Here is a 110,400-nt window from a genome sequence, read left to right as displayed (position 1 = left end):
TAAGGACTTTCTTATAATTTTGGAAAATATAATAGATTGTGTTTTAGACATTAGATGACACAACAGTACAATGAAATAGTAAAAAAGGTTTCCTGTTTTTTTTGTAATTTATTTTTATTTTATCTGAAAAAAACCCAAGCATTGTGATACATTAATATATAGATAATTCATAATACACGTATTAATATTAAATTTTTCAATAACAGTCTAAAATTAAAAAGTTAGATATGCTAATTGTATATTATATATATATGATAATTAGACATTTGCGGAAACTTTCATACATCTACGATTAGGATTACAATTACACTTACTGGTAACTTTAAATCTTGGGTCTTCTCAAAGTGTAAATATAAAACTTCGTTCCAAAACAAAGTCTAACTCCTATGAATTTTTTTTCTATAGTTGAACAACGGGGTTTTAAAAAAATGAATGTAGTAATGTGTATACATAATTATTAAACATGGTGTAATCAAGGTTTGACATGATGCAAATGTACGGAGTATGATAAAATAGTAAACTATAATTCAATGAATTTTACACGAGACGTGAAAAAAAAATCGCAATTGTCGTAGGCTAGGTTTATCCTCAAAATAATTCCTTTGATTAAAAGGGATATCAAAATGGTGCAAAGGTTTATTATTTTTAATTTTAGTTTCTTGTGTACAATTTGGAGTTTAGTATGGCGTTCATTATCACTGAACTAGTATATATATTTGTTTAGGGGCCAGCTGAAGGACGCCTCCGGGTGCGGGAATTTCTCGCTGCATTGAAGACCTGTTGGTGACCTTCTGCTGTTGTCTGTTCTATGGTCGGGTTGTTGTCTCTTTGACACATTCCCCATTTCCATTCTCAATTTTATTAACTGGCGAGAAGAAGTTGTTAAAATAAGTCACACACTATTTAAGTCGCTAAGGGAGCAGATGCGGATACAAAAGAGTAATCGTGAAAACAAAGGACATTGATACAAATGTATTTCAAAAAACTGCGCTGAGGTGGGTTAAATAATTATATTATGTAACTTGTTTACCGCATTTTCCCGTGATTTTCAAGTGCGCCATTTGCAGAGTACCACCAGAACGAAATTTTGGCTGATTTTTCTATACAAAAATATTGAAGACACAATTTTAGAATATAACATAAAGAGAAGATCCATGTTTCTCGGGGAGAGCGTATGCTTCTCTGCTTGTTTTTGTGGATGACAAAAGATATCCGAATAGACATCAAGCATTGACACCTTATACAAGATTATTCGAGAACTCCCAGAATATGCAGAGTGAATGTAGACAATTAAAAACACGTATTACACACTAAAGAGTGAAGGTTGAAATTAATAAATAAATATGCAAAGTTTATGGGGATTTTCGGTGACATCCAATACAGCGATTCGAATCTGTTGTGACCATATGCGCTGCATTAGTATGTCGTCGAAAAGTCATATTACAATACTAAAAAAAATCATTTGGTTTTACTATGTATCTCTATTATTTTTTTTAATTTTGAGATGACCCCTTGTTTTTCGTGAACTGTAATCGTAGGTCTGAGTGTAATCCTGGTATAGACCTAGTATCCGCAAATGTCTATTATCTACTCGATCATACTCATCATTTATCACTCTGGATTAGAATACCTGAATATGTTGATAAGGTTAATGGCATCAGCTAGCCTTCTCCTCTAGCCACATGCATCACTGTCTATACAATGATGTTGAACATGAGAGGTACCAGGAGAGGCCACAAGAGATCATTCACAGATAAGGATCAGACATGACATATTGGACAGAATCACAAAATAAATGACAACCTAAATTAAGGGGAGATAATTCAAATACAATCGAACAAAAACAAATGTTTCCTGTTTGTGAGTATGAATGTAAATCATCACCATGTAATATTTTAGCGAGGATTTATCTTTTTTGTTTATTTCCAGTTTAAATCAATAAATTCAAAATTTAAGTAACAACTAAATTTTATTTTACATCAAATATGTAAGTCTAGTCCTTTACATCAGATCAGAGGCAGATTTATGGGGAAAACTTGGTTGATTATTTAGGAAATTACTAAAGCATGACTGGTGCAGCCCCCTTTTTGGCAGTCAATCCCTCTCCCCCCTTTTTGAAAATTTCTGGATCAGCTACTACAAATTGTTTTCAGGGACATGCTGATATACAATGCCTTTAAAAGTTTAAAATATATTCAAAAGATAAACATAATTCCTTTCTTTAGATTTTATCAGAATATTGGAAAGCTATTCTCACTTACCGCGGATTCAATAATATGAGATTTTGAAAGAGTATAAGTTTACTATTTAGGTATTATTCAATCTTAAATTGATTGGTTTTTTTTGCGCTGCTTTGATATTGTTTATTTTTTTAGTAATTTGAATTCGAAGTTATTAATATTCTCATAATAACACTTCAGGTGCCAATATTACTGCTCCAATAAACTTCATCTTCTTCTAATTTATATGTTTGTTTCAAAAATCAACTTTTAGTCAGTTTTAATCACAAATTCTTGACAGCTGATAAATGTGCTTTGGGGCATTTGTAACTCATTCATAAAAACTCTTTGTTTTGAACTGTAAGTAGGTCTAAACAATAGGAAAATCCTTTACTAAGAACATGATTTCATCCATTCTTCACAATTAAGAAATACCAAATCCTATAATTTCATTAGTCGAGTTCTAAACTACAATTCGTGAGAATTTTATATAAAATACAAGACAACTCATATGGATTAGATTTAAAATACATTAAACAAGTGGATTCCAATTACAAATACACTGCAACTCATTCAGAACATACTCACCCTTCTCGTCCAATGAAAAGTCATTTCTCCCTCTAATTTTCATAGTACATGGCATTCCATGCTCTATAAAATACTATACATGAATGACTTTTCATTGTAGATTAATTATGAAAGTGAACTCTTAATAACTACAATAACGAAGTGTACAATACCCTGAGGACTTTTCCTTGGGAAAATAGCCTTCCTATTAAAGATGAAAGATTAAAGAATAAAATTCAAAACCAATTGCTCAGAGAACAATTGAAGGTCTTTCTACATCAATTTTCAAAGTTATTTGAAAGAAGCTAGTTCTGGTTTACTCAAGTTAAAATTGGTATCCAATCATAAGTTTCTTCAAACTGATGCGATAAATGAATGGAACCGAAAAGTGGAAAGACCTAATAATAATCAGAACAAATACAACAGGTCTTTCCACCAAAAAGTGGAAAGACCTAAAAAAAACATTTTGAATTTTGCAAACGTGAATATATTTTGTAATGGTACTCATATATCTGGCATTTGAGTGAATTAATTTTTTTTCTTTCAAGAAAACAATGCCAGACTGCTGAAGGATTTTGTTTTTGAGAAACACAATACAAGTACATTTATCAATAAAAAGTAGGCATCTAATGTTGAATGATGGTCTGAATTAAAATATTTATACAGTGAGTTTTATAATTATAAAAAAATCAAAAAGCGGATTTATATAACATTGTGTGTATTTTAAATTCCAATTATAAATATAACTTATCTGAGGAGCGATTTTGACCCGTCTCCATCTTGCTTTCGTAACCTCTCTCTCTCTCTCTCTCTCTCTCTCTCTTTCTCTCTCTCTCAATTAGTATTAGATGTATCTTAAATCGACCTTATCTTATAGATAATCCCACGAGTTGTGGTGTTATCAAATTGCAATGAACTGTCAGCTTCGCCTTAAGCTTTAAATCTTCATAAAACATGACCAAGTATTGTTTAACCTATAAGTAGACAACAATTTTAAATACACCACAACTCATGTGGATTAAAATTTTAAAATACACTACAACTCAAGGGATTAAATTTTAAAATACACTACAACTCAAGGGATTAAATTTTAAAATACACTACAACTCAAGGGATTAAATTTTTAAATACACTACAACTCAAGGGATTAGATTTTAAAATAACTACAACTCGTGTGAATTTTATCTAAAATACAGCACAACTCATATGGATTAGATTTAAAATACACTACAACTGAGGTAAATAAGATTTTTAACTCACTTCAACTCATATGGATTAGATTTAAAATACACTACAACTCATATGGATTAAATTCAAAATACACTTCAACCCATGTGGATTTAATTTTAAAATACACTACAACTGATGTGAAATAGATTTATAATTCACTACAACGTAGGTAGATTAAATCTTAAAATATCCTTCAACTGATGTGGATTAGAATTAAAATACATTACAACTGATGTGGAATAAATTTACAATACACTACAACTAATGTGGATTAGATTTATAATACACTACAACTAATGTGGATTAGAATTTACAATACACTACAACTCATGTGGATTAGAATTTATAATACACTACAACTCATGTTCATTGCAATTTATGTATGTAGGTTATATTGTTGTTAAAAATATATCATAGGATAAATATTTCAATATATCAATACGAAAACGGAGTGGTATTGGATGTCTCAGCTGCTCATCACTAACACCACATGATCAATGTGTCCAGATCTCATGCAGTGAATGTTAAGTCTATTCAGTCAAGTGTGTGTTGTCATGTGGTTCTGCAAGTGTGTGATGTCACGTGGTTCTGTAAGTGTTGATGAGACACATGAATATTAGTCCACAAACTTCACAATCATTTAAATTCAGTCAAGTATGTGTGGTCAAGTGTGTGATGTCACGTGGTTCTGTAAGTGTTCATGAGACATGAATATTAGTCCACAAACTTCACATTTAATATCAGTATGTTTCTTCATGTGTGTAGCTAAGTTGCCTCTTTGATTGAATCCTGTCTCGCAAATATCACATTTATAAGGTTTATCACTAGTATGTGTTATCATATGTGTCGTTAAGTTGCCTCTTTGATTGAATCCTTTACAGCAAACATCACATTTATAAGGTTTACCGCCCGTATGCGTTCTCATGTGTGCCTTTAACCCGCTATTGAGACTAAATTCCTTGCCACATACATCACATTTATAAGGTTTGTTTCCAATATGTGTTCTGCCGATGTGGTTCTTTAAGTTTACGATATTATTAAACACTTGAAAGCATACATCACATTTATAAGGTTCATCAACCGTATGTAATTTTACGTGTTTATCAAAGCTCCATCTATAATAAAACGATCTACAACATACATCACATTCATAAGGTTTATCACCGGTATGTATTCTCATGTGTCTATTCAAGTTCTCTCTACCTTTAAAACCTTTACCACATACATCACATTCAAAAGGTTTATCTCTATTCTTTCCGGTATGTGTTCTCTTTATGTGTAACTGTAATCCACCGCTTCTACTGAATTCTTTACTACAAACACCACATTTAAATTCTTTATATCCATCATGTGTTCTAATGTGTTTAGCTAAGTTCGATTTATGATTAAACCGTGTACAACATACATCACATTTATAAGGTTTATCACCAGTATGTGTTCTCATGTGTGCCTGAAACCCGGCGTTTAGACTTAATTCCTTACCACATACATCACATTTATAAGGTTTCATTCTAATATGTGATCTTCTGATGTGGTTCTTTAATATTACACTGTGATCAAACACTCGAAAACATTCATCACATTTATAAGGTTTGTCACATGTGTGTGTTCTCATGTGTCTAGTTAGGCCGCTACTTGTATTACACCCTTTATAACATACATCACATTTATAAGGTTTTACACCAGTATGTGTTCTCATGTGAGCCTGTAAACTACCATTAACCCCTTTTCCACATACATTACATTTATAACGTTTTTCAATGGTATGTGTTCTTAGATGGGTTTTTAAGATGCCTTTTGTACTGAACCCTCTACCACATATATCACATTTATACGGTTTATCACCAGTGTGTATTTTCATGTGTTGTAGTAAATAAGGTTGCCGACTAAACGTTTTATTACACACACCACATATAAAAGGTCTATCAGATGTTTGTGTTCTCACGTTTCCGTGCAACTGGTAATTTATTGAAACACTATCTGCTGTGATATCTTCATTAAATTTAAAAGATTTCATCCCTGAATGTGTTCTTATTTGTTTTTCTAGATCTGAATTACAACTCAAATCTTTATCACAAATAGTTTGTTCCTTAATTTGACACCTTGTTTGGTCCTGTGGTGCATGGCAATTAGTCTGATCAAGGGACATAATCGTAGAAGTTTTATCTTCGTTATTAGACATAGTCTCTTATTATCTATATGTAGTTCTGTATTTGTTTGTCTGGTAATGGATATCTCTAATTCTTCTATACGCAGTTAATCTTAGATTAAAATGATTTACTTCATGTGTATAAAGTCAGAAATAAAGGAAATATTCCAGGACTTTGTTGTTCTTGCAGGCTGAAAATATATAATTATGTATTTATTTACTTCATTAATTCACCCATGTCTCAACCTATAAAATTATCACAGGAACTAGGGAAGAAGACGATACTTTTTTGACATTGCTTTATACGTTTGATCTATATTATTTCCATTACCAGAAATACTCTTTTACCATATTCTAGTTTATCACGTAATTTAAAGATCTTGAAACGTTTCATGAGCTAACTTGACCCCTGCATCTTTGAACTTATAAAGTAATAGACAACTTTCGAGTTCGATGCATTTCTGTCAAAAACTTTGATTTTAGTAAACATCATTCGTGTGTTTAAGGGCATCGTCACTTCCGTTCCCATGTTGAGCGAGTGGTTAGAAAAATAAGATGCCGCTATTGCACGAATTATTCGGCAAATCAAATTCTTAAATTGACAATCAACACTGCTGTCATTAGGGAATTGTGAATAAGTATCAACGGAACAAATAGTATTTCTAGTTTATCCTGCACAATGACGATCACTAAGACGCTTGATGAACGTTAATAGTGCAGTGACACACAGGCGATCCCTCTATCTGGTAAATGACGTCATAAAGGCGCGCATAATTGACGGATTTTTTTCCCGGTGAAGGACATAATTCGAAAGTGGTCTACATGAAGGACATAATTTGAACACCTGTCTTTATTCTTTTGTGTATAATCCGACCCTGCCTGAAGAAATATATTAATTTTATCATTTAGAAACAGTTATTGACGCAGTCATAAGGAAGATGTATCCCCATTAGAATATGTATATTCCTTAGCCCAAAGTACCGCAGATTTTATAGCCAACAAACGCATAAATAACATCCCCTGAAACCAAATGGATTTTCCATGCATAATCAATACAAAATCTGACAATTTGCACAACTTGTAGTTTCAAAAAAAGTTCGGTAACCCATACTTTTTATTATATTTTGGAAAAAAAGCATGATAAAAACTACATTTTGAAAAATTATTAAAACATTCTATGGAATTTATTTAAGTCCCCCCCCCCCCAAAAAAAAATTACCTTAACAAGTTTATCACCCTGTGTTATATCAAATAGTTATAAACACAACTGTACAAGCTGATGCATATACACTTTGTTTTATCTTTTATATATATAAAGTTATAAAAAAATCTCAAATTGATTTTGAATTAATCAAAAACTATATTTCCATGAAATTCCAAGTTATCATGGAAAATAGTTACACCAGCGTGATGCTTAACAAATAGTTCCAATCATACTCCCTTCCGTACATTGCCAAATTTTAAAATGAATAATCTGATTCTTCCTCCAATATCAGACTTCACCTGGGGCTTTGTATGGCATGGTATTGGTTGCAAAAATTTGATATTTTTCATTTAAATGCAATATTTCTTATTTAATTGGTATATTTCTTCATTTAAATGCAACATTTTTTTATTTGAATGGTATATTTTTTCATTTAAATGCAATATTTTTCATTCAAATGGTATAATTTTTCATTCAAATGGTATAATTTTTCTTTCAAATGGTTTAATTTTCGTTCAAATGCAATATTTTTTATTCAATTGGTATAAAATGTCATTTGAATGCAATATTTTTTATTCGATTGGTATAGTAGTTTTTTATTTATATGCAATAATTGCATTATGGGAAATTCTTTGACGTCATATGGTCAAATTTGCAACAACGTTTGTGATTGGTCGGTAGTTGTTTGGATTTCTCCCCTTTCTTTCTAAACTTGAGTGACCAAGAATTAAAAAACGCGTCAGAATATCGCCCCTCTAACTAAATTTGGCGTTCGTGCGAGTTCGTGCACTGGCTGTTAATGCCAATAATGGCCAGGACGAGTAAAAATGCGAGTGACAAGTAATAATAATTAATTTGACACACTACTTGTTCGTGGATAGAAACAGATGCCTGCGTGCATGGCAAAAACACCTCCAATGAAAACCTTTTCTGAAGAAACTCTCAGAAGAAGAATCAGTCTACACATTGAAATAAAAAAAATACATAGCTAGCCCCCTTCCCCCTTCTAAGTCCAGATACATGTAATCATGACGTTCTTTAGTGCTATATCATTTTTTACATTTCTTGATCCTCAGAGACGTTGCAGGAAGGCACACATGAAAAAAGAATAAAGAGCATCCAGGACGTTACAATTATTTGGACTAAGCCCCCTCTTTTTTTACTACATGTAGAAAAAAAATCACCTAATTACGACAGCAGAACCAGAAACCCACAAGTAGAGACATAAGCTGTTATACTCCGGAACTAATTCTTTAATAAAGACAATTCAGGATAAATTGGAACCAGGTACTAACCCATGTTACAACAATAGTCCTATGACATAGGACTTCACTATATGAGGCGTGAACTTCATATTTAATACTATCTATAGTATGTGCTCTCATGTCTTATGCTGCAAATCATTTTACATTTAGGATTCGTTGCTGAGCTTTTTTTTACTGTTCTCGTCTCCGAATCCCTTAAATAGTTTTTTTTCAAGCCCCATAGTAGTTCAATAATTACTATATGTCTTTGCATAAATAAGTATTCAGGGCATATTTCAAAACATATTTTATCTTCAGGACTTTTAAATGATTTACTTTTCAATACTGCATTGGGAAGGGGGGGGGGGGTATACAAGTTTATTTTGTGACACATTATATAATATAATTAGGTATCCAACAAATTATATGATTGTACGTTTAGCTATTATCTAGACCCGTACAAAATGTATATAATTAGACACATTTAACAGGGGCGGATCCAAAACCTCGGTGTCTAGTGTGGGGGGGGGGGGGGGGGGGGGGCGGGGGGGGGGGGGGGGGCGGGGGAGAGTAGGTTCAAATTTAGATATTTGTATAGAGATGTAAATATGCGCGTATTGGCAGTAATGGTTATGGTGTGTGTGTGAGGGTAGGGGTTTCAGGTCAAAGATCGTTTCTATAATTCTATATCTTTTAGTTTTTACCATTTCACTCTATTCTTTATCCTTTGATCTCTATTATATTTGTCCTAAACATGCGTGACATATTTGCCACTGGACATAAGGCAACCAAAAGTCAATCAACGTATTCTGTATATTTAATCATTTCTTTATTATGTTATCTATAGGTTTGGTCCCGCCCCTTATCTATTTTTTAGCACATTAGGGACGACATCAAAAGTTCAATGTAGGATAAAAAAAACTTAATTCATACAGTTTTTTTTCAATCAACCCCTACCCCTCCCCCCCCCCCCCCTCTTAACTTAATTTGGGAAAAATGTATTGACCAATATATAAATCGATGTTAATTAAACAAAACTTGCAGCAATTATTTGAATTAAGTTTTTTATCCTTCATTGATTTTCTGATGTCGTCCCTTATCCTCTCTATGTAAATAAACCCAATTCATGTCCTGATAGATGGTGACTCATGCATAGCATCATATGTGGTTATAAAAACAAGAAACATATTCATATTATAATAATTAATGTATGCTAGGACTTATAGATAGATGTCATTAGTCCCAGGTCATGTAATAAAGTAGGTCTTATAAAAATACAATAGCATTTTAATTTTGATGATTATATATATGTTTATATATTTAATAATGCCATTTTTTTGGGAAAAAAAGGGTAGGGGCAAGGCGTTTTTAAAGCATTTCAATGGGGCGCGTTTTTTTTTTTTTTGTTCTTCGGAAGTGAGCCAGAAGAAGTCCATTTCTGGTTTTTATTTGCATTGGGAAGATCTTCTGGGCTCTCTTCCACCTCTTCTTTTTTGATAGGTTGACGGCAGATGCACATAACAAACATGGCGTCGTTTAGTCTAAATGAAATTAATAAATTTATGAACGCAGATATATAAGAATGTGAGCTGTTTTATAAACGTTTTTATGGTATGACAGCCTTAGTAGGACATCCCTGTAGGACGATAAGCTGGATAAATATATAGAACTACACGGACAATAACAGTTAAGGGACGATTATTTGATATTCTAGGGAAGGGATTTTGATTGATTGGTGTGTAACGCTACTTTCAACACTATTGGGCTATTCCATGGTGGTCAGTTTAAATTTATAGATGAAGGATGGGGAAGGGAAGAGAGGGCATTATTATTCATTTCAATCTGTCGCTAATCGTGCCTATTTTTCAGCTCTTACCAGGCAATCATATTCATATATGAAATCCTTATGTCCCCCACCCCAACAAATAAATAAATATCAAATGGTTTTCCTCTTATTTAACACAAGTTTAAATTGATTGATTGTTTGTTGCTAATTTTAACGCCCAGTGAAAATTATTTCATGCTTGTTCAGGCAAACACGAGCTTAGAAGTCAAAATATAAAAATGAAGAGATGCCGAATATGATTGCTAATAAGGCAACTATTCACCGGAGTTCAAATATGAAGTGGATGTAAGCAATTATAGATAAGATAAGATAAGATATAAGAAAAATTTATTTTAAGTCGGGTTACATGAAATACTACAAACATAAGCTCGGTAGAGCTTTTTGCCGTCATGTAGACAAATGCTATTTGTAGACAATCGTAAGGCCTTCAACAATGACAAAAACCTGATACTGTAAAGTCGTCTATAAAAGGCCCGACATGAAAAGTGTGAACAATTCAAACGAAAAAACCAACAGCCTAATTATACATAACAAAACAATTTACAAAATATCAAATATGAGTCGAGACAGGAACCAACGACAACCACTAAACTACAGGCTCCATCCCTGGGACAGGCAAATAAAGAATATGGCAGGGTGGATATAAAAACGAAGATGTGGTATGATTGCAAATGAGACAACTCTCCACAAGAGATCAAATGACACAGAAATCAACAGCTATAAGTCACCGTACGGCCTTCGACAATAAGCAAAGCCTACAGCGCATAGTCAGCTATAAAAGGCTTCGAAATCAAAAATGTAAAACAATTCAATCGAGAAAACTAACGGCCGAATTAATGTACAAAAAAATGAACGAAACACAAATATGTATAACAAAGCAACAAACGGCAACCACTGAATTACAGGTTCCTGACTTGGGACAAGCACATACATACAGAATGTGGCGGGGTTAAACATGTTAGCGGGATCCCAATCCTCCCCCTAATCTGGGACAGCGGTGTAACAGTACAACAACATGTTTGTGAGCAACCCATCCCGAAGCTGGGACAGTGGTGTAACAGTAGTTACAGTACAATAAAATAACAACCTGCACAAATCAGCAAATTAACTCAAAAGATCGGTACGAGACACACAAAAAAAATAACATTAAGACAATAGACACAAAGCACCGACATAAGAGTATTTGCAATTACTGGAAGTTTGCTCAATCCTAATTACAACTGGTACTGAAATAAATCTTGTTCTCCAAGACTGAGTTATCAATCAGTACACAACGCGCAGCAAAGGATTTATTAAAAAAAGAAAAACAGTCTGAGAAACGTCTGGTTTACGTTGTATATAGATATAAGAAGATGTGGTATGAGTGCCGATGAGACAACTCTCCATCCAAGTCATAATTTGTAAATGTAAACCATTAAAGGTCAACGTATGGTCTTCAACACGGAGCCTTGGCTCAAACCGAACAGCAAGCTATAAAGGACCCAAAAAATTAGTAGTGTAAAACCATTCAAACGGGAAAACCAACGGTGTCTAATCTATTTAAAAAAACAGATATACTTGCATATAAATCCATATACAATGAAACGGTTTTTGAAAAGTGGACCGAACGTTTTGGCCATCGAAATTTTGCAATAGATATACTAGACTAAGTTATGACCACAAGATTTTAACAGCCAGTGCAGGACTCGCACGAACGTTAGATTTAGTTAGAGGGGCGATATTCTGAGGCGTTTTTTAATTCTTGGTCACCCATGTTTAGAAAGAAAGGGGAGAAATCCAAACAATTACCGACCAATCACAAACGTTGTTGCAAATTTTACCATATGACGTCAAAGAATTTCCCATAATGCAATTATTGCATATAAATAAAAAAACTACTATACCAATTGAATAAAAAATATTGCATTTAAATGACATTTTATACCAATTGAATAAAAAATATTGCATTTGAACGAAAATTATACCATTTGAATAAAAAATTATACCATTTGAATGAAAAATTATACCATTTGAATGAAAAATTATACCATCTGAATAAAAAATATTGCATTTAAATGAAAAAATATACCATTCAAATAAAAAAAAAGCATTTAAATGAAGAAATATACCAATTAAATAAGAAATATTGCATTTAAATGAAAAATATCAAATTTTTGCAACCAATACCATGCCATAGCTTTTATACTTAATATATATAATAGTCCAAGAAATCACTAGCCTGCTTTCATTTATCATCGATATTTTGTGAAAGTACCATTGCATAGAATCCAGTATATTACCTAATCCTCCGTTATATATACAAGTTATTCATTATTTTATCATGGGACCGGATCGTCGTGGGACGAAAGGACTTGGGACGGATCGACTTGTGGCCTGGTAGATTTGGGCCGTAACGACCTATTTACGTGCTTTAAATTTTTCTATGAACGCCTTTAAATTACTTGTAGCAAGGATTTGTATTGGAACACACTACACATTGTTCGACAAAACTGTGCAATTTTGAAAAGTGTTAAAGCCTGGTAGCACCTAAATATATACAAATTGTATTCATTTGCGGATTTACCTAAACATTGTCTTTCCTTTTCAGTGGTGGTGTATAAATAAACTAAGTCTGGTGAAATCTTTGAGATGATCCCCCTCAGGGAATGATTGTATTGTAACATATTGATTGAAATTGACAAAAGAGGGACACTAGAAATCAACACAACAAAGGTGATTTAAATAGTGTAAATGAGTGAAATGTATCAAATATAACTCAGGTGTTAGTTTATTTTACCATCTTATGATAATGTGGCAAGGAAAGAAAATGTTCATCAAAATCCATAAAGGTTGCTAACTTTTTAAAACATAAAATCGATGTAACATTTATTCATCTACAGTACCTGGCCAAAAGTATAGGTCACCTGCATTTATTTGCTATATATTTTATATAAAAACACAATTTTTCAATAAATATAAAATTTGAAGACGTTTATGGTCGGATTTATATAAACAAGGCTTTAAAAGACAGAGAATTGTCTAGAGCATATTTGTTTATTTGGCCATAATTTTGTTTTCAGTTGTTTTTGTTTTCTCTCGATGTGAACATAGATAATAAAGATTTATTTTATTTTTCTCTCAATGTGAACATAGATAATACAGATTTACAATTTAATTTGGTTGAATATCATATAACAAATTTCTGAACGGAATTTAATATTTGTTCATCTCGTGAGAAAATTAAAATGATCCACAACAAAAATACAACCAAATAAAAAAAAAAACAACAAATAAACCTGTGACAATGCTGCTTAAAATAAAACCAGAAATGACCCCAAAATATATTTTAGTTTTATATGAAATATATAGTGGAAATCTGAAGTGACTAATACTTATGACCACACTCTGTAGGTGCTGCAGGGCTTTAAAACTTTTCAAAATGTACAGTTTTGTCTGTACTCAGAGAAAATTTCATGGTGTAAAGCCATTTTTGACAAAGTGTATTGATGAACCTTAAAATAATCTTATTACTTTTATTTTGTTTGCTGTCTATGTTAAATAATAGCAGAGATATGAATTGATGTATTGATGTAGATATGAGACTGGTATTATACAATTATAGCCTTTGTATGAGGTCGATACGAGGTTATATCGACCTAAGAGAAGCATATTGACTGAGGACGAAGTCCGAGGTCGATACGCTTCTCTGTGTCGATATAACATCGTATTGACCTCAACCAAAGGCTACAATTGTTATATTATTAATCAACAACTATTGCATGAACAATGTAAAATTGGGGATTTCTAGAATCTATTTTTAGTAACATGCTGTATACCCTGTGCAATATGCTGTTTTTGACCTACGAAAAGCTAAACACACAGTATTGGCGTGCAAACTAAGCAAATACAAATGTACATGTGATCAAGTTTTAACGAATCACAAATCCTTAAAAATATTCGATTAATAATATTAAATAATATTGTCTTTCTATGATATTTCATTTTCTTTATTGTTTCATGACAATTTGGTATGGTTCATCGTAACAAACATGACAAATGGACAACAAGTAATTGCTGTATATTTACACCTCAAATACTACTCTGAATACGGACTTACCTGTCCAGTTTGAAAGTTTCTTAAGGCCTGGCATCCACTAGATATATAAAAGTTTAATTCAGAAAGAGATAATAAATATCTATTTTTGGATTTTGATTTGGGCATTTTTTCCTTTCTGTAGAAGTTGTAAAAGTAAACAAACACCTGAATTGCTTTGACACTGTCTGCACTCATTAAACCCTTTAACTCACCTATAGTTGTGTAGATAGCTATTGTCTGTCTATTGTCGATGTCAATCAAGGACAATCGATACAATGCAATACAGTTTTTACCTGAGAGGGAGCATCTCAAAGTTGTATCCCAACTTATTTTATTTTTACACCTTCTGCACGAACGAAAAAAAATCCCCATCAAAACCTAAAAAAGATATTTTCTCTATGAAACACAGAATGCATTTAACTTTTATATATCTAGTGGATGCCAGGCTTTAAAACTTTTCCAACTGGACAGGTAAGTCTGTACACAGAGTAGTTTTTGATGTGGAAATAAAGCCATTTTTGTCCATTTGTTACGATGAACCTTAAACATGTTAAACAAAGACATTAATGCATCAAATATAAATGACAAACATCAATAAAAATATTACGATTACCTTCTTTGTTATGCAATGTTTTTACCTGTGACCTGTTACCTGGGTGGTATTTTCATGAATCTATTCAATCTATAATTATCCGCTAAAGGGCGATAATATTTAAAAAAATACCTATGGAGCACAAGGTAAACCATATAGAGTCTTTAATACAAATGTGCAATTCATTGTTCTTAATAGAAACAATATTCGAAGTGGCTTCACATTAAGCTTATATATATAACGTTCCACACAATGAATTAGAATAAGAATTTTGATCAGTTTAAAATCCAAACAATAGGATTGTTACTAAAGAAAAACATATATTAAATAACAAAACAAATTAACATGTAGCATTACAAAATGCAATATTTATAAATATATGTTTATCCATGATGTACATAATAAAGTATCTACACGTTCGGGGACAATAATAATGTTACAGCTACATGTAGATCTTATAAACATGTCAAACATGCAACTGCTTCAGTGTCGCATAAATTTAAACAGTAAAGAAATAAATATAAAACAGCATGAAAAATGCATTTTATGTGTGTCATTATCCTGAAAATAAAAACATGTTATGTGATTTAAAATTAATGAACTGAAAACTGAAAGTTACTCGAATTTTGTATATAGACAGTAAATATATATATAATAGCAGCATTGAACGATATTGTATTTTTTATATATACCTTTTTTTTTGTTTCTTGTTGATTAAGGATAAGAAGTAATTAAATTCAATGTCAAGTTTGCAATAGGTGTTCACTTTTTATTATGATTGGTATATTGTATATTCTAATGTGTGTAAATTATATTGTCAAGCGTGTTAATGAATTGTGTGTTGTACGGGCAAAGAGGGGTGTAAAGAGGAGGAAAGGGGGGGGGGGGTGTATCTGCACGGAAAAACGCGAAATAAAATTGCCTTTTCACGATGAACGAACATTTAAAAATTCTTGCACGTTAATCTTTTTACCGATTTCACGAAACACGGTGAATAACGAACCACAGAGTGAATATTTGTGGACGCCGCCGCCGACGACAACAACGACGACGACGACGACGGAATGTAGGATCGCTATGTCTCGCTTTTTCGACAAAAGTCGAAGGCTCGACAAAAACGGAAAAAATGGATTTAAAAAAAAAAATTTACTTCTGGATACTATCTTATGATCATAAACAAGCTTCTGTCCAAGTTTGGTACAAATCCAGTATAGTTTAAGAAAGTTATTAAAATTTCAAAAACTTTAACCACAGAGTGAATGTAATGTTTTCTGACAGAAAAACTTAGTCCATTTATAAGTAAAATACGGAAAAATGTTTTGTTTTTTTTTCAAAATTTACTTCTGGATACTATCTTATGACCATAAACAAGCTTCTGTCCAAGTTTTGTACAAATCAAGGATAGTTTAAGAAAGTTATTAAAATTTCAAAAACTTTTACCACAAAGTGAATATTTGTGGACGCCGCCGCCGCCGATGATGACGACGCCGACGCCGAAATGTAGGATCGCTATGTCTCGCGTTTTCGACTAAAGTCGAAGGCTCGACAAAAATGCAGAACAAAATTTTTCATCCAGATGATCCTAGCCCCCCTCTCCATTATAATCAAATATGGTAGCTTCTTAATATCAAGCCACATAATCACCATACCAAAACCTGCAGATTGAAACATACACATACACATACATTTTATATAACTGCATGTCTGTCATTACTGGCCATTGTCATTACTGGCCATCACAAAGGTTCCCGTAAAGTTCTTGTCACAATAGAAAATGTCTGATGCCACAAATGAAAGGTAATAGTGTGAAGGGAGTGGTTCTTGATACAGTGTGTGTATCAAAACAACTTTATAATTTCAGACAGAAACTCACCTAAAATCGTATCCTAAACCAGGTTAACTAGGCCACCATTCCTTTTTTAGTCCCCCACCGACGAAGTCGAAGGAGACTTTAGGTGTGCACTCTGTCCGTCCGTCTGTCTGTCTGTCAATCCTTCAGTCCGGCAACTCAGTTTTCCAGATTTTTTTCTTCATGCTTTAAGATATTGATTTGATATTTGGTATATTGTTTTATCATGACAAGTTACAGGTCAAGTTCGATTTTCACGATTTTAGCTTTTCTCCTTGTTCAGTTAAGGCCCTTTTCCTAGAATTAAATTTTTGATGAAATACTTATAAATTACTAGATTTCTGTTCAAAGGGAACTAACTCATTTTTAATTCCAACACAGGTCTTCATGTGAATAATTCCTTTTCAAATATGATTATTATTATTTCAATTAAATAAGTTCCTTCAAAATGGTAAGCAATAATTAATAACAAAATTATCAAAATCGTCAAATATATAGAGGAACCCAAATGTGAATCTTGCTCAATATTGAATAAAGCAAATAGAAATGAAACATAATAAAGCAAATAGAAATGAAACATGATAAAGCAAATAGAAATGAAACATGATAAAGCAAATAGAAATGAAACATGATAAAGCAAATAGAAATGAAACATGATAAAGCAAATAGAAATGAAACATGATAAAGCAAATAGAAATGAAACATGATAAAGCAAACAAATTAACAGCTTGAAATGATTTTGTATAAAAAGGGAAATAATCCATACCTATTACATTTGTATGACGTCAATAGTTCAAGTGTCACAAATTCTCCGGTCAAGTGTCTCGGATTCAAAAATAGCAAAAAGTTCTATTACAAAGAGGTCTATAAAGACTCTATAAAGGTAGACAGAATACATAAAATTGTGTGATCATACCTTATAAAGGAGGGGCGAGAGATACCAAAGGAACATTCAAACTCATAGATCGAAAATAAACTGACAACGCCATGGCTAAAAATAAAAAGACAAACAGACAAATTATAGTACACAAGACACAACATAGAAAACTAAAGACTAAGCAACACAAACCCCACCAAACATACTGGGACCGGTCATATTTAAAAATAAATTGTCCTATTTGAATAAAAATATAAAATTTGAATTCAATTTTTAATCCTGAAATTATGAAAGGCGTGTATAGCTCAGTAACATGGTTAAGAATTGATTTAATTATCGTAGGTACTTTGGGACAGGATAATTTTTTAGACCACCCCCTTTTCCAAAGATCGTAATTTTTGGATTTTCTTCAGAGTCTATTTATATATCAGTGACCGCTATGGATAGTTTACTTGGAATTAATTGATAGTAAATAGAAAATACAAGTATTTCTAATATATTTATGTTCATATATAAATCAGATAAATACGAAATTATTTCGAATTGATAGAAAACCAAAATAATACAGAATTTGGGAAAAAGTGGTAGGCTAAAAAAAAATCCTGTCCCCAAGTACCAATGATAATTCACCGTTTCAGAATCTTATGCATCCTGGGTAATACTTTCAAATGGTACACCAAATTGTCGTGATTCGGGTTAAAAATGTCATAAACAATGGAAATTCAACCAATGACGTGATGTTATTATCAGTTTTGGGTACGAACAATGAAATTACCCATATGGTTCTTCAGATTCTGAAACGGCCAATTATACATGAGGAAGCTATTAAACCAAGAGTTCCAAATGGTGAAGTTGAAATCATCCCTTCGTAAATTTTACGGACGCCATCACCGTAGTTGGTTGGCAGTTATGGAATAACCGTTTCACAGATGATATCCGGATATGTTCCATATGTCGTAACTACAATATCCTTCCGTTTTCACGAATGTGACCTACCGAATTAGACTATTTACCGGATTTGTAATAACATAAGCAACACGACGAGTGCCACATGTGGAGCAGGATCTGCTTACCCTTCCGGAGCACCTGAGATCACCCCCAGTTTTCGGTTCATTTGAGGTTGTCCCAACGTGGACGGAAGATTACCAGAAGAAGAAGAAGGTGGCATAGGCGGATCCAGGGGGGGCTCGGCCCCCCTTTCGTGGGAAAAATTTGGTTGATTATATAGGGAATCACTGAAGCATGACTGTAGTGGGCCCCCCTTAGGTCAGTCAGCGGGTCCCCCCCCCCCCCCCCCTTTATGAAAAGTTCTGGATCCGCCACTGGGTGGGGTTCGTGTTGCTTAGTCTTTAGTTTTCTATGTTGTGTCTTTTGTACTATTATTGTCTGTTTGTCTTTTAATTTTTTTTAGCCATGGCGTTGTCAGTTTATTTTCAATCTATCGAAGTTTGACTGTCCCTCTGGTATCTTTCGCCCCTCTTGCATACTTTAGATAATCAGAATAAACAAAATTTACCTACAGGTGTTTTTTCTTCTGTTTTATGCTTTTTACTGAACATGCTGAAAGGCAACACTAATGCCGATTTGAAGAAATGCCGATTTAAACAGGTGCCGTTTCGTCTTTTTCTAAAAGTGCCGAATTGGCCATGTGCCGACTTGACCTACACGTACACACACGTTGTGTCTGTTGGCACTCCATAGGTAATAATGCTCAGTTATCGCCCTTTGTTTATTTACACTTTGAAACTTGGTGAATTCAGCATTTTCAAAATAGTAAAGAGAGTGAAAGTGTACATATTTTATGTACATTATGGTAGGACTTTTAATATACCCCGAATATAAAACACTATCAGCGACTTACACAATGAATTACAAAATAACTCTAAAACAGTTCGTCAGTTGACATTGGCATAGGGAATCACTGAAGCATGACTTGGAGCGGGGCCCCCTCTTAGGCAGTCAGTGGGCCCCTCTTATAAAAATTTCTGGATCCGCCACTGGTGAGGACACATATGTACTTGTTTCTATCCATGGGCAGGTCGATTATATCAATATATAATTATCAATCTCTGCTGCCACCTAGGAAATGGTCCCGAGAGTCAGGGGTGCTACTTAAACAAGTGATTTCATCATCACTTATTTCAGTGATTTGATAAATTCAGTTATCACCAGGAACATATATATTGACGGGACTTGACACTACCTGATTGTAGTCGATTTTATCGTCGTGCCATAGTTAATAAAGATACGATACAGAAACGGACATGTGTTAAAAACGGACTCGCTATTATCCTAATAATTTCTGATATTATCAATAAAATGTCATTCAAACTAGTTTTACAGTGAAGCTAGTGTATCAAACTTGTATTCTGTCACTTCAAATTTGTTAAAATCGAAAGCATTTCATCACAGAATTGTGCAGAATGCAAACCAGGTAATAAAAAAATGGCGGCCATTGCCGCGATGATTTACAAATTCCCAAACTATTATAAAACACTTCACATCAAATAAATCAAACTTATTTTGGTAATTTTATATGACAAAATATATCTACTAAATGATAAAACTTGTATTTATTTACAATTAGAGTTATGTGGTTTATTTGTTGAGCAGTTCTGATAGTTTTTCAGTCAGACGCTACCAAAATCCGCAAGTCTCGGGGAGTCCGAGATTTTATCAATTTTATACTGAAAAGCGTATCAGATTCATTTCCCGTTAGATATACTGTTCCCAGGTTATCACCTATTTAAGTGATTTTAGTGTTTTCTTTGATCTTCAAATGCTAATTTCATTGATTTTCTATATTTTCACAATCTTTTCTATAATTTTCCTACATAAATCAATTATCCCTTTTTCTTTGTATATTAATTTCACCAGTGGGCTTGGGCAGTAAGTTAGTGCGCTAAAGCTTTTAAAAGTACCCTTGGGAATTTTTCTGTAATCAAAAATTCATCAACTACTCTTACTATCAGACAAAGATCAACAATATTAGGTAACCTGATTGGTTTTCTTAGAGTTAGAATGATCTACTTCAAGGTTATGACCTGATCTACAAACTACATTGTATTCCAGTTTTTGCATATTTTAAAAAAACTGTAAAAGTGTCAGGCTTATCAAGCAAAAGACAATTTCTGCATATACATAGTTGTTTTTTCAATGGAATTGTCTTTTTACCAATAAAAAAATCAAGCTTGTGGGAAAAATATCAAGAAAATGTTATAAACACTTAAAGTGTTTACATTTTAACTTCTAAAATTACTTGTTTCGGTGATTTTAAAAAGTCTGTGTGAAAATTTTTAATATTTCACAGCCAAAATCACTCGAGGGAGTGATTCTGAAATCACTTGTCACTTGTTGAAGTAGTACCCCTGACAGATTAAGGTTCATCAAAAGGAATTAAAAAATATGGCCATGATTACACCACAAAATCTACTTTAAGAGTCCTTCAAGTACGGGCGTTTTAAGTACAGATAAACTGATACATCTAGGAACGTTTTAAAGCATGACAGGATCTTGATATAACATGACGGTACCCAAATTGTACCTATTTTGACAGTTTTTCACCTATGTTTTTTTTATGATAAAGACAAAAATTTCCATTCTATATTTATTGAGGGGCTGATGGGTTATTTTCGTCCTTCATGATCGTGGATATTTGCTTTCCGTGATTCGTTTTTTCATGGATTTATTATACGTGACTCGTGATTAGTGCATTTTTCGTGACTCGTTTTCAATTCAATATGATAAAGTTCTCTGTGATGAAGGTTTTAAATCGTCGTTTTTTTGTGAACAGTTTTGTTGTATTTCCTGTGAACTGTGCAAATTTAACATTTCGTGAACCGTGATGAAAACCCCCTATTACCCCCCTCTTTATTTTGTAGCCGTATGCTTCTTTATTATATATGTACACCAATTTGATTTTTAATCCCTATTGAGTCATAGAAAAATGGGTTTGAATCAACATCCAAACTATCCATGATTCCGTAATGAGGAGTACCCAAATTCAGGGTAGGAAACTCACTGGAAATGTCTACCAGACCACAGGGCTGGCTGCATATAAAAATTACCTGTCCTGATCAAAATTTACCAGCCCTGAAAATTAATGCAATAAAAATCAAACCCATTTTCCTTCAAGATTCTAAATTATGTTTTTGTGTTTTGAGATGTTTTAATGACTAGAAGTGATTTTTTGTGATGAAAATGACTTATGACTGCTTTTGTAAATACACACTGCAACAAGACTTACAAGTGCACATTTAAGCAGACACTGCTAAGCCTAATGACCATTTGTTCAGAAGCAAGGTGTGATTTAATTTTTAGAATTTGGGGTGGACACTGGGGGTGTTAGTTTGTCTTCAGTGTAATTCAGCATGCCTTTGTTTGTACCTTTGTTCCACAAAATTACTTTTAAGCAAATAAAAATAAAATTTTGGTTTCATTTATAATTTTATTGCTCCTCGTTTTCACAATATTTGAAACTCAACCACTCGAACTCCGTTTTCCAACCAGGAACAATTGTTTGCTTCCTCTTAGACTGATCGTACAATTTAGTTTTTTCCTGTTGAGTCAACAGCAGTTCGCTTTTTCGGCGACGAAAGGCCCAAGTACTGTCGTAAAGACATGAGTTAACCAAAACAAATTTGTACTTTCGATTTCCTCTAATATTTATTTTTTATTTAATAAATGTGATCCCCATTGGACGATTCGATACCAACTAGCCAATGAGTGCGGATCTTACAAACAACAGGTATCACCATGTTCCCTGCAGAAATGGCGTGGAAACACGTGGTAGTAACAGGTTAATTGGCAGTCATGATTCTTACGTGCTGTTATGAATGGGGTAATACTGAGAACTCATTCCAAAAATAGAAAAAGGTAATCCAAACCACCTGCAAAAAATAGACCGTCCATCGGACTGTTGAAATTTAATTTTTGACCGCCCGATCGTAAAATAGGCTGTCTCGGGCGGTCGGGCGGGCTATAATTTCCAACTCTGCCAAATTGCATCCATGCTTAAATTCACATCATTAATAAAAATTCGTAAAGGTTCCGCGGAACCCAGTGTCTCGCCTACTTTTGCTGTTAATCACAGGCTCAACAAAAATGAGGAAAAAAATTAATAAAAATATCCCTCTCTATACTATCTTTTGATTGTAAGTAGCTTCTGTCCAAGTTTTGTAAAAATCCAGGATAGTTTATGAATCTAATCAATGTTTTAAAAACTTAAACTGCAGACTGTATGTAATGTTAACTGGAAGAAAAACTAAGTCCATTTATAAGTGAAATACGGAAAAAATGGAACAAAATTTTAACAAAATTTACTTCTAGATACTAGCTTTTAATCATAAACAAGCTTCTGTCCAAGTTTGGTACAAATCCAGGATAGTTTAAGAAAGTTGTTAAAATTTTAAAAACTTTAACCACAGAGTGAATGTAATGTTAACTGGCAGAAAAACTAAGTCCATTTATAAGTAAAATACGGAAAAAATGGAATTTTTTTTTTACAAAATTTACTTCTGGATACTATCTTATGATCATAAACAAGCTTCTTTCCAAGTTTGGTAGAAATCCAGGATAGTTTAAGAAAGTTATTAAAATTTCAAAAACTTTAACCACAGAGTGAATGTAATGTTTCTTGGCAGAAAAACTAAGTCCATTTATAAGTAAAATAAGGAAAAAATGGATTTATTTTTTTACAAAATTTACTTTTGAATATTATCTTATGATCATAGACAAGCTTCTGTCCAAGTTTGGTAGAAATCCAGGATAGTTTAAGAAAGTTATTAAAATTTCAAAAACTTTAACCACAGAGTGAATATTTGTGGACGCCGCTGACGACGACGCCGACGCCGACGGAATGTAGGATCGCTATGTCTCGCTTTTTCGACAAAAGTCGAAGGCTCGACAAAAATCAAATAACAATTCAATATTTATTAGAAAGAGCACAATAGAGGCGTGATCCAAATACAGACAATAATAATATTAAAACTAGAGGCTCTAAAGAGCCTGTGTCGCTCACCTTGGTCTATGTGCATATCAAACAAAGGACACAGATGGATTCATGACAAAATTGTGTTTCGGTGATGGTGATGTGTTTGTAGATCTTACTTTACTGAACATTCTTGCTCCTTACTGTTATCTTTATCTATAATGAACTTGGCCCAGTAGTTACAGTGGAAAATATTATGTAAAAATTTACAAAACTTTACAAAATTTATGAAAATTGTAAAAAATTGACTATAAAGGGCAATAACTCCTTAAGGGGACAATTGACAATTTTGATCATGTTGACTTTTTTGTAGATCTTACTTTGCTGTACATTATTGCCGTTTACAGTTTATCTCTATCTATAATAATATTCAAGATAATAACCAAAAACGGCAAAATTTCCTTAAAATTACCAATTCAGAGGCAGCAACCCAACAACGGGTTGTCCGATTCATCTGAAAATTTCAGGGCAGATAGATCTTGACCTGATAAACAATTTTATCTCATGTCAGATTTGCTCTAAATGCTTTGGTTTCAGAGATATAAGCCAAAATCTACATTTTACCCCTATGTTCTATTTTTAGCCATGGCGGCCATCTTGGTTGGTTGGCCGGGTCACCGGACACTTTTTTTAAACTAGATACCCCAATGATGATTGTGGCCAAGTTTGGACAAATTTGGCAAAGTAGTTTCAGAGGAGAAGATTTTTGTAAAAGTTAACAGACGACGCCGGACGACGACGACGGACCACGGACGCAAAGTGATGAGAAAAGCTCACTTGGCCCTTCGGGCCAGGTGAGCTAACAACATATAAATGAAATATAGATGCATGTAACAACAAGTCATAAGTAAATTCTATGGATACCATAACATTCTAAGTATATTTATATGAATACCATTACATTCTAAACTCATATTGATACCATACACATATACAGCACGATTATTCTAAATTTTACTTAAAACACACAATATTTAGATCTAATTTTGTTATATTGAGGACATTCAATCAAGAAATGTATCTCATTTTCAATTTTTCCTGTGCAAAATTTACAAACTCTCTCATTAGAGGGTATTATTGGTCTTGTTTACCTACCAGTTTCTATTGCTAATGAGTGTGCACTTATTCTTAATTTAGTGAGTTTTTTTTCTAAGATATTTAGGAACATTAAAGTTCAAATATTCTTGTTGTTTAAATTTAGTATAAATTTTACTAAAAAATAAAAGTTTACCACAGTTTCCATCTTTTATTTTAGATAGATAAATGTCCTTGCTCTGATCGGTTCATTTAAAAGTACCAGGAAGGGACCATATATATATATAGTTCTTCCTTATTTATTTCTTTAGAATTTTTAAAATTAAAAATATTCAATGCTATTAGATCAGCTCATTGTTAAGGTGGTTTTACCATAAAATTATTGATAGTATAAAATAAATTCTGTGATGTCAACATATAATCTACTGTGCTCTTACCATTACTATTATAAAATGTAAAGTAGCCAAGTGAGTCACCAAGGAATCTTCCTTTCACAATTCTCATTTGAGAGGACTTGCAGATATTCACTAGTAAATTCCCATGTAAATTGTTTTTTTGATCTAGTTGATTTCTTTCTAAGGGTAAATCAGGTGTATAATCTTCCGGTACTGGACAGCTAGTTTGTAAAATTGTCATTATAACACCATCATTTTGAATAAAGTCATTTAACCCTCCTGTGCGTGTGTTAAAATCACCACTTAAAATCACCTCACCTTTAGATAAGAAAAAAGAAATATCATTTTCCATTTTTGTGAATGTCAGTTCAGAAATATCCTTATTAATATACATTGATATATGGTTTGATGTAGGTAAAACATAGAAAAATGTCTTTCTCCAAATTGAGAAAAGTTCCATCTATTTTTAACCATATTGAGAAGTTGTTCCGTTTTATTTCAGAAATTACATTTTTAAATTTGGCTTTTATAAATACAAGCATGCCACCTGATGGTTTGTTTTGTTTTATTTTTTCAAATATTTAGAACAATTTGAAAAAATTAGTACATGCTCACTCTTCTTTTTTTTTTAAATGGATGCTTGGTAACATATTTTTTTGTTCATTTTTAAAAAGATGACTTTTTGTGAACGTCGCATGGCAGCGTTTTCGTACATTTTTCTTTTCCAGTGAAAGCTTAATTTGTTGATATAAACTGTGAAGGTTTAGTGTATATTTGAATACATTCACCAGTGGCAGATCCAGGGGGGGGGGGGGGGGGGTTCCGGGGTTCCGGGGGTTGGAACCCCCCTTTTTTTTGGCCGATCAATGCATTTGAATGGGGAGTTGCCTTCCCTAAACTGTCCTTCATGGTAATGGTGAGACATTTACTTAGTAAATGCGATGAAACAGCAATACAAGTTCGTCATGTTCGTTGAAGCTATGAATATAGTCAAGTTGATATCGACAATTTGAAAAGGGGCACCAACTTTTCAAACATCTCAAAATGACCGAAATTGTCTGGAAAAATTTCCGGATCCTTGATGGGGACATATGGTTGGAACCCCCCTTTCTCCTGGGTTGGGAACCCCTTCCTTTTAAAATGGCTGGATCTGCCCCTGTTCGCCTAGTTTGTAAGACGTGTATAATGTCAAATAATCAAAATACAAATTGTTTAGTCTCAAAGAAAACTTTTAGGAATTTCTCAGCTGTTTATGTTGAATAGGTGCAATTTGGGTACTCTGACAGTAACTCGGTGCAATTTGGGTACAGCGACGTTATAAAAGTTATATGTAGTCTTAATCCCAATAATTATGACGTCTTCGAAGGCTATTTTTTTTTGTTGCTTTGACGCCATACAGCGATTTGTAGGGCATCAAAGAAAAATAAAAAAAAAAATATAATACTAATAGCCTTTCAAGACGTTATAATTATGTGGACTATATGAAGTCTATGTTTCAGAAAATGACGAACTTTATCTAGATCCTGCCATGCCTTAAAACTTCTCCCTGTGCACAGGTTTGTCTGTACTCAGAGTTAAATTTGTGGTGTAAATATGGCCATATTAGCAAAAAGATTATAATCATATGAACCTTAATTAGCAATTTTCAATATAATTTAAGTTTCCTGCTTAGCTGGAAGTTAGTTTGATAGGATATACTTGTGATACTTATCATGCTTATAGATCAATGATATTTTATATAGTCTTACAATTTTATGTCAATGGAAAATGATTCATTTGTTAAGGTTCATCATAACCTTTTCGCAAATATGGCCGTATTTGCACTACAAATTACACCCTGAGTACAGACAAACCTGTTCATCTCAATAGAAAAGTTTTAGAGTATGGCTGGACCTAGATAAATAAAATTTAAATGCATTTAAAGTTTCAGAATATTAAAAACTTTACTAGATTTTGCTATTCATTTTTTTTTTGTTCCTACAGAAGGTCCCAAAATGAACTTAGTGGGAAAGAAGTTTGAGAAGCTCTCTCATATAATACATTTACATGTTGTGAGTTGTATTAATTTAAATTAATTGACAAAAGATGGACAATAAACATCGCCAACAATAGGTGATTTACATGTAAACTGTGTAAATGAGTGAACCGTATCAAATGAAACTCATGTGTTTGTTTATTTTGCTAACTTCTAATTTTAAAGAATTATATGGTCTCTCCCTTTTTTGTCTCGCCTTGACAGAGTCAAAACCCGAGACATAGGCATGCTGTTTCCGGCGACGGCGGCAGCGTCCACAATGTATTAGTTTGTGATTAGGTCTAGTTCATGGTAAACAACTGGTGGTAGGTCGATGATATTTGGTATGCAGTTGTATTAGCATTGCCACATCTCATTACCATGGAGATTATTTGGCCCCGCCCCCTCAGTCAAGGTCTATTGACTTTGAAACTGCTTAGTTTACATGTATTAGTTTGTGATTAGGTCAGTTTATGGGGAACCACTAATGGTAGGTCAATGATATTTGGTATGCAGTTGTATTAACATTGGCACATCTCATTACCATGGAGATTATTTAGCCCTAACCCCTCAGTCAAGGTCTATTGACTTTGAAAATTTTGCTACGTTAACATGTATTAGTTTGTGATTAGGTCAGTTTATGGGGAACCACTAGTGGTAGGTCAATGATATTTGGTATGCAGTTGTATAAGCATTGGCATATCTCATTTCCATGGAGATTATTTGACCCCGTCCCCTCATTCATGGTCTATTGACTTTGAAACTTTTGCTTAGTTTTCATGTATTAGTTTGTGATTAGGTCAGTTTAAGGGTAACTGTTAGTCAGGGGTGCATTTAGAGGGTTTTTCAGGGGGCCCGGGCCCCCCTTTTTGGGGAAAACATTTGGTTGATTATATAGGGAATCACTGAAGCATGACTGGAGTGGGCCCCCACTTAGGCAGTCAGTGGGCCCCACTTATGAAAATTTCTAGATCCGCCACTGTTAAAGGTAGGTCAATGATAATTGGTATGCAGTTGTATAAGCATTAGCACATCTCATTTCCATGGAGAATATTTGGTCCTTACCCTTTAGTCATGGGCTATTGACTTTGAAACTTTTGCTTAGTTTACATGTATTGGTTTGTGATTAGGTCAGTTTAAGATGAACCACTAATGTTAAGTCAATGATAATCGGTATGCAAATGTATTGGCATTTGCAAGTTTCATTTCCATGGAGATTATATAACCCCACCCCCTAATTATGGTTCATTGACTTTGAAACTTTTACATAGTTTACAAGTTAATGTTTGTGTTTAGGTTTGTTGAAAGGGACCGACTTATGAAAAGTCAATGGTATTTGGTTTGCAGTTGTATTAGCATTGGCACATCTCATTTCCATGGAGATTGTTTAGCCCTGTACCTTCAGTCATGGTTCATTGACTTTGAATATTTGCATAACTTACATGTATTGCTCTTTTAATTTCAACATTTGCATTATCAAAATAACAAATAGGCGAGACATATCTCTGTGTTAACAGTTTATTTTTAAATAAATAAAAAAAAAAAATAGAACTCAAAGTCATATAAACAGAGGCAGATTATTGTCAAAATCCTGGATCCACATCTGATAAATTCTATTTACAATCTGCAATTTGGTTGTTGTTCCTCGTGAATGTGTTATGGGGGAGATATAGAAATATAAGCCGTCCATCTGTGTATCCATCCAGTCTTGTTAGAAGCCTATATCATCATGATCATAGGTTTTCAGCAATGTCTTTGACCTATTCCAAAATCAGTGAAGATCAATTATTTTAAAAAACAGTTGTAACGCCCTTGTAAATATTGATTTTACGAAAATTTTCATTGTTCATGTGTTGTTAGCATTCTCATGTGTACAATTGTTGCCAGATTTTTATGAAATTTAAATTAGGCCAAAAAATATAAAATGTGTGTTTTCTATTACATCTTTGAAAAAAATAGGGTAGGTAGGTAGGTAGGGATTTTTTTTATTTTACCATTTTTTTTTTACATTGAGGGACATTCTGACTTAAAAGTGCTTATTGAAAAATAACCAAAAAAACTTTAGGGTAGGCTATTTTTGAGCTTAAAAAATAGGGAGGATAGGGTAATAGGAAACACACATCTTTTGTTATTTGGCCTTATATGAAATGTCTGAGAGAAATTTGAATATTGGTCCAGATCAATTTATTTTAAAAGAGTTATGTCCCTTGGAAATATTGATCATGTGAAAAAATGTATTGTTAGTCATCTGATGTGTACCATTTTTGCCAGAATTTTATGAAACTTATATCATCAGTTATATCAGCAATATCTGTGTCGGGCAGCTGCCAAACAGTGTCAGCACAATAACATGAAAACGCTTTAACAATTTTTTTTCAAATTTAAATATGTTGTTTCCTGGGGCTTAATGAAGGTCTAATTCAATTTTCAAGATTTTAGTATATCTCCTTTGTGAGTTATCGCCATTTTTAATATCCAAAACTGGAATTTTTAAATATTTTACTCTTGTTATCTTTTTTTATGACTAAGCATAATGTCTTATCTCACAATAAAAATTGGAGTGACAGATTTATTTGAAAATTATTTATTTCCTAAGTGGTAATGATTATAAGCAATATTATTAGAAATCTTGAAGTTAATTACATTATTAGCTATTAATTAGATCTTGGTTATATCTTAGCATATAATATCATTGGAGTGACAGATTTATTTGAAAATTTTCTGTTTCCTGATAAGATCTGTAGGACTGTATATATAAAGTTTGAAATTTACTAGTAGGACTGTATAAATGAAATTTGAAATAAACTGTTCATTATTAGACATATTGTAGATAATTAAGTCTCCCTAAACCATATATATTCTTACCCCCACCCCCCTTCAATTTGAGAATGTGCTTTTATCTTGTAAATGGTTGAGATCCCCACCCCTAAACCATATATATTCTTGTATGGGACAGTAAAACAAATCAAATGAAATATTTGGGGATTCCCTGGTTCACCCCCACCCCCATCTTTTTGATAACTTGTAAACGGTCTAGATCCCCACCCTTAAACCATATTACCGGTATATATTCTTGAATGGGACAATAAAACAAATCAAATGAAATTAAGGGGAAATTCCATGGGGTAACCCCCACCCCTTTTTTTTTGAAAACTTGTAAACGGTCAAGATCCCAACGCTGAAACCATATATATTCTTGTATGGGACCATAAAACAAATCAAATGAAATATAAGGCTAGTCCCCTGGGGTCACCCCCACCCCCTCCTGTTTAAGAACTTGTAAACGGTCGAGATCCCCACCCCTAAACCATATATATACTTGTATGGGACAAATAAAAACAAATCATATGAAATAAGGGGAGAGTCCCCTGGGGATCACACCCCTCCTTTGAGAACTTGTAAACGGTCGAGATCTCCACCCCTAAACCATATAAATTCCTGTTCATAATTTCAAGAAGATTTGAATGACATACAGGGTCAATCCATGGGCGTCACTAATGCATATCATAAACCAATTTGTACTGGACATTGCCAAATGTCAAGCGACAATGGGAATGGCGAATTATTGGAGCTTTGTTTGGGAGACTTCGTTACAGCATTCTGTTACAATTATTTCTTGTTACTGATGAGTTTTATAGATTTTGAAATGCCATTGTATTAATGATAACTTTTTTCCCCTGTATTCAATGATGAAAAAAACAATGTAACCTAAAATTTCCATATTATTCTATAGAAACACCAAATAAAAAAGAATAGTGCTTTGAAAGGAATGTAGGATTACATTTTGTAATAACCTACAATTGCCAAATTCGATGGAATATTTTTTTCCCACCCTTTTTCTTGATGGGACATACTATGACTGGTGGTATAAGACCTAGAGCAAATTTGAGTCCTAATATTCTCAATTTTTATACGACCGCAAAAATTAAAAAAATTTTGGTCGTATATTGGTATCAAGTTGTCGTCGTGGTTGTCGTCAGCGTCATCTGAAGACAGATGGTTTCCGGATAATAACTGTAGTGAAATCAATAAAATTTTAACACAAGGTTTATAACCACTTAAGGAAGGTTGGGATTGATTTTGGGGGTTATGGTCCCAACTGTTTAGGAATTAGGGGCCAAAAAAGGGGCCCAAATAAGCATTTTTGTAGTTTCCAGACAATAACTTGTGTTAAAGTGTATGCATCTCTTTGAAATTATACCACAAGTTTCCATACTACAAAGGGATGGTTAGGATTGACTTTGAGGGGTTATGGCTCAAACAATTTAGAAATTAGGGGCTAAAAGGGGAAAAACAAGGGTTTTTCTGGTTAAAGGACAATTGAGACAATTTAAAAGCAGTGTAAGGGAGGTAAACCAAATCAAAATCAAAATCAATTTAAATAACAATGTTTGATTACCTCCCTTAAACTGCTTGTTAATTATGTATTACGAAATGATGATTGTCTGAGATACTGACCATAACTTGAGGGAAATATTTATTTAATTTGATATATGAAAGGGGGAGGTGAAAAAAATTGGAGGGGGACAATTTTTCGAATTTTAGATTTCAGATTTTAAAAGAAAATTTCTTCAAATATTTTTTTTGGTGGTTATTATTCAACAGCATAGTGTATTGCACAAACGCTAAAAAACGGGGTAAAATATTTTTTTTTGGGGGGGTCAATTCGCATAGTGTATTCAGGTATTGCACAAAAGCAAAAAAATTGAATATAAATTCAAATCGTATAACCAATTTGAAGTTCTTTGACTACAGTTATTCTGTGTCAGAAACCTATTATGTGTCAAAAATTTAATTACAATCCAAATTCAGACCTGTGTCAAGCGTGAATATTGTGTCCATTTTGGCCCCAACTTTTCAGGGTTGGACAGCTGCGCTCAGCGAAGCAATTTATTCTTTTATATATTTTCAGCCAATTATTAGTTTGCTGAATGTCATGAAATGAGATCCACGGTTGATGCCACCAATAGGCAACAGATCAGTTAAAGATGTCCATTTATAGATACGAAAAGAAAGAAACATAAAATTATAATATCGACAATTTAGTTGTTTGATGGAAGTACAAACCAATGCTGAAGGTCTGATATTGGACAATTTATTTAATATAACGAAGGTAATGTCAACAAGAATTTTTCTTGACTAGAATACAGAGGACTCAACACAATCACCCATGAGATGTCATGCTCATGACACTGCATAGGAAACATATAAATTAGTAATTTCTATTGTGGAGAAGAAAGAAGAAATTATGCAAATAAGAGGCACACATAAACATTTATATAAGTGATAAACTTACAATTTTGGAAGTATGTATCGAAGAATTCAGCCCAAGGTAAAACCTACAAAAGACATGAGAATAGTTATTGTTCATAAACCTCAGACATTTCATGTATGTGGTCATTGTCATGAAAGGTTTACAGAGAAAGAACTCTTACAGAATCACATGAAAATTCATTTTGTCAAAAAACCACATATATGTACTGTATGTGGTGAAAGATTTACTACGAAAGAGCACTTACAGGAACACAGGAAAAAACATATTGTTGATAAACCTTACACATGTGCTGTGTGTGGTGAGAAGTTTACAATTAATGAACACTTTCAGAAACACATGAAAATACATATTGTATATAAACCTCCTACACATATTGTATGCGATGAAAAGATAACTGAGAAGGAACAAATACAGAATCACATGAGAATACATATTGTTAACAAAACTCACACATGTACTGTATGTGGGGAAAAGTTTACTGAGAATGATCACTTTCAAGAACACATGAAAATCCATATTGTTGAAAAACCTCACACATGTGTTGTTTGTCATGAAAAGTTTGCTGAGAAAAAGCACCTACATAATCACATGAGAATACATGTTGTGTATAAGCCTCATACATGTACTGTATGTAATGAAAAGTTTACTAAGAAAGAGCACTTGCAGGAACACACAAGAAAACATATTGTTGATAAACCTCACACATGTGCTGTGTGTGGTGAAACGTTTACAATTCATGATCATTTGCAGGAACACACGAGAATACATAATGTTAATAAACGACATGCATGCATAGTATGTAATGAATCATTTACTACGAAAGAGCACTTACAGGAGCACACAAGAAAACATATTATTAATAAACCCCACACATGTACTGTGTGTGGTAAAAAGTTTACCGACAAACAACACCTACAGGACCACACGAGGACACACGTTGTTTATAAACCTCGTACATATATTTTATGTGATGAAAAGTTAACGATCTTTACTGAACACATACAGAATCCCATAAGAACACATATTGTTTATAAACCTTACACATGTGCTGTGTGTGGTGAAAAGTTTACCGACAAACAACACCTACAGGACCACATGAGGACACACGTTGATAGACCTTATGATTGTTTTTTATGTGGTTTAGGGTTTGATCGTAGTGATTTCTTACAGTCACACATAAAAACACACGCTGATTTCATCTCTTATCTGTGTGATGTGTGTGGTGTAGGGTTTAAAAATAAACTGCAGTTTCAGAAACACATAAGAAATCACAAAGCTAGACAGTGTAATGTGTGTGGTAAACGGTTTCATGATTCCTACTTCTTACAGAAACACATGAGAAAACACAGTGATGCGAAACCTCATAAGTGTGCGTTTTGTGAAAAGCGGTTTAAGTATTCATTTTTTTTAAAAACACACATGAGAACACATACTGGAGAAAAACCGTATCAATGTGATCTGTGTGGTAAAATGTTCAGCGAAAATCAAGCAATGAAAAGACATATGATAACACATACTGATGATAAACCGTATAAATGTGAAAAGTGTGGTAATAGTTTTGGTCGAAAAGATGATTTAAAGACACATTTGACATTACATACGGGTGATAAGCCTTATCAATGTCAATTATGTGATCAAAGTTTCAGACTGAAAAAATACGTAAAGAAGCACATGAGAACACACAATGGTGATAAACCGTACACGTGCAGAGCATGTGGTAAAGAATTTGGTCAGAAACATACCTTAGAGAGACACATAAGAACTCATACACATACCTTGGAGAGACACATAAGAACTCATACACATAATGATGACAAACCTTTTAAGTGTGCTGTTTGTGGTCAAGGGTTGTGTAGTAAAGATACTCTAAGGATGCACATGAAATTACACACTGGTGATGGAATGCATACATGTGATGTATGTGGCAAACAGTTTAATAGAAAATCTAACCTACGGACTCATTTGAAAAGACATTCTGGCAATCTTCAGCACTGTAGTATTTGTGGCAAAGGATTTCCTACGGATTATAACCTACAAAGACACATAAAAACACATGATAATGATAAGCGTTTGAAACTTGATGTTTGCTAATTGTACGAATGTAATAAATGTTCGAAACTTGATGTTTGTAAATTGTATGCATATGATGGTGATAAACGTTCGAAAACTGAATGTTTGTTAATTGAAGATGGTGATAAAAACAAAAATTACAAAAATACAGAACTCTGAGGAAAATTCAAAAAAGGACATTCCCTTATCAAATGGTATTATCAAAAGCTCAAACACATCAAACGAATCAACTGTCATATTCCTGACTTGGTACAGGCATTTTTTATTTAAAAAACGGTTGATTAAAACCTGGTTTTATACCTATAGCTAAACCTCTTGATGTGTGTTAACTGTAGAATGGAGATAAATGTCCGAAACTTCATGTTTGTTAATTGTATGAAGGTAATAATTGTTTGAAACTTGATGTTTGTTATTGTATGAAGGTGATAATTCAATTCAATTCAATTCAAAGCTTTATTTAAAGTTGGCTTGTCATATAACAAATAAACATAAGCTCTTTGAGCTTTTATAACCGACAAATACATACATTTACACAATAATCGAACACAATACTAATATAAAAACATTAAAGACATAGAACATACATTTCATGCACATTTATGCTGGACTAATTTAAATACTTTATATTATATACATGAATGAACATTAAGCTAAAAGCAACATAAAAACTAAAGCACAACAATAACAAATTATAACAAGCTTAGTAAACAAACACAAAAAAGCAGCACTATTATGTTTCAAAGCTGTAACATAAAACATAAAAATAAATACTTAGCACATGCATTGCAATGGCATGAGTTGCCATTCCATGAGTTTATTAGACGCTTAATTTGAATTGGGTAAAAGATGCTTCAGCTCTAAAGTGGTTTGGCAACTTATTCCATAATTTGGCAGCAGAATATCTGAAGGATTTCAAGCCACACCTTGTAGTTCTTACAGCAGGTATTTGAGCTAAGTTTTAATATCTTAAAGAATATTTTGTTTCTTTGATGTTTATTAAATCATGGAGGTATACTGGATTTTCATTATTGAATGTTCTCGATACCTATATTGCCATGGTTCTTAAAATTTTCGTGGGTTTGCCTTCATTTGATTGGAAGTAAACCAGTCAGAGCCAAACTGTCTTTTTCAAGTGTGGAAATAACTTTGTTTATATCTGTATTTGCATAAGAAAATGTGTTGTCGTCAGCATAATTGTAAAGTGAACAACTGTGTGTGGTGAAGGTAAAGATATCATTTGAGCAGATGTTGAAAAGAGTATGACCAAGACATGCAAGAATAGAACCTTGTGGTACTCCTTTGTATATTTTGCCAATTGCTCAGACGAGAGCCATCTCGAATACATTGTTTCCTGTTAGATAAGTAATTTTTGATCAGTTCTAAAGAGGAAGTTGAAAGACCATAAGCTTCAAGCTATAGCAGCAGAAGATCGTGAGGAAGACAGTCGAACGCCTTAGATAGATCCATTAATTAGTATTGACCCAATTATCTTATTTTGATCAAGTGCCATTTTCCAGTCCTCAATGATTCGGAATAGAGTAGTTAAACATCCGTATTTTGTTCGAAAAGCAGATAAGTATGGATGAAAGTGTGTATTGAAGTATTCGACTAGCTGGTTTCGTAAGAAATGGTTTAACTGTAGGCCAGAATTTTTTGCATTAAGGCCGTCTGTACATCTTTAATGAAGTAGGTGTTCACAGATATTTTTTTTTAACAATTTTGTTACAAAATTCCTTTGAGCTCTATAAGCTTCCCAGTTTTGTTGTTGTTGAATGTTTGTACCCTGTTATATAACATTCTCTTTTTATACAATGCTGACTTCAGTTCTTTATTCATATATGGAAATGTTAGGTATTTTTTTCTTTTCTTGAAAGGTGCGTGTTTATATGCTTCCCGAACAAAGTTTTTACTAAAATTATCACATGCATTGTTAACATCAGTAAAATTATCAATATCCCATGCAGTTTATACATTGCAGATCATACAAAAAATTCTGCTCATCAAAGTCCCAGATTCTAGATAAGGTAAACAAAATCAATATACATATAAACATTCCAATAAATGTGTTACCTTGGACTATCATACTGACAGTTAGAGTGTGCGATCTTGTATCAAAAATATTTAAAAATATATAGCTAACAGAATTTTAAGCAATACATAAATTATATCACACAAAGAACTTTTAACTTTTAGTACACTTTATACTTTAAAATATAGCTTTTAAGTCATGAGGAAGAGGCACTCATTCTTCTATCATTTTACCGTGAAACCAAAGTAAATATGGAATAATGTTGTTGATATTTTAAAGAAATGAGTTATACTTTTAAAGCATACCTATACATATGGTTTTAACAGGGGAACCGAAAACAAATGTGAAACCAGTATAAGTCTGAAAATTATACCCAACCCGGTATTAAAGTCTGAAAATTACACCCAACAGTGTTAGAGTTAGATTTTATGCTGACAATTTTTTGTCCGTCCCTTATTTGCTCAGCGGGAATCGAACTCACACCTTCGATATACTACAGCACCAATCACTTAACCTTATGTCCAGCGCTCTAGACCACTCGACCACATCCGCTATATAAAAATATAACTTCAATAGTCGTAGTCTTATCATGTCACGGAAGTCGAATCTAGAGATAGACATATAAGACACGTGTATATATAAAGAAAGGAATTTTATAGTGACTTGACTTTTAATCATCGTATGATAAGCACAGAAACATTTTTATTATAAAACAAAGGATTTTTACTGATATAAGTGTGAGTGGCATGGGTAGGATTTCAGTCACTGTGTATATAGCGAGCACTGCAACATATTGTTCACTGTACATAGAAATTGCAGAGCACAAGTTCTACATACTAGAGTATGGTTCCTCTGAAAGGGGGTTGAAGATACAGAGGTAAGGGATAATACACCCTATCGCTTTTCCCGCTTGACCCGAGAATCTGTACCGCTTGAACTATTGGCGTCGTACAACAATCACTTTTCCATTGTGGCGTCAGATATTTTGTATTATCACGTCAAAATTTTACGGGAACCTAGCTGTGTGATGTCCAGTTATAGCGGACAAATAGCGATAAGATGTATAGTCCCAGGTGTCACTAAGGTAGAACATATATATTTGCATACTTTAGATAAAATTAAATAAACAAAATTTACCTACATGTGTTATTTTCTTCTGTTTTATGCTTTTTACTGAAAGAAAACATTAGTGCCGATTTGAAAAGATGCCGATTTGAGCAGGTGCCGAACTGACCATGTGCCGACTTGACGTACCCGTACCCGCACATATCCAGTTGTGCCATAGTTGGCACTCCATAGGTAATAATGCTCGGTAATCACCCTTTGTTTATTTACACTTTGAAACTAGATGAATTCTGCAATTCCAAAACAGTAAAGAGAGTGGAAGTTTTCATATTTTATGTCATCATATGGTAGGACTTTAGGTCACTTTACAGGGGCGGGTCCAGGTGAGGGCGTAATGGGCGTACGCCCCCTTAAAAAAAACTATCGTAATCTGCTAATATTGTATTGAATAGTGCATTTCACAATTAATTTATGTTTTTAGCAAAAAAAAAAAAAAATCCAAAATATTTTTCGACTCGCTCCGCTCGGCAAAACTACAGTTTCAGAAACATATAAGAAATCACAAAGCTAGACAGTGTAATGTGTTTTGTAAACGGTTTCATGATTCCTACTTCTTACAGAAACACATGAGAAAACACAGTGATGAGAAAACTCATAAGTGTGAGTTTTGTGAAAAGCGGTTCAAGTATTCGTTTTTCTTAAAAACACACATGAGAACACATACTGGAGAAAAACCGCATCAATGTGATCTGTGGTAAAATATTCAGCGAAAAAATCAAGCAATGAAAAGACATATGAAAACACATACTCGTCTGATGATAAACCTTATAAATGTGAAAAGTGTGGTAATAGTTTTAGTCGAAAAGATGATCTAAAGAGACACTTGACATTACATACGGGTGAGAAACCGTATCAATGTCATTTATGTGATCAAAGTTTCAGACTGAAAAAAATACGTAAAGAAGCATATGAGAACACACAATGGTAATAAACCGTACACGTGCAGAGCATGTGGTAAAGAATTTGGTCATACACATACCTTGGAGAGACACATAAGAACTCATACACATAATGATGACAAACCTTATAAGTGTGATGTGTGTGGTCAAGGGTTGTGTAGTAAAGATACTCTAAGGATGCACATGAAATTACACACTGGTGATGGTATGCATACATGTGATGTATATGTGACAAACAGTTTAATAGGAAAAGTAACCTACGAACTCATTCGAAAAGACATTCTGGAAATCTTCGACACTGTAGTATTTGTGGCAAAGGATTTCCTACAGATTATAACTTACAAAGACGCATAAAAACACATGATAATGAAAAGCGTCTGAAACTTGATGTTTGCTAATTTTACAAATGTAATACTGATATGTTCGAAACTTGATGTTTGTAAATTGTATGCATATGGTGGTGATAAACGTTCGAAACTGAATGATTGTTAATTGTAGATGGTGGTAAGAACGAAAATCACAAAAATACAGAACTCAGAGGAAAATTCATCAAAAGAAATTCGTTGTGGGGTGTCCGTTAGGAAGAACTCGCTTTCTTTACGATTTTTATTTTTATTATTATTATTTTAATTGTATAAGCGTTTCATAGTGTTCCGGGGGTTTGAGACACCCTTTTTAAAATAGCTTCATCCGCGTGTCTAGAAAAAAGGGAATGTCCAAATCACACACGGAAGTTGAAGACAATTGCTTAAAGTTTCAAAAAGTTAAAGACGGCCACGGCCTCCATTACATTTTTCTAGGAGAAAAACCAGTCAAAATGAAAAAAAATGTTCCCATCGTAAATTATATGTTCCAATGGGAAGAAAATGTGATCTTTAAGGAAGAAAAAAATGTTCCCATGGAAAGAAAAATTGTTCAAATGGGAAGACAAATTGCTCCCATCTATAGAATAAGTTACTTCCAATGTTGACAAACTATTTTCTTATGTTCCCATAATATGGGAAATTACAATTAAAAAGGCAAATATATGTAGGATTCAAACTTGGGTGGGTTCCAGATCTATGGCAAATTTCAAATATATGGCAAAATTTAACGTCTCAAACGCCATACAAATCATAAATCTATGTCAGCTCTATTGTTTCCTCCAAATCTATATGGAAGATTTTGATTCTGCCTGGGACTATTATACTAATATAGTATAATAGTCCCAGATTCTGAGTAATTTTCCGTGAAAATGGTGAACTATATAACGTAACAAATACTAGTAAATAAACGGTAAAATTATGCCGGATTTTATGTTGGTTCGTAATGTTTATACTTTGCAAATTCCGTAAACTGCAGAATTTTTACGCCAACTATCCAATACTATTCTACCAAACAATCTTTCTTGATATTTAGAAAGCTCTATCTTAGACTTCTAATACCTTTGAAGTCTTTTTACGTCAATTTCATTTGAGCTAGTACTTTGTCAGATACTTACTGACTGTCGGCTCCTCCATTTGCAGAAAATTAGCCATAGATTTAGAAACTACTAAATCCAGGGGCGGATCCAGCCATTTAAACAACAATAAAGAAAAAAGGGGGGTTCTAACTATATGTTCTCATTTGAATGCATTGATCGTCAAAAAAGGGGGCCCCTCCCATTGATCCGCCACTGAAATCTACCAGTATCCTGCAACTAAATGGCCCTATATCATACTTGATGTTTTACCCCAATACAGTTTTGCAGAGTAACACAGCAAGATTTTTAGAAAAGCCATTACTTGTAATACTTCATTCGTGGTTATCGCCCTTTGATTTCTTACCTGTATTATTTTGATGTATACACACAGTCACGAATCGACAATAAAATTGTAAGTAAGCACTGTTACTTTATATAATAATTTCAAACTTTATATAAAAACTTCACCGCAAATAACAAATTTGTACTAAGGAAATGTGCACTACGTATTCAGATAAAAAAAAATAAAATCCTGAGATAAAATCGACCGACACCTAGTGACCTACACTCGTAGCTGCGAAAACGTAGCTCTATTGTCCTTTGAATAAATATCAAAATCATCAAAAGGACCTTAAGAGCTACGTTTTCGCTGCTACCTACACTCGCTGATATCAGATCGATCAATATCGTTTATCAGTGTTGATGTAAATATTTGGAAGACGTTGTTGTTTGTTTTAAATAAAATCTGAGACACTTTTCATGTAATTAAGATATGTTTTTTGAAACAATGTATAGAAAATTTATGTTTCTATGGAACGTCTTATTAACAGTTTTAGGATCATAATATCCGTTTACTGCTATATTCTTTTCGTCAATTTTAGATTTGATTCTGTTATTACACTCTTTTTATACAAAATTTTTTTCCTGCGAAATGTATAGAATGGTTCTTAGAACACTATGAGTTGCTGCTATGAAAAGCTTGCTCAGTTCAATGTTAAATATGTCATGTACATGAGGCGTTCAGAGGCGGATTAAGAGGGTTTTTCAGGGGACCCGGGCAACCCTCTTTTTTGGGAAAAATCTGGTTGATTATTTAGGGAACCACTGAAGCATGACGGGAGCGGGTCACCTCTTAAGTAGTCAGTGCCCCCCCCTTTTATGAACATTTCTGGATCGACCACTGGCGTTACTGTTTGATGTGAACTTGACTGATCGATGACTGATCAGTGATGGAAGTTTTTACTGACCTATGACAGATCTGTGATCGATGAACCATAGAATTTGTTAAATACGTCAAATAAGCTATGTGAGAGTTACTTTGACAGCGAAATTAAATATATATACACCGATTGGACGGATACATATATATTAAAACTCTTATTTTTTAAAAACGAACTCCACATTACTTATGAGTCAGTGATAAACGCAGACTTTCTTTTAAATATACATAAACTTTCGTTTTATTTGAATAAGAATGCAATCATTTCTTCATTTTAATGGAAATTATTGACAGCCATTAGATTTTTGTATTTTACGTTCTTCATTATATGCTGTTTATCATTAGAAATCAAAAGTATATGAGAGAAAATACACTATAAAATGTTGTTTGCATTGTTTAAAATGATAATTTTTTCTTCATTTGATAAAAAATAATTCAGTGTTATTTGTAACTAGTTATTTCTAAACCACCAAGATAAGATTTTTTTATGTTTTAATTTTATGAGGAAAAGAATACTTAAACTCTTGTATGTGTTGAATACAATTGCAATTATTGATTTATTTTGATAGAAATTTAATTAAAGTACTTTTTATACATCAGGATGGGTTGTTTTCCATAAAATATTCTAAATTTTAGGGAAATTGTAGTTTGAACTAAATTTGTGGGGAATATGTGACATTTTCATCCTCCTTTTGCAATATTTTATGGTAAATAAATGCAAAATGTTGCCATGGTTACACAAAAAAGGAACTATATTTTACTATTTTAACTGTTGAAAATCAAATCTATGGAAAAAACTGATCACAAACATGTGCACATGAATGACACAAACAGTTGGATAAATGTATTACAGAGCCAGGAATAGAAGATTATTCAACATTTTGTGGTTCAATTTTGACTTGTTTGATTTCATCAAAAATTGAATTCTTGGGGTTATTTGATATGCTGATTTTATCAATGTACTTAGATTTTGGATTATAATAGATAAATGTCCAATTTCAAATATTTCAGTTCTTTGACCACATTCATTTTGTGTCACAAACCTATACTCAAATATGCGATAACAATCCAAATTCAGAGCTGTTTTAAGCTTAAATGTAGTGTCCATACTTGCTCAACTGCTCAGGGTTCGACCTCTGCAAGAAAATCCGGTTTGCTGTCACTCTGACATCTTGTGTGATCGTTTGGCCCTAATCTCTTTTCTGTAAACTCCATGTGTATGTGATTGGTTGCTGATTTTTATGTAATTATAAAAACCACATACATCGATATATATACAGCTATGTTAAATGTGTTTTTTATTCATCAGACTCCAGTGCACTCAGGGAATGTAAGAAGTGGACGAGAAAGAACAAATACAAATAAAATGTCTAACAACGAAAATACAGCTGATTCCATGATCATCTCCCTTGTTAAGACAACAGACAAGTCAAAGGAACACTTCATCTTAAATGCTGGCGAAAACGACTATGAATGTGAAGTGTGTGGTAAACGTTGCAGTAATGGTACAAAGCTGAAGGCGCATATGAGATCACATATTGATAAAAAGACTTTCAACATATTTCAATGTGATATATGTAATAAGAGGCTGAGTACAAATCATGGTTTAAAAAGACACATCCTATCACACACTGGTTATACACCTTATAAATGTAAAGTTTGTGGTAAAGAGTGTAGTCAAAGTTTTAACTTATTGCAACACATGAAATTGCATACTGGTGATAAACCTTTTAAATGTGATTTATGTGGTAAAGAGTTTAGGCAGAATGGTAATTTACAGAGACACATGAGAACACACACTGGTTATACACCTTATAAATGTAAAGTGTGTGGTAAAGAGTTTAGTAAAAAATGTAGCTTATTGCAACACATGAAATTTCATACAGATGATAAACCATATCAGTGTGATGTATGTGGTAAAGAGTTTAGGCAGAATGGTAATTTACAAACACACACGAGAACTCATACTGGAGATAAACCTTATAAATGTGATTTATGTGAAAAAGTTTTTATGCAATTAAGTGGTTTACAGAGACACACGACAATACACACTGGTAATAAACCTTTTAAATGTGATTCATGTGAGAGAGAATTTAGTTCTGTACAGAGCATGAGGACCCATATGAGAACACACACCGGTGATAAACCTTATAAATGTGATGTATGTGGTAAAAGGTTTAGTCATAGTGGTAGCTTACAGAGACACAGTACTTTGCATACTGGTGACAAAAAGTATAAATGTGACGAATGCAGTAAAACTTACCCTAATAGTCATAGCTTACAGATACACATGAGAATACACACTGGTGATAAACCTTATAAATGTGATGTATGTGGTAAAGGATTTAGTAGTGTACATATCATAAGGACCCATATGAGAATACTCACTGGTGATAAACCTTTTAACTGTGATGTATGTGGAAGAGGATTTAGTCAGTTTATGAATTCACAGACACATATATGTAATAAACCACATTAGGACATGTAGGATATGATGCATGAAAAAATGCTGAGAAAGAACTTATGCCACATCTAAACATTTTTGTCGAGTCTGCAACTTCTGTCGCAGAAAGCTCAACAAAGTGATAGTGATCTGGCGACGACGCCCACTCCGGCGTTAACAAACTTCTTAAAACGTAATATTTCAGAAGGTAGAAGACTTGGATCCTTCATACTTTGTATATATAACTACATAAGGGGTAAGTTGGGGGTCCATGTGTATTAAGCAATACTGTAAGGTATTAGGCAATAAGGTAGGTGTCCAGGTGTCCATATGGTGTAAGCATGTTCATGTATTAGGCAATACAGGCTAGTCAAGGCGTCCATATGATGTAAGGTAAGGGATGTATTAGGCAATACAGTCTAGAATGTCAGGTGTCCATATGTATTCAGGTGTCCATATGGTGTAAGCATGTTCATGTATTAGGCAATACAGGCTAAGGTAGGTGTCCATGTGTTGACTAAGTGAAATATCAGTGAAAGTTGATAATGTAGGACAAAACAGAAAATATATAGGTTAATAGTGAAATGTGAACGTTGGAAGGATCAAAAATCAAGAATGAGTCAGGGACCCTTAAAAAAACTATTATATAGGTTATCTTTTACATTAGTACAAGTTATATGGACGGTGTCCTTATCATTTAATATATGTTTATCAAATCATTATGGGGTCCATTATATATAGTGTTTAGTGAAGAGAAGAATCAAATGAAAAAAGTACATACAGGAAGAATCAAGTAGGCATGACGCATAGAATGGGATAACAATTTCGGTCAAACATAAAATAACCGATATGTCAATAACCTTATTACGAATGTTTATGAAATACCACGATTCACAGCAAGAATATAAATACATGTAGGAGGAGGAATTCATAATTTGATATTTTGAAAAATACAATATGAACTACCCAGCAAACACACAACATTTTAAAAACATTTTTTAAATGTCATATGGACGTCTCTCGCAAAATATTTCAATAAGATATCATTTAAACATAAAAAAAAATTTTTATTTTATTGTTTTTGAAATGTTTTATTTCTAACATTTAAGTAAAATGTTTTTACAACATTAACAAAATATTATTTGCTAATATCTTTTATTCATGTTCTCAAACATTGTTCTAAAATATCACGTAGATATTTTATAATACAAAAAAATAATATTTTCTTCAATTGGTATTTTATATTTTAACAACATTTAAAGTAAATATTTTCCAAATATCCAAAAAACATTCTGCAAAAAAATGTTTTACAGAAAATATAGTTTTGCTATTTGCATAAAATGTTTTATAACGTAAAATTAAAATGTTTTACATAAAACATCTGAAAAATATCAGCTAAATGTTTTCTATAAAATATTCTGACATACACATTACTTAATATTCAACATTTTACGGATATAAAAATAACATTTTATTTAAACTTTATTCAAAACCCCACAAACAACGTTTTGTGGAATTAGCTCGTTTTTTTTTCAGGATAAGATATAGTACTACATTTCATCAATATCATGACAACAGAGACATATATATGTCTCTGATGACAAGCAAGACACTATGGTTGAAATCCTCAATTGATATCTCAGTTGAAGATCCTTGAAGTCAGATTTTATTCCTTCTTATATTAAAATTCAAAAGAGTCAACATTAAATTAAGCAATAATGTATTAATAAACAATCACCTTTCTTTAATGTTTATTCATTTTGTTCGTGTATATTTTAGAAATTAAGAAATGAAAACTGTAACTGTACTAAGTTCAATTTTCGTATCGTTTATATGATTTACGGAAAACCGACCTTTTCCGGAATCGACTTTTGTTTTATCACCGGAAATGAATTTGAAATTTGAATTTCGAAACGAAGACAGGATATCAACAAAGAGAGCCAAGAAAATTGTTTGTTACGCGATATATATACTCACTTGGTAAGAATGATTAATCTGTTAAGATGAAATTTGTGCATTCATTGTGTGTGTTCAATCATAATCGGAACCAAATTACATCTGTTTCTGGAGGTGCGGATCAAGGTTTTGAAAAAAGGGGGGCCCCTGCCCAAGGCAAGCAAACGTTTGGAGTGATACTTGTAAATAGTCTACGTACACCAATTATGAATTTGTTCATTGATAAAAAAAAATTATAAAGATATGTGGCTTGTGTGTTTGTCACAGTTTGATACACCTTATCGCTATTTGTCCGCCATTACTGGACATCACAAAAGTTCCCGTAAAATTTTGACGTCATAATAGAAAATATCTGACGCCACAATGGAAAAGTGATTGTTGTATGACGTCAAAAGTTCAAGTGGGACAGATTCTCGGGTCAAGCGGGAATAGCGATAAGGTGTATTGCCAATACACCTTATCGCTATTAGTCCGCCATTACTGGCCATGGACATCACAAAAGTTCCCGTAAAATGTTGACGTCATATTAGAAAATATTTGACACCACAATTGAAAGTAATACACCTTATTGCTATTTGTCCACCATTACTGGACATCACACAACTGTCACAAGTTCCCTTAAAATTTTGACGTCATCATAAAAAATATCTGATGCCACAATGGAAAAGTGATTGTTGTTTGACGTCAAATGTTCAAGCAGGATAGATTCTCGGGTCAAGCAGGAATAGCGATAAGGTGTATTATTGTATGACGTATGCTGACGTAAAAAGTTCAAGCGGGACAGATTTCCAAATACTGAAATAGCGATAAGGTGTATGAGACAGTTATCCACCAGAATTTAAATGACTTGGATAAAAGAAATTATAGGTCACTGTACGGCTTTCAAAACAGAGAAAACCAATGCCATATAGTCCACTTTGAAGCCTTGACAAACAAATGTTAAATTTTTCTCAACACAATTGAAACAAAACAACTAACTGCCTACATTAAATACACATTATGAAAAAGAAATTTGACAGACTTAAACCAACAACAACTATTGCAATAAGCATGACTCAATACCTTGTTTCCGAGGCACACAAACAAGTTACAATAACACTAATATAAGCACCATTTGAATATGGAGATTTTTTTTCTAGTAAAATCAGTGTATGTATGTATTTGCAAAACAGTAAATTAAATTTCCCTTAACAGCTTAATGAACATTAAAAAGACTATGTAAGACTTCAGTACAAGCAAGATAATGTAACTGTAATATTAACTGTTGCTTAAAATTATATTTATTGCTTCATACACACAATGTACATACAATGTATCTTTTATTTTTTAACAGGAGCTAAAAGGAAAGCCACAAAGGACAAGTTCAATATGCAGGTTTACAATTTGGAAGTGGCGCAGGTTCTTTGGAATGTCTACAACCTTTCAGTAGAATTTTTTTTTGAAGTAAGATTTTTATACAGAATTACTGTTATTCCATATTCAATTCAAATATTTAGCATAAACAATGCATTACATTCAAGATTAAGGGCATACAATACAGAAAAGATATCTGGATATTTGAATTAATTATTTTTTTTGTGACAAAATAGAAACAAGTTGTTTATTTAAATCAATCTTTTAGTCCAACAGTGTGCTTTCATAAACAACATATTTGCTTTCCTTTGAAGTATTTCAAATACATATAAACAACTCATTTAATGACATCTGTGTGTTTCTCGGAAGTTAAGTTATATTATTATCATCATTGCGAAAACAATGCGTAACACTTCGATAAGTTATTATGTGCCTATAGTATACTTCTAGGACTGTATCATATACCCTTAGATACAAATGACAAGTTATAAACTATGTCACTCTACAGAGTTTATCACTCAAAACATGCAAAAAGGACAATAAGATGTTTAATGACATTATGTAGCAGGGCTTTTAAAGGCCCCTACATTATATACAATGCATTTAATGAAAACTAAAAAAAAACAAGAAAAACAACAGCCTGATTTATACAGAACAATAAAAGAAAAAATTATGATAGACAACAATCAACGAGTATAATGAAATAAGACTCTTGACTGGACACATATCTAGTCTAAAGTTTTTTATGTGTTTTTTTTTAATAACTAAATGAAGTTCAGCGTGGCATATTGCTCTCTCTTAACACGGTCAGCCATTTATCGTCCCCTTCCGACAGACTATCATCGTTATTTGTTTCAAAACTTTAAAGGGGAGGGGATGTATATCCTTCAGGCAACGTGAATCGTTCTATAATAAAGGAATGTGCAAGAAATTATATATGAATGTAAGATTAATTTTTTTTTCAGAAGCATGGCACAGCAAGAAAAAGATATAAGACACTACAAGACATTCCAAGTGATTTTGAATAAGACAATTGATTGACTTTTTCAATGTATTCTTAAATAAATCAAATAGTTGATGTAAAATGGTGTTTTGTTCTCATCTCTTTAGCCAATTATCAATGATTATTGACTTAAGATGTAACCCTATTAGAAGTGTAGCGTTTTAGTTTAGAAAGAGAAGTTGTATTGAAAAATCTGAATTTGGGACACAAGTTTTAGTCAATGTAACTTGAACTTAAAAATGTGTATAATGTTTGCATAATGTCCAATGGCATATATGTCATGCATGTTCAGGTTGACATATGCATGATGTGTATAAGATAGGTAATAAAAGTTGAGAGTGAAAAACTAAACATTATACCATTGTGGTTGGAATAATGGGCTTTCTTGCACTGTCTGTCGTCTGTTCACCTTTATTTGTGGGATTTTGTCCAACAAATATTTTCATCACTGTTTTTCCCAAAACTGCTGATAAAGATGAGTTCATATTTAATGAGCTGCTTGAAAGTGATGAACTGTGATGTGTGAACATTTTTGTATCTGGCACCTGTTTCCTGTTTGCTTTATATACATTGTATTTCAAAATGTTGAATTTTCTCACATTTTTCATTACTTTAATTAGTAATGCTGATGAACAGAATGACTTCATATTTGGTAAGTGGCTTGACCATGATGAGTTGTGTCTGCCATTTTGGATGTGTCAAAATTTGTAGATACTTCTTGTTTTTAGAGACTTTGAATTGTGAATTTCATATGCTTAGCAAAACAACTGATTTATTCAATCAAAAGTACAGACATTTTTATATTGATATGATCTTGATATCAACCAAAAACATCTTCTTAAAACATTTTGAAAACATTTTTTAGGCAGTCTCACTTGCAAGAAAACATCCAAAAAACATTTTTATAACATTATTTGATGTTCATGATGTTTTTCAAACGTTCAGAAAATATTTCTAGAAAATATTTTTTAAAAGATTATCAAAATGTTTTATACGCCATTGTTTTTCACATTATCATGATATTTCTTTACAACATTTTAATTATATTATGCAAATATTTTAGAAAATATATTAGAAAACGTTTTAGCGATATATATTCTACCATACATTTAATGTTTTTCTCACGTTTTTTTGTGATATTTTCATGACATTAGACACAACATTTTAAAAACATTTTAAAGATGTTTTTGTGTTTGCTGGGTACTACATAAATCTTTATGAAAAAATAACTTTTTAAAAAGAAAATAAAAGGGAGGGACACTAGATTTCATATATAAAGGGTAATTTAGTAGTTGGTATTCACTTCCAAACATCAACAATAAAATAAAGTGTAATCTAGTAGTTGGTACTCACTTCCAAACATCATTTATGGCTGAAAGACATGTAAAAATGTAAGTGGCTAATTTATAATAGAGTAGAAATGAAAAAAGTATTTAGAAAAAAATATACATTATTTGCGATCTAATATAAAATACATTGAAAATATTAACCACAGTTCAATATATATATATATATATATATATAAATATTTAGAAGTTATCATACATTATATAATTTGAATCAGTAATTAACATATGTTTGTACTAAGTTATTGAGAATTAATCCATTTTTTTTTTATTTTATTCAGAAATGATTGAGAATTAATCCAATTTTTCTTTATATATTTTCAGAAGTGACAATGTCAAAAAAATTTGAAAGAATATTTGTTAAAATGCAGAGAAGAAAATTTACAACTTAGCCAGTAAGTATTAAACTAATAATGAAATGAAGTTACATACATGTAATTTTAAAGACAAAATGAGAGATAAAAAAAAAACACATAGTATTAAATAGTTATGAAAACATGCAAAATTAAATGTTACAACAATAAATAAACATATAAAAAAGAGAAATAAATATTGAAAAAAAAAGATATAATACCATGCTGTTTAATGAATGGGATTTCCCACAATATTTGCAAGGATAGACTTCAAATGAAAGTAACTACATTTTGATGAATTAATTGTGAATCAATTTATTGTCAAGTTGATTTGTTTTAAATATTTCAGAAGAAAAGTAAATCAGAATAATTTAATAACATGTAGGTCCAATGAAGAAGAGGAAGAAAAAAGAAAAAGAGGCCTAAATGAAGGTGGAAAAAAAAGGAAAATGGAAAACAGTAAACATGATAAAGGGTAGGTTGTGTAATGTATACATTTTTTAAAAGATTATTTAATAACTGATAGAAAAACATTTTATTGAATATTTAATTTAACCTTATTATGACTGATGATCATGGTGAACAAAAATAACAGTAAAAACCTATTGTCATATACTAAGGATTGAAATATTTGGATAGATAATGAAAAAGATTAAAAAATATTAGATTAGATATATAAAAAATTTTATTTTCTGAGATTACTTCGTTCTGTCATTTTCTTTCTTTTTATAGAAAACTTTATTTTCTGAGATTACTTCTTCCATTCATTTTCTCTTTCTTTTTTATTAAGGATTACAATTATTTTGATTAAAAATGTCTTTATGTGGAATGAAACAAGTATAACAGAAAATTATAATTTCAGGACAAACACTATAATGACAGCACAGGCAGGAAACAAAATAAGAGGATTAGATGAAAAGGAAATAAAAATATTGGAGAAGGCGAAAAAAATTGTAGATGATAAAGAGGACAATATGGAGACAGTTATAAAATATCTATACAATATTCAGAAACGGAGAAAATATCAATTAAGAGAGGAGAAAAAATTTAAAATGTCTATTTCCAAAAGAATTGCTGACATTAAGGTATAGTTATTTTTTATTGTAATATACATGGATTTTCAGATGACATTAAGGAATAGTTATTTTATATTGTAATATACATAGATTTTTCTTACTATATGGTTTAATAAGATATTTATTTGCAAACATAAGCTTATTATATATTATAAATATATTAGACAAAAATGTTTTTTAAATATATTCATACAAAAATGTTTGTATTTAAAAACCATGTCAGGTACCACTTGATGAAAAGAGGGTGTGGCATTATGTATGAACTACTGGGATTTTACATATTAACATAAATAAAAAAATTAAGCATTTGAAAGAAACATTGCTATGAAAATATTAATGAATCTGAATACCTACATGTTTTAAGAAAAATAGTGTACCTTATTGCTATTGTTATCCATTATATAAAAGAAAACTGATATTTTGATGTTAAACTGTAGAGTTTTCATTATGTTACACAGTAGATTTTTCATAACTGACAATTAATAAAGATATGTGATCTATTATTAGTGTTTGATATATTAGTTAATCATACTTACATGCCAAAGCCATCCTTACCAGAAAATATTAATGAATCTGAATACCTACATGTTTTAAGAAAAATAGTGTACCTTATTGCTATTGTTATCCATTATATAAAAGAAAACTGATATTTTGATGTTAAACTGTAGAGTTTTCATTATGTTACACAGTAGATTTTTCATAACTGACAATTAATAAAGATATGTGATCTATTATTAGTGTTTGATATATTAGTTAATCATACTTACATGCCAAAGCCATCCTTACCACAAATGTTCTTGCATCTGGAAGTTGACTGTCAACAAATATACATGGGAACATCTAAATGTCAAGTCCTTTTTAATTATAACCTGATCATAAAGATAATCCCTGTTTTTTGTTTTTGTTTTTTTTTTCTATCTCTTGTATTCTTTATTTCAAAGTGTAACAAAAAAATCAACAACAAAAAATCATATTGCATACATTTACTGATATATTAAAAAAAAAAACACAACAAAATATGTTATGAAATAAAATAAAATACAAAATTTGGCATTTCTGGACAATTAGAGTGTTATGTAAAGAAACATAATTTGGCATATCTGGACAATTGGAGTGTTATGGAAACAATTTGTATAATTTGACATGCATGGAATAAAAAATTCAGGCAATAATTGTAAAAATAAACATTACATGGAAAAGTTAACAATTGCATAGCTTTAACATAACAATCAATAATTTTGATTACAAAAGAATGATTGATTAAATACCGGTCATAAATAATGATCAATTCCAGTTTAAAAATATTAGCTAACTGTATTACTGTTGTGAATATATGTATATAAAAAATAATTAAAAAACTATTAACTGTCCACTTATTATTCACAACTATCAATAAAAGTACTGACCATGGAATTGAGAGATTTAAACCATCATAAACTGTTAAAACTCTACAAAGTTAATACACTAACACTATTATTTAAATAACATAATATGATCCTATATGATCCTATATCAAAAATGAAAGACATGTATTATTGACAACTATCAATCAAAAGTACAAACAAACTAAAACTAGTATTTCAATAACATAAATATGACCCCATATTAGAAATGAAAGTATGTAAATAGCACTTGTTTAAAGTATTTAATAACATAATATGACCCCATATTAGAAATGAAAGTATGTAAAAACTTTGAGGTAGAAAAGTATATAAATATTTGAACTATACAATCATGGAATGAACAATCAGACCACCAAAGACACAGCAATAAGTTTAAGAAAAAGTATTAAAAAATCTCTTTTAAAAATGAGGTTGAGGGTATTTTATTTATGCAGAAAGCACCAATATTATTCAAAATTAGACATGAGGTAAAAAAGTATATAAATATAAAAAAAACTCTACTAGGCAATGCTACAACTCTTGGACTAAACTAGACAATGTTCAAACTCTTGTTGGACTAGACAATGATCAAACTCTTGTTGGACGAGACAATGTTCAAACTCTTGTTGGACTAGACAATGATCAAAATCTTAACTAAAGAAAGGAGATAAAAAACCTATAAAAAAATGAAATATTTATTTATGCAAAATGCAATTATTTACAAAATTATCCAATTTAAGACCTGATGAGGTACAAAAGTATATAAAAAAAAAACCTATAAAAAAAAATGAAATATTTATTGGTACAATTACAAAATGCAATTATTACAATATTATCCAAATTAAGACCTCATGTACAAAAGTATATAAAAAAAAATCAACAACTCTTAATGTTTGTACTAGTCTTAATGTTTGTACTAGACAATGCTTCTTGACAAGTTTTCACTTATACTGTTCAAAAAATGTATAAAGATTATTCCTTAAGACTGTTACACTCATTATTATATGTATATCACAAATAATAACAGTTCAAAAAATGTATATAGGTTTTTTTTTACTTATTGTAAACACAATCAGACTGCTATCATAAAAAGCAGAAACACCAAAGATACAATTTAGAAAAGTATTAGAAAATCTCTTTTAAAAAATGAGATATTTATGTATACAACAATGTACATGAGACCAAATATAGGCCAACATAAAAGATATCAAAAAATGGACCAATGAACCTCCTTAAACAATGTGGACTTGAGGTATTTATGTATACAACAATGTACATGAGACCAAATATAGGATGACATAAAAGATATAAAAAAAAAAATGGACCAATGAACCTCTTTAAACAATGTGGACTTTTGATAAATTTACATATTTGTTTTCTATTTCTACAATAGACATTTCAAAAATGTTTGTGCCAAAAAAAAAAAAAAAAAAGGAAGAAAACTGGAACAAGAAACTTGATTTTGTCAAAATATATAATTAGTTAAGTTCTAATTTCTTCCTAGATTTTGTAGCACTCCTTGTACGTTTGGCTATTGGTTCATCATCTTCTTCCTCAAGGATTAAGGTCGGTAATCTGAGGGGAGTAGGATTTTCAGCGGGTGTAGGTTGTAGTACGGGTAATCTGGGTAGAGGTGTGTATCTTGGTGAAGGTGATGGTGTCAAAAATTGTAGAGGTATTGAATGTGGTGGTGATGAAGAAGGTACTTCAGTATAGGCATGATGTGTGTGTCTATACCTTTTCTACTTTCTACAGGCAACAACAAGCAGGACTAGTATTAGAATGCAAGAACTAATGATACTCCATATCATATACACTGTAAAATAATATTTATATTAGAATGCTAGAACTAATGATACTCCATATCATATACACTGCAAAATTTAATATTTTATTATGAAATTACATAAATTACAGAAAACATACATTAATATGAAGCAAGCTGGTGATTAATAATTTGAAACATAAATTACAGATAGCATATATTTATATGAAGCAAGCTGGTGGTTATTAATGTGACATGTCAAAAATATCATTATCATCATCATCCTGTTTGTGATATGTCAAAAATATCAGTATGATCATCATCATCATCATCTAGGTTATCAATATGACTTTGGTCTACATCTTTTAGCATCATGGCCATAGAATAAACATTTACAGCACAATGTTTTTTCTTTCTCCACTTATATATGGTACCAACAATAATGATAATAATGAAAAATAGTGCTATAGCAATACATGTAACAGAAATTGGTATAATTATACTTGTTAACTTTTCATTTAAAACTACATGATTATATCCAATACTATTGTTCATGCTGGCAGTAACATTATCTGTAACATTGTCTGTAGGGTTAGTTACATACATGTATGTTGAACTTTCATTGAAATTAATTTGGAATTTTGGACTTACAGTTATTGTGATAATTTTTGAAAGTTCTGACCCTGCTGTATTGTTTATTTCTTCTGGTTGAATTGTAATGGTAGTACTAGATATGTTAAATATCAAATCAGTTATATTTATGATACCTGTTGCATCTGTTGTTGTTGATGTTGTTGTACCATTTGTTGTTATTTCAGTTGTTATTGTACCAGTTGTTGTTGTTGAGTTGATGGTTGTGGTTGTTTCACTTGTTTTTGTTGTTACACTATTTTCAAAAACTGAGCAAAAAAAAAAGCAATGATGAATGAGGAAAAAAATTTACAACAACATTTGCATATCAAAACAATAGGTAATTCTGTATTGCATTTCACTATTTAACTTTTTTAATGTACAGTCAGGGATATAACTCTATAGGGTTATTACAGAAAATAACTTGCATGTGTTAATACAGATACTATCTTGAGCTTTTGTCTACTCTCTAACCCTTAAATTTTCTAAATCTGTAATAACATATGTTTGTTATTTGTTAAATATAAATTATAAATATTTTGATTTTTAGTGGGTTCTAGGGAACTCTTGAAACTTTGCACAGAAACTAAATGCATAGCTTTGATAACTAATTTTTAAATTAAATTAATACATTTTGAATTAACCATGGTAAATCAATGAGATGAGGCTTTTAAGAGATAAACTTAGCTGAAATAACAAAGCTTGGTTATTAAAGGCATGTAACTTGTTATATGAGACACTTGGGAATTACTGGGAAGTTTGCGCAGAACCTCATTACATGCTCTGATCATTATTTTTTAAAATAAATTAAAATTTATTGTAATTAAGCATGATGTATATCTGAGCAAATGCTTAAGAGGAGTGATGTAGTGAAGCTATAATAACACACTTTACTTATTATAGGCATATTGTTTCTGTAATATCATAAGTGTACTATGCATGATTGGCAAACTATGAACTGTTATATCTTTCTAAAGTTTTTCTATAGTTAAGTATAAATGAAGACAATAGTAATAGCAATAGAACGTATATACATTTGAACGAAGTAATCTCAGAAAATAAATTTTTTTATATATCTAATCTAATATTTTTTAATCTTTTTCATTATCTATCCAAATATTTCAATCCTTAGTATATGACAATAGGTTTTTACTGTTATTTTTTTTCACCATGATCATCAGTCATAATAAGGTTGAATTAAATATTCAATAAAATGTTTTTCTATCAGTTATTAAATAATCTTTTAAAAAATTTATACATTACACAACATACCCTTTATCATGTTTACTGTTTTCCATTTTCCTTTTTTTCCCATCTTCATTTAGGCCTTTTTTTCTTTTTTCTTCCTCTTCTTCATTGGACCTACATGTTATTAAATTATTCTGATTTACTTTTCTTCTGAAATATTTAAAACAAATCAACTTGAAAATAAATTGATTCACAATTAATTCATCAAAATGTAGTTACTTTCATTTGAAGTCTTTCCTTGCAAATATTGTGGGAAGTCCCATTCATTAAATATCATGGTATTATATCTTTTTTTCAATATTGATTTCTTTTTCTTTTATATATTTATTTATTGTTGTAACATTTAATTTGCATGTTTTCATAACTATTTAATACTATGTGTTTTTTTTTTTATCTCTCATTTTGTCTTTAAAATTACATGTATTTAACTTCATTTCATTATTAGTTTAATACTTACTGGCTAAGTTGTAACTTTTCTTCTCTGCATTTTAACAAATATTCTTTCAATTTTTTTTTGACATTGTCACTTCTGAAAATATATAAAGAAAAATTGGATTAATTCTCAATCATTTCTGAATAAAAAAAAAATGGATTAATTCTCAATAACTTAGTACAAACATATTTTAATTACTGATTCAAATTATATAATGTATGATAACTTCTAAATATATATATATATATATATAGATTCTACCACTGCATCGAGTGTGATACGATATTTATCCACTCGAGACAGTTAAATTTTCAAATCTAAAACGCGAGGCTCGCCGAGAGTTTTAAATATTTAAAATTTAACTGCCGAGAGTGGATAAATATCGTATTACACGAGATTTGGTGGTGGAATCTGTTTCTCTAATGATTTTCAAACAATACGCAGGCAAATTTATTCCTTCTTTTCGAATGATCTGCAAAAAGATGTGTTCTTTCTATGTGACGTCATCAGGCATGGTCGCCTTTTTTCATGCCGTCACAATAGGAAATTCAGAGGAAAGCAAGAAAATTCGACGTCATAATCGGATTTTAACCAATGAAGAACTGAGATCAAACGAACCACACGTTGATTAAATTTTTATTATACAATGGGTGCAGAAAGGGATAAATTGACGAAGAATTAGAGAAATATATATATATATGTATTGAACTGTGGTTAAAATTTTCAATGTATTTTATATTAGATCACAAATAATGTATATTTTTTTCTAAATATTTTTTTCATTTCTACTCTATTATAAATTAGCCACTTACATTTTTACTTGTCTTTCAGCCATTATTGATGTTTGGAAGTGAGTACCAACTACTAGATTACACTTTATTTTATTGTTGATGTTTGGAAGTGAATACCAACTACTAAATTACCCTTTATATATGAAATCTAGTGTCCCTCCCTTTTATTTTCTTTTTAAAACAAGTTATTTTTTCATAAAGATTTATGTAGTAGTTCATATTGTATTTTTCAAAATATCAAATTATGAATTCCTCCTCCTACATGTATTTATATTCTTGCTGTGAATCTTGGTATTTCATAAACATTTGTAATAAGGTTATTGACATATCGGTTATTTTATGTTTGACCGAAAATTGTTATCCCATTCTATGCGTCATGCCTACTTGATTCTTCCTGTATGTACTTTTTTCATTTGATTCTTCTCTTTACTAAACACTATATATAATGGACCCCATAATGATTTGATAAACATATATTAAATGATAAGGACACCGTCCATATAACTTGTACTAATGTAAAGATAACCTATATAATAGTTTTTTTAAGGGTCCCTGACTCATTCTTGATTTTTGATCCTTCCAACGTTCACATTTCACTATTAACCTATATATTTCCTGTTTTGTCCTACATTATCAAATTTCACTGATATTTCACTTAGTCAACACTTGGACACCTACCTTAGCCTGCATTGGCTAATACATGAACATGCTTACACCATATGGACACCTGAATACATATGGACACCTGACATTCTAGACTGTATTGCCTAATACATCCCTTACCTTACATCATATGGACACCTGGACTAGCCTGTATTGCCTAATACATGAACATGCTTACACCATATGGACACCTGGACACCTACCTTATTGCCTAATACCTTACAGTATTGCTTAATACACATGGACCCCCAACTTACCCCTTATGTAGTTATATATGCCCAATATTATGAAGTTTCTGTCCGTCATATGTCCACTTTCTCTTACCTCAGTTTCATGGTTCAGTGACTTCTTGCAAAAAAGCTGAAGATTTTCGCTTAATATTCATAATTTCTTAATATGATAACTGTGTGGCATGTGCGTACCTTGCAATGTCCTTATACCCGTCATACAGTTTTCACTTGACCTCGACCTCATTTAATGGATCAGAGAACAAGGTTAAGTTTTCGTGGAAAAGTTCATATCGCAGATACTATAAGCAGTAGATCTATATTTTGGTGTATGGAATGATTTGTCCAACTGGCAGGTGTCATCTGACCTTGATGTCATTTTCATGGTTCAGTGGTTAAAGTTATGTTTTTTGTGTTTTAGTCTGTTTTTCTAATTTTATAATCAATAGGTTAACTATATTTGGTGTATCGGATGATTGTTAGGTGTATATGTTTGTGAAGCAATTATCGTCTGACCATGACCTAATTTTCATAGTTCAGTAGTCAATCTTAAGTTTGAAACTTAAGACTTTGTCTGCTTAAAGTCATACGAGACGAGTGACCGTTGAAAAATAATGTTAATCCAATTCTTGAAACATTGCATACATATATCATAAACTTAGTCTCCTGTGCACGATTTTATCATTTTTCACGCATCCATTTCGTATAATCGTCAAAAAAAAATTTCAATCGGTCAGTGTTGTTGTGAAAATATGGCAGCTGATTAATGGACGTGTTTTGAAGACGAAGTTAACCGATTAAAACCTTTGTAAACAATCAACAAAGAAGCATGGAATTAGGTAAGCACGTGTATAACATGTACAATAAGATACAGTTTATTTCGATGACGGAGAGAGGTTTACGTTTGGTTTCCCCCTTCGCATTTGCGTATTGAGATCACCGGATTTTTACGAGAAAGGTCACGCTGAGGTAACTGCATACACAAAACGTGTCGGCTAATATCAAATGTGTTCTGAAAGCCAAAAATAAATTTCTTTTAAATTTTGACAAATTGAAGAACTTTTCTTCAGAAATAAGTATATCTTCAGAAGTTTTATAATAAAAACTAGCTATTTAGTTATTAAAAACATATGCATCATTTTTTTATTTGAAGTTTCATATGACTTTATGTGTGTTAGTTGGATACTATATATGCAATAGGTCAACTATATTTAAAGCATGCAAAGATTTATAAAGTTTACCAGTCTTTCTGGAGGGGTCCTTCTGAACTTGGACTCATTTTTATGGTTTACTGATCAATGCAAATCTTTCCTGGTTACATTTCTATCTTAAATGAGAAATAGTTCATCTATAATTAAAGCATATTTTGGTGTATGGAATGAATGTAAGGTGTTCATGACATTGTATTTCTAGTTTTATTTACCTGACCTTGACCTCATGTTCTCGGATCATGGTAAGTTTATGTGATAGTTGTATTAAAACTTTATATTTAGGACTATCAATATAATATAAATGGTAAGTAAACTAAAGAAGGCAAGTCGTTTCAGCGTGTGCATTCTTCTTATACTAATATATGTATTATATCAAGATAATGATGTAAGTCAGTAAGAATTTGTTGGCAAATATATGGCGCCAAGTATTAGAATACATATTGGTATTAAATCTTATAAATAGCTACTAGAATTCATAAAAGCTGTTGTACATCCAAACATGCGTTTGTACACTTTAAATAGGCAGGGATACAGTTTGTCCAATCTATGAATTATTTTCCTTTTAAAAAATCTCTGTAACTTAAACATGTACTATTTTGTGGACAGTGGTGACTTCTTACCATTTCGTCATTTATTACCAATATCGTGTAACAATGTGTAATTAGCAGATAGAGGTTATGAACGGCAAATTTGATCGAATCAATTTTCTATGTATAGTTAAAATAGCAGTGAATATAAATGTAGATACAAACAAAATTCTAATGATATGATTTCGGTAAACTGAATGTTATATACATATTATTAACATGAAACTTTCTCTAGTTAACTGTTATTACAATTTATTAATGTTGTTCTTACAAGTCTGCATGTACTAGTATATATATTTGAGTTGTTTTACATGTTTATGTTAATGTATATGATATTCATGTACAAAATGTAGTTGTATGTATATTATCTCTGTAAGTATGTAGTCTTTTTTATCAAAACAAAAGTTCCAATCGGAACTACTCGGCCTTTCAAGTTGCGAAGCGAGAATGGCCGAGTAGACTTAGTTCCGATTGAATAAAGTTCATTCATTTAGATTACCAGGATTGGTATTTTCATTAACTGCCCTGAGTCTTATATGTGAAATAATTCCACGGTGTTTCAAGTTCTCTTTAGGATTTGAAATAAAAAATAATTTCCAGAAGATGTCTGTACTTAGGCGTTTTTTTTTGGGGGTATTACTAATCAACTTTTATCAAATTGATACAGTTCTTGCAGTCTTTAATTGACGTAATTTCTTAGTTTCAAAACTATATATCTTAATACCGGCCAACTGTCAGGAAAAAAAAAAGACATTACCGATGCCACCATTGAACACTAATAACACCATTTTACATGGAACATAGAATTATCATTTTGAACGAATTTCCAATTGCGTTTATATATATGGTTACTATCAAAACCCAATGAATATTCTATTTTATGCTTCTAAAAATTCCGTGTTTATTTGCAGTTGCGGATCCAGAAATCTTCAAAGGGAAGGCTACTGACTGCCTAATAATGGGCCTGATTCACTCATGCTTCAGTGATTCCCTAAATAATCAATCAAACTTTTACTACAAAAGAGGGTCCTTCTGCCCCTCCCTAAATCCGCTTCTGATCTGAATTATAACTCTCAATGCAAGACATTTTTACTGACTCATATGTCCATCATCGCTTCGTAAAAGCCATACGACTCCTAAAAGATTAAGTTTTTTGTAATGTTAATTTCTTTCTTATTACGAGTAATAGGATAACTATATTTAATATATGCGTACCTTGCAAAAGGTCTTCATGCCCGTCACATGGCAGACAGTTTTTATCTTACCATGACCTCATTTCATGGATCAGTGAACAAGATTAAGTTTTCGTGCTAAAGTCCATATATAATATACTATAATCAATAGGTCTACTATATTTGGTGTATGGCTTGATTGTAAGATGTATATGTTTGTCTAGCAATTATCATCTGACCATGACCTAATTTACATGGTTCAGTGGTAAAAGTTAAGGTTTTGTGTTGTGGTCTGTAATCAATAGGTTAACTGTATTTGGTGTATGGGAATATTTTATTATGTACATGTCGGTCTCACAGGTTTTATTATACGACCGCAAAAAATGTTGCGGTCGTATATTGGTATCAGGTCGTCGTCGTCGTCGTCGTCCGCGTCGTCCGAAGACATTAGGTTTCCGGACAATAACTTTAGTATAAGTAAATAGAAATCTATGAAATTTTAACACAAGGTTTATAACCACAAAAGGAAGATTGGGATTGATTTTGGGGGTTATGGTGCTAACAGTTTAGGAATAAGGGGCCAAAAAAATGCCCAAATAAGTATTTTTCTAGTTTCCAGAAAATAACCTGTTGAACGGTGTATGAATCTCTCTGAAATTATACCACAAGTTTCCATACCACAAAGGGATGGTAAGGATTGACTTTGGGGGGTTATGGCTCAAACCGTTTAGGAATTAGGGGCAAAAAAGGGGGAAAACAAGGGTTTCCTGATTAATGGACAATTACTTAAGACAATTTAAAAGCAGTGTAAGGGAGGTAATCCAAACACATTTAAAGTACAATGTTGTGTATGTTTGGATTACCTCCCTTACACTGCTTTTAAATTATATACTGTGGATTCATTTATTTTCGTGGGTACCAATTTTCATGGATTGCAAAAAACTTGCATTTTCGTGGATATTTGATTTCGTGGTTTTGCAGAAGTCTGCATCTACTCATACAGCAAATTTGCAATCTGTTGAACATTTCAATTCGTGGTTTCCCTGTACAGACGAAATCCACGAAAATTGGTATCCAACGAAAAATTATGAATCCACAGTATAAAGACATGTTGTATTGTCTTGAGGTGATTAGCTGTCAATTTATTTTTAGAAGTTACTATTAAAGGAATATTAATTTTAGCCATGATTATGTATGTCATTTTCTATTTTAAGACTTTTATGATGTATTTAAATGGGTAATTATGGTTGCAAACTCCTTTGGAAATTTTAATTGAGATTATGACCATATCTTTGGAGGTGAAAAAAAAATTGTGGGCCGAGGGGGGGAGTATAAAAAAGAAATATGGGGGGAGGGGGGACAATTTTTTCTTAGGGGGGATGGAGCAAAACGCAACAGCATTGTGTATTGCATTTTAATAAAAAAAAGTTGATTGACATATTCAATCTTTCATTGAAATACATTTAAGGTGTGTACATCATATTTTTTTCATTCATCTATATAGTTTTGTTTAATAATTTTTTAAGAAGAGTTTTCATGGACCATGCATTTTGCCTTAAATGTTCCATCAGTGTCAGGTGGTAAATCAAATTGGTCTAATATAGTATTTTCCATGTTGTCCTTGCAAAATCTCATTCAACAATGACAGGAAAATGCAAATTAAGAATAAAATTCTTACTAACAACAGCTCACTTTTTTTTCATTTGCTGGATTAAAGTTTAGTTGCCCTATGGGATTTAGTTATGGATCCTTGAAGAAAAGTTTTAAGGGCAAACTATCTACAATGATTTAATACAGTAATTATCTGTGACAATAATTTTATTCAATACTTTCTTTTGTTTTTGTTAATATTTTATTCTTATTTTACTATATTCTTCAATTTTATGTATTTTACCAATTTGTAATGAAAAGTAATGTACAGTAATGGAGGCATTATATTGATTTTTAACTAAAGTAATCATTACATTACATGTAATTGTAATGCAGAAAATGTGCATTACAAATTACTTTGCATTACATCAAAAAAATGTAATATTGCAATGCATTACAATTACAAATTACCACTACCCCAGGCCTTATTGCACAAAAGCAAAAAAAGGGGGGTAATTTTTTTTTTGGGGGGGGGGGGGGGGCAAATCGCAACCAATTATAAGTTCTTTCTGTGTCAGAAACCTATTATGTGTCAAATATTTAATTGCAATCCAAATTCAGACCTGTATCAACCGCGAATATTGTGTCCATTTTTGCCCCAACTGTTCAAGGTTGGACCTCTGCGGTCGTATCCAGCTTCGCTCAGCAAAGCATTTTATTTGACCTTGACCTTATTTTAATAGTTCATTGCTCACGCAGTGCTAAGTTTGTATGTCTTAGTTTGTTTTTCTTATACAATAAGCAATAGGTCAACTACATGTGTTTTATGAAACGATTGTAATGTGTATATGTCTGTTTGGTAGTTGTCATCTGACCTTGACGTCATTTTCATGGTTCATTAGTCAATGTAAAGTTTGTATGGTTAAGTTTGTTTTGAGATACTATTAGCAATAGGTCAACTATATTTAATGCATAGATTGGTTGTAAGGTGTACAAGTATGTCCTGCATAGTTCATCCGACTTTGTACTCCTTTTTTATGGTTCATTGGTCAATGTTTAGTTTTCTGGTTAAGTCTGTTTCTTAGAAACTATAAGCAATAGGTCAACAATATTTGGTGTATTGAATAATTGTGAGGTTTACATGTATTTCCCATTTGGTTTATCCTTAGAACATGTTAAGTTCATGTGGTACTTGTATTTAAGCTTTATATTTAGAACTATCAACATAAATTCAATGGTCAGTAAAGAAAGCAAGATATTTCAGCGTGTGCACTCTTGTTTTGGGTAATAAGCGAGGTATACAGTGAGCCTCGGTTGTCTAGTGGTCTAAGTAGTCGAACTGCTGTATCATTAGCAAGGCAACACTAAGGTTGCGAGTTCATATCCCACACGAATCAAGTGCACTCGACTTAATTTTTAATGGCTAGGATTGTCAGTCTTCCTGACTAAGATTGTCAGTTTTCCTACCTAAGTTGCTTTATTCTTTCCGGGCACTCCGTCTTCCTCCACCAATAAAAACTGACCGCCATGAATTAGCAATAGTGGTGAAAGTGGCGTGAAACACCAATCAATCAATGAATGATTAATTTGATTTGATATTGATTCACATTTAACATTAAAGTAAACGAGAACCTACTTGATTACGGCTGCGAGCAGAAATTGTACTGTTTTGAAAGAATTATACATTAGTTCTATCTGTCATGAACTAATGATATGCTATTTATTTTAACATATATGTTTTATATATAAAAATTTTGAATATATCTTGATTGTTATATTAAAACATTTCTTTAAGAAAAATAATTCTCCTTTTATACGAATATTCTTAGTATAGCATTGATTCAGAGGCATATATATACTTTTCTCTAATTCCTACACGATTTATCATTTTCCTGACCTGTTGATTATTTCTATTTATTGCGAACCCAATGAAAGTTGTCCACAGTGCCATCTCTATCTTGACCAGGTATTTAAACTTTTGTAAGTTCGCCTGTCCTATTGAATGAATACAATAGCTATTTTTCTCTGTGTAGTTTATTCACTGGGACCTTTAAATTTCTTCTAAGAGAAATCTATCACTCATTGATTAATTTACCTGAGTAAAAAAATTTTCTTATATATAGACAAAAATACTTTTTTTATACTCATTAACTGCGTGTGATGATGTATTTATTCAAAATTAATAATAAATTTTCATTCAGTTTAATATAAACATTGATTCAATCATAAAAAGATGATTTCAAACAAAAGTTTTATCAATGTTCCTATTGAAATTTGATTTTTTTTGTCTAGTTATAGAATACATTTAAGAAGATCTGAATTCGAACATCATAATTTTCAAGTTTTTATTCATGTCAAACAAATTTTTTTTTAAAGGAACAATGTTAAAAGTTTTGTCAGAAATCAACTTTTTATGATTGAATCAATGTTTATATTAAACTGAATGAAAATATATTATTAATATATTATTAATATAACATAAATCAACGCTAACATGTTTAACCCCGCCGCATTCTGTATGTATGTGCCTGTCCCAAGTCAAGATCCTGTAATTCAGTTGTTGTCGTTTGTTTATGTGTTACATATTTGTTTTTCGTTCATTTTTTGTACATAAATTAGGCCGTTAGTTTTCTCGTATGAATTGTTTTACATTGTCATTTCGGGGCCTTTTATAGCTGACTGTGCGGTATGGGCTTTGCTCATTGTTGAAGGCCGTACGGTGACCTATAGTTGTTAATTTCTGTGTCATTTGGTCCCTTGTGGAGAGTTGTCTCATTGGCAATCATACCACATCTTCTTTTTTATATTTTATTAATGTTTCAACTTTACATCACTGTTTACATTCACCCGATTGAAAATATATTATCAATATTGAATAAATATAACATCACATGCAGTTTTGAGTTTAAAACTTGGATGGAGAGTTGCCTCATTGGCACTCATACCACATCTTCCTATATCTATTTTCCTCTATTTACAAGATTTTTTTTACTCAGGTAAATTAATCAATGAGTGATAGATTTCTCTTAGAAAAAATTTAAAGGTCCCAGTGAAAAAAATACATGGAGAAAAATAGCTATTGTATTCATTCAATAGGACAGGTGAACTTACAAAAGTTTAAATACCTGGTCAAGATAGAGTTGGCACTGTGGAATACTTTCATTTGGTTCGCAATATCCTAAGTGTAGTTCGTTTGATCTCAGTTCTTCTTTGGTCAAAATTTAATTATGACGTAGAATTTTCTTGCTTTCCTCTGAAATCCTTCATTTGTGACGTCACAAAAAAAGGCGACCATGCCTGATGACGTCACATGGAAAGAATACATATTTTTGCAGATCATTCGAAAGGGGAAGGATTGAATTTGCCTGCATATCGTTAGAGGGTAATGTTTTCCTATGTTCACTGCAAGGAAGTAGCTCATGTGGACTTTTATGTGCCCAGAATGAAAAAAAACATCATGATTTAGGGACTTTTTACGAAAAAAAAATTATGTGGTATCAAAAAATAGTGTATCAAGTTACACTGAAAAAACTGAAATTATGTGATAATTATGATTTTTTTATAAAAGACACTATTCAAAAGTATTAATAGATATAAAGCACAACAATTTGAGGTTTTAAATTGAGATTCTGGTAGTATTACATACATGATTTTTGATTAAAAAGAACATAGAAAGATTTTTTCCTCTTCTTCTTGTGATAAAAATTCTATATGTGCAGTTTCATTGAAAATCTGTGTAAAGTTGAAGAGACAGCTACATTTTTTTTTAGGGTTATTATTTATATGGCTAAATTGTTGACATTTAGGTAGAATATGTATAAAATGAACTTTTAGTGAAAAGATTTTCACAAAATGTTCACTTTACAAGAGTCTATGACTTCTTTTCCTGTCTGCGGCACTGCATGGTTAATTGAAAATTCCATATTTGGGTTAAAAATTTGTTTAAAAAGTAAAATTTTTCTAAAATTATCCATCATAACAAGGATTTTTGTGATTAGGTGCGACAAGTAATCAATATTCTTACCCAAAACACCAGCTTGAGTATTCATTTTGTTTTTTCTTGAATTTTTTTGCAAATTTTATATGCATTGGGGTGCCAAGTACAGTCTAAAAACCATCATATAGTAGGCTTGTATAAAGACATGTATAGTCAAAAAAGAGAAAGGTATGGTCATTCTTGTCTTTAGATAGTTGAATTGCAACAAATTCTTCAATATGAGAAAGTTTTGGGTATTTTTTTCAATTTGACTTTAACAAGAGGCCCACTTGGGAAGATTTCATGGGGAAAAAGGGGGAGGGGCTATTGAATGTGGTTCAATCAAAGAGGAGGAAAAAAAAAATAATAGATAAGAATTCTCTTCTAGCTTCACAGTATCCAAATAATTAGAAAACATTCATAAAGATAGACTAGAATGATATTTACAGATCATTTGATAGGCATGACTTATTTCCAAATTTTGCCTTTTTTCAGGAAGGGGTACATATACTTCTTTAATAGTGGGATTTATTAATACAACTAAACAATTCTTTTAATGGCTTTTTTGTGTTCAAATATGGCTATTTAAGGTGGCTGGGGCGTCTAAATTAGAATCCATAGAATTTTTTAATAATTTGTCAAAATGAAGTTTTTGTCCTTTTTTTTCAAAAATATAATAAAAAGTATGGGTCACCGGACTTTTTTTCACGCTACAGATTGTGCAAAATTGTCAGATTTTGTAAAGATTATGCATGCAAAATCCAATTGTGTGTGACAAAAAGAAAACTACATGATAAAAGTTTAAGATAAAATGTGAGAAGATAGCTCTTAAAACATGCTTTTAGATAAAAATGAAATGCTCCGCTGGGCGCAGCTTGATACGACCGCAGAGGTCGAACCCTGAACAGTTGGGGCAAGTATGGACACAACATTCAAGCTTGATACAGCACTGAATTTGGATTGTGATTAAATATTTTTTAAAATTTTTTTTTTAAATAGATACTTGTTTATTCCAAAAACTTTTCTGTTTACATTTTCCTCAGTTGCCCAGGATGCAAACTGGGGATTCCCGTTTACATTTAAAACCAACTGTCCGGGAAGCAGGAGGCTGAAAAAAGTGCACTGTATTACCAGAAAAAGTAGTACATGCATAATAATACTTATTATTCTATTATATGACAATGAACGAAAAAGAACATCTTTCTAGAATGTAATACTAGTAATAAATAATATAACATTATAACATAATCGAGTGCACCTCTAAACCATGGATTACCTAATACAAATTAAAGAGACATAAAAGGCAGACCACATAACATCGTGACTGTTATCTCCTACAAGGTTTGTAATTATCATATAAAATTAATTAATGTGTTTATTTTTTCTTTGTCTATTGTATTATTAGATAAATAACAGGGTACAGATTTCAGATGGGTTATCATGTATGATTTCCAAAGATTCAAAATATCTGTAGATGACATTTTTATCCCATCATATTTGATTTTGTTTCTTATTTTCCACAAGGACCATTTTGTCAAAATAAAAAAGAGATTTACAAGTAAAGTGTGGTTCGATTGACCACTGCTATCTCCCAAAAGCATAAAATGTTTTAAATTTTCATCATCTAATTGAACATTCCAAAATGTGAAAATATCTTTGATTTTACTAATGATTATTTTGGTTGTATTGCAATCGAAAAATAAATGTTGCAAATTTTCAGTATTATTGACCGTTTGGCAAATATGACATTTTCCGTTTGACAATTGCATTTTTTTAAGTCTACTTTCCGTATATATGATATTGTGAATGCATTTCCATTGAAATTCTTTTATTTTATTGGTGATATTAACTTTTTTCAGATTGTCCCATACTATTTTCCAATTAATTTCGTGCCCAAAAATTTCTTGCCATTTGTTTTGACATTTTGGATATATATTCTTATTAATCGTGTCTCGAATATATTTGAGTTTCAATTCTTTAGGTTTCTTTCTATCTAATATGAACATTTCATCAGAAAGTTTCAATTCTATGTTTTTTTTTACATTTATTTCATTATCAATTTCTAAAATTTGTAAGAAGTCGATTGGTATTGAACTTTTAACTCTTGAAAATTCCGATATACAGTTTCTTTTATCCACAAGTTTTTCAAATATAGAACAACAACTGTAAAATTCGTTGGTTTCTTCATTCCATATGTCTTTGATATATTTCATGTTACTTTTTAGAAAGGAAGAAAAAAACAATGGCTTATTTTGGAATAAAATTTTTGATTTACCAAATAGTCTCATATTAAGTACCTCGTGCTTTGTTTTGGGATTATCTCCAATTTTTAGAAAATTAGACCATGTATAGACCATTTTCTGATAAAATAAAGGAATATTTTTAAGATTTAGTCCGTTAATATTTGAACATTTACATAAAAAATATTGATCATTATACATATTGTCAAATTGTCGAAGCCAATACTTGCCAATCGCATTCCAGCTTTCTAATGGTTCATGAAGAATGCGATAAAGAGACTTTATTTGCTTACTTCTAATAAATAATTCTATACTAATCATGCCCATTCCACCCTTTGTTATATCAAGACAACAAACCTGTCTTTCTATTTGGTTAACTTTCCCATCCCATATAAAATTCCAAATAATATTGTTTATTTCTTTTGAATATTTTTCAAGAATTCCCCGCATTTCAATTTCATAACTGCACATGGGCAATATGAAATGTTTTACTATTAAGGTTTTACCACTAAATGAAAGTTTCCTACTTTTCCACACGTGGACACAGTTTTTAATCTTTTCTATAATGCTTTGCCATATAGCATCATTATCAATTTCATATCCGTGATTTACTCCGAGGGTTTTTACATTACCTGTAATCCATTTAATTTTATTAAATTTTAGTTTTTTCCTTCTAAGAGATCCTATAAGTAAACCTTTGGTTTGATCATAATTAATTTTAGATCCCGAAGCTTTTTCATATAGTGTTAGGACATCAAAAGATTTTTTACTGATTTCTCATTTTTGTTAAAAAGCTGAGTGTCATCAGCAAACATGCATAATTTAGTTTCTATACTTTTACCCCCCTCACCAGGTATCTGAATCCCTTCAATTTCCTTGTTACCTCGTATTGCACATGCCATTGGTTCTGCTTGCAAAATGTATATAAGGGGTGCTATTGGACAGCCCTGTCTGGCCGAACGAGTTATCGAAAAATATTTTGAAACATGTCCATTTGTTTTTATACAAGTTATAGCATCATAAAGTAACATTTTGATCCATTGTCTAAATTTTTCCCCAAAATTAAACTTTTCTAATACAAAATCCACCCAATCCCATTCAACTCTATCAAAGGCTTTTTGTTGATCAAGAAATAATTTATTATTCCATCTTCGTCTTCGTTGTCAATATAGTCTATTATATCTTGAATTAATCTGTTAGCATCACTAATGTTTCTTCCTTTAACAAATCCTTTTTGATCTGGATGTATTATTTTTGGTAAGACTTTTCAATCTCATTGCAAGAAGTTTTGCTATGATTTTATAATCGGTGTTAAGTAATGTAAGAGGTCTCCAGTTTTTAATATTTTCTCTTTCACCACCCTTATGTAATAACGTAAGAACCCCTTTATGTTGTGATTTACTTAAGACATTTTTATCAAATATTTCTTGAAGGAGTGTAAAAAAAATCATATTTTATTATATCCCAATAAAAAATGTAAAATTCAGATATAATGCCATCCTCACCTGGCGATTTGTTAGTCTTTAGATCTTTGAGCACTTTTTCTAATTCTTCCATATTTATTTTACTTTCAAGCATCTCCTTATCGTCGGAACTTACCTTATTTTCAGTAAATTGGCAAAGCTTTTCATCGCACTGTTTGTCCCACCCGTCAGAAGTAAAAAGTGTGGAATAAAATTGTACTTGTTCTTTTAATATCGAATCAATATCATATTTATACTCATCCGTTTTTGTTTTTATACGATCCCACAATTTGTTTTGACCATTTTTCTTTTCTAAATTAAAAAAATACTTCGTAGATTTTTCACCTTCCTCTGCCCATTTAATTTTTGCTCTAATTTTCGCAGATTCTGTCAAATTTGTATAAATATCCTTAATTTCGCGTTCAATTTCGGTTATTCTAGAATTGATGATATTTGTTTTTTCCTCTACCAATTTTAATGCTTCAAGTCGTTTTTCTAGTTGTTTAATGTGATTGTTATTATATATAAGCGATTTAGTGTTTTACTAACATCAATTGTTAGAAATTTTATTTTACTTTTGGTTATATCCCACCATTCTTGTATATCATTATATTTGTCTTTACTATTTTTCCATCCTTCCCAAAAAAATTAAAAGGCATTTGAAAACTGTTCAGATTTAATTGTATTTAAATTCATAATCCACATACCCGGCCCTCTTTCTATATCATCTAGCTTAATTTTTGATGTACCTATTTCGTGATCACTAAACGGGAAATGTGATATACGAGTGTTAAATATTTTACTATTCAAAGATTTGCTGCAGAAAATAAAATCAATACGAGACTTCGAGTTTCCTCTCTGAAATGTATAATGTTTTGTATCTGGAAATCGAGATCTCCATACATCATCTAATTCATATCTCAACAAAAGATTTTTTAATTCTGTTGTACCGACTGTCTAGTTTTTTGTCTAAAGTACAATTAAAGTCTCCTAATAATACGGTGAAGTGTTCAACGCTATCATCGTCATACATTTTATTTAAATTACGCAAATTTTCGTAAAAAGTCTTTCTATCGGAACCGTTGTTCGGTGTATATACATTAACAATATGATATACAGCATTATCTCTTTTTATGTCACACATTTGACATCTTCCGTTTTCATCGTGATTAATAAAAGTTACATTTTCCGAAAATTTCTTTTGCAAAAGGAATCCCACTCCCCTTGAATCAGAAGTTCCACAATTCCAAACGGATTCACCTCCCCCAAATTGTTTCCAGTCATTACCCCAGTTATCAATATCAGATTTCGTACAGTGTGTTTCTTGTAGACAAATGGCCTACGTCGGATAGAAATCGACCTTATGCAAGGGCACGTATACATGTACATGTATAAGATTTTGATTTATTTTGGAACATTCAAATACGAAATAAAAGATTAATTTTGGTCTGTTTTGTAAGGTTCTTATAACATATCAATTTTCAAACAGTTACAGACTTTCCGTAGAGTTTTTTTTCAACCCGAAATAAGTCAACAGATGTATTGATATTCATTTGCATAAGGTCGATTTCTATCCGACGCAGCTCAAATGATATCAAACTTTTTTGAAACCAACCAATTAAAAATCACATCTCGTTTTTTATTGTTTCATAAACCATTTACATTTATTGAAGCAATTGACAAAGACATATTAAGTTCGAATAGGTTTTATTTTCTTTCTTTCGTCATTTAAAGGTTTCACTTGAATGCTTTGAACCCGGTTATGTCTATTCGGTGAAATAAACTTAACGAATCGTTCATGTGTATACCTGTGTGTAAACAAATCAGGTAAAACTTTAATTATTAAACGTCGTTTTAAAACCGTAATAGGTCTAATAAACCGATACTTATTCATGTTCGCCATATATAACATTACAATTTGGTACATCTTAGCCATTTTTAGCACTTTTTGCAGTATATACATATAGGCATATAAACGAAATACTTCTAAATAAAATATACATACGAAAAATATGTTTAAAAAAGTGGACATGATATTTACAGTGATACATTTGTGTTTTTGTTTGTTTGTTTTTTTTTTTAATATTTTGTTTTTAACAGTAAAATCAGATTAAAATAGTCTGAGTGTTTATTTACATGGTTTAATCATGATCTATGCCTGTCTCTTTTCTTGATACTTTGGATGTCCGGTCTGCAGATGTTGGAGTAGTTTTGTCACTCCTGTTGCGTTTGCGATCAACTGGAGTGTTTGATACGGTTAAGTTCGTATTTGGGCTATGAAGAAACTCACAAAGTTTACTGTTAATTCTTTGTGCGCCTTCTGTGCTGATGTGTACACCGCTACTGTCATTTTTATCAAACAACGCTCTGATTACAGCTCCGTGTTTATAAAATTGATCATTTATATCAACAAATGCTACAGATTGTTCTCGAACACAAAGTTTTTCAAGTCATGAAACTATTTACATTTTTGGTCGTTTCATTTATTTTCTGAAATTGAGCGCCGTTGCCTTTACGCGGTATTATATTGCAAAGGCCTATTTGTGCCTCTGGAAAGCTAGACTTCACACGATTGACAGCGCTTGTTACAAGAAGGTTTATTTGATCAGAGTCACTTTTATTTCTACTTATGTCATTTGTGCCTAGACAGATAACAACCTTTTCAATATCTTTGTTTTCAGTTTTTTGAAAAGCTAGATCAATGTTTTGTTCAATTTTGTCAAAGGATCCTCCAGATATTGAAGCGTTTACTAACGAATCGTCGATATGTCCGAGCCTAATACAATTAGATGCTCCAAGGAGAACACACACTGTCTCTCTTCCACAATTTGCGTTGTCTGATGAGATGGATTCTTCGTCATCTTCGTCAGTGTGAATGTTTTTTGTATTGTCTTGTCTTCCCTCTAATATTTCAGGACCATAACTGCCCAATTCCTTTTTTTCTGTTTCCTGTTTGTACTGTTCACAGTCTCGTCTGGCGTGACCTTTGACGTTACAGTAAGAGCAGTATTCTTCACTTGTACAGGCGTTAGCTACGTGACCTATACCACAACAATTGTAACATCTCTTTTGATTCGTGAGACTTGGTTTGTCCTTACATCTGTATGAAGGATGACCTGTGATATGACAGTATATACATGGAGTGCGATTGTTATCAGCAAAAAGTCTTACTTCAAAACGACCAAATGATGTTCTATTCGGGAGCACTGCATCACATTCCAGAATATCAATATATCGAGACCCATTTTCGATGTTTGTGCCTTTGATGACGCCTCGTTTTATAGAGCCTGGAACTACTTTACCAAATCTAAACATCTGAGTACAAATGTATAAGTTTTCTAGTTCGTAAGGTGCGTCTTTTATTGTTACATGAGTAATTAAACTCTCTACTTCATAAAATTTAATAGATCTGTCTCTTAGCGTTATGCCTTGAGCCGCTAGCCTGTCTTTTGTTTCAGGATTTTTTAGAGTTACTATACAGTCTTTTTCAGTGATTTGAATTGATAACACATCCTCAATATTAATTACTTTACCTATTTCTGACAAAACATCATCATGCGATATCCTAGATATAGATATAGATTGTTTTGAAATTAAGTTTGCGAAATTTACTCACATATCCATCATTTGGTAAAAACCATAAGAATATCTTGAAAATTGGCACCAGAAAGTTTAGATATAAGGAATTTATAATACTTTTCCGATGAGCACAAAAAACTCACACATCCATTTTCAAGGGGACATAATCACCTATTACAAAGTGATTAAATATTTGACACAACATAGGTTTCTGACACAGAATGAATGTGGTCTAAGAACTTAAAAAATTTTAATTTACCTATTCAAACCATATCATCATTATTTGCATTTATATATAAATCAGAAATAACCAATTTAAAATGAAAAATTTTAACCAAAAAAAAAAAGGAAAAAAAGGAAAAAAAATCCCTCCCCCAAATTTTTTTAACCCCCTTATGATTCATCACCCCCAAACTCAATCCCAGCCTTCCCTTTGTGGTATGGTAACTTGCAGTACAATTTCAGAGAGATCCATACACTTGAACACAAGTTATTGTCTGGAAACTAGAAAAATGTTTGTTTTTAGGCCCCTTTTGGCCCCAAATTCCTACACGTTCAGGGCAATTACCCCAAAACTAAATCCCAGCTTTCCCTTTGTGATATTAAACCTTGTAGTACAATTTCATAAAGATCCATACACTTACACACAAGTTATTGTCCTGAAACTAGAAAAATGCTTGTTTTTTGCCCCTTTTTGGCCCTTAATTCCTAAAATATTTAGGCAATTACCCCCAAAATCAATCCCAGCCTTCCCTTTGAGGTATGGTACCTTGCAGTGCAATTTCAGAGAGATCCATACGCTTGAACACAAGTTAATGTCTGGAAACTAGAAAAATGCTTATTTTTGGCACCTTTTTGGCCCCTTATTCCTAAACGTTTTGGGCAATTACCCCCAAACTCAATTCCAGCTTTTCCTTTGTGATATGGAACCTTGTAGTACAATTTCACTAAGATCAATACACTTACACACAAGTTATTGTCATGAAACTAGAAAAATGCTTGTTTTTGCCCCTTTTTTGGTCCCTAATTCCTAAAATTATGAGGCAATTAACCCGAAAATCAATCCCAGCATTCCCTTTGTGATATGGAACCTTGTGGTACAATGTCAGAGAGATCCATACACTAACACACAAGTTATGTCTGGAAATTACAAACTAGAGGCTCTCAAGAGCCTGTGTCGCTCACCTGTATTTACTGATGCTTTGGAAATCATGTAAAATAAGGTTAAAATCATAATTAATAGTATTAGATATTAGATATTATAATGATATCTAAGAAAATAACAAAAAACAGCAAAATTTTTGCCAAATTACTAACTCAGGGGCAGCAACCCAACAACGGGTTGTCGGATTCGTCTGAAAATTTCAGGGCAGATAAATCTAAATCTGATGAACATTTTTCCCACTGTCAGATTTGCTCTAAATGATTTAGTTTCAGAGATATAAACCAAAAACTGCATTTTACCCCTATTGTCTATTTTTAACCACGTCGGCCATGATGGTTGGAAGGCGGGGTCATCGGACATATTTTTTAAACTAGATACCCTAATAATGATTATGGCCAAGTATGGTTAAATTTGTCTCAGTAGTTTCAGAGAAGAAGATTTTTGTAAAAGATTACAAAAATTTACGAAAAATTGTTAAAAATTGACTATTAAGGGCAATAACTCTCAAAGGGGTCGACTGACAATTTTGGTCATGGCGACTTATTTGTAGATCTTACTTTGCTGAACATTATTGCTGTTTACAGTTTATCTCTATCTATAATAATATTCAAATAATAACCAAAAACTGCAAAATTTCCTTAAAATTACCAATTCAGGGGCAGCAACCCAACAACAGATTGTCAGATTTGTCTGAAAATTTCAGGGCAGATAGATCTTGACCTGATAATCAGTTTTACCCTTTGTCAGATTTACTCTAAATGCTTTGGTTTCAGAGATATAAGCCAAAATCTACATTTTACCCCTATGTTCTATTTTTAGCCATGACGGCCATCTTGGTTGGTTGGCGGGGTCATCGGACACATTTTTTAAACTAGATACCCTAATGATGATTGTGGCCAAGTTTGGTTAAATTTGGCCCAATGGTTTCAGAGGAGAAGATTTTTGTAAAAGTTTACGGACGACGGACGACGGACGCAAAGTGATGAGAAAAGCTCACTTGACCTTTCAGGTCAGGTGAGCTAAAAAGCTTATTTTTGGCCCTAATTCCTTAACTGTTGGTACCATAACCCCCAAAATCAATCCCAACTTTCATTTTGTGGTATTGAACCTTATGGTAAAATTTCATAGAGATCCATTCACTTAAACTAAAGTTAGAGTGCGAAAACCAATGTGTCTTCGGACGACGACGACGACGATGCCAACGTCAATCCAATATACGTATAAAAAGAAAAAATGTGGTCACCGAACTTGTTTTCTTGCTATATATTAAAATAGCTAAATTCACAACACTTTCTATTATAAAAATTACTTTATCTGAATTATCTCCCCTACTATCTGAGTTATCTCCCCTTATTTGGCAAAGTTGAAAAAAAATGAATCAAACACAAATATGGTGCTTTTTAGAAATTACAGCCGTAAATATGATAAAACACATAATTTTCCATATTTACATTAAAAGTCTTACACATGAATTACATACTACTCTCAAAAATTGCACATTTCATCAAAGATTTAGACCAACTGTTATCTGCTTCTTTAAAATCCAAGACGAAGGAAGACACCCGAGCCACCTTAATGAAACTAAGTTAATGGTTTATTTTTTTAAGACATGTCATTACAGTTATAGGGTAATTTAATCCTATGTTCGCTGCAAGGAAGTAGAAAAAAAAAATCATGGGGTATCAATTTACACTGAAATTATGTAATAATTATGATTTTTTATACAAGACACCATTCAAAAGTATTAAAAGATATAAAGCACAACAGTTTGAGGTAAATTGAGATTCAGGTAGTATTACAGAGTACATGATATTTAATTAAAAAGAACATAGATTTTTTCCTCTATGAAATCTTCTTGTAATGAAAATTCTAGTTGCGCAGTTTCATTGAAAATCAGTGTAAAGTTGAAGGGACAGCTACATACAAAAGTAATTTTTTTCTTTAGGGTTATTATTTATATGGCTCAATTGTTGACATTTAGGTAGAATATGTATAAGGAATATGATTGGTTAAAAGCAAACGCGTGGAGACCGTGCATATGTCATATGAGGTAAGTAGGCGGGGCTTATTTCAATACACGGTAAGAAGTGGTGTAACGTCCCTTTATAAAAAGAACACGGTGTTGAGGAAACAATCTTTGTCAATTAAGATTGGAATAGATGAAACTTGCCACAAGCAGTCTTCACATGTGTTTTTTTTATATGTATTTCCATTTGTATCCATCTGATGAGTTAAGCCTTTTTCAACTGATCTTTATACTTCGTTCTTATATTGTACTTGTACACCACTGTCTCAGGTTAGGGGGAGGGTTTGGATCCCGCTAACATGTTTAACCCCGCAACATTCTGTATGTATGTGCCTGTCCCATGTCAGGAGCCTGTAATTCAGTGGTTGTCGTTTGATGCTGTGTTACTTATTTGTTTTTTGTTCATTTTTTGTACAATGTGTAGGCCACTAGTTTTCTTTTTCGAATTGTTTTACATTTGTGATTTCGGGGCATTTTATTGCTAATTATGTGGTATGGACTTTGCTCATTGTTGAAGATGTACCGTACGGTGGCATATAGCTGTTAATATCTGTGACATTTGGTCTCTTGTGGACAGTTGTCTCATTGGCATTCATACCACATTTTCTTTTTTATATTCAACTCAGAACTTCATTCAAGACAGGCTAATGACAAACTCTTTACTTGACAATGAACAAAAGTTGGCAAACTAAATTCTAAAATTTTATTGTACACTTGGTCTTCCTCATTGTAATGGTCACACAAGCTTTTTGCTGGTTTTACTAAGGATTTTCTACCTCAGGAATAGATTACCTTAGCTGTATTTGGCAAAACTTTAAGAATTTTTGGTCCTCAATATGCTCTTCAACTTCGTACTTTATTTGACCTTTTTAACTTTTTTTTGATTCGTGCGTCACTGGTGAGTCTTTTGTAGACGAAACGCGCGTCTGGCGCAAATACAAAATTTCAATTCTGGTATCCGATGATTTTATTTATATCCTATGTCATTGCATATCTCAATTTGTTCATATAATGCAACATAATTCATGCAAGAATCAAAATTTAATTGTATAATAATATAAAACACATAATAATTACAATGTTTCATTTTCAACATGATAAATATACAATGATATACAGATTGATTTCCTGCTTCCAAAAAAAAAACAAAAAACGAAGAGATAACTGTAGTCTCAATTTTATATAACACAAATATAGACTGTAGTGTCCCAATTACTAAGGTTAAGAATGTCAAAAATTTAAATAATAAACAATACTGATAGTTCATTACATATATCATCAGGGTCATGTATATTTTCATGGTATATTTTTCATGCATTGAGGAACCTCAAAGTTTTAAATACAAGCTTATATGAAATTCATACTTCATTGAACACTTAAACATGCAATTCATTGTAAAAGAATATCAAAAAAAATTTTAACGTTTGGAAATAAAGAAATAGTAATGAATCCACACTTTTCATTTCCATTTAGCCATTAACAGTGAGAATGAAATTATAATATAATTCCTTTGTAATGATAATTTTCATTGGACGCTGACAAATATTTCAAAGGGTAAAATTCCACGCTCTACTAGTCGGTCACTGAGAAAACCCAAATTTTGAATTCTGCTTTTTTTTCGTATGTAATTTCTAAAAAAAAATTAGCAAGGAAGTCAAATTGTGTGCCTCAAAATCTTCATTTTGTCAATATGGAAAACTTTTAAAATACACTACAAGTACAACTTGTGTGAATAAGATTTTAAAATACACTACAAGTACAATTCATGTATATTAAATTTACACCTCAACGCAGATGATTAACATTTAAAATATTCATCAACTCATGACAATTAGATTTAAAGTACACTACTAGTTCAACTCATGTCAATTAGATTTAAAATACACCACAACTCGGTTGATTAAAATCTAAAATATAAATCAACTCATGTGAATAAGATTTTAAAATACAACTCATTGGGAATATATTTTAAAATACGCTACAACTCATGTGGACTACTTAAAAATACATTGCAACTCAAGGGGATTGAATTTGAAAATACACTATAACTCATGTAGACTACTTGAAAATACATTACAACTCAAGGGGATTAAATACACATACTACAACACATGTGGATTAAATACAACATATGTGGATTAAAACATAAAACACACTACGACTGATGTGGGTCAAATCTTAAAATAATTAACAACAAAAGAGATCAAATTGAGAGATTGCGGAAACCTTGCATTTTCGTGGATATGTGATTTCATGGTCTGCCAAAGTCTGGATACAACTTTAAAGAAATTTGTATTTCGTTGAACATTTAAATTAGTGGTTCACCCGTACCCAGGAAATCCACGAAAATGGGTATCCAACGAATAATAATGAATCCACAGCTGTAGACTATAACTCGTGTGAATAAGTTTTAAAATACCCCACAACTGACGTGGATTAAATCTGAATACACTATAACTCGTGTGGATAAGTTTTAAAGTACCCCACAACTGTTGTGGATTAAATCTGCATACATTCATTACCACATGTCCATTTAATTCATCCAATGTCAAAATCAAAGTGCTTGTAAGCACAGAAGGGTAAAGATTGCGTTTATTTTATCAGTGGGAAGTAAAATTAAATATTTCATTGTCAATGAAGCTAGTTGATTAAACTACTATCTGGACAATGGGAGATAACTCCAATTTTTAAAGATGACTTTAACAATGACATTATTTATATTTTTAGAACAGATATTAGATTCCTGCACCTTGCAAAAGTTATGTAATTTTCTTGACATGTGGAGCATCGTTTTGTGACTTATTAATATCTGAGCATATATTAAAGTGATAAATTTCTGGAAATGTTCATGGATAGGATGTATATAATGTTATGATCAATGCACTATATTTTGTGTATCAAAAAGGTAGTGATCAGCCTTGAAGAATTTATATATCAAGTCAGTAACATATGGTTTTGATTGCATTTCATGCAATCTTTACCCAACAAATAAATATAATCATTCAAAAATATAAATATGCAAACTTGTAATTTAAATGAATTATAATCTCAGCATGAGATTAAAATTTACTAAATTCAAAACTTTGATAAACATACACTTGATAATAAACATTATCCGGCTATATGATGTGTTTTTTTTTTCGATGTTGAAGGCCGTATAGTTGGATGGTTTGGTTACTTACATCCATTTCATCTAAACTTTTTTGGCAATCATATCACATCTTAAGGTGGTACCTAACACTCCAGGGAGATAACTCTGTAATATCAGCTAAACGTTTTAATCACTTTGTATTGTTAAGGAAACATTAAGCTCCTCAATGATAAAAATTAATGTTTGTCAACCTGTAATATAACCAATATAAATTTTTCTGATAAGTGGTTGGTTCAAATTTTTTGAAATTTTTCAATTTTTTTCAAATGGTCAAAGTCAACATTATTTCAAAATTTTATAAAAATTAAACAAGCCAAACTAATATTAGTCAAGGTGTTAGTAACCACCTTTATTAATCATTTTCTGTCAATTCAGTCAACATGGTCAAGTGTGTGCTGTCATGTTATTCTGAAACTTCTAGTCCAGGAATGTTAGTCCACAAAGTCACTAGTATGTAATTTTATGTGTTTATTAAAGCTTGCTTTTTTTCAGTCATTAGTATGAAATTTTATGTGTCTTTCAAAGCTTGTTTCGTATTTAAACACCCTACAACATACATCACACTTATAAGAGTTATCAACTGTATGTAACTTTATGTGATAATCTAAGCTTGCTTTGTGTTTAAACACTTTACAACATACATAACACTTATGAGACTTAAAACCTGTATGTAATTTTATGTGTTTATCAAAACTTGTTTTGTATTTAAACACTTTAAAACATTCATCACACTTATAAGAGTTATCACTTGTACATATATGTAATCTTATATGATAATCAAAGCTTGCTTTGTGTTTAAACATTTGACAACATTCATTACATTTATAAGGTTTATCACCAGCATGTTTTCTCATGTGTATAGTCAAGTGGGTACTAGTATTACACACTTTGCCACATACATCACATTTATAAGGTTTAACATCACATTTATAAAGTTTATCATCAGCATGTGTTCCCATGTATCTAGTAAAGTTCCCTTTATGATTAAACCCTCTAAAAAATAAATGACAATTGTAAGGTTTATCATCAGTGTGGTTCCTCATGTGTATTCTTAAATGGCCTTTCTGATTGAACACTTTATAGCAAACATCACATTCATAGAGATTGTCACCAGTATGTGTTCTCATGTGTACAGTTAACTGGCCATTATCATTATAGCTTTGGGAACATACTTCACATTTATAAGGTGTGTCACCAGTATGTGTTCTCATGTGGGTGGTTAAGGTGCCCCTTTGCTTGAACTCTTTACAGCAAACATCACATTCATGAGGTTCATCACTAGCTACTGGCCCAGTATGTAATTTCCTGTGTTTATTTAAGCTTCCTCTTTGACTAAACACGTTGTAACAAACATCACATTTATAAGGTTTTTCACCAGTATGTGTTCTCATGTGTGCAGAAAGGGTGCTTGAATCTGTACACATTTTACCACATACATCACATTCATAAGGTTTCTTTCCAATGTGTGTTTTCTTTACGTGTAACAGTAATAAACCTTTCAAATTATATTCTAAACCACATTCATTACATTTAAATTGTTTATTATTTCCTTTATGAGATGCCATGTGTTTAGTAAAATGCCCTTCACGATTAAAATTTTTACAACATAAATCACATTTATAAGGTTTGTCACCTGTATGTGTTCTCATGTGTACAGTTAAGTTGCCCCTAGTATTATACCTTTTGTAACATACATCACATTTGTAAGGTTTTTCACCAGTATGTGTTCTCATGTGGATAGTTAAGATGCTTCTTCTATAGAACCCTCTACAGCAGACTACACATTTCAGAGGTTTATCACCAGTATGTATTTGTTTGTGTTGTTTCAAGTTTCCTTTGGCATTAAAGACTTTACAACATACATCACATTTATAAGGTTTATCACCAGTATGTGTTCTTATGTGAGTCTGTAAACGTTTTTCCATGGTATGTGTTTTCATATGGGTATTTAAGTTGCCTTTTGTACTGAACTCTTTACCACATATATCACATTTATAAGGTGCGTGTACTCTCATGTGTACAAGTAAATCAGGTTTCCGAAAGAAGTTTTTATCACAAACACCACATACAAACGGTTTATCAGATGTTTGTGTTCTCGTGTGTCTTTGCAATTCAGAATTCTCTGAATCACTTTCTGCTTTGATATCTATATCAAATTTTAATGGTTTAATTCCTGTATGTATTCTCAATTCTGAATTACAACTCAATTCTTCATCATACACAGTTTGGTCCTCAATTTTACATCTTGTTTGGTCCTGCGGTGCATGGCAATGAGTCTGATCAAGGGAGATAACTGTATCAGGAGTTATAACTTCGTTATAAGACATAGCTTCTAATGTAGTTCTTTGTCTTTTTGTTTGTCTGTCTGGTGACGAATATCTCTATTTCTTCTGTATGTTGTTCATCTTAGAAATGATAAACTTTAAGTGTATAGAGTCAGAAAAAGGGAGGCAACCATGGAATTACTGATTGACATTGGTCTTCTTGTAGGCTGAAAATATATATTTTTTCACTGCATTATTTCACATAGTCATAACCTAAGAATTCTTGACTATGTCACTAACTTACTAACACTTTAGTGACCAATATACTAGTAATATGTATCAGTGACAGCTATGAATAGTTAACTTTAGCTTGGAATCAATAGTAAATGGTAAATAGAAATTATTTCTGATAATATGTTCACATCATACAGGAAAAACGCAAAGATAATTGAAATTAGTTGAATAGAAAATAAATTGCTTCGCTAAGCGCAGCTGGATACGACCGCAGATGTTCAACCCTGAAAAGTTGCGGCCAAAATGGACACAATATTCGCGCTTGATACAGGTCTGAATTTGGATTGTAATTAAATATTTGACACATAATAGGTTTCTGACACAGAATAACTGTAGTCAAAGAACTTAAAATTGGTTATATGATTTGAATTTATATTCAATTTTTTGCTTTTGTGCAATACACTATGCTGTTGCGAATTGCCAAAAAAAATTTACCCCGTGTTTTTTGGCTTTTGAGTTTCCAAAACACCTTGCTGTTGAATATTAATCCCCTCATAAAAAAAATATTTGAAGAAATTTTCTTTTTAATTTCTGAAATCTGAAATGAGAAAAATTGTACCCCCCCCCCCCCCCAATTTTTTTTTCACCTCCCCCATTCCCTTATTCCAAAAATAATCTCAATTCAAATTTCAAATGGAGTTTACAACAATAACTACTCATTTAAATACATCATAAAATATTAAAATATAAAATGACATACAGTCATGGTTAAAATTAATATTACTTAATAGTAACTTCTAAAAATAAATTTACAGCTAATCATCTCAAGACAATCATCATTTCTTAATACATAATTTTCAAGCAGTGTAAGGGAGGTAATCAAACATATATATTACAGTATTCTTTAAATGGAATTGGATTACCTCCCTTACACTGCTTTTAAATTGTCTAAATTGTCCATCAACCAGAAAAACCCTTTTTTTCCTCTTTTTTGCTCCTAATTGCTAAATGATGTGAGCCATAACCACACCCCCCCCCCCCCCAAATAACCATCCCTTTGTGGTATGGAAACTTGTGGTATAAGAGAGAGATTCATACACTTAAAAACAAGTTATTGTCTGGAAACTACAAAAATGCTTATTTGGGCCCCTTTTTTGGCCATTATTCCTAAACCTTTGGGACCATAACCCCCAAAATCAATCCCAACCTTCCTTTTGTGGTTATAAACATTGTGTTAAAATTTTATTGATTTCTATTTACTTATACTAAAGTTATTATCCGGAAACCTTCTCTTCGGACGACGCTGACGAAAACGACGACGACAAGATACCAATATACGACCAAACAATTTTTAATGTTTGCGGTCGTATAAAAAGTAAGGAATTTGAAAAAATATTGAGGGGCTGCTTATCAAGTACCTATGGTTATGTTATGGTTTCTTTATACTTATTTCTACGTAGTGTTTAACTTTTTCACAAAAGATGCAACAATGTTCTTTCCGCTGATTTAAAGCATTTACAGACCAGTTTTGAACCATGGAAATATTATATTGACATTATGATAATAATTCTTTTGTTGCACAAGAGACACATGTATAAAGTAGGGTGCCCAGTCAACAAATTTGATCGATTTTGGGTTGACGCAATAACACACAGATGTATATTACCCTTCCCTAGATTTTCCATCAAACATGATGGAATTTTGTGATGGAAAAAATGCCATCACATTCCATCATGTTGATGGAGTATTGGAACAACTTTCCATCAACTTTCCATCAATGCTGGAAAATGGTTGATGGAAAAGGTTTGATGGAATTTGTGTTCATGTTGATGGAAAATTGATGGCATAATTTCCATCTGATGGTATTTTTGCCATCTGATGGATAATTGATGGTATTTTTGCCATCTGATGGAAAACTGATGGTAATTTTGCCATCAGATGGAAAACCAATGGAATATTTCCATTACATGTAAAATGCATGGAAACTTGATGGAGAATTGACCATCAGATGGAATTTGATGGATGAGTAAGGAGAATGTCTTTAGAAAATCTTTCCATTTATGGCATTTTCTGTGATTTAATAAAACAATATTTGTTCTCTGTCGTCTATAGGTAGTCCTGTTACATGTGTGTATCTTTTCGTTCAGTGTCCCATTGAACTCGCTGTCCTTAAAGTTGAATTAGTTGATGGCAAATTCTGCAAAATAAAAGTAAAAGAATCTAGCATATAAAAGAATAAGTTAACATTGTACAGATATAAAGTTAGTTAGTTACATTTGTTGTCAATTCTGAAATTATCAAATGAAAATAACACTTTTTGAAAAAATTTGTATTAATGTGTCACTTGCAGGGTCAATTTCTAAGAGTGTCAAATCCTTCTAGAAATTTAATATTCAGAGGTGGATTTAGGAAAGTGGGCTCCCCCTTTCTGAGCTTTAGAGCTACATAACTTATTAAATAGAAGTTTTATAAGTCTTACTCCTAATGTTGACTTAATTGCCACCACCACCACCCTGGTTCAGCAGCTGAAATATAACTGTACAATACATTAAACCTCATGTCAGTACTAAATTATCATCATTATATATAATAAGTGACTGTCCCTAGAAATAAAGAGGTTGTCCTTTCTTTTTTGTTTAATATTTGTTTTTCATAATCATTGTACTATAACATAATGGGTCTTGCCCATGTTTTATATCATACTTTTGGTGGGTAGTGTATATACTATACATGTATATATAAAGATATATTATTTTACCATTTGTGGATATATAAATGTCATATTGTCAGTCACACCACAGATCTCTAATTTTATAGCAAAATTACTTTTTCAGAAGTACTATTTTATAAAACAAATAATGTTTTAAAATGATACAAAATATGACTCATGTCCTACACAATTTTATGATATGTATATGCATATTTTTTTGTGTCATTTGGTCTCTTGTGGAGAGTTGTCTCATTGGCAAGCATACCACATCTTCTTTATTAATACTTTTTATAAATCTATGACCTTCTTTTTTTCTTGACTCTTAAAAGTTAATAAAACACTTTAAATGTCACTACTTTGAACTAAAAGATCATGCACATATATTCAAAATTGTGGAAATTCTAATACATTGTACTTACCAAAAGATATAATCCAAAATATGTTTACACCCGAGACGTCCCAAAAATATATATAGGCGGTGCTCCTATCATTGGCGGTAACACTACACAGTTTTGTACATACACATGGCGACATGAAACACAATCGGAAATCCATTTTACGATATCAAATGTTTCATAATGGAGTGGAAAATATCGTGCGCCACGTGGGCGCTTACATTTGTCACTCTATGCACCATTTCTGGTCGAAAAGGGCAATTGGCGCAAGGCGGACGTTCTTCCCAATAACTGTCTTTAATAATTTATTTAAACGGCTGTCAAGTTCCCATTAAAAAAAATTGACCTGTATTTATTTTAATGTCAGATCCTTAAACTCCCATCAAAATTAGATACTAGTACTTACTACTAGCAAACTTGTTGGCCATTTTTAATGGCTGCTTAGATTGTTAAATTACCAAAATTATCGAAATTGTTCCCAAACCCACCCCTCATGTTCACTAATACCCTTAACCCTCTTGCTGCCAAAGGGACATTTATGGCTTCTACACACAAATCTTGTTGATTGTGTAGAACGTCAAAGGTCCATGGTAACGTCACAATACTGAGGGGCACTGACAACGCCAAAAGACAGCGCCAAAAGGACGATGTTGCCGGGAATGAAGCAAACTGAATAAAATGCATTATTTGTATACTTAAAACGGATGTCAAAAAATGATACAGGATCATAAGCGTGTTAGTACTATAGTACCAACTTATTTAACGTGTTTACTAATTATCTAGTTCGTCAATTTCATGTAAAATGTTGCATACTTTCGAGAAATTTGTTAAACGTTTTTTTCATACATCTTTCAATCAGAATATCTCATATAATAATCGCATTCCTAATAAATAATCATAGAAAAGGTAACTGTTATACTTGATTACGCGAAATATTAATATTCACAATACACGCTTAATTTAAAGAGAACTGGAAAATTTCTTTAGGGCTCAAATGCCGCGATTGAATTCTCAGTGAAGATTTTTTTTTGTAAAAGTACACAAATGTTTCCCGATATACTTGTATTGCCATACGATATTTCAATACATTTTATACCCGTTTCATCATTGAAGCACTAATCTAAAAATATTTATTTTCATTCGAAATGGGGATGTTAAATTAGTAGGTGAACCAATGATTTTTTTTCCTATCCTACATATCATCCTTTCCCGGTGGCAACCTCAATTTTCAGCCATTCATGACGGATCTTTTACTTTGTAGGACCCACTGAGCAACAGATTTAATGTACATTAAATTTCAGACGTCCTTAATATTGCATGAAATACTTGCCACTGAACGTTGAGAAGAGAACAATTTATCAATCAACAGATTTTAAAAGATATTTCGTGTATGCCAATTACAGTGTGTACTTCATCATAGAAAATGAAAATGATTTATTATTGATTCAGGTTCATTTGTAGACAATAGAAATTTATTTTAGAGATTTTTTTCCCTCGCTTTTCTGTTTTTTTTTTTTTAAATTCGTATTTTCAAACATTGCTCTAACTTTTGAGCAATAAGTGGTCAACAAAATAATAATAAACATGATTAAAAAACAAACAAAATGAATATGGACAATAACGTCTATAAAAATTATTTTCTCGCCTACCGAAACAAGGCTTGGAATGAAAATTTTGATCTGACACGTTTGATACTTTACAACAAGAAGTAGTTCATAGAATCGGCTGTCCGGAGTTTTTATTTAATTTTATTTGTACACGCATTGTTTTTAGTTTTACTTTTATTGATGACCGTTGTTTTGTTTATATAATTGAGAGATTTTTTAACTGTATTTATCAATTATAACAAGGTTTACTAAGCTAATCGGATAACAAGGATAAATATACTTTAGTATTTTAGAGGTATTTAAGAATCAGTTATGTATTTCACTTGACAAAGATAAAACAAAAGCGCTTATAAAGCTAGTAGCAATGGGTATATTATTTTCATTTTTTTTAAAGACAAGAAAGCAAGGAAAAAAACTCGGCAGCAAGAGGGTTAAGCATTTCATTGTCTTAATTCAATAATTGTATTTAGATACACATTGTTCACCATGGCTTAACGATGCTCCCTGTTCAGTTTCAAATATTATATTAGGCCTAAAATAAAATATTGTGTGTTTCCCCAATCCCTACCGACCCTGCAACATTGTGCAAAAACGGGTCCGACCTGAGACTACTATAACATGTGTTATAGTAGTCTCAGGTCTGACTCATAAAATTTTATTGTCAAAACTAAGTCAAATATTATTTTATTCAGTTCCAATTTTCAGGCTTGCCAGATCGACCAATATTGATACAGCTTTTTGGAAAAAATAAAATTATTTCCCTACCTACCTACCCACACCTGGCTTGGCGGTGTCAGATTGGGGAAACAAACAATATATTAATTTAGGCATAATAAAAATCAGATATAAAGGATACATGTTAAGTTCTTCTCCTTTCTGTAATTAAATTTGCTGTCTCTGTACTTCCAACTAGTATTGCTGAGTAAATGTAACTGGAATCTGCATGCAATCTAATCTGTTCACTATCAAAATTGGCAGCTCCATTTTAAAATCATTAAATCCCCTAAAAGTAAAAAAAAAATCCACAAAGAATCAATTGTTCAAGACGTTTTGAAGCAATAAATTCAATAGAAATATTATTGCATGTTTATACAGTACATTGGAAGTCATTTGGATTCAAATTAATTACCCTCCCCCTTTTTTTATCCCCTGAAGATTAAAAACCGGCGACTTATTATTTTCACCAAATAACCATTCACACAACTCAATATTTTTTTACATGTCTACCAGTTATGCCTGTAATGTGACAACAAGATTATTCATTGTCAAAAACTCATGTTAAAAATAAATATAATTTTCAGTTTATGATCTCAGACTTTCTGATGTTGATTTGCTCAAATAAAAACAATAAAAAAATCATAGTTCTTCAATGAATTATAATTTATAATCATAATATACACATGTTGAATTAAATTTCTAATGCACTTATCTGAAAACATCTGCATCGGATTTTCCAGCATCGGATTTTCAAGTTTGATCTCCATATCAGCGTAATCACATTTTGATGACGTGTTTCTCAAGTGCGCTAACGTCGAAGTGACAATCTCGCCCCATATTATATCGACCAGAAGTTGATCCGTTCCCGTACCGGTATTATGAAAATAGATCAAGGGTGTCGCATAAAAATATTACAACTGGCCAGTTTTAAATAAAAGAAAAAAACAACGTTAATTTAATCGGCACAGGGTGCATGCGGATGAACTATTGGCCGCATTATCTAGAACGGTATTTTCTAGGGTCGAACTGTTCAGTACAATTACAAAAACACGCGGTCATGATTTGTTTACATTTTACACAAGTTGAGAAACCAATGTTTCACGATGTCGATCATTGATCTGATAATTAATAGAAACGCACTTATGTGAACTTGGGAGAAAATCAGAAGCGCCCCAGCTTGTCTGGCAAAACAGCCGTTGGCGTTTCTCGAGTTCCCCGTCGTTTATATCGCGAAAATCTCGGCATTTTTCTTACTTTGAAATACGGTCAAACTGAAATTCGTAATTCTTCCATGAACAGGAAGTTCAGCTAGCTGTGTAAACTGTAAAAATTAAGTGACCCATTAAGTGCATGGCTTCACCTGACAGCTTTGGTGTCAAACACATTGTTAATTAAACACTTTGTCTATATCAAAAATGTTAGCCAAAAAAAAAAAAGAGTTACTTCCCCTTTTTTATCACCTTTTCACAATATATTCCGTTTATTTATGGGGTTTTTTTCGCAATTAAATAAATATAAAACAAATTGAATGCAAATGCATATTAGAATATTTCTTTTAATTATTTTTAACCTGAAAACACTTATAATATAAATATTTTGAAAACTGTTTTTTTCATCTTGACCTCCATTCATTGCTCTATCAAGTGCTTTAAAATAATAATTCAAATTGCTTTTTTATAAGTTTGCATAAGATCCTAAAGATGAGTAACTACCAGGTTAACTTTATGAAAGTCATTAGCCACTAAATAATTAAATTCAGCTGTAGTGTGAACGTGTTATTAGTCACTATTAATGACCCGAGATTTTTAAAGCTAAACATAAAAAATTGTGCCAAAAGTATTGAATTTTATTACTCCCCTTCAACTGAAACTTGATTTTACCTTAGTGCCTGAGTTTTATTTTAGTTTAATTGCCCTTTTTTCAATGAAATTTTACGAATAAGATTGTCATTTTTCTGACTAGAGCACCCTGCCCTTTTTAAATCCTGGCTAGAACACTGTATCTTCATGTGAATGTGAATATATATATATTTAACAAACAATAGTTAATTTCAGTCCCAAAGATTTTCTTTTTTATTTGGTTGAATTTGTAATACAGATTATATTTTTTCTTAAGTCCCAATACCAGGAATCATCCAGGCCCTTTTTTTTTCCATTCAGATAGAATTTGTAAATGTCCTGAAAGTTGGATGAATGATGATCGAAAAGTCCTGATATATTCTGGTTTATATAATATGATTTTTGAAAGTCTTGAGATATCCTGAGAATTCCCCCAGTTTTAAGCTGCTTGATTTGAAAGTCCTGACATTTTCTGGAATTCTCCCATTAAGTTTTTTTCTAAAAAAAGGACTTATAGCCTAACAGGATATTTTCAGGATATCCCAGGATAATCTTGAGATATCCTTATTATAAAAGTTGTCAGGATTTATTTCTACAAGGGGTGTATGCATCATTTGATGGAAAATGTAAAAATAAAAGTATTGGTTACAGAACAGTCATATAAATGTGACAAAAAGTAATTTTAACAAAAAATAATATGTCACATTTAATAAGTTTACACTGGTTGAAATAAAAACCAAAGTATTCTTGAAATCCTTTCCTGTTACAAGATATATACAAGGTATTGCACAGTTTTGGAAATTGTTTGTTGCAACTTTCTAGCAAACAAACTCTTTCTTGCAGCATTGCAGAAAAATACTGCATCTTTCTCATGAACAAATATTATTTCAGTAACATTGAGAGATTATGTTACAAGTTACAGCTGCAACAACATGTAACTTTCTTGCTAGTACTTCTTGTAAAGAAATTTGTTTGCTCCAATATAATAGAAAACTTTTTACCTCAGTAAGGGATGTTAAATTTTCAGACACAATTATGCTGAAATTTTCTAAGTTTTTTACAATCAAGCAAAATGACAGAGTTTAAATACCATCACACTTTCCATCAACAAAATATTCTAAGTCCAAATTCCATCTCACTTTCCATCAAAGAAAATGTTTAAGTCCAATTTCCATCAAAATTCCTTCATTTCCATCCTATTTTCCATCAGGTGGAATAAATGCCATCATGTTTTCCATCAGAGGGTAAAAATGCCATCCAATTTTCCATCAGGGGTTAAAGATGCCATCAAATTTTCCATCAAAAGAATGGGGATGGAAATAAAATTCCTAATTTCCATCATCCTTTGATGGATTTTTTTGGTTTAGGATGGAATTCCATCAAGTACCATCAACTTTCCATCAATTGTCCATCAAGTGTTGATGGAAAATGAAGAAATTGATGGAAGATCTAGGGAAGGGATGATATCATAGGAAAGAGGAGAAAAAGACTCATTGAAAGAATGATGATGTGATTCTCTGCAATGGTCACGATTTTCTTAAGTTTGGATCAAAGGTCAAATAGTTTTGTTTCAAGGAAAACGTAGAGACTGTTTTAGACAGCTGGCCGCCCCTACATGGCTTCGAGATTGACATTTGTACTGATAGGGTGCACATTTACAATTTTCACTCAGCTGTTATCTAACAGTGACCATGACCTATTAAAGTTTCCAAATTTGGAATTTTTTCATAAGATTCGATATAAATGATTCAGAGATGTGTTTTAGATATTAACATTCATAAGTTGCCTTTTTTTTTTGTCTTTTGATAGAAGGTGTTCGTATGTATTTGTGTGTAAACATCATTGTCGTTCCATCATGCATTTATATTAAATGATTATATTGTTCATTTGTATAGATGTTTTGTTCAGCTTTAAATACACAATGCATTCTTACATTCTTAATTTTTTTTTAAAGGGGAGCTACATTATGTTTTAGGGTTTGTAATTTTTTGGGGGGCGGGATGATAAGCTTCTGTGCAAATTTCATAACAATCCATTGATGTTAACAAACTTACAATAGTCTTAAATTTTAAAATAAATATGGAATGTGTACATAGGGACACAGATGATGCCCCCGCTAGCATAAAACATAATAAAGGGACATAACTCAAGAACTGTAAAAGTGACACCTCCAAAAATTGGAAGTTAAACTGAGTTAAGTGGTAATTAGCATTATATGTACATTTCATTAAACAAAATATACTATAAGGTTATAAAGGGACAAAACTGAAGAACATTATTCAAAGTGCTTGTAAGCACCAATGGGTAAAGATTGTTTAAATTTTTGCAGTGGTTAAATTTGTTTGAGCAGTTTCTAAGGAGAAGATTTTTGTAAAAGATTACAAAAAATTAAGAAAAATTGTTAAAGTAAAAATTGACTATAAAGGGCAATAACTCCTTAAGGAGTCAACTAACCATTTTGGTCATGTTGATTTATTTGTAGATCTTACTTTGCTGAACATTATTGCTGTTTACAGTTTATCTCTATCTATAACATTATATTCAAGATAATAACCAATAAAATGCTCCGCAGGGCGCAGCTTGATACGACCGCAGAGGTCGAACCCTGAACAGTTAGGGCAAGTATGGACACAACATTCAAGCTTGATACAGCTTTGCATTTGGATTGTAATTAAATATTTGACACAGCATAGGTTTCTGACACAGAATGAATGTGGTCTAAGAACTTAAAAATTTTAAACTGAACATTCACCTATTATGGTCCAATATCCAAAATCTAAATAATGGTTAGATTCAGCATATCAAAGAACCCCAAGAATTCAATTTTTGATGACATCAAACAAAGTTTAATTTTGGACCCTTTTGACCTCAATGTGGACAAAGTTGATAACGGGGCCCAAAAATCAAAAATCTAAATACATGGTTAGATTCAGCATATCAAAGAACCCCATATATTCAATTTTTGTTGAAATCAAACAAAGTTTAATTTTGGACCCCGATTTGGACCAACTTGAAAACTGGGCCCATAATCAAAAATCTAAATACATGTTTAGATTCAGCATATCAAAGAACCCTAAGAATTCAATTTTTGTTAAAATCAAACTAAGTTTAATTTTGGACCCTTTGGACCTTAATGTAGACCAATTTGAAAACGGAACCAAAAATTAAGAATCTAAATACACGGTTAGATTCGGAATATCAAAGAACCCCATTAATTCAATTTTTGATGAATTCAAACAAAGTTTAATTTTGGACCCTTTGGACCTCAATGTGGACCAATTTAAAAACGGGGCCCAAAATCCAACAAGAGTGGACACACTGAAATGTCTCGCCTTCTTTACTAACCATTGATATTATGTTGATAGTCCTAAATGAAAGCTTTACTACAACTATTACATAAACTTAACATGATCCAAGAAAATGAAGTCAAGGTCATATAAACCAAACGAGAAATACATGTACACCTTACAATCATTCAATTCACTAAATATAGTTGACCTATTGCTTATAGTTTCTAAGAAACAGACTTAACCAAGAAAACTAAACATTGACCAATGAATCGTGAAAATGACGTCAAAGTCAGATGAACCATGCCAGGCAGACATGAACAGCTTACAATCCTTCCATACAACAAATATAGCTGACCTATTGCTTATAGTTTAAGAAAAACAGACCGAAACACAAAAACTTAACACTGAGCAATGAACCGTGAAAATGAGGTCAAGGTCAAATAAAACCTGCGAGACTGACATGTACATCATAGAATATTTCCATACACCAAATATAGTTGACTTATTGCATATATACAGTATAAGAAAAAAGACCAAAACTCAAAAACTTAACTTTGACCACTGAACCATGAAAATGAGGTCAAAGTCAGATGACACCTGCCAGTTGGACATGTACACCTTACAATCATTCCATACACCAAATATAGTAGACCTATAGCATACAGTATAAGAAAAACGGACCAAAACAGAAAAACTTAACTATAACCACTGAACCATGAAAATGAGGTCAAGGTCAGATGACACCTGCCAGCTAGACATGTACACCTTACAATCCTTCCATACACCGAATATAGTAGACCTATTGCTTATAGTATCTGAGATATGGACTTGACCACCAAAACTTAACCTTGTTCATTGATCCATGAAATGAGGTCGAGGTCAAGTGAAAACTGTGTGACGGGCATGAGGACCTAGCAAGGTACGCACATACCAAATATAGTTATCCTATTACTTATAATAAGAGAGAATCTAACATTACAAAAAATCTTAACTTTTTTTTCAAGTAGTCACTGAACCATGAAAATGAGGTCAAGGACATTGGACATGTGACTGACGGAAACTTCGTAACATGAGGCATCCATATACAAAGTATGAAGCATCCAGACCTTCCACCTTCTAAAATATAAAGCTTTTAAGAAGTTAGCTAACGCCGCCGCCGCCGGATCACTATCCCTATGTCGAGCTTTCTGCGACAAAAGTCGCAGGCTCGACAAAAACTAAATACACGGTTAGATTCAGCATATTAAAGGACCCCAAGAATTCATGAATAAAACCCCATTGAAATTGGTCAAGAAATAAGCAATTTATATGAAGTATCTTCTTTTGCACAATACTGTGCAATTAAATATTTCTTGCTATTGCGCAATACTGTACAATTGACAATTTCTTGCTTTTGCGCAATATTGTGCTATTGGATATTTCTTGCTATTGCACAATACTGTGCAATTGAAGATTTCTTGCTATTGTGCAATACTGTGCAATTGAAAATTTCTTGCTATTGCACAATACTTATTATATAATAATTTACACATCCTGTTTGGTGTGTATCTCCTACCATATCATTATTATTTGCTTTTAAATATAAATCAGAAATAACCAACTTAAAATGGAAAATTTTAAAAGAAAAAAAAAAGGAAAAAAAGAAAAAAAGGAAAAAAAAAAAAATCCCCCCCCCCAAATTTTTTGAACCCCCTTATGATTCATCACCCTCATCAGCAATCCCAGCCTTCCCTTTGTGGTATGGTACCTTGCAGTACAATTTCAGAGAGATCCATACACTTGAACACATGTTATTGTCTGGAAACTAAAAAAATGCTTATTTTTGGCCCCTTTTTGGCCCCCAATTCCTAAACGTTTTGGCAATTACCCCCAAACTCATTTCCAGCTTTCCCTTTGTGATATGGAACCTTGTAGTACAATTTCAGAAAGATCCATACACTTACACACAAGTTATTGTCATGAAACTAGAAAATACTTGTTTTTTGCCCCTTTTTTGGCCCCTAATTCCTAAAATTTTGAGGCAATTACCCCCAAAATCAATCCCAGCATTCCTTTTATGATATGGAACCTTGTGGTACAATGTCAGAGAGATCCATACACTAACACACAAGTTATGTCTGGAAGTTACAAAAATGCTTATTTTTGGCCCCTTTTTGGCCCCTAATTCCTTTACTGTTGGTACCATAACCCCAAAAATCAATCCCAACCTTCCTTTTGTGGTATTGAACCTTGTGGTAAAATTTCATAGAGATCCATTCACTTAAACTAAAGTTAGAGTGCGAAAACCAATGTGTCTTCGGACGACGCCGGACGACGCCGACGACGCCAACGTCATACCAATATACGACCACAAAAATTTTTTTGAGGTCGTATAAAAACCGCAAAATTTCCTTAAAATTACCAATTCAGGGGCAGCAACCTAACAAAGTGTTGACCGATTCATCTGAAAATTTCAGGGCAGATAGATGTTGACCTGATAAACAATTTTACCCCCGTCAGATTTGCTCTAAATGCTTTGGTTTCAGAGATACAAGCCAAAATCTACATTTTACCCCTATGTTCTATTTTTAGCCAAGGGCGGCCATCTTGGTTGGTTGGCCGGTTCACCGGACACATTTTATAAACTAGATATCTGAATGATGATTGTGGCCAAGTTTGGTTAAATTTGGCCCAGTCGTTTCAGAGAAGATTTTTGTAAAAGTAAACAACGAAGGACGCCAAGTGATGAGAAAAGCTCACTTGGCCCTTAAGGCCAGGTGAGCTAAAAATAAATTCCCTCATCAAACCAAACCCATTTAAGTACATCATAAAAGTATTAAATAGAAAATGACATCATAGTCATGGCTAAAAATAGAAAACCTTGATCAGCAAAATTTAATAGTAATATCTAAAAATAAATTCCTTTATCAGCATTTAACACAAGTTCTAAAAATAAATGGACAGCTAATCACCTCAAAAGAATACAACATTCCTTTATAACAAAACCATTGAGAACTTAGAATTGGTTATAGGATTTGAATTATATGCTCAATGTTTTGCTTTTGTGCAATTCACTTTGCTGTTGCAAACTGACACTCCCCCCTCCAAAAAAAAAATCAACCCCCCTTTTTTCACCTCCCCCACCCTTTTTCCAAACAACCCCACCCCCACCCCCCAAAAAAAAATAAATTACCCCCTCTTTTTTTTACAAACTTTTTATCCGCCTCCCACAATTTCTTTTTTACCTCCCCACTCTTTTTCCAAACAAAAAATTCTTTCCCTCAATTTTGGTCATAATCTCAATTCAAATTTCCATTGGAATTTGCAACCATAATTACCCATTTAAATAAGTTTAAAAATAGAAAATGACATACAAAACCATGGCTAAAATCATCAATATTCCTTTGTCATCATAAATTAAATAGAAACTTCTTAACCTCAAAATAGCAAAATTTCTTTATACATAGTTTAAAAGCAATGTTAAAGGTAATAAAACATACTATATTTGGATTACCTCCCTTACACTGCTTTTAAATTGTCTCAATTGTCCTTTAACCAGAAAAACCCTTGTTTTTCTCCTTTTTTTGCCCCTAATTCCTTAATAATTTGAGCCATAACCCCTCAAAGTCAATCCTAACCATCCCTCTGTAGAATTCAAACTTGTGGTATAATTTCAGAGAGATTCATACACTTTAACACAAGTTATTGTCTAGAAACTACAACTAGACCTAATCACAAACTAATACATTGTTGACGCCGCCGCCATCGGAAACAGCATACCTATGTCTCGCTTTTTTACCTTTTTTGGCCCATAATTCCTATACAGTTGGGACCATAACCCCCAAAATCGATCCAAGCCTTCCTTTAGTAGTTATAAACCTTGTGTTAAAATTTTATTGATTTCTATTTACTTTTACTAAAGTTATTATCCGGAAATCATCTGTCTTCGGACCACAACAATGTGATACCAATATACGACCAAAATTTATTTTAATTTTTGCCGTCGTATAAAAAAATAGATAATTATCTAAATAAAGTAGTTCACTTCATAATAAATTGCTTCGCCGAGCATGGCAATACATAGTCCACTACCAGATAAAAATTACATTATACTGGAACAAAATGCTAAATTGTTCTATAACTTGTCATGGTGTAAACAAAAAGTAAATATCAAGTCATTATATTTAAGCATGACTAAAAACAGTGTGAATAACAGATTATATGAGTGAATTTTTCAAGTCCAAGGACCATAACATGCAGACAATTATCAGACTAAATCAAAAATTTGAACTTGATCTGGAACTTGTCATGATAAAACTATATACTAATTATCAATCAATATCTTCAAGCATGATGAAAAAAAGTGTGGAAAACACTCTTTACATTGGATATGATTAATAGTTCTCTAAAATTAGATATGATGTAATACAATGTATATCTATTTTCAAATTATAATCAAATATAATTAATAGTTCCATACACCAAATATAAAAAATTTTTATAACCTGACTCCTTGGGCAAGATGTGTAAGTGGGACGATACTAGATAAAATAATTATGACATTAGACATTATAATTTTTTGGACTAGGAATATTTGATGTGACGTCATAAGTATTTGTGCTAAATGTACTCGGGCCAAGATAAAATATATATGTGTTTCCTAATAATTTAATTTTGGATATAACGCGTCTTCCGATTGGCTGACTACTAGATAAAATAATTATGACATAAGACATCATAATTATTTGGACTAGGAATATTTGATGTGCCGTCATAAGTATTTGTGCTAAATGTACTCGGGCCAAGATAAAATATATATGTGTTTCCTAATAATTTAATTTTGGATATAACGCGTCTTCTGATTGGCTGACAGTGTTTTGTTTATCAGCTCATAGACATAATTTTGCCATGTGACCATGACGTCGTCAACGTTTTTTCATGATTTACTACGGTTTAAAACGGAATTTAAAATTGAATTATAAGGAATGACTGTAATATTTTTTCTGTCTATTCCAAATAACATAAAAAATATGGTGCACACTTTAAAATAACCCGCTATGAGGGTTATTCAGTATGTATCACATTTTTTATGTTATAAATTAGAATAGACAGAAAAAATATTACAGTCATTCCTTAATTTCATGCACAAAATGACAGAGTAGGTAGGCATGGTCAGTAGGTACAATGTATGGTAGGTAGGAAAAACATTTTATTTAAAAAAAATATCTTCTTAGTCGCATTAATAGTGGTAAGGAAGCTACCATTTGGAAAAGGCAGGACAGGTCAGTTTTGAGTAAAAATGTTATATACAAGATATCTCATTTAATATATAAGATATCTTTTACAATCTGTTTTTCTATAAGATAACTTATATAAAATAGAAGATATCTTATATAACAAAGGATATATATATATCTTTTATAATAAAGGATATATATCTTATCAGAAGTCCATTACTAGACGAAGTGTGCAACCCGCTATATAGTAAGGCGATCACGTTGTCCCCGAACTTCCAACTGTGATTGAAACGGGATTTGAGAGAGATTGCTATTAATAGTAACACAAGAGTGCACACGCTGAAATGTCTCGCCTTCTTTACTAATCATTGATATTATGTTGATAGTCCTAAATATAAAGCTTTATTACAACTGTCACATAAACTTAACATTAACCAAGTAAACTAAACATTGACCAATGAACCATGAAAATGAGGTCAAGGTCAGATGAACCATGCTAGGCAGGCATGTACAGCTAACAATTCTTCCGTACAACAAATATAGTTGACCTATTGCATATAGTATTAGAAAAAAAGACCAAAACTCAAACACTTAACTTTGACCACTGAACCATGAAAATGAGGTCATGGTCAGATGACACCTGCCAGCTAGACATGTACACCTTACAGTCATTCCATACACCAAATATAGTAGACCTATTGCATACAGTATTAGGAAAAAAGACCAAAACTCCAAAACTTAACTTTGACCACTGAACCATGAAAATGAGGTCAAGGTCAGATGACACCTGCCAGCTAGACATGTACACCTTACAGTCATTCCATACACCAAATAGTAGACCTATTGCATACAGTATTAGAAAAAAAGACCAAAACTAAAAAACTTAACTTTGACCACTGAACCATGAAAATGAGGTCAAGGTCAGATGACACCTGCCAGTTAGACATGTACACCTTACAATCATTCCATACACCAAATATAGTAGACCTATTGCATACAGTATAAGAAAAACAGACCAAAAAACAAAAACTTAACTATAACCACTGAACCATGAAAATGAGGTCAAGGTCAGATGACACCTGCCAGCTAGACATGTACACCTTACAATCATTCCATACACCAAATATAGTAGACCTATTGCATACAGTATAAGAAAAACAGACCAAAACACAAAAACTTAACTATTACCACTGAACCATGAAAATGAGGTCAAGGTCAGATGACACCTGCCAGTTGGACATGTACACCTAACAGTCCTTCCATACACCAAATAACCGAGACCTATTGCTTATAGTATCTGAGATATGGACTTGACCACCAAAACTTAACCTTGTTCACTGATCAATGAAATGAGGTCGAGGTCAAGTGAAAACTGTCTGACGGGCATGAGGACCTTGCAAGGTACGCACATACCAAATATAGTTATCCTATTACTTATAATAAGAGAGAATTTAACATTACAAAAAATCTTAACTTTTTTTTTCAAGTAGTCACTGAACCATGAAAATGAGGTCAAGGACATTGGACATGTGACTGACAGAAACTTCGTAACATGAGTCATCCATATAAAAAGTATGAAGCATCCAGATCTTCCACCTTCTAAAATATAAAGCTTTTAAGAAGTTAGCTAACGCCGCCGCCTTAGCCGGATCACTATCCCTATGTCGAGCTTTCTGCAACAAAAGTTGCAGGCTCGACAAAAAATCAATGGCCAAATTTTTTGTGATGCATTCTGGGTAGAGATAATTTATTCAAAACACCCTATACATTAATTAGCACACAGTTGAATATAATGTTTGACCATCGACGTGTTAATGAATAGCAGATCCTAGATGCAATATTATATCAGTGTCATGAGTCATTATGATGGTTTAAATATTAAACTATAAAAATGTTTGTATAATTTATCAATTTAAAAACTACAATTATAACGAAGTATAATTGTCAAAAGGAATAACAAAAACCTAACTTCTTAATACAATAAACGTTTGGTTTTAGAGTTAATTGTGAAAAAATTGCCATTAAAAAGTTGGCAAGGAAAAATTAGGTCGGAAAATTGTGTATCCATAAACAGTACAAGTAACACTGTATGTATTAGGAATGATGGTTTAATAGGAATAAACATGATATTATATTTATTTTAAGAATATATGTTACGATTTACAAATTTCAAGAAATAAGATTTTTTTTTAAGTTACTTGGGTTTTCTGTAGATATACCCATTTTTAGCAAAATTAACAAATTGTATCCTCAATTTTGAAAAAAGAGGGTGAAATAATTGTATGGCCTTTCTTCAATTTCGAATATCTTCGATCCTGCGTAACTGAGATCTTGACGGTAATACTACCTCGGTGATGAGTGTGGACGAATAGAGGTTATCATTTCAGACAAATATTGTTACATTTATCGGTTAAAATACATGTAAAAAATGCAGTTCTCAACACGTGCGTTCGACATATAAATTTTATAGATTAAAATTGTAGAAAAAGTTGCGATCATGATCTTTGTAAACAAATGAGTAATAAACAGTGATAAATATATATTCTTTATGTAAGTATACTTTATACTGAAATAAGACAAAGTCCTATTTCAAAAACCTAGCTGTACAACAATTTGATTTAATTTGTTCAAATACTAAATCAATCTCAAGGGTTAAGTTGTGCCGTTAATAAATAAAGTCAGTAATTCCTGGAATTGTCAGGTTGCAACAGTAAAACCCTTTCTTACAAGTGTGTGATGTATACATTAATAGCAGCCGCGTCAGGTCGGAGGAGGGACTTCAGATCTAGCCTGACATCCTGACCCAGTCTAATACTTTGTCGAGCAGTTAGCCAGGATCCCAGGCTACTTCAAGTGAAATCCAGTACCTCGCGTATTCAGGATGAATGTTACGATCTCTGATGTTAGATTACACTTGAGACAACTCTGTGATGGGATATGCATATTTATATTTCCTACTGAACGTTACGCTAGCAACATGCAATAAATCAATTTTTTTAATCCACATGATCTACAGATGCCTTCAGTTTTGTGAGTATAAAACAACAAAAAAAAGGACTTTTACCGTGATCTTGTGATAGCAAACATAATGACGGACAACATGAGAAAAGTATGTCTCTTAATTTAAAAAAGGGAAAAAAACAAGACTTTTGAAATTCGAAATTGTTTCGAAGTCATTTGAAGCAACAAATGGTCTGATATTATTGTTTTTCTGTAAAAGTGAAGAAAAAACCATGTCTTTTGCGTATTCATCACCGTATATAGCTTCCTTGGTGCCGTAAATGACCGAGACATAATCCGTCAACACAACGCGGTTCTATTTAAAAAAAGGAGACAGTTATGACTTTATTTTGACAAAAACGACTACATCTTTTAGATAGACGATACATTTTAAGTACGACACGGCAGATTTTATAGTTCTCATTTGCCTTTGCGCGATGAAAAATGGTACCAATGAATTCATTTATAAAATTTTATATCATTTTCTAAATATTGAAATAAAATGAAGAAGTTAACTAACTGGCAATAATAAACCACCGCACTAAGTCGGTTGACCTTATTTACACCAAACTGATAATTAATCAAACACTCAAGGAGACTAATTAACAGCTATCTGTTTCGATGATAATATTTTTACCCATGATTCCATAGTTATACAAGAGTGCACACGCTGAAATGTCTCGCCTTCTTTACTAATCATTGATATTATGTTGATAGTCCTAAATATAAAGCCTTATTACAACTGTCACATAAACTTTAATAAAACATTAACCAAGTAAACTAAACATTGACCAATGAACCATGAAAATGAGGTCAAGGTCAGATGAACCATGCTAGGCAGGCATGTACAGCTAACAATTCTTCCATACAACAAATATAGTTGACCTATTGCTTATAGTTTAAGAAAAACAGACCAAAACACAAAAACTTAACACTGAGCAATGAACCTTGAAAATGAGGTCAAGGTCAAATAAAACCTGCGTGACTGACATATAGATCATAAAATATTCAATACACTAAATATAGTTGAACTATTGCATATAGTATTAGAAAAAAAGACCAAAACTCAAAAACTTTACTTTGACTACTGAACCATGAAAATGAGGTCAAGGTCAGATGACACCTGCCAGCTAGACATGTACACCTTACAATCATTCCATACACCAAATATAGTAGACCTATTGCATACAGTATAAGAAAAACAGACCAAAACACAAAAACTTAACTATAACCACTGAACCATGAAAATGAGGTCAAGGTCAGATGACACCTGCCAGTTGGACATGTACACCGAACAGTCCTTCCATACAACAAATATACTAGACCTATTGCTTATAGTATCTGAGATATGGACTTGACCACCAAAACTTAACCTTGTTCACTGATCCATGAAATGAGGTTGAGGTCAAGTGAAAACTGTCTGACGGGCATGAGGACCTTGCAAGGTACGCACATACCAAATATAGTTATCCTATTACTTATAATAAGAGAGAATTTAACATTACAAAAAATCTTAACTTTTTTTTCAAGTAGTCACTGAACCATGAAAATGAGGTCAAGGACATTGGACATGTGACTGACGGAAACTTCGTAACATGAGGCATCCATATACAAAGTATGAAGCATCCAGATCTTCTACCTTCTAAAATATAAAGCTTTTAAGAAGTTAGCTAACGCCGCCGCCGGATCACTATCCCTATGTCGAGCTTTCTGCGACAAAAGTCGCAGGCTCGACAAAAACGAGATTTGGGGGGACCACCAATGGCGCTTTCCACTGATAAAGGGGACATCATGATCGCCTTACTATATAGCACAGGTTACACACTTCGTCTAGTAATGGACTTCTGATCTTATATAATAAAGGATATATATATCTGATATAGTTTATAAGATATCTGATATAGTATATAAGATATCTTATAAATTTTTTGAGATATCTTATATAGTTTATGAGACATCTTAAATAGTTTACAAGATATCTCATATAGTTTATAAGATATATATAGAATAACCATACATTGTCTCGAAATATCAATTTTATTTGTACAAGGCTTAGAAACAGGTAGAAAGCGAGGCTGTGCCGAGCATTTCTACCTGTATCGAGCCGAGTACAATTAACATTGATATTTCGAGACAATGTAGGGTTATTTTTTATATACTGCAATTGTTATAACTGTTTTAAATGAAGTATTTAGGGTAAAAACCATCATTTCTTAATTTTGAGCGGAAGACGTAAAATATCCGCGAACCTGTATGTTTTATTGACATCGACCCTAAATACAACTCTACGGAAACGCATTGTCAACGTCATAAACAAGGTGATATACGGTCAGTGACTGTATACCACATATGAATATACGGTCAATGCAATTTGACTTCTCAAATAGCACAGATGCAGTATAACTTATATTATCATATACTTAGAAGAAATAACATATAATTTTAAAGTACGATAATAGCATTAAGTTTATGTGAATTCCATATTTTTCCGAAATGGTATTTAGCGGGCTGATATGAAAAATTTATCACATGCTTCGATTATTATCACATGCCTTTCCGTAACGTTATCACATGGCATTCCAGCAATACTCTGCAAATTCCAGAATGGTACATTTTCAGTGAAAAACACTACAATAAAGTAGGGAACAAAACTATTATTACAATACAGGATAATATATTATGTTATTAATTTATGTACATGATGTAAAATGCATTTTTTTTTTTAAATAAATGCACTATAAAATGTTTCCAGCGTAATTTACAAAGTTACTGTACAAATGCTTAATTTTCCTAACAGTACGTGTTCATTATGTTTTTTTGATTTGTTTTCGTCAATATCAAACTATATCATGCTGTCGTTTTTTCCCCTTTGTTAAGGAATATTTAAGAAAATATTCATATATGATGTACTACATTTGGCATCCAATGTCCTAAACTTTTCACTTTTTGAACTTCTCTGTGAGAATCAATAAAAAGGATCTATATATATGATATACAAGGATTTGTATAGTGACACTATACAAATCCTTGCTATATATATAAACTGTTATTTTTCTCCATTTTTGAAGCATATGATAAAAAGATCATAACATGTCATTCTTCACATCAGATGTATTATCAGCCCTCGAACCTTGGGCTGATAATACATCTGATATGAAAAATGCCATGTTATAATCTGATATAATTTATAAGATATCTTATATAGAAAATTATATGAGATATCTTATAAACTATGTATTATATCTCATAATAAACTATATAAATAAGATATCTTTTAAACTATTTAAGATATCTCATAAACTATATAAGATATATCTCATAAAACTGTATAAGATATTTCATAAACTATATAAAATATTTTATAAATAAAGGCAACAGTAGTATATCGCTGTTCTAAATTCATAAATCAATTGAGAAAAAACAAATCCGGGTTTCAAACTAAAACTGAGGGAAACACATCAAATATATAAGAGGAGAACTACGACACAACAGAAACCCAACACTTAAAAATGTAACACACACAAAAACGAACTATAATCGTGATAATATATAACAATGGCCATTTTCCTGACTTGGTACAGGACATTTTAAGAAAAAAATTTGTAAGGGTTCCGCGGAACCCAGTGTCTCGCCTACTTTTGCTGTTAATTGCAGGTTCAACAAAAATGAGGAAAAAAAGAAATAAAAATATTCCTCTCTATACTATCTTTTGATTGTAAGTAGCGTCTGTCCAAGTTTGGTAAAAATCCAGGATAGTTTATGAATCAAATAAATGTTTTAAAAACTTAAACTGCAGACTGTATGTTATGTTAACTGGAAGAAAAACTAAGTCCATTTATAAGTAAAATAAAGAAAAAATGGAACAAATTTTTACAAAATTTCCTTTTAGATACTAGCTTTTAATCATAAACAAACTTCTGTCCAAGTTTGGTACAAATCCAGGATAGTGTAAGAAAGTTGTTAAAACTTTAAAAACTTTAACCACAGAGTGAATGTAATGTTAACTGGCAGAAAAACTAAGTCCATTTATAAGTAAAATACGGAAAAAATGGATTTTTTTTTTACAAAATTTACTTCTGGATACTATCTTATGATCATAAACAAGCTTCTTTCCAAGTTTAGTAGAAATCCAGGATAGTTTAAGAAAGTTGTTAAAATTTCAAAAACTTTAACCACAGAGTGAATGTAATGTTTCCTGGCAGAAAAACTAAGTCCATTTATAAGTAAAATACGGAAAAAACGGATTTTTTTTTTACAAAATTTACTTCTGGATACTATCTTATGATCATAAACAAGCTTCAGTCCAAGTTTGGTAGAAATCCAGGATAGTTTAAGAAAGTTATTAAAATTTCAAAAACTTTAACCACAGAGTGAATATTTGTGGACGCCGTCGACGACGCCGACGGAATGTAGGATCGCTATGTCTCGCTTTTTCGACAAAAGTCGAAGGCTCGACAAAAATGGTGGGTTGAACCTGGTTTTGTGGCTCGCACTTTTATGGCAATGTTAAATTTAACACTAAAATGACACCACTATATGACGGGAATACAGTACAAATAAATGCAAGAACATTCAGGATAGAGAATTACACTAATAAACAATACAATATAGTACATTTCGGAAACGAAACAACAGAAACGAGAATTGAACAAAATACAATACAACACACACAGAAACAAACTACACGATAACAATTGCCATTTTCCTGACTTGGTCATGTTGGTACAGGACATTTTTTTTGAAAAAATCATGAAAATGGTGGGTTTAACCTGGTTTTGTGGCTAGCCAAACCTCCTGCTTTTATGGCAATGTTAAATATAACATCATAATGACAACATTACATGACAGGACTACAATACAAATAAATGGGAGAACATATATAGGACAGAGAAACACACAAATAATAGCTATCAAAAGGTACCAGGTTTATAATTTAATACGCCAGATGCGCGTTTTGTCTACACAAGACTAATCAGTGACGCTCAGATCAAATTAGTTTGAAAGCCAAAACAAGTACAAAGTTGAAGAGCATTGAGGACCAAAAGTTCCAAAAAGTTGTGCCTAATACGGCTAAGGTTTTCTGCCTGGGATAAGAACATCCTTAGTATTTAGAATAATTCATACTTTTGCAAACAGTAAATTTTATAAAAATGACTATATTATATAATAGATATACATGATAACACCGAAGTGGTGACTAACTACAGAATAAAAACAAATACATAAAACAATCTAAACCATGCAGCACATAAAATTATAAAATATATAATATATCTTATAAACTATATAAGATATTTTATACAGTTTATGAGATATCTAGAAGTTAGATTAAATAGTGAAGCAGCTTGCCATATAAGATTGTCAAATGATCAAAATTACAGTCCTAGATCATCAAATACCGGTAATCATGAAATATTTTTGGGTATGGTAATCAAATAATCACCAAGTAATCACATAAACAAAAACCCCATGAGGAAGCTCATGTTTCCTACCCTGATTGATGCATATTCAATTATTAGCAATCAGTACGTATGTATAAAAAAGAAGATGTGGTATGATTGCCAATGAGACAACTCTCCACAAGAGACCAAAATGACACAGAAATTAACAACTATAGGTCACTGTACGGCCTTCAACAATGAGTAAATAGATTGTATGTGTTGTTTGTGTGGTAGTCCACATAGTTCTGACGTCTTGAAAGGCTAAAGTGACGGTACCCAAATTGTAGTCCAAATAATTATGACGTCTTGCAAGGCTATTTTTGTCGTAGGAAGGCGTCACAGAAAAAAAATAAAATAGCCTTGCAAGACGTCATAATTATTTGGACTACCCAACATGCCCAAATTGCACCTATTTTGACAGTTTTTTCACCTACGTTTTTTTATGATCCAGACAAAAGTTTCCATGCTGTGCTTATTTTGTAGATGTATCCTTGTTTACTATATAGTTACACCAATTTAATTTTGAATCCATATTGAATCATAGAAAAATGGGTCTGAACAGACCTCCAAACGATCCAGGATTCCGTAATGAGGAGTACCTAAATTGCATCCATACTTTAATTCACATCTTTAAAAAATGAATTACAGATGTTTTGTTCCATTTCTCCGAATATTTAGAACAATCTGACATTAGTCCATGCTTACTATCCATTTTATAAGAAATTGATGCTTGTAACATATTTAATTTGCTCATTTTTATAAGATGACTTTTTATGAACATGGCATGACGACGTTTCCTTAGATTTACTTTTTCCAGTGAACGCTTCATCTGTTGATATTTACTGAAAACGTTTTGTGTATATTTAAATATATTCAGCTATGTTGAAAGACGTGTTTACTGTCAAATCATAAAAATACCAAGTGTTTAGTCCCAATCAAAAATAACTTGCAAGACATGCAAGATTTCCACAGCTTTTTTAGTTGAATAGGTGCAATTTGGGTACTCAGTGCAATTTGGGTACTGTGACGTTAATATATTTATGTAAAGCGCCAAAGCCAAAAATATTAAAATCCTTTCAAGACGTGATAATTATTTGGACTATTTGTGTGGATATTGTGTGCATTTTGTGATTTGAGTTGATTTATATGCCCTTTGATTTTATAGGAATAAAGATTTTGAACTTCAATGTTTTCCATTTTCAAATCTCGATTTTAATGCTTGGCATATTCCCCCATTTGAAAAGCATTCGCTACTTTTATGTGATATCAAGTGACATGAAAATATAACAGTATTACTAATATTAAATATAGTCTGAACAGTCTGCATGGGATGCCAAGCTAACTGGTTCAGTCTATAAATATCAGCATAAAAGATAATGCTATATAATTTTAACATTTGCCTTGGCAGGGCACCTATTAACTAGAAATCGTAAGGTTGTAAAATTTTTCATTTATTCATATTGGTGAATCAAAGTGCCGTAATTTGTCACGTGTGAATAATATTATTTTTTTTTGTTTTTTTGTTTGTATTAATATCTTTTAATATATCATCAAAGACATTATAAACTTTTATTTTATTCACTTTAACTAACTAATCTTATTTTAAAATTATATTTTTCATATCGTAAATATAAAAATATCCGCTTTTTCGGTTATGTATTTAAAATTCTAATACTCATTCGATAAGTGGAGTGCTCCGATAAAACGGAAAAATATACCAGGACAGAACAGAACAGATAGTACTATTATACTCACTGACACTGTCAATCTATATAGATTCACGATTATTTTATTAAAAAGTGGGTCGAGTTGGTGAAAAATGGGTTTCAGGTAGCAAGGTAGTATTTGCATTCCAGTATTTAGGTTGCTCTTTTGTGTACCCTACCTAAGTCAATGTATCTGAACAGTGCGATTGGACAAAAAATACAGTATCAACTGAACATACTTTCCCAAACTGAGGGATGAATCAGGTGTAGAAAAATATGAAATAATTTTACATACAGATGAAAATGAATTTTTGAGATTTTTTTTTAAATTTTGTATTCACTGCACGATAAAAGACCTAAAAGCACTAGTGGCCTTAGATTTTTAAAAATAGCAAAAAAAGTAAACGGTCATGATACACATTCAAATTCATTTCTGAATAGTAAAATGAAAGTACTTCAGTTAACTGTGAATGTAGAATTTTTTGCAGTGTTAGAAAGTGGTGAAAATTCTAAAAAGGCTATCATTATCCCTTATGGGCCAGGAAATACTACCGTGCCACCTTCAGTGCGTAACAAAAATGGGTGATTTGCCAGGGATTGAGTTGTCATAGATTCAAGAGTCGTCTTATGAACTTTGGCACTCGAACCACATCTTATTTCTATTTATAAAATCAATGATATTAATTAATTAACAAACCTTCAAGCAGTTCAAAGTTCTTTGCTTTGCAATGATGCGCGACAATCTACATATTCCGTTGAAGGGCGATAATCAATTTTAAATAAATGTACCTATGGAGCACAAAGTTAACAATAGTGTTTCCTTTACTAAATGTAAGTAAGAAATAAGTAAGTATAGTAACAGGGACTTTCTATACTAGTATAGAAAGTCCCTGGTAGTAAGTAGATTTTATTGAGAGTCGGCATGATATGTATAATTTAGCACAGTAATCATGAGCTCTGTAGAGCTCTGAACCAACTAGATATTAAAAAAAAAAACCCACAAATAACAAATTATAAGCACATTTGAGATCATTTGACAGCCTGTCTACATATATACAAATAAAACATATGTATGCATAATATATATAATAGCTAAGCAAACATGCATAAATAAATGCAAGCAAGCTAAAAAGAAAAGAAAAGACATGTTTTACTTTAACTGGCACAAAGACAAAAGCTATAGCAAATAAATAAAACAAAAGCAAACAATCATGAAACAGAACACTGGCGGGCTAGAAGATTTCAGCTGTGAGACAGCAAAGTTATTGTGTACATGAGCTACAAAAGCAGTCTTCTGAAGAACACTATGTTGAAATCATGAAAATATTAAAACTGTTCCAAAGTTGTGAGGCTCCGGCCCTTACTGAAAAAATTAGCCTCCTGCAAACATTTGCTGCAAGTCTGCTGCGAACTTGCTGCAGACTTGCAGCAAACATAGAGTCTGTATTTGCGGCATGTTTGCTGCAAATACGCTGCAGGTCTGCCGCAAACAATTTACAATGCAAATGAGTGTTTGCTGCAGACCTGCTGCAAACATTAATATGCAAATGAGAGTTTGCTGCAGACCTGCTGCAAACATTAATATGCAAATGAGTGTTTGCTGCAGACCTGTTGCAAACATTTTATGCAAATTAATTTTTCTCCTGCGTGTTTGCTGCAGACCTGCTGCGTGTTTGCTGCAGACCTGCGGCAAACATTTATATTCAAATTAATCTTTCTCCTGTGTGTTTGCTGCAAACTTGCAGGAACTACATACGTTACACAATTAACCAATGTCATGTTGACTGTTGGTACACATCACATTATTAAT

The 110,400-nt window shown here is 32.0% G+C and overlaps 4 protein-coding genes and 2 long non-coding RNA genes across 7 annotated transcripts; 4 read left to right on the top strand and 2 right to left on the bottom strand.

Moving 5' to 3' along the window:
* Positions 1-4,400: 4,400 nt before the first annotated feature.
* Positions 4,401-15,204, bottom strand: LOC127721262 (zinc finger protein 235-like). The gene is made up of 2 exons (XM_052227938.1): positions 15,148-15,204; positions 4,401-6,356 (listed from the first exon to the last, which is right to left on the bottom strand). Exon 2 carries the CDS (start codon positions 6,196-6,198, stop codon positions 4,681-4,683), a length of 1,518 nt encoding a protein of 505 aa, XP_052083898.1. The 5' UTR covers positions 6,199-6,356; positions 15,148-15,204; the 3' UTR covers positions 4,401-4,680.
* Positions 15,205-19,568: 4,364 nt separating this feature from the next.
* LOC127721257 (oocyte zinc finger protein XlCOF6-like) lies at positions 19,569-34,683 on the top strand. Its single transcript, XM_052227933.1, has 2 exons — positions 19,569-19,665; positions 32,198-34,683. The coding sequence occupies exon 2, from the start codon at positions 32,594-32,596 to the stop codon at positions 34,649-34,651; it is 2,058 nt and encodes a 685-aa protein (XP_052083893.1). The 5' UTR covers positions 19,569-19,665; positions 32,198-32,593; the 3' UTR covers positions 34,652-34,683.
* A 7,961-nt stretch (positions 34,684-42,644) lies between these two features.
* Positions 42,645-43,875, top strand: LOC127721273 (zinc finger protein 239-like). Its single transcript, XM_052227955.1, has one exon. It carries the CDS (start codon positions 42,710-42,712, stop codon positions 43,820-43,822), a length of 1,113 nt encoding a protein of 370 aa, XP_052083915.1. The 5' UTR covers positions 42,645-42,709; the 3' UTR covers positions 43,823-43,875.
* Positions 43,876-43,879: 4 nt separating this feature from the next.
* LOC127721285 (uncharacterized) lies at positions 43,880-51,374 on the top strand. Of its 2 annotated transcripts, XR_007991105.1 has the most exons (5): positions 43,880-44,042; positions 49,769-49,839; positions 50,147-50,272; positions 50,660-50,882; positions 50,933-51,374. It is a non-coding gene; the product is annotated as an uncharacterized LOC127721285 (long non-coding RNA). The 2 variants fall into 2 exon arrangements; XR_007991104.1 differs by having other exon boundaries at positions 50,660-51,374.
* On the top strand, positions 47,013-48,180 carry LOC127721284 (uncharacterized). Its single transcript, XR_007991103.1, has 2 exons — positions 47,013-47,185; positions 48,061-48,180. It is a non-coding gene; the product is annotated as an uncharacterized LOC127721284 (long non-coding RNA).
* Positions 51,375-77,970: 26,596 nt separating the features above from the next.
* On the bottom strand, positions 77,971-109,343 carry LOC127721259 (zinc finger protein ZFP2-like). Its single transcript, XM_052227935.1, has 2 exons — positions 109,288-109,343; positions 77,971-82,663 (listed from the first exon to the last, which is right to left on the bottom strand). Exon 2 carries the CDS (start codon positions 82,497-82,499, stop codon positions 80,661-80,663), a length of 1,839 nt encoding a protein of 612 aa, XP_052083895.1. The 5' UTR covers positions 82,500-82,663; positions 109,288-109,343; the 3' UTR covers positions 77,971-80,660.
* Between the last annotated feature and the right edge of the window lie 1,057 nt (positions 109,344-110,400).

The sequence above is a fragment of the Mytilus californianus genome, unplaced genomic scaffold, assembly GCF_021869535.1.
Source record: "Mytilus californianus isolate M0D057914Y unplaced genomic scaffold, xbMytCali1.0.p SCAF_12, whole genome shotgun sequence".
In the NCBI taxonomy this organism is placed as follows: domain Eukaryota; kingdom Metazoa; phylum Mollusca; class Bivalvia; order Mytilida; family Mytilidae; genus Mytilus; species Mytilus californianus.
Note: the sequence above shows the minus strand (reverse complement) of the source record. Positions and strands in the feature narration are given on the sequence as shown.

Bases quoted from the DNA above. Each gene is read 5' to 3' on its own strand.
- LOC127721262 (XM_052227938.1), bottom strand. From the start codon at position 6,198: ATGTCTAATAACGAAGATAAAACTTCTACGATTATGTCCCTTGATCAG.
- LOC127721257 (XM_052227933.1), top strand. From the start codon at position 32,594: ATGTATCGAAGAATTCAGCCCAAGGTAAAACCTACAAAAGACATGAGA.
- LOC127721273 (XM_052227955.1), top strand. From the start codon at position 42,710: ATGTCTAACAACGAAAATACAGCTGATTCCATGATCATCTCCCTTGTT.
- LOC127721259 (XM_052227935.1), bottom strand. From the start codon at position 82,499: ATGTCTTATAACGAAGTTATAACTCCTGATACAGTTATCTCCCTTGAT.